The following is a 144,179-nucleotide window of genomic DNA, read 5'->3' on the forward strand; positions in this document are numbered from 1 at the left end:
GCACAACCAGGAATTATTACAACTATTAAAGTCACCTAAAAGCTACCTGTCATACAAAAGTGAAGTAGGTTACACGATCTCAGAAAAAAAAAGTTGGGTATGCTGCCATGATCCAAAGCTATTCCAGGAAACAATTCTATTGTGGGGGGGGGGGGGGGTCTGGTAGGGTAAAGGTACTCTCAGAGTTCATATCCACAAAGGGAGAAAAGTGAGAACATTGTTGAACCTTCCTTGAAGTGGCCGGATAGCAGAAATATATCAAGAGGCAGATGACGGCCCCTCCGGGAGGTCACAAAAACAACATCCAAATAAGCGCACGCGTCATTGGCCTCAGTTCAGGTCACTTTTGACAAACCAAGCAAGAGAAAAACATGGTGAGGGGGGGGTGAGGGGTAATGTCACCAGTAGTTCGACATTCAAAGTACAAAACCATTACATACAGGCATGAGTGTAGCACAGAGAGAGACATTTGTTCAATTCTTTTGTCACGTGATCCATAAATGATCATGTGCAGTACATAGTATATTGACCATGACCACAGGTAAATTCAAGGATTCACTGTCTCACAAATCAAACATGCGTCATTAACCTCCAATGAGTTGTCCAGAAAAAAAAAGAGGCCGCTCTCGCTGCCGGTGACAGTGACTTGATTAATGTCAACCGTACTGATGTGAAGGGACTAATGTTGTTTGTTTCACAGCAGAGCACTGCCAAAGTACAGCGAGATATGCTAACATATGGACCAGGAAGCTGCGCTAAAATGAAATTCAGCAAAAGAAGAAACAAATACTTTGATGACATATTGAATAAATGCATGTTGGACATGTATGTCCAACATGGATTTTTATTATTCCTCGAATATTTTTTTTATATTCCTCATTAAAACGATCTAGCAAGACATGATATGTTTTTATTTTTTTGATGCGAGTGACCTTTAGAGAACATTCTGGTACGTATCACGTAACCTTTCCCACAAAAAAGCACGAGAGTCTCGGCTCTGATGACATGCACAAACACTTTGCATTCCTCACAGTGACTCAATTTGTTTTTCGATATATATGTACGTACTCTGTCTTTTAAAGCCCGAGTAGCACTCACTTGGATGAGATTACAAAATTAATGTTGATGTTTTAAAAAAATTCTAAATTGTTGAACAAAAAACTTTTGTTTCCATAAGATCACGATTGGAATAGTAGTTGACAGCAAGATCATCATTTAAAGGACAACCGACGTCACTTTTTTCTTTCTGAACTGACATCCGATATGATATTTTTATTCAAATGCAAAACACCAATAAAAATGACTTAAAGTGTCCAAAATCTGCAAAAAAATTGAGCTGCGAATTGAGCATTTTCAGAAAGTCCCGCCCCCAGTTCGTGACGTCACGCCAAGACGTCTTGCATTGCTGGAGAATCCAAACAATGGCTTCAGATTCGGAGAATATGCTTTCTTGTTACACATCCAGTTATGAATATGATTCAAATAGTTCTGAAGATGAAAGCATACGTGTTTGCAATCAATTAAATAATTTATTCCATGCCATTTTGAGGCAACATTGGGGGGAAATCGTTCACCAGAAAAGAGGCACAAACTGGCGACCTCCAGTGGCCACCTCCGTTTCCACAGGCTGATAAATTCCTTATATGGAGCTTGGACACCCTCTTCTGGCGGCTTTTGGGTGCAACACGGTTTTCAGACCAAACATGTACAGCAAAATACATTGACGTGATGGAAGGACTGCTACAATGTGTCTTTTTTCGGTTAGGGGTGTTCCTTTAGTGACGGACTCGTCACCAACTCAAAAACAAGACTTCTTGAATATTCAGAGCGAGTCTTAAAACGTAAATATAGCTATATGCGGTGGAATCTTATTCAAATACGCTCAGTAGAAGTCATTTGAAGCCATTTTACAAATTATGGACACAACTTGTCCAGAGACGTCGGTTGTCCTTTAAGCGGGCCTAAGATTAGTGTCGAGTTACGTCTTTTGAGCTGGTAATGTTTTGAAGATGAGAGAAATTGCTTCCTTATACTTTGTATTTTCTGTCTATATCATCTGATACGCGTCAAGGAAACTATTTCTTTGCTAACATGTATTGGATTGGATTGGATTGGATTGGATTGGATTTGCCTTTATTAGTCTCACAGTGGAGACATTTACATTTCACAGCAGCAAAGTGATGAAAGGAATGAAAGTAGAAAAACAAAATACATGAGCTGCTGGAAAGGCAGCCACTCTCGCGGCGCCGTCTTGAAGTCAAAAGAACAAAAAAAACTAAATAACAAATAATATGACAAGAGTCATTCATTCTTCGGGACTTGCTGTACCCTCTTTATGATGACATGAAGCAGTTCTCGATGAAAGAGGAGAGGATCAAAGCGTGGTGGAACGCGCACGTCGACTACAAGCTAACCAAGCAAACACGCAGCTGTAGCATCCATTGACGAAAAGAGATTGTCTCACATCTCCTGTCCGACATAAATCTGCTTCAATTCCAAGCCGCGACAGTTGCACATACGCATCGGCGCTCTGCGCTGACGCTCCTTTCTTCTTATCGCGGGCTCCTCAAGCCATGCCGTGCCATCCATCCAGCCGCAGACTGTCCAACAGCACCGACCTTTCCGCTGAACAAAGCGGGGCTGTGAAGATGCTGCCCATTACAGGCGCAAAAAAACACAATGGCCCCTTTGGTGTCTAGCGATGACAGTCGAATGGCACCGACATTCCTCCCATTCAAAAACAGTACTGGCATATTCATGCTGCCGAAAAGCCGCAACCGCCCAGCACAGTCTCCTCCTTGATGAATGTCGTGGTAAAAAAATGCTGAAAAACAATCCGTATCCATTCCACATGACGCACAACAACACAAAGTGACAAAAGAAAACACAAAACAAGAAAAAAACAACCAAAAAAAGCAAGGCTCATGAGAGCACTTGCTGACGGCTGCCTACTCGGGCGCCATCTTGGACTTCAACTCGTATTCAACTAATATGAGGTCAAACATGATCAGTAATTGGTCAAATAGGCTCATATTGAACACCCTTTAGTTTACTGTGACATGCCGAAAAACACAGATGTGTCTCGGGAGGTAAGAGTGTGTGATGCAACCTTGGAGTTCAGTCACTCCATATGAAATAATTAATATGGTGAGATATTTTTGTAAAACACAATACATGTGAATATACATACGGTATTTATTTGAGTATAACACGCAAAATGTTCTACCAAAAAAAGAACTCAAAGTTTGGATGCGTGTTATAAACGAGTGGGAAAAAAATTCTCATATACAGTATATTGCTTCATCCCTTCCAGGAGGGGGCAGCATTTCCATGGCTATTCTCGCCCTTCAGTTTCGATCCTCGGAAAGACCCGGATCACGCGCATTCCTTTTTTTTAAATTGTTGATTACCATTTCTTTAGCTATGCTTTTCCTTTCCTCGCCTTACCCACACTGAAACGTGAGTTAAGCATTGCTGTTTTGCACAATTACCAATATCCAGAGTTTCGATTCAGTGTTTACATTGTCAGTCAGTATTTATATTGTCAAAAAATGATTTTTATCACAATACTTGGTCTGAGCCGAGAAAAAGTGAAACAAAATTTTTTACTGATTTTTAATTATGCACGTGTGCGCGTTATGCTCGAATAGATACAGAATATACTGTATATTATGGATCAGTGTGGGCCGAATGTACTTTTCTCTCGTAAAATCCACGTGTGAAAGCTTCCGTGCATTTTGATTGTAGTTCGCGAGTAAAAACAAATGTCCAACTTCATGGAAGGTGTAAGAGTTTAGTCGAGGTCGTCCGCTTCTCTAAGTGTGTGTAGCCTGAGCAATCACCAAGCTTCCCTGGTTTCTGGATCTGCTGGGAAACATGAGTCCCAAGATCACAAACTCCAAAGCGTTTTTTTTAAAACAATAAGATTGTCAACACTCAACCCGATTAGACTAAAAAGCCACGTATTTGAATCTAAATCGGTGGAGCTCCATATTGCATGGGTGGCACTTTAAGAAGGAAAGCATTGGTTGCAGGAAATGGTTTGTGCCCAGTGGCACAGTAATAATAGGCTTGGCAAAAGGACATGAACAGCCTTCCGTTTGACGAGTCACCCACAGGCATACCCAAAAATGTCTGGTGTGGACAAGTGCCATCCATGTCACTTCCCTTTGATGTAACGAGTTTCAGACAATGTTCAGTACAACCACTGCCTCTGTGCAGAGTAGGACATGCATATTCGAGAAACTAAATGGCAAGTACATGGAGGACCACTTACTTCAGTTGCTCAGTCAATCGACTCAAAACTACTGAAAATTATTTCTTAAAATATTGACAGTGTTGTCTGTATCTGATCATTTTGGTCAAACTAATTATGTGAGCTACCACTCGCATACGATTCTCATATAGCGTTTGACTTGGTCTGCTGTATTTTAATTCTATTTTCAAGATAAATATCAATATGCAAATGAAGTTTAAGTCTTGGAAGTATTCACACTTTTAGTGTTAACAAAATTATTTCACACTTGTAATTACCGTTTGGGGTTTTTTTTTGGGTCATCCTAGTGCACCTTTATGCAGCTGTTAAATTTAAATTGTATTCATTATGTTCAGAAAGTCCCAAAAAGAAATCTGTTAATATTGCAGAATGAAATCGAAAGTCATTGGGCCCTTTCAATTGCGGTCTTACAGTTTGCAACTTTACACTCTGACTAAGCAATCTGATGTGAAATCTCATCATCAACTGTTCATGTTTTAACCTTACCACATTTATTCTTTAACTGTATCATCTTAAGACTCGTATTATATGATTTTGAGTCCCGAAATGACCCACTTATTAGAACCCGTTTTCACTCTCAGGGGTAAAAAAATAATTTAGTGTCTGTAACTCACCTTGCTACAGTTTTATTTGTATCACAACCCACTTTTTACAAAAAAGTAAATCATTAACAATCTTGACCGGAAATTGATAACAGACAAGTCCAAGGTTTGTGCTTAAACATGTGTTCTTTTCATGTAACATTGTACTGAAGATTTTCATTCGTAGAGGTTTGTCTACACCCTGTAACACTGTCAAGTTTTGCGAGGTGGTGATGGCGGTTGCGGATCCCAAAAAGCAGGCAGGAGGGAGCAGGAGGTTGTTTGACAAATTGTATTAAAATAAAGGTCAGCAGGAACAAAATGTAAAACATCAAAATCATCTGAACAGAAAAAAATATCAAAAGAAAACCAAGTGTAAAAGTCCGCCAAGGTTAAACAAACTCATGCACAGCATGCAATGCATGCAATTGCAGACAAAGCATGCAACAAACAATGAACCGACACCGGATGGTCGTGCCGTGAGTCCTTTTAAGTGTCACTGATTAAAACGACCAGCACCTGCGAGGCTGCATGCAGGGCTGACGTCGCTACCCGTTGGTCGCCACTGATCGGGACGACCAGCACCTGTGCAGGTGCAGGCGGGGCCGATAGCGTTGGTCGCCAACCAGATCATGACAAACACGTTCATGCTGAAGTATGGACTGGACTAAAATGTTCGAGTTATTTTGACTCACAACTCATTTTGGATTTTGGATTGGATTTCCCTTTATTAGTCTCACAGTGGAGACATTTACATTTCACAGCAGCAAAGTGATGAAAGGAATGAAAGTAGAAAAACAAAATACATGAACTGCTGGAAAGGCAGCCACTCTCGCGGCGCTGTCTTGAAGTCAAAAGAACAAAAAATAAATAAATAACAAATAATATGACAGCACAAAGACAATATGACAAAACAAACACAGAGAGAGTCATTCATTCTTCAGGACTTCACAGGTCCTTTCCAAAGTGACATCACTCCTGTTGTCTATATCTGCTTGAGACGAGCTCTGCCTCGCGCTCTTGCTTTTCTGCCCATCAAGAACATTCTCTAGCTGCCTGATTAATAAATATTATTTTTGTATATCACCTTGCTTCCTGCTGATTGAATATTTAGACTACACAAACAAAGAACTGAACCAGGAAAAGAACAAGAGCTAACCCAACACTCAGGACATAGCATTTAAGTGGTTGATATCATGTTGAATACTCCCGACTTTACTAATTCATGCACATCGTCAAGGACAAAAAATAAATAAAACAGTAGAAAAACTCAATTTGCAGATAATAGAATACAACACAATATGTATTGATTTATGCCATTATTCACCATTACAATGAGAAATCTAAGACTGAGACACTTGGGAAAGTGTATTATCACCATGACTAGTTGATTGATGATTGACTCACAACGTATTGTCATGTTAGCACAATATTTTTTCAGCTATGCTGGTATAGCTTTGGACACCCCTGAGCTATGCAGACAATTATGTAGTGGAGAAATGTCAGGGTCAAAAAAACATCCCATCTTTGTATCAGAAAAGGATAAGACAGTGGACATTGATGACGATTTCATTTAAAATTAATATGTCGTGGCGGCCCGGTAGTCGAGTGGTTAGCACACCGGCTTCACAGTGCAGAGGTCGCCGGTTCGCGTCCCGGTCTGGCCTCCCTGTGTGGAGTTTGCATGTTCTCCCCGGACCCGCGTGGGTTTTCTCCAGTTCCTCCGGTTTCCTCCCACACTCCAAAAACATGCATGGCAGGCAGATTGACCGCTCCAAATTGTCCCTAGGTGTGAGTGTGACTATTGTATGTCTTCGTGTGCCCTGCGATTGGCTGGCAACCAATTCAGGGTGTCCCCCGCCTCGTGCCCGAAGACAGCTGAGATAGGCTCCAGCAAGCCCCGCGACCCTAATGAGGAATAAGCGGTACGGAAACTGAGATGAGAGATGAGATTAATATGTCGTGATTTGGCTATTACACTAATTTTATAAAATGTGAATTGAACTATTCTTTTTTACTTGATCTTTATTTAATTCCTTTCAAAATTATACAAAATACATGGAGGTATGTCACATTTAATGAAAAATAAATGCACACATCATTTGCTTTAGGGGAGAACATGTTCAAAGTTTTGGCATATCTTTTAAGCAGCATCATTCTACGTTCACACTTTTTTTCTGAATTCCGACACTTGATACCAACATAATCATCATACAATGGAGCAACCTACTCATCCACATACTGTTACCTTACTCCAGTGGTGTCCAAAGTCGGTCCTCGAGGGCCGCCGTCCTGCCTGTTTTCCAGCTCTCCCAGGAGCAACGCACCTGATTCAAATCATCAGGACCATTTTGATCAGGGGTGGGCACTCCTCGTCCTGGGGGGCCAACCTCCTGCATGTTTTCCAAGTCTCCCTGTTACAATACACCTGATTCAAATGATCAGATAATCACCAAGCTCCGTGGAAGCCTTACATTGAACCTGCTCATTTGAATCAGCTGTGTTGCAACAAGGAGACTTGGAAAACATGCAGGAGGGTGGCCCTCCAGGACTAGGAATGCCCACCCCTGATTTTGATGCTGCTTCAGAGCTGGCTGATGAGCTGATCATTTGAATCAGGTGTGTTGCTCCTGGGAGAGCTGGAAAACTGGCAGGACAGCGGCCCTCGAGGACCGACTTTGGACACCCCTGCCTTACTCCATCTGAACCTGGAGGTCTCAACGGAATGGTTATCAATACAGAACATGGTTCATTTCTTCCCAAAATTGAAATGTCAAAGTGTTTGGAGAGTCATGCTCCTTCCCAAAAAGTCAAAAGTCAAATCAGATGACTTTATCTTTGAAAAAATATGGAAATATAAGTTGTTGTTTTTATACTAAATTTGCTAAGAAGGTCTTGATACATGTGGGGTGCTGGAGTCTATCTCAGCTGTCTTTGGGAAGTAGGTGGGGGACACCTTGAATTGGTTGGAGCCTATCGCACGGCACACAGAGACAAACAACCATTTGTGCTCACACTCACAGCTATGGAAAATTTGGAGGGTTCAATCAGGCTGCCATGCATGTTTTTGGAATGTGAGAGGAAACCGGAGGAAATGGAGAAAACCCACGCAGGCCCTGGGACAACATCTAAACTCCACACAGAGCTGGGATCAAGACCTCTGCACTGTGAAATCGACGTGCTTACCACTTGACTACCGGGCCACCCAAAGACACAATACAAATACACAGGACAATATAGGAATACAAAGGACAGTAAGTACCACTATATACATTTGATATCTGATGAGATACATCAATCAGCCTTTTTAAATTCATCACTGTTGTGTGGTCACTCAAAGCATTCAAATCAATATTCTGCATTTTCCTCAAAGTTGTATGAAATAATTTGTAACTCACTTTGAATGAGCAGTGAGCGACCTAATATGGTTGCGTCCATAATGACTCACACAAGATAGTAAAAGTTTCAGTTTGATGGAGTCCAGTTCTTCACACTAAAACTAACATCATAAACCATGAACGATATGATGGTTCTCACACAAGATTTATCCACTTTTAGATAAGTGAGGCCAAACCCTTATCTAAATCCGATGATTTTACCATCCGCCAAGGTCAGATTAGTATATGCCTCTTCAGAAACTCGCTGTGACTCACAATTAGATATTTACAATATTGTGCTCGTGGAAATGGTCCTATTTCTAATCCGCATTTTTGTCGCAAACCTCAGTTGAGCGCGTTTATTTTGGACATTTGTACATTACTGTCTTTGCAACATGTTTCCTGGCCGTGGATCAACACCGTTGACCATCAAATGACTCCCCCCACTGCAACTACAACTACAACACCAAAGCCTCTGAAGAAAATCTGGCATAAGAGCAGCCTATATTGAAGAGGTTTATATTTTAATTATCTTTGAGACTGAACTGCTGGGGATTATTTGAAACATGAATCGCCAGGAGATGAAATCCAGCTGGCAAGAGTCAAAAAGACCAAGGGAACACCTTCTCCCTCCTGCTGCGTTCTAACATAAGTTACATAAGAGTTGTGTTTTTCCAAAACAAGCCAAGTGTTGAATTATTAGCCAAGTTTAAAATTGCTGCACCACAAATCGCGCTAAGATTCATGCCACACCTCTCAAAAGTTTTTGATCTGCAGTAAAAAAATAAAAATAAACAAATAAAAAAAAAAAGAATACTCTTCATTATTCTAACTACTAAACATATTTTGTTTAATTGTGTGAACATGAGTTTTTCTAAATTGGTGTCCACAACCAATCAAAGTTGTTGCTTTTCAAGATGGAAAGATACTCTGAACGTGACCTTCAAAGGATGTGCCGTGGTGTTCATTATGTTCAGCTTTTCAAATGAACATGTTGGCCAGTACCACAAACAAAATAGCAAATGTATACATTGAGCGAGAGAATTTAATGGAGCCACAAGGGGGCACAAGCCAGTGTTTTATTGTGCCGATCCCAAGCCCGGATAAATACAGAGAGTTGTGTCAGGAAGGGCATCCAATGTAAAAAAAATTGCCAAAACAAATATGCGAATCAAATCTCTGAATCCCATTCCGGCTCGGTCGAGGCCCGGGTTAAGAATGGCCGCCATTGGTACTGTTGACCTTCAGGGTGCCAGTGGAAAATGGACTGCTGTTGGTCGTAGAAGGAGAGGAGGGAGGTGTGCCCGGAGAAAAAGAGAGAAATGGAACGCCAAGTGTATAGAACTAAGAGTAGGAACAATGACAGGTAAAGGTCGAGAGCTGGTTGACATGATGCAGAGAAGGAAGGTAGACATACTGTGTGTCCAGGAGACCAGGTGGAAAGGGAGCAAGGCTAGAAGCTTAGGGTCAGGGTTTAAGTTTTTCTATCATGGTGAAGACAGAAGGAGAAATGGAGTTGGGGTTATCTTAAAAGAGGAGTTTGTTAGGAATGTCTCAGGAGTAAAAAGAGTATCAGGTAGAATGATGAGTCTGAAGCTAGAAATTGAAGACGTGATGTGATGTTCAATGTTGTTTGTGGGTATGCCCCACAAGTAGGATGTGAGCTGGCGGAGAAGGAGAAATTTTGGTTGGACTTTGATGAAGTCATACAGAACATGCAAGAGAAGTGAGAGGGTTGTAATTGATGGAGACTTCTATGTTGGCGCAGGAAACAAAGATGATGAGGAGGTGATGGGCAGGTTTGGACTCCAGATGAGGAACGCTGAAGGACAGATGGTGGTTGACTTTGCTCAGATAATGGAAATGGCTATTGCGAATACTTTCTTTCAGAAGAGACAGGAACATAGGGTGACCTATAAGAGTGGAGGCAGAAGTACACAGGTAGACTACATTTTGTGTCAACGGTGCCATCTAAACGTCTGTGTAAGCTCTCAGTCGTACAGGAGTGGTCCATTGATGAGAAGGTTTCTTCAGCCGTCATCTGTACAAATTTGAAGGTTTCGGACGTTTCGCCTCCTATCCAAGAGGCTTCGTCAGCGAATTAAAGTCTGACAGGTCGTATCGGCCCTATTTATATATCCCTAATGTCCAGCCATGGCGACGCCGAACACAGCTATGATAGGTCCCTACTCTCAGGTTGGAGGGAGCAGAAGACCACTCCCTGTGGCCCCACTGATTGTTCCTACATTCCTGACTAACGACTGGCCCATTTCCCCCACTCCCACCGGTATCACCTCATCAGCATTACGAATGTTGCCTAACCTGTTTTGCCTAAGCAGGCTATTGTATGAACGATCCAAATTGAACCTCACCCCACTCGACCGGTTTAATGAAGAATTTTGTTGTTTTATAAGAATCGCTTCTTTTACCCCCCTTTCAAACCATCTATGTTCTTTCGCTAAGATTTTAACCTCATTGTCGTCAAATGAGTGGTTGCTAGCTTTTAGGTGCAAATGTACTGCCGATTGAGGCCCACTTGTATTATCCCTGCGATGTTGATAAAGTCTTTTTTTGAGAATTTGATGCAGTGTTTGCTTTAACAATGCTGATAGAGAAGTACAGAGAACGTCAGAAGGAATTGCATTGTGTCTTTGTAGATTTGGAGAATGCGTATCTCAGGGTGCCCAGAGAAGAGCTGTGGCATTGCATGAGGAAGTCTGGAGTGACGGAAAAGTATGTCAGAGATGTGCAAGACATGTATCATGACTATAAGACAGTTGTGAGGTGTGCTGTCGGTGTGACTGAGGAATTCAAGGTGGAGGTGGGACTCCACCAGGGGTCAGCTCTGAGCCCCTTCTTGTTTGCTATGGTGATGGACTCCAGACTGACAGACGATGTTATACAAGAATCTCCTTGGACCATGATGTTTGCAGATGACATTGTGATCTGTAGCGAGGACGGGGAACAGGTGGCGGAGAAACTAGAGATATGGAGATATGCCCTGGAAAGGAGAGGAATGAAGATCAGTCACAGCAAGACGGCATATATGTGTGTGAATGAGAGGGATCCAAGTGCAAGAGTGATGCTACAGGGAGAAGACATAAAGAAGGTGAGGATTTTAAGTACTTGGGGTCAACTGTCCAGAGCAATGGAGAGTGTGGAAAAGAGGTGAAGAAGCGTGTCCAGGCAGGCTGGAGCGGCTGGAGAAAAATGTCAGGTGTGATGTGTGATAGAAGGGTTTCAGCTAGGATGAAAGGAAAAGTGTATAAAACAGTGGTGAGACCAGCCATGATGTTTGGACTGGAGACAGTGCCACTGAAGAAATGACAGGAAGCAGAGCTGGAGGTAGCAGAGCTGAAGATGTTGAGGTTTTCTTTGGGAGTGACCAGGTTGGATAGGATCAGGAATGAGTACATTAGACTGACAACTCATATTAGAGGCTTTGCAGAGAAAGTCAGAGAGGCCAGATGGTTTGGCCAGATGGTTTGGCCAGATGGTTTGGACATGTCCAGAGGAGAGAGACCGACTATATCGGGAGAAGGATGCTGAGCCTTGAACTGCCAGGCAGGAGACCGAGAGGAAGACCGAAGAGGAGGTTTATGCATGTGGTCAAAGAGGACATGAAGGTAGCTGGTGTGAGAGAAGAGGATGCACAAAACCGGGGTAGATGGAGGACATTGATTCGCTGTGGCGACCCCTGAGGGGAAAAGCCGAAAGGAAAAGAAGAAGACATTGAGCGAGAGAATTTAACGAATGTAACATCTTGATCGACAAAGGTAGTCTGTCCAGCTTTCTTGGTGCTCAGCTCTCCGGGGGAGTCACAAGCCTGGGTTGTAAGTATAAGGAGGGAAGCCAATAGTCCCCATGGTGCTGTGTGGATAGTATTCTTGAAAGAAAAAAGTATTGGCTCAACCTAGGCCAGACTCAGATCTTGCACCTGGAAGAGGGCACATTACAGGCCCTAATCTGGGATTGCTGTATCGTCAATTAGGCATGTAACTGCTGGTGGAGCAACCTAATTGCTTATATAATCCACCATTTGACACTGTTAATTGGTTTGGTTGGACGTGCTGACTGTCAAGTCCTCAGTGTTTGTGGATGTCAGTGGGTTTCTAGGTTTAGGTCTCACATCTTGCATCTGATCAGAGTTGAATATAGGATGATATAACTGCACGGACAATATTTGAGACAGCAAATGAAAACAGAATATTTGATCATTTGTCCTTCGCAAATTAATCATCCTTCCATCTTCAGTGGCTGCTCTACTTTCACTGCTCTTGTAGTGGAAAGTTTGATCTGGGATTTCGGACAATATGAGGCATTACATCATGTCACGTCCACAGCCGGAGGTTTTTGGAAAACTGCCTTTCCATCCTTAATGGTGCTGAATGGGAACCAAAGATTTACCATGACTGCATGTTGCATGCCCGGGGGGGGGGGGGGGGTATAGGGAGGGGAGGGTTGACATATTTGCGGCACTTAATCGAATGATTTAAATTTAAACAACTACAACCTCAAATAATCTCCTGCGGGGAAGTTTTGGATCAGGTATTGAGGTCTGGTCATCGAAATCTATAAGGGCATAATATTTAATGAACAGTTCAAAAGCAAAAAAAGTTGTCCATGACTACAGTTAGACGTGCATATGAGATTAGTTTAGATTGGAGTAGATTAGATTAGAATATAATAGATTAGGTTAGATTAGCCTTTAACAGTATTACACTGGATAATTTTACATTTCACAGCAGCAAAATGATAAAAGGAAGGGAAAGAAAAGAAGAAGTACAAAAACAAAATACAGGAGCTGCTGTCAAGGCAGCCACTCTCGTGGCGCCATCTTGAAGTCAAAAGAACCAAATAACAAATAATATGACGACACAGACACAGACAGTCATTCAATCCTAAACACTTTCTGCACTGTCTTTGTTGTATTCAGCAGTTCTAGAGGAAAGAGGATTGGATCAAAGCGACCTTTTCACCAATTGATCAGAGGCATGGTGAAATGTGCACATCTGCTACTAGCTAAATCTTGAACGCAAACACAAAGCTACAGCTTTGTGTTTGCGTTCAAGCATCCATTGACGAAAAGAGAGAGTGTCTCACATCTGCAGGCCCACGTAAATTCATTTCAATTCCAAGCCGCGACAATTCCACATACGAATCGGCGCACTACACTGGCGCTCCTTTATTCTTATCGCGAGCTCCTCAAGTCATGAATCCATCTAGCTGCACACAACAGCACCGACTTTTCCGGTGAACATAGTTGGGTGGGGCTGTGAAAATGCTTCCCATACAGGCGCAAAAAAGCACAATCGCCCAAAACCTGTCCAGCACTGACAGTCAAATGGCACCGACATTCGTCCCAATCAAAAACAGTGCTGGCATATTCGTGCTACCGAAAAGGGGCAATCGCTCTGCAGTCTCCTCCTTAATAAATGTCGTGGCCAAAAATGCTGAACAACAATCTTCATCTAGTCCACACGATGCACAACAACACAAAGTGACAAAAGAAAATAATACAACAACACAATAAAGAATTGCAGGGCGTGTGAGAGTACTTGCTGACGGCTGCCTATTTTATTTGCTATTAAAAATGCAGTGGGGAAAAAAGAAGCGCAAAAAACGTAAAAGGGAAATATGTATGTTTACAAATGTTTTCAGATCCGGGAGTACATGGAAGTCCATCTTCTTCAAGGCCTTGAAGGCCTTCTCTGTGGATGCAAACGCTTTAGAGACTAGGGTGTCCAATGACAATTTAAATGAAGTGAGATTAATTGATTTCCAACAATCTTTTGTCTTTATTTGAATAGCATATGCCTTGACTGTCACTGATGGTGTAGGGGTAAACTCGCCTGACTTGTGAACGGGCAACGTTGGATTGAGAGAGAGAGAGAGAGAGAGAGAGAGAGAGAGAGAGAGAGAGAGAGAGAGAGAGAGAGAGAGAGAGAGAGAGAGAGAGAGACAGAGAGACAGAGAGGGAGGGAGAGGTAGAGAGAGAGAGGGGGGAGAGGTAGAGGGAGATAGAGAGGGAGAGATGGAGAGAGGGATGAGATACTGTAATGAAAAAGACTGGGCTGTGGCTTTTTTCCATACGTGGAAACTTTTTTGTGTGTTTTGTATGTGAAAGTCTTTTTTTGATACTTGTGGGAGCGATGAGCCGTGGGATAGATTCCAACCACCGCAGGCTGTAAGTGGATATTATTTAATCCCAACAAGGGATGTCAAGGTAGAGAAAAGATGGAATACAATGAAAGTGGCCTTTGATCATAAATTTGTATTTAGTAACCACAAGTAGGTGAACATGACTCCAAAACAAATCATCGAGAGTATAAAAAAACTAAAAGCAGAAAACTGACCGGGCCTGGAAACAAAAGGAATGAATGGCTTTTCATGTTTGAAACACGCCAAGATCGAACAGATTGAGGGAAATCGTTCGATAGAGTTGGGGCTGAAAATGGTACTCCATAACGTTTTTATTTACAGTTTGTGCAGGGAATGGCTCGAAGACCATGGTATGTTAAGAACATTTTAGCCTCCTTTATTTTCCGGTTCATAAATATGTCAGTATACATTGTATTGTTGTACTAGATGTCAAGTGATTGTATATGTGTCACTGATTTTAGTTTCCCCAAAACGTTTGGGAGTTATCTTAAAGATCACATATAGTGTCAGAAACTTGTGACAAAAAGTTAGTGGACACGCGGGCAGGCAACTCTGAAAAGTCGCCTGCCCCATTTTTCACAACTTGAAACACAATAAGACGACTAATCGCAAAAAAAAAATTTTATAAAGGATGTTTTTAATTAAGGAAGTACCTACCACAAATGCTCCCTTGCTTAATTTATGGTAAATATCCCTTGCTGAAGATTTTGCTCCAGTTGTCATTTTTCGTCATGGTGCACAATGGAACGTTTGCGTTGCGTTGTCTGCTCAAAGCAACGTGGACTCCTCTTTCTTAGCGGCTTTCTTAAGTACACTTTTCAGTCATGGTGTAGTCCAAAGCATGAAACAGGCTTCTGATTGGCTGCTGCGGATAAGAAGCCTGTTTCGAAGAAAGAGGAGTCCACTTGGCTTGTCGCATTTGCTTTTAGCTTTTGCTTTATTGAATAAAAAAAAAAACGTTTGATTAAAAAAAATGTTGTTGTTTTTTACTTGAAGAAGTTGTCGGCCACCCAGGCCGAAATGTTTCGCAAGTTGTATGCCTGAAAATAAACGTTGTACGCCCCAGGCCACCGGGCAGACGCTATTTCAAATACTGCCATATACCTTGTGACAAATGCTGCAACACGGTTTAAATTTTGGAGATAATAAAAACACAATGTGGTACCCGCTGCTTTGCACGATTGATGTGTCCCACTGTGTGGCACACTTCAAAGAGTTGTGGTTGCTCTTCGTCTCTGTTGTCAATGTTTTGGCATGTGTGATCTCACACATATATGACTCAGCATTTTTGGTGTTTAGCTTTCGTGGATTCATTGTCAAATGATGACAGCTGACATAGAGGTGTTGACCCACACTGACCAAATGGGGGCTGCGAGAGTAAAACGGTGGCAGATATTTCTTCCCCTCTAAAGTAGCAGATGAGGAAACAAGTAAACCAGCGAGTAGGTCCGAGAGATCAAGTCGTACATCCTCCATAGTAAAACTACTAGAGCAATAAAGATTGATGTAAATTGATGAAGTATAAATTACCATGTGAATTCAATATTTGGGGATAACCAAGCACTTCTAAGGCTATTTACTGAAAGAGAAATCAGGGCAGAGCGGTAAGCCAACTGAAGCAAGAATGAGAGGAATCAGAGTGTCACTCTGACGAAGGCAGAAATATACGCCGAAACATGTCAGGTATTTGAACACCTACAATACACTGTCTATAAGTAAAGAATCTGTTTTAAATTAGATATCAAGTAGACAGGATGAACTTAATACAACAGTCATATTTCAACCCAACCAAATCTTGACCTTGTCAGTCTGTCACTGAATCATTGTTACACTAACCGTGTTTCCATCATCAATGAATAATATAGTTCACCACCGTTATTTAGCCAGTCTGTCACTCTATTATGTTATTTCAACCATGCCTCCGTCATCGCTGAATCACAGTTCATCACCACTATTTTAGTACCATCGCATCTTTTTTTCTTCTTCGTCTTCTTTATCTTCGCCGACATTGCGACGCCGACAGACATTGTTGATGATGCGCTAACAACTATCCTTGTGAGGATGAAGAAATAAATGAAAGAATGAATGGATGTTTGAGTCTTTGGACCAATGGTATGGTGCAATTATTACACCATACGATTTGGTGTATGGTAGGTACAACTCATATAGGTGTCAATCACACCTGTTGCAACACACCTAATTCAAATGAACCGGTTAAATGTCAAGCTTCCACAGAGCTCGCTGATCTGATCATTTGAATCAGGTGTGTTGCAGCAGAAAGACTTGGAAAACATGCAGGAAGGTGTCCCTCCAGGACCTGTGTTTGACACTTGTAGGATGTAAACTTTACATTTTAATGTATGAAAAGCGCTGTATTGATTGACTGATTGAAGAGAGAAATGGGAGTCTGTGTATATCAGATTCCGTAAGAAGAAATAACCATACGTATGTTCTACTACCCACGGTGAAGTGGAGCAGCAGCTTGATTGGTAAACGCTAAACAGTTGCACCTGCTGTGTGGATACACCCCTCTGTCCAACTGGGTTGGGGAAAAAAACAGAGACAGACATGACAGTATCAAACTTTGATTTTGTGCATCCCTTTCATTTGTAACATACGAGCCACCGAAGTGCTGCTGTAATATTAAGATTCCTCTGCAAATCTAACTCGATATAATTCATGTGCAATCCCAAGAATTGATCTCATAGTCTTCTGACCAAGCATCTTTTTTTTAAATATGTGAGTATAATAAAAAAAAAAATTAACGTCTGTTTAATGGAATTTTTATCTCAACAAATAGAGGAGATTGCAGCCCAAGTCCCATTGAGCGAAACAGAGTTTTCCAAATTCCGTGCCATAGAAAGAAACATGCCACATAATTTTGAAATCAAATGGATTTAGAAGGCAATTTAATCTTAAAGAATCTTACCCGTCACAATCCAAATTGATTTATCTCTGTGACCTTGCATCAAGTAGATGAGAGAGGTGACAAGGCCAATATGTTCTGCTCTCTCACTTTTTCAGTGTACACTGCCCTTTAGTGGTGAGCCGTGGTACAAAGGCACGTTGTGAGAAATGTCCCGGATTTATTTATGAGTTTGGAAGGCGAAAAAAAAGTATCCATACTAAAACAGTGAACATCGTGTCTTGTACAGTCTTTAGTAACCAGAATAGGCTGTTAGGTCCATAAACTGTGACTGAGACTGTGATGGATGTTTTTTATTATTTAGCCTCGATTCACAACCACAATAAACTTGAAATTCTAGAAACAAAATGTCTCTACTGTATCTGACATTTAGAAGGCCAAAAGACTGCAGTAAACAATAGTAGCAATTGATAGCACAACATTAAGTATATTTACTTCATAATGGTACATGTAAAGTAACTTTAATTTAGTATGACGCTAAAGATAGTATTTACTGTAATCCATATTTTAATGGTACTGCACTCCATGCGCAGCACTACCAGTTCCCATTCAATAGTCTACAATGGTGTCCAAATTGTGAAACTGCTGTGATTACCATAGACAGTATTTACAGTATGAAGTACACTGTATATGGGTATATATTGTACACAGTTCCCACATCAAACAGACAACCACATTGGATGTGGCAAAGTGAATAGATTTGCAGAGATTCCTCGTTCACTTGCTCCCTCAGACAGTTTCATCTATTTATCTGTTTTTTATTAGGGGCATAGTGGCTCCTAACCTAAAATTTTAGGAGTGTATAATATTTAGGGGCATGCACTTGCAAGATAAAGGGCAACGTAAACCTTTTTATTTCACCTGTTTTCATTTTTCACTAGATTATTGATAAATACATGATAGTCTGGAGCAGATGTTTGACAGCAATAAAAAATATATGATGTGGAAATAACGACAGTTGTCGACATATATTTTGCCGACAGTTGATTGCACGTTTGTGGAAGAAGCACCTTAAACTTTTTTACCCTTATGTTTCAACATGTTAAACGGCCGAGGGGACCAGGCTACTACTGTGTACTTGGCTATTCACATATTTCACAGGTGCCTAAATAACTAAATAAATACATACTTAAATAAATACATAAATAAACTCCTCAGAGGTTCAGTTTGACTAGCCATCAATAAATTACAAATTTGAAAAATCACTCTTTTTTTTTTCCTTGATATTTTATTCGAGTGATGAAAAATTCAACATGAATATTCCACAAGACTTAAAACGCTTTGACGTGACATTTTTTAAAAAAGGTTTCTTTCGAAGAGATCTGTTCTCCAGGAGGGCCACAGACTGAATGACGTAGAAATTTACAAGACATTTATATTCACTTCCCTGAGACTTTATTGAATTGCTGTCCAGTTCAACTACAGTGGTACTTCGGTTCTCGACCATAATTCATTCCAGGACCCTGTTCGAAAAGCGATTTTTTTCGAACACCGAAACCACTTCTTTGCTGGGGGGGGGGGGGGGGCTGCCTCTCCAGGCCGTTCTCCACCCACTGTCATTCTCTAATCACGGACACGGGGCATTTCTACGGTTCGCGATCACCTCGCCAATGCCGGATGATTGACTCAACTCGCCACCGTGCCTGGACTCTTCCTTCGATGCGCGAGTGTATCCGGTCTGAGGTATTTTCCCCGCGTCCCGTAAATTTATGTCATCTTCCGGGATTGCGTAATTTTGCACCCTCGTGTGCCATTTACTTTTTGGTGTAGAAAGCGGGTCGGATCACCCCCTGCCTTCTTACTCGCCGTGTTTTCTTTTATTTGTGAATAAACACCCTGCTTAGGTAGTACGTGTCTGCTTTGGGATCCCAAACATTCCACTACGTTCCGACGAGTCAGCTGCCGTCACTCTCGCTCGGAACGTGATCGCTACGGATGACTCGGCTACAGGATGTTCTTTTCTCTTAAAATATCTATCCAATGACACTTGCTCTCACGCCCACAGTCACATTACTAGATTTCACAGCCTCCTTATTCTGTAATATCGTACTGATCGTAGATTTCGCCATGATGTATTCCCTCGCCAGATCAGACACTCGCACACCTCCTTCATATTTTGCGATTATTTCTTTCTTAAATGCAATAGTTGTACGCACTACTTTTCTTTTGAGCTAGAGCAAAACGCAGCACGTCCGCTAGCGACAACAGTTGGTCACGAACAGAGCGATACACCCGTGCGCCGCTCAGCTCCCCACTCTCGCGTACGCACTCACGCGTCGTATTGGCGTTCGAACACCGATTGATGTTCGAACGCCGATGCAAGAATATCTTGAATATTTTGTTCGAACACCGATTTGTTCAAACAGTGAGGCGTTCGAGAACCGAGGTACCACTGTAATTGTAAAAAAATGTCTACTTGGACTGCATTAAATAATAATAATTATCATCTATTAGTCCAAATGAAATGTCCAATAATCGGGGGGAAAAGGGAAATTCTTCATTCAGAGTTTTGATTAAAATGAACAAATATTTGTATACATTTAGATGTTTTCACAAACTGTTTCAGACAACAGTTTTCTTTCTCTTCAGATAAGAGAGTCCAACACTGGTTTTGCTTTAAACGTGTGCAAAAAAAACCACACTTTTTCAATTGTATAGATGTGCTGCAATATACATTTGATTACCAAAGAGTGTAGTTTCATTAACAACAATGCATTTGGTGTTGGCAGGTGTGTATGTGTGTGTTTGAAGTTTGTCCTAAGGTTTCCTTGGAAATTGGATTATTTAGCTTCTCTGTGCCACGTCGCAAGACTATCAGTCTGTCTCTGACCAACAGGTTGAATTTGAATTTAGTCAATTATTTGCAGCACAGTGAATTCAAATGGATTATACCATGTGCATATTGTATTTGACTCTACTGTAACTTACTGTCCATCATTTGTTTCAATAAGCATGAGTCATAGCAAAGGTGTAGGCAACAAAAAGTTGAACTCCAAGCATGACAAAATGAAAGTTACCCATGACCAATGCACCAATAATAACACCGATTACGGCTCCCGAGGTACGTGGCCATGAAGAACTCTGCCCAGCCATGGCTGCCACTGCACCCACAGACACCCCAGAAGTACCCACCACCCCCAGCAGTGCCCCAGCTTTGGCTCCCCTTCCCAGAGCTGGGGATAAAATCTCCACCCCAGCCAGCAAAACTACGGAAATGACGGCAGCCCCGACAATGACTTTGGTCCCTCCAGTCGCGTGCCTTACTAGGGGCCCCCCAACCGTGGCTCCCAAACTCAGCTGACAAAGTTTTGCTGCAATAATTGCTGTTTTCAAAGCTTCTCGAGAAGAACGGTCACTCATGCGATTGCTGATGCTGTCACCATTTACATCTTGCGGTTGTCCTTTCTGATTCCTGATCTCATCCCCAGCTTGTACGGTGAGCATGGCGATAACGAATGTTGCAAGCATTCCCATGCATCCAACCAACATCCAAAATTTAAAGTCGGATGACTTCAGAATCAAATAGCCAATGATTGCTACCAAAGCTACAAGTACAATGAACACAGAAGGGTGGCCCCCATACCCAAATAAACCAAAAAGTGAAGTTACAACAGCAACCACTGTCATTGGAATTCCTGAGAAAGCCAAAAAGTCCACATATTTAATCATCACAGCTTTGATCCAGTCCTGCAGAGTCCTTTGTTTAACTTGTGCCTCTTCAGCCTCCGTCTTCTTCCTCTCTAGTCCTTCTCGCAGCTTCCGCTCAGTGGCCCACGTTGTCATGTCACTTGCGTCTGGAGCGTTCATCCCATTATTGATTGTCAGCATCATCTCTTCTATTTGTACAGCCACTCTTTCTCTCTGCTCTAAATCTGAAATCTCGATCTGTTTCCTTTCTGTGTCCCAAATCATAGATCCTTGTGAGCAACAGGCCTCTCCTTGTTCCCAGAGAACTTTAAATACAAAGCGTAGAGGTGGTTTGAGGATGCTGAAAATGGACAGCGCACACAGAAGACCAGTCATGCCAAAATTATTTACAATCATTTCAATGATAAAACCCAGCGTGGCACCGCTGAGTGTGGTCCCAAAGGCACCAGCGAGTCCTGCATTTGCCCACAAGTTTGCATAGTTGGTCCGAGTTGTCCCACAATTCCTTGTGGTGACGAACACTGAAGCTACAACTGCTGCCATGACAACGCCAGCTACAACCGAGGTCATGGCGATGGTCAGCGCAGAAGCTCCCATGAGAGTCCCCAGACCCAGAGCGCCCACTGTCCTGATGTCTTCAATCAGTGGTCTCAGTTGACTTGCTGAGGTCATTGCAGCCAGCGTCCTGTCAACGGGGTCTTCTGTGGCTCCCATAATAGATCCTCCCACTGCTCCCAGTGCGAAACCTATGGCTGCTTCGGCTAAAAGGAAAAGTGCAGAAATAGATTTTTTTTCTTCCACAGACGAAGTACTAAAAAATATATGTAAAGTACACATTACATTTAAGGTGAGTGAGCAGATATATGCTCGCCACTTTAAGGATGGAGTCCCAGTAAAAACAACAAATAACTGATCAAGATTGTTTACTCATACTCTCTTTCTCACGTGTAATGTTTTTCCAGTGTAAATCCAGTTTCATCTTTATTTTCTTAATTAATGGTCACGTCAGAGAAAAAAGCTGAAACTCGTGATTTTGCCAACAGTCATACCATGCAGTCCGACAGGACTGGATGATCAGGTTTAACCAGTAAACAACCCATGTTGTTTTCTGTCACATCAGTCGCCATGCTAAGATAATAATGGTGGGCATGATGTTGGGTTTTCAAAAGTATTCTGTTCGAACTTAATTTGTTTTTTTAAGGCATTGACAAGCTTCAAATCACAATCAGCCAATAGCCAGTTTTACATATCTTATTTGATTACACTGAGAAGAAATATCACCCATATATTTATCAAAGTTTCATAGCCTACAGATTTTGTCAATGATTATGTACTTACTCGTTGTTTTCTTTATCGTCATGTTTGTTGTGCAGAAGTCTGAAGAGAGAATCATCCACCTTCGTTTCTGGACCTGTCCCTGACGAGTCACTCGAGACAGTTTGTCTCTTGTTAATAAAGCAACTATGGGACACACCCACTCACAGACCCACATGTACTAATCACTACGATGGCTATGCAATACCGGTTTAGTTTCTTTTGTGCACATGTAGTAGCATCTTGGTATGTAAATGTTTGTCACATTTTATTTCTTTTGCTTTCTTAAAAATAATTAATGCCGAAAAAAATACAAAGCAGACTGTGGCAAAGTGCAAACTCTTCAATCTTTAAAATGTTGTTGTTTTGTGAGAAAATGCAAGCAAATTTACTGTTTCCTTGTAGAATGTGGTCTGTTGGGGTGATATCTGTCGATCTTAAATCCTGCAGGTAGTAGGTTTCGGCTTTTGTTGAGTGATTTTTCCTTTGTTATGGTCCTATGGGATTTTAATTATTTCAAGAATGTTTGTGTCAATGTCATATAATTGTCTCATGTGTAGAGTAGATAACGAGTACATATGATGGGGTTGTGCCCACAGAGATATTAAAGCACAGAATAGCAAAGTACTGTTGCTGCTTCCTATGTTTCTGAATATCACTAAATTAAAAACTGTATTCATTCATTCATTTTCCGAAGCGCTTTATCTCACTTGGATCACCGGGGGCGCTGGCGCATATCCCAGCTGTCTTTGTGCAGTTAGCCCAAATTTGTTCAATTAGCTTGTCATGCATGTTTTGGGAATGTGGGAGAAAACTGGACGACCCAGAGAAAACTCAAGCCCGGGGAGAACATGCAAACTCTAAATAGAAACGTCGGAGCTGGAATTGAACTCTGAACTGTGAGGTCAACATGCTAACCACTTGACTCCCGGGCCACCTTCAAATAAATATACTAATTAAAATGTTAACAAATATCCAGGATGCATTTTCTGTATTGACAGCACATTATAATAGCATACATTTTCTGTACTGACAGCACATAATAATAATATCCATTTTATACAGTGACTGATCGGCAGTCCCCCACCAAATCCATTTGCTTGCCCGTTGCCAACCTTTTGACTTAAACCAGATGAAAAGCACTTGACTCATTTCAAGATTGTAAAATTGTGGATATGGTGATACACACACTTGTACAGTAGGTGGCGATATGCACATGTACTTGCAATCCGCCAGTATAGAAATAAGATGAAGAAGTCTAGGAACATTCCCCTCTTGCTAGTTGCACACGGAACCGTTTTGTTGTTACTCTCCAATGGCCGCATTAGTGGTGTCTCGTGTGTGGGTCACAGAAGATAACGGTAACTCTTTAAATCCCCTGTATATTTTCACTCAGTGACATTTCGTATGTTTTATATTATGAGTTTTAGTGTAACACCGTGTCGAGAGTAAACATGAAGTGTTGCCGTTATAAATTTTCTTATATTCTGATTGGTCTGTGACTCTTAATTTGAAGTCGTAACGTTAGAAAGTAAGACTTAAAGCTCTATCCACGTGTTACTGTAATTTATCAATTAGCCTGCTTTTCCGAGTATTATTTACATCACCTTTACCTTCAAATTTGATGCACCTAATGATATTGGCAACTTGGTATGTGTCTGAGTCCGATATTGCCTTGCCATTTGAATGTGACTGCAATCACGTGTCAGATGGAACCATTAATCCACTACAATTTGGCCGTATGATTTAGAAATAATTTCTTATTCGCTAGATGATGTCGAATTTCCTGTGGAGGACACAAGTGATCCGAATAGCTCTGATGAGTGTCTCGATCACATGTCATCTGATGGAGAATCTGAAAAAAACCTGGACGGTGAGAATGATGGAGACGATGAAGTTGGAGGTCATGATAAGGAGGAAGCTAATCCCAATGCGGGCTGGGCACAGGCAATGGCCAAGGTTTTGGGGAAGCAAACTGTCAAGAACAAAACCGCCATCTTGGTGAAAAACAAAGAACTGGACAAGGTGAAGGCAAAACAAAGAAAAGAGCAGTTGGAAAGGAAGGAGAAGGTAAATATGTATGGGTTTGTATTTATTTTTAAGCAGAACGCCTGATCATCCCATTGCTATAATGCAGGGGTCGGGAACCTTTTTGACTAAGAGAGCCATAAAAGTAAAATATTTAGAAATGTTTTTCAACAAGAGCCACACGCATGCGCGCGCACACATACAAACGCACACGCACACACGCGCGGCCACTTTTCAACAAAATATCAGAATGCATTGTTTAAAATAACTTTGTGATAGTACTCACTATTAACATGAATGGTTTTCCGTTCCTCATGTTTGGTAAAAATCCAGGAAAACGATCGGAATGAAATTCAATTTGCCGGTCCAGAGGCGAAGTTACTGCTAGCTCGCCTGCACACGGCTCATAAGCTTCCACACTTGCTATCTGCAATCTACTTCTCGCAGAAGTATGTCGATGCTAACTTTAACATGGGGCTTGTTAAAATGTCACTGACATTTGACTGTTTCATCGATGGTATTGTTTCATTGCAAATTAGAATCAGAACATTTTCTCTCCTCTAATGCTCCGGGGCATTCACGCTGCACTAGTTGGGCTCAAAGGGGCGTTTACCTGTTTCAACATGACGGCCACTATCATCCAATCAACATGGCGCTTTCGGCCATTGTAGGTCAGTGTCATCCAATCAAAATTGCGCTTTCCGCCAACTGCAGCCCCAACGGGAAATGAACGGCGGAAAAAAAACGACGAAACGAAAAACTAAATACATATTTTAGTTTTATCGGCGAGCCATGTGCAATCATCAAAAGAGCTATATATGGCTCGCGAGCTTTAGGTTCCCGACCCCTGCTATAATGAGTTACCTATCACCTTAACCCATTGTTAAATGTCAACTCTCAGCACTTCAATTAATTGTTTTCTGTACTATCTTCCCATCATGGTCAGTCATCATCAAAATAAAATCATTCCCCCAAATTGTAAAAATACCATTTATCCGATGTATCAATGTTTTTTTGAAAAACCAAACCAGAAGTAGAAATGGAGCAACATTCCTGGTGCCATTTAATTTGTTTTATTTTTATTGTATACTTTGATATTGTTACATATTTACATAGCACATTAAATAAAAATATGAGAATTCACAGGTCCAAGACTAAAATCTGAGCTGGCATTTGAGAAAATGCTAGTGGCAAGTGCTACATTACAGTGAAATTATGTCCTAATTGTAACAAGAAAAAGAAAATTAAAGCCACCGAACACTCAATACGATAGTGATGGATCCCATTTTTATTTTTGTTTTAAGGTTATGCAAATCGATGTGTGATAAACGGTTGAACATGTTGATCTGACAAATAATATAATCCATATATAAACCGTAATTATTCCCTATACTAATCCCCGGAACGCCTGTCATTTCAAAGGTTTTGGACAGACTTTTAGAAATTTAGTATTGTGCTTGTTTTTTTCCATCAGACTGACAAGAAACAAACATGGGAGATGATGTGCCGAGTTAAACCTGACTTGGTGAAAGACCGAGAAGTTGAAAAAGGTCTGCAGAGAACAGCAACTAGGTGTGTTATCAAGTATTTTTGTGTTGTTACAAGGACGTGATCTGATTGTGTTGTTTATTTTTTCATCAAGAGGAGTTGTGCAGCTGTTCAATGCGGTGAGGAAGCACCAGAAGAACATTGATAGCAAGGTGATGGAGGCTGGTGGCTCAGAGAGGAAAAAGGCAAAAATACTTGCCTCCGTTTCCAAAAGAGACTTTATTGATGTGCTCAGGAAAACTGAAGGTGGCGCCAGAGTCACAGTCAAGACAGAAAAGGACACAAGTGTGAGTGATAATTTTTTCTTGCGTTATCTGGTCAGGGGTGAGACTGTTTGCTTGCATTCAACTTACTGGCAAAAAACAACCGCCCATCAATTTTAGGATCCACCAGTGTTCTTCATCCGTGCACTCTGTGAGGTCATGTCTTTCACAGTGCTGTAGAAACATCAACTTGGAGATATGGTATATTTTGTCGATGAGGTGGTTTGTGATTATTCATTCATTGTGCTTGTGGGCAGAAGCGGTCCTGCTTGCATTTCTGTATCGGTACCAAGACATGAGCAACTGATTTATCCATCCATCCATTATGTGATGTGGATAATTGATAAATGTCAAACTGCAACTCGGTAGGGATTCACTCAGTGCTCAAAGTGTACCTCTATTCGATTTTGGAATACCCGTACAAGTGTGCTTGGTGAACCTCATTACTGTAAAATGTGTCTGTCGAGCACGCTGCACATTTTACACGTACGAATAAGTGCACTTTTGTGAAACGCCATGGATTTGTTGGGAACCCTGCAGGGTTCTGCCACGAGTCTTGATGTGATTTAAATTTTTATCCTGGTGCATACCTAACAGTTGATCAAAAATGCAACGTTGTGTTACATCAACTTTCACAGCATAAATATTTGCGGGAATGTAGTACAGATAGGGGTATGATGTTATCACGTGATCATAGCAGATCTGAAACCCCTTTTTAAAGGCGACAGGGATTTCTGAGTTTATTCAACCAATAAAATCAACAGTAATGGTGGATGAGAAACGCCACAGATCGTTAAAAATTGTGAATAAGATTTCGTGTTGTTTCAACAGCTAATGTGCAACTCTTTGTCCAAACTTAACAGTTTTATTGTGTATGTCCATAGACAACGGATGAAGTGGAGAAACCTGCGTGGAGTGTCCTCACTGACGACTTTATGATGGGAGCGACTATGAAAGACTGGGACAAAGAAGAGGAGGCAGAGTAACATACAGGAAATGGTTCAGATGGATACCATAGCTAGGACTGACATTCAGTGTGAATTGTTTGACCCTGTTCACTCAGCCAAGAAAGTGAAATCAACAGGGGGCAGCGTTGTATTCACCAAGTAACAAGACCCTGCTTGGTTCTGTTAATGAAAAAGAATGAGACATTCTTTATCGAATTGGCGCCTGCTCACAAAGGATTGAGAAATGTTGTCCATCGTTGGTATGAGATGCAGGTCATGGACAAATAAACACTCAACAGAGGAAAAATAACAGTTTTTTGTAAGGCTGGTTGATGCACCAGTTAACCACAGAAGTGCTCCACCATTCGGATTGTTTTTACCTTGTTGTGCTGCTGAAGATTTTTATGTTGTGTAACCAATGTCAAAACCCCGCTTTTGTACAACGGCCACCGAAATAAAGAGCTGTTTTGCAGGCAACAAATGCAATGTAGTGATGTGGCTTATTTACTTGGCTCATGATTTTTTTCCCTGAGAAGCAACATGTTTGCATTTCTTCTGGATCACTCTGTCCTTTGTGTTTGTTGTCCTTTGTTTCAGGAAGAACTTTGGTTAATTGAAGGTCAAATACGTTCGTGTTGAAAGAAAGTGACATAACTGTGAGCAGAAAAATAACAAACTGACTAAAGGTTTTGTATTTTCTAATTTAATGAATGTAAAATGTATGTCATTTTGAAATATAATTTATTCTTCACCACAAAAAAAGACATGAAAAAGGTCAGGACTAAGTGTTTTAGTCCATCCATATCTATATATCTAGCTATTTTTATATATACAGGATATATACTGTATATATATATTATATATATATATATATATATATAATGTGTGTGTGTGTATATATTGCCCATTTCACGGTAAGATCAGAGCACTCATCAAATGGTGAGTATAGTTTTTGCTTTTTTTAATGTTGTGCCGATGACCATTTTGTCTTTGGGAGCCTTTTACGAGCGAGTTGCTTGTTCTGTAGCCACAAAGGGACATAAGTCTTCTTGTGCCGGTCCCAAGCCCGGATAAATACAGAGGGTTGTGTCAGGAAGGGCATCCGACGTAAAAGCTTGGCCAAAACAGACATGCGGATCAAACCTCTAAAGATGGAGGACACTGATTTGCTGTGGCGACCCCTTGAAGGGAAAAGCCGAAAGGAAAAGAAGATATATATATATATATATATATATAGCGGCTGGATAGCTCAGTTGATAAGGCATCGGTTTGGCATATGGGAGACGAGGGTTCAAATCCCACTTGTGGCAGAGAAAATCATCCAGTGTGGGTCCTTGGGCAAGACCCTTCACGCTAATGCCGACCTCATACAATGATGAGAGACAATAAATGGAATGACATGGCGGCTCAGACGTCGCCCGGCCAAACAAGGTCTGCGTCAGTTGCTGGGGAACCAGAGCACCCTGATGAAAAATGGGCTACTGGAACAAAGCGGAGATGGACGAGATGCGATAACATGGCTCTGTTGGAATGCTACTACTCAAGCAACCCTAGTCAGGAGGGGTTGCGGAGAATGGGGGCTGAATGGTTACTTCGAAACCCACAGTCACGGTTGACCACGAAACAACTAGTAGCTCAGTGTTCCAATATCCACAAACGGCAATTGCTATCACAACTTGAGATTGATGAGGTACAACACAAATTCCGAGGTGAAGGGCCCCAGGCTGCCACATCAGAGGAAGAGGTTCAACCAGAGATTGGGAGGCAAGCCCCAATGAATGATGAGATTGAGAAGCCAGCCCCAATGAATGAAATGCTGAGCAAGGCAGCAACTGACCTGAGAGATAAGATCATGGCAAGAATGAAAACTGGGCAACGAAGACACCGATTACAACGGCTATGTGAAGTACCACCTGATAGTCTCATGGAAACTGTGAATGCAGCACTGAGAACGATCCCGACCGGAACGATCACGGAAACCAATGAGCTGATATACACCTCAGCATCAGTGATCCTAGAGATGCTTGGCTACAAGAGCAACCATGAGAGCCACGAGATTCATTATCCACCATGGAAAAGACGGTTGGAGGCCAAGATCAAGGCGGCTCGGAAGGATGTGAGTCAATTGACAGAGATCCAGAGAGGTGTGAATAAAAGGCCAATACCCAAGAGGTACATGCAGATAACCATACCTGAAGCACTCGAAACTGCCAAACAAAGGCTCCAGGCCTTGTCCAGTCGCCTAAAGAGGTACACGAAAGAGAATGAGGCCAGAAGAATAAACAGGCTTCTCGCAACACAACCTGCGAAAGTGTACGCTCAGTGGCAGGGTTCTAACAGCAGAGCAGACCCTCCAAGGCTGGAAACTGAAAGATACTGGAAAGGCATATGGGAGAAGGAGGTCGCACATAACAGCAGTGCACAATGGCTGGTGACTCTGAAAGAGGAGCACAGCAACCTCCCTGAACAGAACCCAGTTACCATCACAGCGGCAGATAAACAAGGAAGAGTCTCAGATATGAAAAACTGGACGGCACCAGGCCCGGATATGGTCCACACCTACTGGCTAAAGAAACTCACAGCTCTCCACGAGCGCCTAGCAGCACAAATGAACCAGTTGCTGATGGATGGGACTCACCCAGGATGGCTAACCGAAGGGCGAACAATCCTGATCATAAAGGATTCCTCAAAGGGTGCAGTTCCTTCCAACTATCGGCCAATAACCTGTCTCTCCACAACATGGAAGCTCATGTCAGGCATCATTGCGGCTAAGATAAGTGGACACATGGATCAATACATGGGCAAAGCACAGAAAGGCATTAGTAGAGATACTAGAGGTGCCAAACATCAGCTGCTGGTTGACAGAACAGTCGCTCAAGACTGCAGGTCCCGACATACCAACCTGTGCACAGCCTGGATTGATTACAAGAAAGCATATGACTCGATGCCACACACATGGATCACTGAATGCTTGGAGTTGTATAAGGTCAACAGGACCCTGGGAGCCTTCGTTGCAAACTCGATGAGGATGTGGAAAACCACACTTGAAGCAAATGGCAAGCCACTAACGCAAGTGTCCATCAAATGTGGCATATACCAAGGTGATGCACTCTCCCCACTGCTGTTCTGCATAGGACTGAACCCCCTCAGCCAGATAATCGCCAAGACAGGCTATGGATACCGCCTCAGAAATGGAGCTACGATCAGTCACCTCCTCTACATGGATGACATAAAGCTGTATGTTAAGAGCGAAAGGGACATAGACTCCCTGATCCACACAACCAGGATCTACAGCAGTGATATCGGAATGTCATTCGGGCTGGAGAAATGTAGTCGGATGGTGACTAAGAGGGGCAAGGTAGTTCACACTGAAGGGGTCTCACTCCCTGAAGGAACAATAGCAGACATTGAAAACAGCTACAAGTACCTCGGTATACCACAGGCCAATGGCAACCTCGAACTAGCAACAAGGAAAGCGGCTACGACCAAATACCTCCAGAGGCAAGTCCTCAGAAGCCAGCTCAATGGCAAGAACAAGACCCGTGCAATAAACAGCTATGCCCTGCCAGTGATCAGATACCCTGCAGGAATAATAATAAGGTGGCCAAAGGAAGAGATTCAGACCACGGATGTTAAGACCCGAAAACTCCTCACCATGCACGGAGGGTTCCATCCCAAGTCCAGCACCCTGAGACTGTACACAAGCCGTAAGGAAGGAGGCCGGGGACTAGTGAGTGTGAGAGCCACTGTCCAGGATGAAACATCCAAGCTCCATGAATACATCAAAGAGAAGGCTCCAACGGATGATGTACTCAGAGAATGTCTCAGACAATGGGGAACAGAGGTTGAGGTGCTGGAAGACGGACAATCATGGGAGGAAAAGCCCCTACACGGGATGTACCACCGAACCATAACAGAAGTGGCTGATCTCAAGAAGTCCTATCAGTGGCTAGAGAGGGCTGGCCTAAAGGACAGCACAGAGGCACTCATCCTGGCTGCCCAAGTGCAGGCCCTGAACACCAGAGCCATAGAGGCAGGGATATACCACACCAGACAAGACCCAAGGTGTAGGTTGTGCAAAGAGGCACCTGAGACAATCCAACATATAACTGCAGGGTGTAAGATGCTGGCAGGTAAAGCCTACATGGAGCGCCATAACCAGGTGGCTGGCATAGTCTACCGAAACATCTGTGCGGAGTATGGACTGGAAACCCCAAGGTCAAAATGGGAAACACCTCCCAAGGTGGTGGAGAATGACCGAGCAAAGATCCTGTGAGATACAGACCGACAAGATGGTAATGGCCAACCAACCAGATATCGTGGTCATAGATAAAGGGGAAAGGAAAGCCGTTGCGGTTGAGGTTCAATCAGGCCCGCAGGATAATTTGAAAGTGGAAAAATGCATAAAAGACATGGAATTGATATTTTTAATTCGCTGCAATTCATGGCTTATCCTCTAAGGGGCACACTCGTTCCATCAGATTAGAAGACACGCCGCATCACTGAGGCAGACTCAAAACAGCAGACGGTGTCAATGCGCCATCTACTGCTTGTTACGACGTTGTTAATACTTTGGTCTCTGCCTCTCCGCTACACCCTCATTAGCCAAAATGTCGTTATCCAAACGGAGAAAAGTAGATAAGGAATGTAGAATTTTCAAAGAAAAATGGACCACGTCCTATTTATATACAGAGATGCACGCAAAACCTTTGTGCTTGGTGTGTTTGCAACAAGTTTCGGTATTGAAGGAATATAATATTCGACGCCACTACGAGACTCATCACAGCGAAAGATATGACGGGTTGCAAGGACAACTGAGAAGAGAAAAGATTAACGAATTGCTGGCGGGTCTGAGGAAACAGCAGTCAACTTTCATCCGGAGTCGAGAATTCAATGAAGCAGCGGTAAAAGCCAGCTACCTAATTGCTAGTGAAATAGTATTAGCATCGAAGCCGTATTTCGACATTTCGACGGTGACTTCGTTAAACGATGCATGATGAAGGCGGCTGAACTTGTATGTTCCGAGAAGCGACAAGCTTTTGCCAATATTAGCTCGACGAGGAATACTATAGCAGAGAGGATTTATTGCATTTTCCGTGGCAATTGACGAGAGCACTGACATCACAGACGTGGCCCAACTGGCCATATTTATTCGAGGAGTTGATGAGACATTGACTGTTACTGAAGAGTTTCTTGAGTTGGTGCCAATGATGGACACCACAACAGCCAAGGACATTTTCGGCTCTGTCGTTGCTGTATTGGACAGAGTTGGAGTGGACCGGTCCCGCGTTGTCAGCCTGGCTACAGACGGCGCGTGATCCATGTTCGGAAAGAAAGCAGGTGTCGCGACAAAGTTCAAAGACAAAGTACAAGCCCTTAATGGAGGAGATTGTTTCTGGACATTTCACTGTATTTTGCACCAGGAGGCATTGTGTTGCAAGTCGCTGAAAATGGACCACGTCATGGAGGTGGTTGTTCGCACTGTAAATTTCATCCGGTCCAGAGGTCTGAACCATCGTCAGTTTGACAAACTTCTCAGCAACATTACCCACAGCCTGCCATAGCACACTTTAATGTTAGTCAGCAGGTTAACAGCAGTACTGTTCATACAACTCCATAAATTTTCAGTATGTATTGTATGTGTATGTATGTTTCATGTACGAACTTTACAGATTTACAGGACAGGTGAACACTTTCTTCATTACACATTTAAAATCACTCTCCGTTTGTAAGGTGTACGCAGGGATTACATTTAGATTTTATATGCGTATGTGTAAGTGGTTTAAAAATTCCCTTCCTTTAAAAGTCTCATTTAATCTTAAAGTGCATTACTATATTTTTCAGTACCAATTAAAGTTTTGTGCCTTTGTACAATCAGTGGGATCAGTTGCAATGCATATTTGTGAATGATAAAAGTAAATTGCACATTTCTCTAAGGAAATATGAGGTGTTTCATGAAATGTTTTGTAAAAGGATAGTTCATTAAATGTCAATATTTTCCTAATGTTCTTGTGCTTCTTTACACCAAAACAAAGGAAATACATGATATGTTTTCTATTTTTAGCAGAGTATGGTATAATTTTAATGGTCCGGCCCACTTGACATCTCCCTAGGCCGTATGTGGCCCGCGATGCGAAATGAGGTTGACACCCCTGACTTAGAATATCCGTACTGGGCCACTAAATCACACAAACGCACACCTCGTTCGTGTTTTTCAATTATCTCCTTCTTCTCCTCGACTGTAATCTTGTTTTGTGTCTTCATCAGCTGAACAAGAGCCTGTGGTTGTCTTTTTCGGTCCCATAACACCAAAATTATCTGTAAAAAACTCCTTGGAGGCGATCGACGTGTGTGTATCTCTCTCTCTCTCTCTCTCTCTCTCTCTCTCTCTCTCTCTCTCTCTCTCTCTCTCTCTCTCGCTCTCTCTCTCTCTCGCTCTCTCGCTCTCTCGCTCGCTCTGGATCGACGTGTGCATTCACGTGTGCGTATTCCAAGGTTTAAGTTTCATAAATTTAACGTTCATAGTAAGGTAAGGTGTTCGTAAACCGAGGCCCCACTGTGTGTGTGTGTGTGTATATATATATATATATATATATATATATATATATATATATATATATATATATATATATATATATATATATATATATATATATATATACTGTAAAACCCAACAAGTTGAGTGTACTCAAAATTTTTGTGGCAACTGATTACGTCAAAATTTTTCAGTACAGTTTACTCAAAATTTTTGAGTAGTGGAAATAAATGTTATGAGTTTGACTGAACTTAAATGTTATTAGTTTGATTAGACATAAATGTTATGTGTTTGAATGAACTTAAAAGATATACTTTCAGTTTACTGATGTTTTCTTGTTATCTTAAGTTAAAATTAAGTTTCATATTTAAGCTTAAGGACAACCGACGTCACTTTTTTGTTTTTTTAACTGACACCAGAAAAACGTTTTATAGCATCTAAAATACCCAAAACACGCAGTATGATATTTTTAGACCAATGCAAAACACAAATAAAAATGAAAAAAATTGATCTGCGAATTGGGCATTTTCAGAAAGTCCCGCCCCCAGTTCGTGACATCACGCCAAGACGTCTTGCATTGCTGGAGAATCAAAACAATGGCTTCAGATTCGGAGAATATGCTTTCTTGTTACACATTCAGTTATGAATATGATTCAAATAGTCCTGATGAGCAAAGCATACACGTTGGCAATCGATTAAAGAATTTATTTGGGCCATTTTGAGGCAACATTGGGGGACAATCTCTCACAAAAAAAAGAGGCACAAAATGGCGACCAGCTCCGGTGAGGAATGAATCAGCTCGTTTCCACAGCTCTGATACATTCTTTCCATGGAGTTTGCCTCCCTCTGCTGGCGGCTTTTGGGTGTAAGACATGGTTTAAAAAAAACAGTACAGCAAAATACATTGACGTGATGGAAAGATGCTACAATATGTCTTTTTTACGGTGAGGAGGCGGTCCTTTTCTGACGTCACGTACGGACTCGTCACCAACTCAAAAACAAGACTTCCTGAATGTTCAGCGCGAGTCTTAAAACGTAAAATATAGCTATGTACGGTGGAATCTTATTAAAATACGCCCAGTAGAAGTCATGTGAAGCCCTTTTACAAATTATGGACACAACTTGTCCGGAGACGTCGGTTGTCCTTTAACCAACTTAAATTTATGTTACATGAAAACATATATTCATGTACACTGTGCGTACATTTGCCTTCTATGTCTAAAAACAAAAACACACCTCACATGTCTTTTTTAGTTCACATTTTTTAATTAAGGTTTAAAACAACCTTTGATAAAACGTTAATTATAACAGTGCCAAAATGCACAGCATGTCCACATACCAAAACAACAAATAACACAACAATGTGATAAAGATGTGAAATAAACACAACAAAACAAAACAGAACAAACAACAAATTATACTCTGCTGTTATCTGATGCGCCATCTACTGCTTGTTACGACGTTGTTAATACTTTGGTCTCTGCCTCTCCGCTACACCCTCATTAGCCAAAATGTCGTTATCCAAACGGAGAAAAGTAGATAAGGAATGTAGAATTTTCAAAGAAAAATGGACCACGTCCTATTTATATACAGAGATGCACGCAAAACCTTTGTGCTTGGTGTGTTTGCAACAAGTTTCGGTATTGAAGGAATATAATATTCGACGCCACTACGAGACTCATCACAGCGAAAGATATGACGGGTTGCAAGGACAACTGAGAAGAGAAAAGATTAACGAATTGCTGGCGGGTCTGAGGAAACAGCAGTCAACTTTCATCCGGAGTCGAGAATTCAATGAAGCAGCGGTAAAAGCCAGCTACCTAATTGCTAGTGAAATAGTATTAGCATCGAAGCCGTATTTCGACATTTCGACGGTGACTTCGTTAAACGATGCATGATGAAGGCGGCTGAACTTGTATGTTCCGAGAAGCGACAAGCTTTTGCCAATATTAGCTCGACGAGGAATACTATAGCAGAGAGGATTTATTGCATTTTCCGTGGCAATTGACGAGAGCACTGACATCACAGACGTGGCCCAACTGGCCATATTTATTCGAGGAGTTGATGAGACATTGACTGTTACTGAAGAGTTTCTTGAGTTGGTGCCAATGATGGACACCACAACAGCCAAGGACATTTTCGGCTCTGTCGTTGCTGTATTGGACATTGGAGTTGGAGTGGACCGGTCCCGCGTTGTCAGCCTGGCTACAGACGGCGCGTGATCCATGTTCGGAAAGAAAGCAGGTGTCGCGACAAAGTTCAAAGACAAAGTACAAGCCCTTAATGGAGGAGATTGTTTCTGGACATTTCACTGTATTTTGCACCAGGAGGCATTGTGTCGCAAGTCGCTGAAAATGGACCACGTCATGGAGGTGGTTGTTCGCACTGTAAATTTCATCCGGTCCAGAGGTCTGAACCATCGTCAGTTTGACAAACTTCTCAGCAACATTACCCACAGCCTGCCATAGCACACTTTAATGTTAGTCAGTAGGTTAACAGCAGTACTGTTCATACAACTCCATAAATTTTCAGTATGTATTGTATGTGTATGTATGTTTCATGTACGAACTTTACAGATTTACAGGACAGGTGAACACTTTCTTCATTACACATTTAAAATCACTCTCCGTTTGTAAGGTGTACGCAGGGATTACATTTAGATTTTATATGCGTATGTGTAAGTGGTTTAAAAATTCCCTTCCTTTAAAAGTCTCATTTAATCTTAAAGTGCATTACTATATTTTTCAGTACCAATTAAAGTTTTGTGCCTTTGTACAATCAGTGGGATCAGTTGCAATGCATATTTGTGAATGATAAAAGTAAATTGCACATTTCTCTAAGGAAATATGAGGTGTTTCATGAAATGTTTTGTAAAAGGATAGTTCATTAAATGTCAATATTTTCCTAATGTTCTTGTGCTTCTTTACACCAAAACAAAGGAAATACATGATATGTTTTCTATTTTTAGCAGAGTATGGTATAATTTTAATGGTCCGGCCCACTTGACATCTCCCTAGGCCGTATGTGGCCCGCGATGCGAAATGAGGTTGACACCCCTGACTTAGAATATCCGTACTGGGCCACTAAATCACACAAACGCACACCTCGTTCGTGTTTTTCAATTATCTCCTTCTTCTCCTCGACTGTAATCTTGTTTTGTGTCTTCATCAGCTGAACAAGAGCCTGTGGTTGTCTTTTTCGGTCCCATAACACCAAAATTATCTGTAAAAAACTCCTTGGAGGCGATCGACGTGTGTGTATCTCTCTCTCTCTCTCTCTCTCTCTCGCTCTCTCGCTCTCTCGCTCTCTCGCTCGCTCTGGATCGACGTGTGCATTCACGTGTGCGTATTCCAAGGTTTAAGTTTCATAAATTTAACGTTCATAGTAAGGTAAGGTGTTCGTAAACCGAGGCCCCACTGTGTGTGTGTGTGTGTATATATATATATATATATATATATATATATATATATATATATATATATATATATATATATATATATATATATATATATATATACTGTAAAACCCAACAAGTTGAGTGTACTCAAAATTTTTGTGGCAACTGATTACGTCAAAATTTTTCAGTACAGTTTACTCAAAATTTTTGAGTAGTGGAAATAAATGTTATGAGTTTGACTGAACTTAAATGTTATTAGTTTGATTAGACATAAATGTTATGTGTTTGAATGAACTTAAAAGATATACTTTCAGTTTACTGATGTTTTCTTGTTATCTTAAGTTAAAATTAAGTTTCATATTTAAGCTTAAGGACAACCGACGTCACTTTTTTGTTTTTTTAACTGACACCAGAAAAACGTTTTATAGCATCTAAAATACCCAAAACACGCAGTATGATATTTTTAGACCAATGCAAAACACAAATAAAAATGAAAAAAATTGATCTGCGAATTGGGCATTTTCAGAAAGTCCCGCCCCCAGTTCGTGACATCACGCCAAGACGTCTTGCATTGCTGGAGAATCAAAACAATGGCTTCAGATTCGGAGAATATGCTTTCTTGTTACACATTCAGTTATGAATATGATTCAAATAGTCCTGATGAGCAAAGCATACACGTTGGCAATCGATTAAAGAATTTATTTGGGCCATTTTGAGGCAACATTGGGGGACAATCTCTCACAAAAAAAAGAGGCACAAAATGGCGACCAGCTCCGGTGAGGAATGAATCAGCTCGTTTCCACAGCTCTGATACATTCTTTCCATGGAGTTTGCCTCCCTCTGCTGGCGGCTTTTGGGTGTAAGACATGGTTTAAAAAAAACAGTACAGCAAAATACATTGACGTGATGGAAAGATGCTACAATATGTCTTTTTTACGGTGAGGAGGCGGTCCTTTTCTGACGTCACGTACGGACTCGTCACCAACTCAAAAACAAGACTTCCTGAATGTTCAGCGCGAGTCTTAAAACGTAAAATATAGCTATGTACGGTGGAATCTTATTAAAATACGCCCAGTAGAAGTCATGTGAAGCCCTTTTACAAATTATGGACACAACTTGTCCGGAGACGTCGGTTGTCCTTTAACCAACTTAAATTTATGTTACATGAAAACATATATTCATGTACACTGTGCGTACATTTGCCTTCTATGTCTAAAAACAAAAACACACCTCACATGTCTTTTTTAGTTCACATTTTTTAATTAAGGTTTAAAACAACCTTTGATAAAACGTTAATTATAACAGTGCCAAAATGCACAGCATGTCCACATACCAAAACAACAAATAACACAACAATGTGATAAAGATGTGAAATAAACACAACAAAACAAAACAGAACAAACAACAAATTATACTCTGCTGTTATCTGATAAGCATATACTTGATTAAATACAAGAGAATACATTTCAATGTACTCGCTAGAAGGTGCAAATCAAGGTCAAAATTACTAAAAACAAACAAATTATTCATGAAATGAAAAATACATTTTGGTGGAATCTAAGGTTACACATCAAATTATTAAAAGAAAATCAGTTACAAACAGTACATCAATGTTGAGGTATACAAAGCAGAGGAAAACTCTGAAATTATCCCTAATTACTAATGCCTTCAATATTGTGGAACAAAGCATTTTTCAAACTGAGCAGGCATGGTTTGAGTGGTCTGTTAACATCAAGACACAGCAGTATTTTCTGAACACAGGTGAATGTGTGCATTAGTTTCTTTGGATAATCTAAACGCAATACATGGGGTTGTCTGTCAGCTTCCAGAGAGAAGTGTGACAGGAGTGTTCTCAATGACTGGATCATCTCCCCACTGCAAAATACACACAAACATACACATACAGAATAAAGTAAAAGGTTACAGAGATGAATCAAGAAGCTGGATTTGGGGTTATGCACTGGAATTACATGCAGAAATAAAGATGAGTACATTTTCTTGTCTTTACACAACACGACCCACGTTAACAGGCTTTCGGAGTCATAATGATTTGTTCTCATTATCTTGACTCATTTTTTTTTTCTTCACATTAGGAACCCAGGTCCGCACTCAACCATCCTTGGGCCCAATGTCTGTTTTGTTTTATAAGAATGAACACAAACATGCCTGTGCTCGGGCATTGTATCGAGTACATTACCTGAGTACAGGCATGTTTGCTTGAAAAGCTGGCCTCAGGCTTGAATTGCTATCTCAGGAATGGAATACTATAGATGTGAATGCATCTGTTTGACAAATAATATGAGACAAAAATATACTTTCTTCCTCAATATTTTACTTTTTTATTTTAACTCAACTACTTTTTACATTCAACAAGAGGCACAAATGTGTCACAGATTTCAAAAGCGTGGCCTTGCAAAAGGAAGTGATGCCTCAGTACCAATTGGACAGGCCAAATAGATGATCAATGTGATATTTAAGAAGTCAGATTTGGTTTGCTCAAAAAAAGATAAACATTTATAGCATATATTGTGGCCATCAATAGACATTTGTGTTAAGTCAAGCAATACATACATTGCATGTCTTGAAGAACTCTGAGTCATCTTCTTGTAGGTATGGAGGGAGAGCACGAAGGGTCAGACCGCGTCTCATGTATATCATGCTGTTCGTTTATCAAAAGCAAGAGGAGATAAAAGCCAAGTTTTAATTTGGGGAAAGCGACAGCAGCTTAACATTGCTGTACTTGTCTTCGGCATCTCAAACCCAAGACAGTACATGCCCTGTGGAGAATTAAGCTTAGGTAAAATTCTGTTCAATATAAAAAAGTACCTACATGTATAATTTTTAATATGCATCGGGTAATTAATCATGTAGCATTAATAAAAATGTACACATACCTTAGATCATCCAGCAGACATTTAAACAGCTTCTTCCCCCCAAGCTAACTCTTTGAACAGTAGCCCAAATGGAATTGTATAGTGCCTCTTTGCAATTTTTTTGCTGATGATACTAGTGCAGCATGTTCGACCAGAAACAAATTCCTTGTGTGTTCTACATACTTGGCAATAAAGATGATTCTGATTCTGATAATGGTGGTGTTACTCAATGTCCACCCTGGGGCTAAAAGGTTGAATAGAAAAAACAGACAACAAATGTAATCATTTAATTTAATAAAACACCTTGATCCATTTTTACTTCTTAAATTTAATGAATAATCTAATTTGCCAGATTAAATGATGTCATCAAGCCAGTCAGGTGTTTGCAGTTTGATGATTTGGCCTTCAGCAGCTCTCTGTCTCCTTAATGTGCCAAAAATACCTTTAAAAAGTTTCATGTTTACACATGAATGACCATTTAAAACAACACGAATTGTACATAGTTATATTTTATTTGGCTGACATTATATTTACTTAGTGCCTTCTTAAAACTGCAGCACAACTGTTGCACGGTGAATGAGCATGACTTCTTGTGCTGCCGTTTGCAAACAAAGTTAACTCAAAGCAGCAACCTGCTGGCATTGCAGCCTGTGTGGCGGATTTTGGGTGACCCTTATAACTTTTGAAGTTCATATAAAACTTAATTTAACACCCATTTGATTATTATTCTCGGACCTTCGCGGACACAAACATAACTTGCAACACGCCGTGATAGATATTACCCATGCGACTTCACCCATCCCTTCTGCCATGTGACGGGTGTCACAACAGTGACTGTCTTCATCTCCACGATGCTGCCGTCTTAATAAGACCAGACGCGTGAATGTGCCTTTTTATTTCTTTTATTTCTGCAACACAGAATGGCAGAAGGGATGGGTGAAGTCGCATGGGTTTCGTCTTGTGATTAACATTAATCTCCTCCAGATTGTTCTCAAATGCAAAACATTGTACATAACAAAACAGAATTAACAATGTGTGATCGTATAGTGGTTATTTACAGAAAAAGAGAATACAACACAGGTTCACGGTTATTTATATGATGTCCCTGAACGCATCATACGCAGACACTCAGCAGAACACGCGGTGCGCTTGCAAGGGCGCACAGTTCAACCCGCCACGAACATTCACGGGCAAATGAAACACGACACAAGAAACTAGATATTGTACAATAAAAACAAAATGAAGCAATTATTACCTGCAACACAGTATGGCAGAAGGGATGGGTGAAGTTGCATGGGTTTCGTCTTGTGATTAACTGCGCAATAGAAAAGCACTACGAAGCACATGTGCTTCAAAGCTCCACTCGACAAAACGTGAATTAAATAATGACACAAAAAGTTATCTGGACTCGAAATGAATAAGGGAACTAATTAGATAACACTAGACAGTACAAAAGGGGAAACAAAATAAGATATTGTCATGAAAATGCGCGTTAATCGAGACCAACAGAAAATTGCGACTCACCCTGAATCTCCTCCAGATTGTTCTGGAAACTATGGGCGGGACATGGTGCCACACTGTGCGCCATTGCGTCACTTCCTTCATAATTTAATAATCTAAGTGCACAACTCCGTTACATACACCCACCTTAAATTATGCAGAAGTGAGGCAACATACACACGGAAGACAATAGAAAGACCAACAGGCAAAATAGACAAGGTTATCGGGCAAGGATGTACAAGAATGCTGTCTAATTATGTCACTCATCTGACCAACTATGTCAGGTGACTGGAGATAGGGACCTGTCGCCGGTGTGTCAGGGTCTGTGCGCTCCTCGGAGATGCACTGCACTGGGTCTGGGAAGGAACTCTGTCCCCACTAACATAAGTGGCCTCAGCTCGAACCTGCCCATTCCCCTCTGTACAAACTACATCACTCAGCATAGCACTACATAACTGTGACAGACTGGAGAAAGGTATCTGTTGCCGGTGTATCAGTGGTCTGTGCGCTCGTCGTAGATGCACTGCACTGGGTCTGGGAAGGAACTCTGTCCCCACTAACATAAGTGGCCTCAGCTTGAACCTGCCCATTCCACTCTGTACAAACTACACCACTCTGGATTCCACTACATAACTGTAACACGGTTGGGAAGCCTCTACCTCTACCAACACACCCATTCAAAGGTGTGCTACCTGCCACTTGTAAGGAGCTCATTCTTAGACTCGACACACAAAAACACGTACAGGAAAAAAAAGCACACTAATTGCAAAACAGCAGTTCAGACAATTAACACACTACATGTATTTTAAAAACGGGGGTCGACACACCGTCCAGCGAGTGATGGGACTGCACAGCATCTTCTTTGTGCAGCATCGCGGTCCCGGTCCGAAGTGGAGAGTCACTTGTGATCCGGGTCACGGCACCAATGTCACAGGTGTCAAAACAGTGACTGTCTTCATCCCCACGATGCTGCCGTCTTAATGAGACCAGACGCGTGGATGTGTCTTTTTATTTCTTTTATTTCTGCAACACAGTATGGCAGAAGGGATGGGTGAAGTCGCATGGGTTTCGTCTCGTGATTAACCTGAATCTCCTCGAGATTGTTCTGAATATGCAAAACATTGTAGGTAACAAAACAGAATGAACAACGTGTGATCGTATAGTGCACAGGTGTCAAAGTCAAGGCCCGCGGGCCAAATCCGGCCTGCCACATCATTTTTTTTCGGCCTGCGAAAGCAAAGCAAACTTGTTAAATTCCATGATGATTGCTAAAATCTGAGCCAAAATTTCATATTTTTGGATGTCAACCACAATAAAAGTCATTATTCTTGACTTCAGATTTGAAAACGAGTTATTCATTAATTTGCTGTGTGCTCTATATGTAATATTTGAAGGTATTTAAACGTATTAATGGGTTCCCCAAATTCATAACGGCCCTCGAGAGGAAACCATAACTACAATGTGGCCCGCAGCAAAAAATGACTTTGACATCCCTGGTATAGTGGTTATTTACAGAAAAAGAGAATACAACACAAGTTCGATGTTATTTACATGATGTCCCTGAACGCATCATACGCGGAGACTCGGCAGAACACGCGGTGCGCTTGCAAGGGCGCACGGTTCAACATGCCACGAACATTCACGGGCAAATGAAACACGACACAAGAAACTAAATACGTATTGTACAATAAAAACGAAATAAAGCAATTATTACCTGCAACACAGTATGGCAGAAGGGATGGGTGAAGTCGCATGGGTTTCGTCTTGTGATTAACTGCGCAATAGAAAAGCACTAGGAAGCACATGTGCTTCAAAGTTCCACTCGACAAAACGTGAAGTAAATAATGACACAAAAAGTAATCTGGACTCGAAATGAGTAAGGGAACTAATTAGATAACACTAGGCAGCATAAAAGGGGAAACAAAATAAGATATTGTCATCAAAATGCGCGTTAATCGAGACCAACAGAAAATTGCGACTCACCCTGAATCTCCTCGAGATTGTTCTGGAAACTATGGGCGGGACATGGTGCCACACTGTGCACCGTTGCGTCACTTCCTTCATAATTTAATAATCTAAGTGCACAACTCCGTTACACACACATATATATATATATATATATATATATATATATATATATATATACAGTGAGACCTCGCCTTATAATACGACCTTTTCATCATCCCAGCCATTTGGACTCCATCCCTTTTTATGTATAAAAACTATAGTGGTTTCACATTTCACATGAGATTCGTTGTACGGTGAGACCTCAACTTACGAACACCTTATATTACGAACTTTTCATCTTACGAACGTCAAATTTATGAAAATTAAGCCTTATAATACGTACTATTTTCATAATACACGCCCACCACGGCCGGTCCATCAAGCACACGACCTTCGGATCTGGCGAAAGTGATCTTCGGCAGAAGCACGACCAAACAGCGCGGCGCTACTTTTCATACCCCTTCTCATTGAATGCACACGTCGATCGCCTACTTGGAGCTTTTTGCTGATAATTTTACTATTATGGGACCGGAAAATAAACACCTCAGGCACACACATAAATAACGCCATGGTGAATCGTTGTGTGTTGCACCAAGACAACTATTTGATATTCGCTGACACAAATTCCCAGCTGACAAATCAGCCCATTTCCAACGGAGCTTGGGCGCAATCTTCTGCTTTTTCTGGGTGCTACATTGCTGTCATTGATGGCTCGAATTGATATGGGAGGACTCCTAGAATCAATTGCAAACATTTATGCTTTCCTCTTCAGAAGAACAAGAACAAGAAAACATCTTCTCCGAATCTGAAGCCATTGTTTTGATTCTCGAGCAAGGCAAGACGTCTTGGCGTGACGTCACGAACAGAGGGGTGGAACCTTCTGAAACTGACCATTTCCGGATTCATTTTGAAGTCATTTTTATTGGTGTTTTTCATTTAACTAAAAATATCAGCCTGCCTGATTTGGGTATTTTAGATGCTATAAAACGTTTTTCTGATGTCAGTGGAAAACAAAAACAAAAAATGGTGCCGGTTGTCCTTTAAATGTAGTGTGTACAAGCACAGTAAGAACACTACAACCCAATTTATTAACTGTCTTTCAAATGTGAAAAATATCCCTGATCAGTTAATAAATTTGTCTCAAGGAATATGCAAGATATGGCATTTACAGACTATTTCGCAGATACTTGGAGGAGGAAATGGAAATTATTAATTATTATTAATTTTATTATTAATTATTAATGATTAAAATAACATATGCACTGTGATTTATCAAGATTGCGTCTGTTTTTAAGTTTCCATCGAAGGGGCAAAGAAATCAACATTTATTGAAAAATGGAATCACTTTCAACATTCAAAACATATTATTACACAACGAAATATTCAAGCTCAATAATACCTACTTGTGTTAAATTCCGCCAAATCATAGATGGTTTGTCCTGACCGCGCGCTCAACAAACTCCTCACTGACGCTCTCGCCTTCACGCGCAAACAATACACGTGTACCGTCACCGAGCACACAAACATAGACTACCTGCAGTTGAAATTTGCATACTCGGCTCGGCAGCCAATCAGAAGCCTGCTTCTTTCTTCCGGACTTTCGCAAGCGTTACAAAGTCGTGCAATTGCATGTCATTTTCCAAAATAGATGCACAGAACCTCAAACTAGAAGAAAGATTCAAAAGAAGCTAACAACATATGTGACGCTACAAAACGTAAATTTACATTAAACCGTGACTATAAAGTGTACGTGAGACTTATGAAAGGGGCTTAGTGGCTCGTAGGAATCAATGCAAACGTTGCATTGTGCACCACAATGACAATCAACTACTGTAGCAAAATTTACAGCCATGCGCATTTGACGTAAATTAAGCAAGCTCGCATTTGTAGTTGGTGCACTCTTGATTTAAAAAAAAACTTTATACTTTGTGACAATGTTTCTTATTGGGATTGCTCTCATTTTGCTTCAACTTGGGAAAAATGGGGCAGGCAACTTTTCAGTTATCTGCCCTGTTGTTCGCTAGCTTTTTGTCATGAGTTTTAGACACTGTTTGTACTATAATTTGGGCAAGTTCGGCGGGCCGGATTGAAAAGCCTAACGGGCCGTATGTGGCCCGCGGGCCGTAGTTTGCCCATGCCGCTCTAGGCTGTTTGGAAAGCATTGTCTAACTGAATGAGCGGTGACAAACACTTCCCAACGTTTTTGTGTTGCTACACTTGAACGCACCCCTCTGTCAAGTTGCGATAGAAGTTATTGTGATTGGCTAAACGGTAGAGTCATGTGTCATGGTAAGCCAATCAGAGCTAGTGTTTTCACACACACCGGAACAGCGTGTCAATAGTCAAGCTAAATTGTCACGTGCGAGTTGACAGCTCGGGCGTGGCCTACGTTCGCGACACTTCATTTCATTGTCATTCTGCAATTTCATTTCAACGAGTTACTGTCACCTCACCAGTGACATGATTACGACGAAAGTCCATCGTTACGTCTTGTGCTCCAAATGTTTGCTTGTGCTCCAAGTGTTTGCTTTGCACGAGGTGATTGTTAGACGCGAGTGTGCCATTTTATTCGCCCCGCCCGGCTTCTTTTGTCGCGTTTTATTCCGCGTCCGTGGAATCATCGGACTCGAGCCTTTTGTTGTCATAAAATCTCTGCCAGCACCTATGGGACTCGAAGTGAATGCAGATGACATCGAGGAGCTTGTTGCTGACCATAATGAGGTCATCAACACAGAGAATTTGATTTGCCTTCAAGAGGACAAGCAGAAGCAGGCCATTCAACAGTTGATGTGCAGGCTTTTATTGAACAGTTCCATTCAGAAAAGGCTATAAGAATCATCAACATGATGAATGATAATGTGATGCCTCGGTTTCGTAAGACCTTACAAGTCAGAAAGCAACAGGTGTCAATTAAGAGCCATCAATGACCATCACAAATGTAAATAAAGTGGCTTTAATATACAGTGCAGTGTATTTCTTTCATTACAATACAATAGCACGTTTATTATACATAGGATAAGGTAGGTTGTGTGTAGTTTTAAGGCTTATTTAGTTGAAAAGTATATTTTATGGAAACCCGGGAACGGGTTATTCCCATTTTAATGGTTTCCTATGGAAATTTTTTTTTTAGATACACACTTTTCGCCTTACACACTCTGTCTGGGAACCAATGAAGTTCGTAAGTTGAGGTCTCACTGTATATATATATATATATATATATATATATATATATATATATATATATATATATATATATATATATATATATATATATATATATATAAAATTGCGTGTGTTGCCAAAGGTGCTTCCGTGCTGTCAAAGAATCGGTCTGGGGCAATAGAAGAGGTTGAAAAACTTCTGTTAATTTGGATTAACGTAAAACAGCTAGCCCGGGACAGCGTGAATAAAGCAATTATATCCGAGAAAGCACGGCTAATTCACTGATAGCATCATGCGGCAACCTGGAAGTTCGTCGTTCATTAAGGGATCATTCCTCGAAATGGTGAAAAGATGCCTAACCGGACTTTAATAACACAGGAAGAGAAGTCTGAACCCCATTCCATCAAGCCATCAACGACCATCACAAAGGTAAATAAAATGACTACGTACAGTTTATTTCTTTAATTACAGTCCTTATGGAATGTGACTCCTTTCAAACAGCAACTCTCTCGACCTGCCACTTCATTCCATCAAGCCATCAACGACCATCACAAAGGTAAATACAATGACTTTATTATACAGTGCAGTGTATTTCTTTCATTACAATACAATATTTATACGTAGAATAAGCTATATTGTTTGTAGTTTTAAGGCTTAATTAGTTGAAAATTATGTTATGGAGAACTGGAACGGATTATTCTCGTTTTAATGGTTTCCCCTGGGAAATTAATTTTTGGGAAACACACTTTTTGCCTTACACACTGTCTGGGAACAAATTAAGTGCATAAGCTAAGGTCCCACTGTATATGGTAGAGAGAGAGAGAGAGAGAGAGAGAGAGAGAGAGAGAGAGAGAGAGAGAGAGAGAGAGAGAGAGAGAGAGAGAGAGAGAGAGAGAGAGAGAGAGAGAGAGAGAGAGAGAGAGAAATTGACAGTCATACCGGCGCCCTCTGGCGGATGAAATTGCTAGAGGTTCACCCCACGCAATTGGACGCACAAAGTTAACTGAAAATTACTATTTTATTGCTTAGGTAAAGCATAACTGAGTTATAAATTCTATGATATACGGCCAAACAATGAAGAAGAACGAAATACATTTACTGCATGAATATTCTGGCCCCTTTAGTATTTGCAGCAGCTGAAATCGCGAACTTAAAGCTTTTTGGGCCAAATGAGCCTTCTAACGTTGCAGAAACGTCACAGTCGTTGCACGGAACATTCTTATTCGAAATAAATCGCCTCTGCTCCCCCACTCATGACTGGACAGAAGCGCGTGCGCGCAGGGAGGTGTTGGGGTGGGGGGTGGAGGTTCACGTGGTATTATGGGTCCCTTATAAATATCATTCAAGTGGCCACAGAGGTCCATTGCCTGGCACGCGTTCGAGACGAGCTGTCTTTGGGGTGAAGAGGACGTGTAAAGACTACACCGTATAGAAGGAAGATGAGCAGACGTTTCTGGAAGGTGCAACGCTTTTGTCGTCAAAACCTTCGTCTGTGTGGATTTTATTGAGGAGATCACCATAACGCTCGACTGAACTGTGGAAAGAGACTGGTAAAAGGAAAGCAAAACAATTTGGGATTACACATTAAGGAATTTGTCAATTATTAAAGCTGATAGGCGTCTCTCACTCGCGGCTGCAGATTTGCGCCCGGGACCGTTTTGGAAGCTGCGCGAACCGAGCCCTGTGATGCGGTAAAAGCGTGCTTGAGTCCTGCCGGTAAACAACTCAGTTAACCAACTAGAACTAGTTGCCCGGTTTCATGGCTCCTAATAACGATACAAGCAACACATGGCTGCATGTTTACGCACACTCGATGTGACGGTACCGTTAAATGAGCGTTGATCGTTTCCTACAGAGTAATGGACCTGTTACTTTTGAATCATTCAATGAATTCTCAACTAAAGCGAACAAACAGCCTCGTTTTATTCACGAAATTCATTTAAAATATTGGAGAGGCTGACGAGTCTTGCGCTCAAATGCGGCCAGAAGCTTTGGATTCGTGTCCTTAAAATGTGTATTATTGATGTTTTTACGTCAGCATAGTGAATATTTTTAGTTAGTTGAATTAGTTGAACTTTCAGCCCCATAAGAAAAGATGAACCTGTGCTTTGTCAGCCTTCTCCTCATTTTGGATTTAGCATCGGTGGCGTTCACTTTGTCGACATGCAGCATATTGGACATGGAGCAGTTCAAGAAGAAGCGCATCGAGGCTGTGCGAGGTCAGATTTTAAGCAAACTCAAGCTCGCCAATCCTCCAGAGGAGTTCCCCGAGCCCGAGGACGTGTCCAGGGACATCGTGGCCATTTATAACAGTACACGGGACCTACTGCAAGAGAAGGCCAATGAACGGGCGGCAACATGCGAGCGGCAGCGGAGTGAGGAAGAGTATTACGCCAAGGAGGTGCACAAAATAGAAATGCAGCCCATCTATCCATCTGAGAGTAAGTGTCTTCTATGAACGATGAACCTTTACACACACATGCATTGACAGACACAAAGCAATTTTGACAAATGGATCAATCAGGTTTGGGTTACACCCCCAAATGGCTTCTAAATGGGGAAACAATTTGAGGGAACCGGCGTGTGGGTAGACGAGTTGTGTAAACGAACTCTATTCGCTCACTCAGCCATGCCCTCAATCCCATCAAGCAGATTTGATGGTGGAAAGAACATATTTTAACGCCCTCCTACCCTCCTATGATTCTCACCGAAAGCCCAAATGTTTCATTTTACTTTTGTCATAATGAATCAGAATCAGAATCCGAATCATCTTTATTGCCAAGTATGTAGAACACACAAGGAATTTGTTTCCGGTAGAACACGCTGCACTAGTATCGTCGTCGTCAAAAAAAAAACAAAACTGCTAAGTGGCACTATACAGTTCCATTTTGGCTACTGTTGAAAGAGTTCAAAGAGTTAATGGCTTGGGGGAAGAAGCTGTTTAAATGTCTGCTGGATTTGGTGCGCATGGATCGGTAGCGCCTGCCTGAGGGGAGTAGCTGGAAAAGGTGGTGGGCAGGGTGTGGAGGGTCCAGTAGGATTTTCCGCGCCCTAGTTTGGATTCTTGCAGTGTGCAAGTCCTCGAGAGTGGGTAGGGCGGTGCCAATGATTTTTTCCGCCGTCCTAACTGTCCGTTGAAGTCGGATTTTGTCCATTTTTGTGGCGGCCCCGAACCAAACGGTGATGGAAGAACACAGGATGGATTCGATGACAGCCGTGTAGAAATGTTTCAGCACCTCCTGTGGCAGGCCATTCTTCTTTAGCAGCCTCAGGAAGTACATTCTCTGTTGGGCCTTTTTCAGGATAGAGTTGGTGTTGACCTCCCACTTCATGTCCTGGGAGACTGTGATTCCCAGGAACTTGAAGGTCTCAACGGTTGACACAAGGCAGTTGGATAGTGTGAGGGGTAGCTGTGATGATGGATGTTTCCACATTTATTATCTGAATATTTTTTATTCCATCAGCTAGGCCTGCCACAAATGAAAATATAAATTGAACAGCTGACATAATTACTGCACTGTGTTGTGCAGTCATCAATAGTGTCAGAAACTTTTTAAATGGCTTGGGAGATGTCCACAATCGCATCAAGTTTTCAATCTCTCCTCGAAATAATGGTGGTATGCATGTCAGAACCATGTCTGTAGGTTTCCAGGAAGCCTTGAAACAAAAAAGCATTTGGCTGTTTCAAAAACCCCTCCCCCAAACAAACACACACACTCACACACACACACACACACACACACACACACACACACACACACACACACACACACACACACACACACACACACACACACACACACACACACACTTCTGTGTGTCCTTGTGGAGACTACAGTGAGACCTCAACTTACGAACTTAATTGGTTCCCAGACAGAGTGTGTACGGCGAAAAGTGTGTATCTAAAAAAAAATTCCCGTAGGAAACCATTAAAATGGGAATAATCCGTTCCAGGGTTTCCATAAAATATACTTTTCAACTAAATAAGCCTTAAAACTACACACAACATACCTTATTCTATGTATAATAAATGTGCTATTGTATTGTAATGAAAGAAATACACTGCATTGTATCATAAAGTCACTTTATTTTTTTTGTGATGGTCATTTATGGCTTGATGGAATGGCGTTGAAGGTCGAAGGTCAAAGGGAATTGCTGTTTGGGAAGAGAGGCACATTACACGAGGACTGTAATTAAAGAAATAAACTGTGCTGTAAAATAAAGTTTTATTTACCATTTTGATGGTCGTTGATGGATTATGGAAGGAGAGTCACCTTCCATAAGTACTGTTGGTAACTTAACCTCTGGTGCTGTACGGTCGTGTGCTTCCGCCGAAGATCACTCCGCCAGCCGTGGTTGGTGCGTATTATAAAAATAGTGCTTATTATAAGGTTTAATTTTCATAAATTTGACGTTTGTAACACGAAAACTTTGTAAGTTAAGGTGTTTGTAAGTTTAGGTCTCACTGTACTTCTATCTTTAGTTGTTGCCTGATGAAAGATGCAAATGACCCGTCGCCCCCCTTTTTTAGTTCGAAAATTAAGCCTTTCCAACGCACACACACACACACACACACACACACACACACACACACACACACACACACACACAGAAGCACACACACACACTATGCCCTGCCACACACGCACACACACACACACACGCACGCACACACACGCACGCACATGGCTGATCTCAAGAAGTCCTATATATATATCCTGGCTGCCCAAGAGCAGGCCCTGAACACCAGAGCCATATATACCACACCAGACAAGACCCAAGGTGTAGGTATGAGACAATCCAACACGTATATATATACATGGAGCGCCATAACCAGGTATATATATATATATATATATATATATATATATATATAGATATATATATATATATATATATAGCACTTGGGGCAGTATATATATATATATATATATTCCTGGCCTCTGGTATATATTCAGTAAAGTCTCGTTATATCGATATTCAAGGGAGTCCGAAAAAATATCGATATAACCGGGACTATCGATATATCCGACCCTGTTTGTATGCAATTTTCTCCGTGCGTGCATAGAAATAGTATCGATATAACCGGGACTATCGATATATCCGATATCGATATAACGAGACTTTACTGTATATATATATATATAGATATATATTTATATATATATATATATATATATATATATATATATATATATATATATATATATATATATATATATATATATATATATATATATATATATATATATATATATATATATAGATGAAAAGGTTTCTTCAGCCATCATCTGTATTTCTTTGAAGGTGTTGGACGTTTCACTCTTCGTCAGCTAACTAAATCTGTGTTGGTAACTCTGGCAGAGGTAGCGGTGCCAGACCCCTGCTCTTATAGACTACTCTGATCCACAGAGTAGATTTACAGCCATTTAAGATTGTTTGTTTGGTTCAGTGTGTTTTCTTTGCACATTCATGGGCAAATGTAGTCATGTACATACTGATCTATGATTTCATTGAAACTTTTAAACGTCTTTTCATTCAGAAAAATAAATTAATTTGCCAACCTGTGATGACCGTGATAATTAACTATGATGGCAAAATATATTTAAGAATCTTACCTGCTGAACTGAATTTGTGTGAGTGTCTGAGGTATGCTGGGCTGACGAGTGGATGAGATGCACTGAGGTCACAGGTGATTGACTGATGTGTTATTTAATGCCTCACCTGATTCTAAAATCTTCGTGTGATATGATATACAGTGATACCTCGGCTTACAAACTTAATTTGTTCTCTGAAAGTGTGTGTAAGGTGAGGTAGGTTTGTCTGCCAAACATTTATTTCCCATAAGAAACCATTAAAAATGAGAATAATCCGTTTCCAGCTCTCCATAAAACATAAATTTCTACTAAATAAACCTTAAAACTACACAAAGACATCTTATTTTATGTATAATATAATACATGTTCTATTGTATTGTAATTAAATATATAAACTGTACTGTATAATACAGTCGTTTTATTTACCTTCTGATGGTCGTTGATGGCTTGATGCAATGGAGTGGGAGGAGGAGGGTGTGAGGGAGTTACTGTTTGGAAGGAGCCACCTTCCATAAGGACTGTCCCCTGCTAGCTGCTTTTCATTAATCCAAATCAACAGAAGTTTTCCAACCTCTTCTATTGCCTGAGACCGTTGCTTAGACAACACAGAAACACCCTTAGCCACACGTAGCAATGGTCGACATAGCATACTGGTACTGGGACGCTAAGTCACACTTGCGCACACCTCGTTCGTGTTTTTCGATGATCTCCTTCTTCTGCCCGACCATAATTTTCTTTTGTGTTCTCTTTGGCTTAACACTAGCCTGTGGTGGGGTCTTTTGGGGTCCCAAAAAAGCAAAAGTATCCACTCAATAACAAACCACGTCTGCACTGAGTGCACTGAAAGAAAGTGGGTGCGGAAAACTAGTCCGCCAGCCACAGTGGCGCTGTTCGACCGTGTGGTTTGGTGTTCTTCCTCCGAAAACTAGTCCGCCAGCCATTGTGGCGCTACGTGTGTTTACCGAAAACTAGTTCGTAAACCGAGATTATATTCCCGTGAATGTAATGTTCGTAAGGCGAAAAGTTTGTAAAATAAAGCGTTCGTAAGCCGAGTTATCACGGTATTCCGTAAGTGCTGAATAAATAAATGGAATTGCATGTCAATCTCAGCTCAGCTGCTGATTTTTGCCATGAAGATTATATTAGTTAGACATGTAACCAACATGATAACCAGTGAGCTGTCTTCTGTTGAATAACAAGCAACTGTGACACCCAGAAATAATGGAAAGTCAGTTAAATCATTAACCATAGCTGTTAAGATCTTCAGCGCTTTCGCGATGCATTTGGGAGAATAAAGAGTCGAGAAGGTCCTCTTGTTTAGATCATACAAGTAGGATATTTATTGCCGAAGCTCAGACAGCAACCACTGCGTTCACCGTCGTACGAGAAGTCCAAAACATATACACACAAACCGGCTTTTATCGCTGTCAAGTCACGTGATGTCGCGTCGTGGCTAGGTTGCCAGATCAGTTCAGTATTACAGCGTTACATAAAATGAGGATACAATCTAACTTTCTCAACAATAGCTGGCACAGTGAGCCCCTATATAGCAGGGATAGATTTCAAATCAAAAAGTGAAAACCCAATAAGAGTCCATATAAAAACATTTTTGATAACTGTTTCACCCCCACATACTTTAAACAGACCAAAAGAAATGGCACCTGTTCTCAGTCTGAAAAGGCAGATTGCTATTGAAGAATGAAAAATTAATTCACTGCCTCTCACACATTTCTTCAGAAAGTGAGCATTCTTGCTTTTTGCTGCTTGTCACTCCCAGTTGAGGTTTACTGTAAAACTGACACATTGAACAAGACATCTGTACAACAGTGTATCTGTACAAAAAAAGTATTACACGCACCCGGAATCTTGAGTAAGTGATAACACACAATAACGGTTTTTCAGTTGCCCGAACCGAAAGACCATCAATTGAAAAATATTTACAGTGTCAGCGGGTACATGTGGGGTTTCACTGTGAATCCAGTACAGAATCTATACTGGTGACGACCAGGAGTTTTAAAAGGCATGAAGCTCTACTGGGACACAGTCCTCTTCTCCCAACAACTGGCATCCAGACCGGTAATACTTTATGGACCATACAAATATATTTTAACGCCATAATTAGAATATTATAATTAAAACTCCAATGTTATCGCCGTGGCATGAAAGTAAGGGACAGTTGCCATTCAACAAAATATTAGTCTGATCTTCAAAAGGAAGGAAAAGGAACACTTTGAATACGACACCAAAGGGCGAGCAAAATTGTTATTGTGTCACGTTACCAGGCCTGAAGTTGCATTCTGCACTCAGTGTTCTTCACCCCACAGAAAACTGAGTGGGTAGGTGCAGAGCAGGGCTGGCATGGATTATGCCATGTATGTTTACAAACCAAAGTAAGCTTGACTTAGATTTGAAGAGTCTTTGCTGTTGTTCCCAAAGTACAGAATGTAACATATTGGTGACTTGATTTCGATGAATGGACTGCATTTTGTCACAAAATTATGTAGAAATCCAAAGATTTTATGTATGTTTTTTGTTTCTTATAACTACACAGTGTAAATAAATAAAGATTCAATAATTCACTAACCACAGTGGAAATGGGAGCACAAGACCTGTAGCAAAAATAAACTAGCATGACATTCTGAATGCCCTTTTGCTTTGAATGTTCTGCTGAGCTCTTTCTGCAGTGTAAATACCTTGAAAATGAGGGAATTGGGCCTGGATCCAAGTGCGGTCAGGAAAGCATTAACAGGTATAAATAATACCAAAGGGAGGGAAAGAGCCCACATTTATTGCCATTCATGTGAACTGGTGACACTGGCCAGGTCTTCACATCCAGAGACAGATGTTTTCAGGAGAAAGATCATGTGGCTGCTCTTTCAATTCAGTTTATTTGGTTTCCTTTGTTTGATGTGTGTCTCTAGTGTTGCGAAAGTGAGTATCACATACTTATAGGGGCATCAGCCTTATTGGGTTAGTAGGTTGGTTGGTTGCCAAATAAGTCTTTGGAGGCCATAACATTTGGCTCAGTAAGAGCTTTTCAGAACTGATGAACAAAGAGACCATGCCGGCTGTGCTCGGGGAAGTTTGAAGTGCTGGCTACAGTGTCTCAAATATTCAAACCCAGCAGGCTGTGTGTAAAAGTCCCCCACTCTATGGTGCAACTGACAGCATGGAAAATCAAACCTACACATACATATAGATTTATAGCCAACAGCATATATGCATGTACACACTTTCTGACTCTCTCCCTCTCTGTCCATTCGAGGGTCCAGCGCTTTGCTGGCAACTAATATTACTAAAGGGCTATGATGCTGAACTCACATCTAAAAGGGGAATTTTACACGCAACTGTTAACTTGTCAGAGGGAATTGTTTTAGTTACACAAGGTCTTAGTGGCTCTGCACCGTGACAAAATAAACAGTATGATGTCACAGTGATGTCACTACTTTGTTTTTCCTTAAACAAACAGGAATCATATTTTTGAGGGGTGCAGAGACAGTTTCTCATTGTTTTTCAAGTCTTAACTGTTGGCTTCTTTATAGAAAATGTTGATACTGGTGTTTTTGCAACATTTATAACAATGTAGAAAACCATTCATGAATCCAACTTTATGGATGAAAAACATTTCACTCTTTCAATGCCGGGGATTTCCCCCACCATCGGCAATGGATCAACTGTGAAAATCACATGTCACAACTTGTTCATTTCTCAAATAATTTTCATGAAGTTCATTACTTCATTCATTCTCTTCCACCCTCCTGAAATGGCAGCAGTTAAAGTAGCGAGGCTCGGACTCCCCTCCCCCTAGCTACTTTGTCCACTTGAGAGATCAGAGGTGTTTCTCAGCCACCTCAGAACAATAGGATCTCCAGCATGCCCTGTGTTTGCCCGGTCGTTCTCTCAATCAGACATGACCTGAGCACCTCGCCACGGCGGTATCTCGGTGACATCCTGGACAGAGATGCCTGAGCCACTTCATCTGGCTCCCCTCAATCAATACAGATGCTGCACCAATCTGCCTGTTGATTTCCCGCTCTATCCTGCCATAGCTCCGGAACAAGCACCCAAAATACTTGGACTCCACCCTTTGTAGAGGACACTGCACCCTTTTCTGATTGAAGACCAGTGACGTGCAGTCAGTGGAGGCAGGGGAGGCAGTGCCTCACCTGTCATCATGGAAAGCTGTCATGGAAATATCAAATGAAAAAATAAATTAAACAGTTATATGTATTTAGTGATTTGTACTTTAAAGTTCTTGTCCATTTAACTTCACCGTTTTAGGATTTTTTTCAAAATTGCTGAATTTTCACATTTACCGTTCAAATACTGAGTAGAGACGAGCAGTGGGGCACCAGCCGGCTGATCCTCACCATGGATTGCGCAATCACTATGCTTACTGTGCTGGCTTGCTCTGCAGTGAGACCGCATTGCTGTCTTTCTGCATATCGCTATTAAAGCGTTCAAACACGTTTAGTATATGAACTAAATTTCTACAGTTTAGCTGGTGTATATAATGTAGAGTCATTGTACATTATAAACACTGCACTACAGTGTTTATTTTGTTTTATTTTTATCAAAACGCTGTGCGTAGGTGAGGCAAACAGTTCTCCCGCCTCATGACAGGCAGGGGGCGCTTGTGATTCCAGAGATACTTCTTACTCCACGTCTGCAGAATAATAGAATTAGAGACAGAAAGCTACAGTAAACAGTTAGCAAGTAAAGTGCAACCCTGCAGTCATTTTTTCGTGTTGCTTGGCCTCACTTTCAGAATGGAGGATTACATATCTAAATTGAAAGAATTTTCTAAACTGGACTTTCAATCGAAGCAGGAGGTAATAATTAAAGAAAGACCAACACCGGAGCTAAAAGGTTTGCTTCAGACAACGGGACACAATACTCGCTCTTTTCAGGCGGACTGGTACACACGAAAAGGCTGGCTGTGTGGATGTCCAGCAAGAAACCGCCTTTTCTGCTTTTCCTGCCTTCTGTTCTTAACTTGTGACAATGTCTGGACTCAAATGGGATCTTGCGACCTGAAAAATTTACAACGGAGCCTCATCAAAAATGAGCGAAGACTCAACATCAGCATCCACAATGCTAAGGTAAAGGAGAAGCGGGAGATTTTAAAAGATCTCATCAATGCCACCTGCTTCCTTGCCAAACAACAGCTGGCATTTCGTGGAAATGATGAAAGTAAAGGCTCTGCTCATCGTGGCAACTATGTTGAACTTTCGCTGAGAAAGATGACAGGCTAGCGAGTCATTTTGGGACATCCACTGTATTTTCTAGCCTGTGAAACAGAATACAGAACGATTTAATTGAAGCAGTTGGTGATGTCATTAGAAATGACATTAAAAAGGAGATCAGTGCAGCCCCATTTATTGCTGTAGAAGTAGACGAGATTGTCATTCTCAGCACTGAAAACATACAGTCGGAACAGGACTGATCAAGGACGACTTTCTTCACTGGCAGTGATCTCCGTTGAGACAGAGAGACTTTTAAAAGTGAAGAAAGATAAGGAAGGCTTCTACAAAGAAGGTATCGATGCCTTTCTTCAGAAGGAGCGGCGCAAGGACTAAAGGTAACACGATAAAAACATTTTTTTTAATTATTTTTTTCTATGCTACAGTTTGTATATATAAAGAATGCTGACATGAAATTTTAAACAAAATACGTTAACTGTTGCCAATCAAATGGTGAATAAACTACTCCGTAGAGTTAATATGTTTGTAAATCTGACTATGATGACGTCAGTGCCTCACCAGCCATGAACCTCACCGCACGTCACTGTAGAAGACCATGGTCTCAGATTTGGAGGTGCTGATTTTCTTCACAGCTGCTTCACACTTGGCTGCGAACCACTCCAGTGAAAATTGAAGGTCTGCTTCAAGAGACCAACATCATCTGCAAAAAGCAGAGATGTAATACTGAGACCATTAAATTGGACACCCTCAACACGTCGGCAGTGCTGAGTAAACTTGTCCATAAATGTTCTGAACCGAATTGATGTCAAAGAGCTGTAGGGCCGGAGTCCAACACTCACTGGAAATGAATCTGATTTACTGCCGGCAAAGCAAAATCCAACTCTGATTTTCATGAGAAGGTTTCTTCAGCCGTCATCTGTACTTTTTGAAAAGTACAGATGACGGCTGAAGAAACCTTCTCATCGATGGACCACTCCTGTACAACTGAGAGCTTACACAAACTCTGATTTTGCAATATTCAACACCAATATTACATGTTTTTTTCTAGTGCTGTATTGTACAACTCTACTTGAAGTGCAAAATACGTGTGAAATTATATACTAACATTGGCAAATACGCAAACAATTTTCTACCTCAAATGCTCCATAACAGAGAGTGGCCGATCAAGGGTGTCTCATGATTAATTAGTCTTCCGGAACGCTTAAGCATCATGAGGGGGTGCTGGTGCCTTTCCCATTTATTTTCGGGCACTAGGTGGGGGACACCCCGAATTGCTTGCCAATCGCAGGGCACACAGAGACAACCAACCATCTGCAATCACACTCCCACCTTGGGACAATTTTTGAGTGTTCAATCAATCTGCCATGCATGTTTTTGGAATTTGGGAGGAAACCGGAGGACCCGGAGAAAACCCACGCGGGCCCGGGAAGAACATGCAAACTCCCCACAGGGAGGCCGGAGTGGGATTTGAAATCACGACCTCTGCACTGTGAAGTTTCGTGCTAACCACATGACTACCAGGCCGCAAGTTTCATGATCAGGATTATATTTACATTTTTTAACCAGTGTATAAGTAAACAAGTAAAACATCATGTCAGGCAGTAAAAAGGCTTTCTGGTATTTGGCAAATGTAAGTAGTTTTTGCCACTTTTTTCATGTAAAACGCAACATATAATTATTTACTATAGCTTAAACCAAGTAATTTTCCAGCAGTAAATACACTCACTATGTTGTAAGTGTTGGCTGGTTGACACAGTGTCTTTCTATAAGTGTGAACGTGAATAGAAAGGCCTGTGTGTTCCCAAGTTTACTAAATGTCCCTTGTGTATTATCGAGTTCCATGCACAATAAAGTCTGTTATAAAACTGTTTTTTTTGCCCCCGCAACCCCCCTACCCCCAAAAAAAGATAGACAGCTGGTAGGCGCAGGCCCACCAGCAAGACCCACGCCCTGATGCAATCAGGTCCCGAAGGTTTTCTTTATTGGTGATTTTTTCTCCACTTGTCTTCTCACTTTGTCAAGTAAGGAGTTGGGACTATTCATTGTTATATACAGTGATACCTCGGTTAACGAACCCATTGGCTTAAGAACTTTTCGGTTTACACGTTAAATTTATGAAAAATTTACCTTGGCATATGAACTATTTTTCGGGATACACACTGAGCTGCCACAATGAGCGATGTGTCGTTCGCGAACGAGCCCGTGCTCCTAACAAGAAAATGGCAGCCGGTTTGTTTTGGTCCTCTATTCCACGCCCCCAGTCGTAGGTTAAAGCCACGTGATTGGTCAAGAACGCAGCAGTGAGGGGACGTGGTTTAAACATGAAAGAGACAGACAGACAATAGAGAGTGACAAAATGGATAGAAAACAGTGAAAATTTGGACTTGTTTCAACTTTGATAGTTCAAAGGCAGAGTGTAGACTGCAAGGTTCAAATTCCCATCAATCAGGCTCCACAAATAACCCGCACAAGCCATCTGTACACTTGATTCAAAAAGCTATCAACCCAGCTCAACAGAACACAATTGATGAGGAACAAGGTAAAACTATGGCAGACAAAGCACCTACAAGGGATCATTCCTCAAGATGGTGAACGAAGAAGGCTATGTTCCTCATCAATCAGAATCAGAATCAGAATCAGAATCATCTTTATTGCCAAGTATGTAGAACACACAAGGAATTTGTTTCCGGTAGAACACGCTGCACTAGTATCGTCGTCAAAAAAAACTGCTAAGTGGCACTATACAATTCCATTTTGGCTACTGTTGAAGAGTTCAAAGAGTTAATGGCTTGGGGGAAGAAGCTGTTTAAACGTCTGCTGGATTTGGTGCGCATGGATCGGTAGCGCCTGCCTGAGGGGAGTAGCTGGAAAAGGTGGTGGGCAGGGTGCGGAGGGTCCAGTAGGATTTTCCGCGCCCTAGTTTGGATTCTTGCAGTGTGCAAGTCCTCGAGAGTGGGTAGGGCGGTGCCAATGATTTTTTCCGCCGTCCTAACTGTCCGTTGAAGTCGGATTTTGTCCATTTTTGTGGCGGCCCCGAACCAAACGGTGATGGAAGAACACAGGATGGATTCGATGACAGCCGTGTAGAAATGTTTCAGCACCTCCTGTGGCAGGCCATTCTTCTTTAGCAGCCTCAGGAAGTACATTCTCTGTTGGGCCTTTTTCAGGATAGAGTTGGTGTTGACCTCCCACTTCATGTCCTGGGAGACTGTGATTCCCAGGAACTTGAAGGTCTCAACGGTTGACACCAAGCAGTTGGATAGTGTGAGGGGTAGCTGTGGTGATGGATGTTTGCTGAAGTCCACGATCATCTCAACTGTCTTGAGCGTGTTCAGCTCCAGGTTGTGACGGCTGCACCAGAGCTCCAGCTGCTCCACTTGTTGTCGGTACGCAGACTCGTCGCCGTCTTTGATGAGACCAATGACCGTGGTGTCGTCTGCGAACTTTATGAATTTGACAGCTGGGTGCGTTCGTGTAGAGAGAGAAGAGCAATGGAGATAGGCCGCATCCCTGCGGGGCTCCAGTGCTCGTGGTTCGTGTTGTGGATGATATATTTCCCAGTCTGACCTGTTGTGTCCGTCCTGTCCTTCCTGTCAGGAAGCTGAGGGTCCACTGGCAGATCGCAGGGGACACACCAAGCTGGAGAAGTTTGGGGATGAGGAGTTCTGGGATGATTGTATTGAAGGCAGAGCTGTAGTCCACAAACAGGATCCTTGCGTAGGTTCATGTGTTGTCAAGGTGGTCGAGGATGTGGTGCAGTCCGATGTTGACTGCATCCTCCACAGACCTGTTTGCCCGGTAGGCAAACTGAAGAGGATCTAGCAGAGGTCCGGTGATGTTCTTGAGGTGGTTCAGCACGAGGAGTTCAAAGGACTTCATGACCACAGACGTCAGAGCGACAGGTCTATAGTCGTTCAATCCCGAGGATGCTGGTTTCTTTGGAACTGGGACGATAGTAGACTGTTTGAAGCAGGATGGGACTTCACGCTGCTCCAGGGATCTTTTGAAGATTTGTGCCAGCTGGTCAGCGCAGACTTTCAGGCAGGAGGGGGACACTCTGTCAGGTCCCGCAGCTTTCTTGATCTTCTGCTGCTTGAAGAGCCGTCTAACGTCCAGTTCGTGGATCTGTAGGGCAGAGGGCGGAGATACGGTAGTTTCTGGTAATGGTGGGCAGACCGGGGAAATGGGGGTGTCCTTTTCAAATCGGCAAAAGTATGTATTTAACTCATCAGCCATACCATTGTTGTACACTGCTTGGGGAGAAGGTAAACGATAATTTGTTATTGCTTTCAGGCCATTCCACACCGATGCAGAGTCGTTAGCGGAGAACTGTTTGTTAAGCCTCTCCGCATAACTTTTCTTTGCAATGTTAATTTCCTTCGTCAGCCTGTTTCGGGCGAGTTTGTAAACTGCTTGATCGCCACTTTTAAATGCGGATTCTTTCTCTTTCCTAAGCTGCCTGAGTTTGGGAGTGAACCATGGCTTGTTTTTGTTGAATGAGCGGAAGGACTTTGTTGGTACACACATGTCCTCACAGAAACTGATGTATGATGTTACAGTGTCTGTGTATTCATCCAATGTGCCCGTTGAAGTTTCAAAGACGCTCCAATCAGTGCAGTCTAAGCATTCTTGTAGCGATAACTTTGCTTCATCTGTCCATGTTTTAACTGTCTTGACTACCAGTTTTACACATTTGAGTTTCTGTTTGTATGTGGGAATTAAGTGGATTAAATAGTGGTCAGAAAGACCCAATGCTGCATGCGCAACAGACCGGTATGCGCCTTTGAGTGCTGTGTAACAATGATCTAGAATGTTTTCTCCTCTGGTGAAACAGTCAATATGCTGCTTATATTTGGGAAGTTCACGGTTTAAACGTGTTTGATTAAAATCGCCCAAAATGATCAGGGGTGATTCTGGATATTTTAGTTCGAGATGGTTTACATGGTCCGCTAGCGTTTGTATACACGCGTTAGCATTAGCTTGTGGCGCGATGTACACGGCAACGAGAATAAAGGAAGCGAACTCACGTGGCGAGTAGAATGGCTTGCAGTTGAGAGACAGCGATTCCAAACCAGGGCTGCAGTGTGCGTCGAGCATCGTGACATCGGTGCACCATTCTTCATTGATGTAGAAGCATAGTCCACCGCCTTTGGATTTCCCCGATTGCTCCGTGTCACGGTCGGCCCGAAGGAGACGGAATCCGGGTAGGTGTAGCGCGGAATCCGGGTGGCGGTCACTGAGCCAGGTCTCAGTGAAGCACAGTGCAGCAGAGCGGGCAAACGTTTTATTGGTCTTTGTGAGAAGCAGAAGTTCGTCCATCTTGTTTGGTAGTGAGCGTAGATTAGCGAGGTGGATCGATGGGAGCGGCGTTCGAAATCCACGCTGCCGTAGCTTGACGAGCACGCCGGCTCGCTTCCCCCTACTACGCCGGCGTCTCAAAGCTCCGTACAGAGCTGCTACGCCGCTCGCGAGCAGCCCCGAAAAACCTTGTAGATTTTGGTGTGTCGGTGAAAATAGTCCAAGAGTGGATTCCTCAATGCTCAGTAACTCTTCCCTCGTGTAACTGAGTCGCGTAGGATCGCAAAAAACAAATGAAAATGACGAAACCAGGAACAATACTAGGGAGCGTGTGACCGAGGCTGCCATCCGCGGCGCCATCTTGGAACTCATCAAGTGTTTAATGCTGATGAAACTGGCCACTCCATTCCATCAAGCCATCAACGGCCATCACAAAGGTAAATAAAACTGTGTTATTATACAGTACAGTTTATTTATTTAATTAGAATACCATAGCACATTTATTATACATAAAATAAGGTATATTTTGTGTAGTTTTAAGGCTTAGAAAATTAGAAAGTAGAAAATTATGTTTTATGGGGACCTGGAAACGGATTATTCTCATTTTAATGGTTTCCTACGGGAAATAAATGTTTGAGATACACACTTTTCACCTTACACACTCTGTCTGGGAACCAATTAAGTTCGTAAGCCAAGGTATCACTGTAGTTTGAAATGTGGGACTGAAGGTGGGTGTTCATCTCAATTTAACTGAAATTTATTTCTCGAGGATTGGTTCGCAAACCACCAAGTACCCCCTAAAAAATATCTGGCTCTCCAAGTACCAACATAAAGACCACCGTTAAAATCCAGTCCTAAAAGCCCCTCTATGTTCTTCCAAATACAAGAAGGAAAATTAGTTAAATAAATAATTACTTTGAATTAATTACAATTCAAATATATTATGTGTTCGTTATTCAGGAAACGTAGAGACGAACGGTTGGCAAGATAATGTGACATCTTGGAGGTAAACAAATTAAGCTTTCACACCTCTACTCCTGCATGCAGCATCATAAGTCATTGACTTATGATGAATCAAGAGCAACAGGGGCTTCAGTATTTTGCCTCAAACGAGACAGTACTAAGAGAGAAACTCGGAATCACACCAGAAAGTTTTTTTTTTAAATGTACCGTATTTATTGTTGGACAGCACGACAGAAAAGAGTATATCTCTGTAGGACACTGATAAAACTTGATCGGTCCTTATAGGCCAACAGACTTCTCTTCATAGCCGAACTGTCTCTTTTCAAAAGCAAATTTTCCGCAGTTCATAACGATATGACTTGTCTGATTTATTCTTTTGTGTGCTTTGGAAGTGGCGTGGAAATAACACTACACACTTCATCAGTGCTTCAGTCACTGAAACAGTTTGCCCACAACTATAAATCTTCTTTCAAAACTCTGCAAAAATACTGGGCCAACATGTCAAACAGTCAAAAGAAGTCCTGTGTAAGACACAGTGACCGGAGTGAGCCATAGCTGTATGCTTATTTACAAAGCAAATGCAGACCACATGTTGGTGTCTGCTGTTATTTAATGAGCTGGATTGAAAAGTAGTAATCAACACACCCTTAAGCTCTTCATTCACAATGTTGGAAACTGTTTATGCAGCTTTAATAGGCATAGGAACTGTGGTTCTGTATAGCATGAACCACGGCTGGCGGAGTAATCTTCCGCGGAAGAACACCAAAGCACATGAGCGAAAAGCGCCCCAGCCGTCCAGCCTTTCCACATCCCCTTTCTCTGAATGCACATGTCGATCCAGAGCGAGCGAGAGAGAGACGTTGCCGGCCTGCCTTTCCACACCCCCTTTCTCTGAATGCACCATAGAAATAGATAGGTAGTAGAAGTGGCGTAGAGACGAGGTTGATTGCAAACCCGGACGTGACGTCACGAGTTGTAGCGTCCATAGTAACGTGGCTTGGTTTGGCATAGAAATAGGATAGTTTTGAGCGTATTTAGGTCTATTTAACGTATGGATGCTGTAAAAAGGAACAACAGTTGGGGGCCGCAATGTTTCACTTACGGATGCTTCAACTACAAGCTGAAAAACAAAGGAATTTCGTTCTTCAATCAGAATCAGAATCAGAATCATTTCTATAAAAAGAAAAAAAATAATTCGTTTAGCGATGTTTTAGCGACTAATTTTCATCCTGTTTTCGACCGTGTATAAGTACGTTCTAGCTGTTCTTCATTAAAGAATTATATGTGCCATGTTCTTCAAGATTGTCACTCGTGTTGTTGCTGCAGTTGGCCATCTAGCCCTTTTCGATTTGGAACACGAGATCATAACCTGAGATGGTATTGAGAACCATACCATAGACCCAGTGACGTGCGGTGAGGTTCATGGCTGGTGAGGCACTGACGTCATCAATGACGTCACCGCTCGTCTCTACTTAGTATTTGAACGGTAAATGTGAAAATTCAGCGATTTTGAAAAAAATCCTAAAACGGTGAAGTTAAATGGACAAGAACTTTAAAGTACAAATCACTAAATACATCTAACTGTTTAATTTATTTTTTCATTTGATATTTCCATGACAGCTTTCCATGATGACAGGTGAGGCACTGCCTCCCATCAGAACCATCACTAATATCTTCCTATCTGTCCGTTTACACCATATCACTCGCCTACAGAATGATGACTTGATGAAGAGTTTTCTTCGATCAAAACTGAATCGCAGTGTAATTTTTGCAGGTCAATGAGGTTAGAAGTTTCAAAAAATTTCATCTCATTCAAGTCATCATATGGTTGACTAATTAATCAGCTTTCATTGTTTTACTGGCTGTGACAATTGCACACTCAATGTTGCTGTAAAAGTAGTGGAATATCTTGTTCAAATTTCTGTGGTTGTATATTAACTGAAAAATTTGTTTAACAACGCCCCCAAAAAAGGAAATTTTAAATGATGAGAGTGATGAGGACAATTTAAATTTGGCATTATTATTGAAAAATAATATAATATATAAAATAATATAAAAGTGTTGGACTATACACAGTGTTACCTAATCCTCTACAATTTCTGATTTAGTCCAATTCCGATCACCAATTAAGTATGATCATTCTTTATGAATGTTATTTTTTTCACATTTGAAGATTGGTTACAATCACACTCAAAAGATAATTATACTATGTATTTGAATTTTCAATCTTAAAGAGCTGTCATTTCTATTATTCATAACATTTTTAGACTCTGAATAAATATACATCAATAGTGGTGTATTTAATTGCAATTGTATGTTTTGGATTATAAAAAAATTATAATCCAAAGCATATCTGATCTTGAAAGTTGAGGTTTTTGGATTTGTCCGACTTCACATCGCGCCGAAAGACGACGTGAGAATGAAGTAGTTGTCTTCTAAAACATATTTAGCCACAAAGTATTAGAATTTCGTCGAATACCGGAAGAAAATCGACGAAAAACGAGCAAAAATTATTCATATGGTACGGAACTGTGTCAGAGGCTACAAATCGTGACGTCATCATTGACGTCACGACCTGGTGACCGCGGGGCGCAATGCTATTGGCTCCTTTGGGCACTTTTAAACCTATTTATTTCTATGGAATGCACACGTCGATCGAGAGAGAGTGAGAGAGAGAGAGAGAGAGAGAGAGAGACACACGTCGATCGCCTCCAAGGAGTTTTTTTTACCGATACTTTTGCTTTTTTGGGACCGAAAAAGACACCACAGGCTCGTGTTCAGCCGAAGAAGACACAAAAGAAAATTACAGTCGAGTAGAAGAAGGAGATCATTGACAAACACGAACAAGGTGTGCGTTTGTCTGATTTAGCCTCTTCGCGCAGGGGTGGGCAAACTTTTTGACTCGCGGGCCGCATTGGGTTCTAAAATTTGACAGAGGGGCCAGGCCAGGAGCATTTGGGAGTGTTTGGGCCGAAATACTAAACCTAAAGCATTAAAGGACAACCGACGCCTCCGGACAAGTTATGTCCATAATTTATAAAATCACTTCAAATGACTTTGACTGAGTGTATTTTACAAAGATTCCACAGCATATAGCTATAGTTTACGTTTTAAGACTTGCGCTGAATATTCATGAAGTCTTGTTTTCGAGTTGATGACGACCCCCATGTGACGTCACGTTTGGACCGCCCCTGACCGAGAAAGCGACACACAATGCATTTTGGGTACTTTGTTTGGTCTGAAAACTTCGTGTTGATCCGTGTTGATGGCGAAATTAGAAGGAAAACATAAATAACGCCATGGTGAATCGTTGTGTGTTGCACCAAGACAACTATTTGATATTCGCTGACACAAATTCCCAGCTGACAAATCAGCCCATTTCTAACGGAGCTTGGGCGCAATCTTCCGCATTTTCTGGGTGCTACATTGCTGTCATTGACGGCTCGAATTGATATGGGAGGACTCCTTGAATCAATTGCAAACATTTATGCTTTCCTCTTCAGAACTATTTGAATCATATTCATAACTGGCTGAGTAACAAGAAAACATCTTCTCCGAATCTGAAGCCATTGTTTTGATTCTCGAGCAAGGCAAGACGTCTTGGCGTGATGTCACGAACAAGGGGGTGGGACCTTCTGAAACTGGCCATTTCCGGATTCATTTTGAAGTCATTTTTATTGGTGTTTTTCATTTAACTAAAAATATCAGCCTGCCTGATTTGGGTATTTTAGATGCTATAAAACGTTTTTCTGATGTCAGTGGGAAACAAAAAAAAATGGTCTCAAGGAATATGGTGTTTACATACTATTTTGCAGATACTTGGAGGAGGAAATGGAAATAGATTAAAATAACATATGCACTCTGATTTATCAAGATTGCGCCTGTTTTTAATAAGTTTTCATTGAAGGGGCAAAGTTAAAGAAATCAACATTTATTGAAAAATTGAATCACTTTCAACATTCAAAACATATGATTACACAACGAAATATTCAAGGTCAATAATACCTACTTGTGTTAAATTCCGCCAAATCATAGATGGTTTGTCCTGACCGCGCGCTCACCAAACTCTCCACTGACGCCCTCGCCTTCACGGGCAAACAATACACGTGTACCGTCGCCGAGCACACAGACATAGGCTACCTGCAGTTGAAATTTGCATACTCGGCACGGCAGCCAATCAGAAGCCTGCTTCTTTCTTCCTGACTTTCGCAAGCATTATAAAGTCGTGAAATTGCATGTCATTTTCCAAAATAGATGCACAGAACCTCAGCCCAGAAGAAAGATTCAAAAGAAGCTAACAACATATGTGACGCTACAAAACGTAAATTTACATTACATTACATGTGGTGGGCCTCATCAAAAACGACGAGGAGACAGCCTACAGGGAAGAGGTCAGCCGCCTGGCCACGTGGTGCAAGGACAACAATCTCTGTCTGAATGTGGAGAAGACGGAGCTTGTTGCTGACCGTAATGAGGTCCTCAACACACAGGATTTGATTTGCTAAGTGGAATGATGTGCAGACTTTTATTGAACAGTTCCATCCAGAAAAGACTGTGGCTATGAGAATCATCAACATGATAAATGATAATGTGATGCCTGTTTCGTAAGACCTTACAAGTCAGAAAGCAACAGGTGTCAATTAAGAGCCATCAACGACCATCACAAATGTAAATAAAGTGACTTTATTATACAGTGCAGTGTATTTCTTTTACAATACAATAGCACATTTATTATACATAGAATTAGGTATGTTGTGTGTAGTTTTAAGGCTTATTTAGTTGAAAATTATATTTTATGGAGACCTGGGAATGGATTATTCTCATTTTCATGGTTTCCTATGGGATTTTTTTGGGGGGATACACACTTTTCGCCTTACACACTGTCTGGGAACCAATTAAGTTCGTAAGCCATGGTCTCACTGTATATATATATATAAATTATATATATATATATATATATATATATATATATAAATTAATTGACAGTTATTTCATCTGGGCTGTATGTCATGCATATTAGCATATTTGACAATAAAACTTACTTTGACTTCAACTTGACAAGAACTTCACAAGCTATTTTTAAGAGTGAAAACTTCTCATGTCATCCGACTGATCATTCTGCCATTCTTGATTTTCACTCACTCTATCAGAGCACTCAGTATGGGTAGAACGTCAACGGGCCCAAACAGCTGTGTTTCGCAATTTCTGTAAAAGGGGCTTTTATGTCTCCATTGTTGTTATTGTGATGATTTTTTTTTAAATGAATCCGTTGTTAGGGATTTGCAGGCATGCTAAATGAATTATTCCTTGAAAACAAGACCACAAATCTGTACACCAAGATCCCTATGCTACTGTGCGTATGGATGGATGTTTTCTTTGTCTTTTTTACTTCTGCTATTTTCCTTAACTTCAAACAGGCGGAGCTAGGCATAATGGTGCATTTGAATCTTGCCATTGTGGGATGAAATGAGCTGACTCTCTCCCAATCGAAGTGTGCTCCCCTCTTTGCAAATCAAAACAGGGCAATGAAAGTGTGGCAATGCTTGACATTGCAGGAGCAGAAAATGCTGGTGTCCAAAAGATGAAATTAGTATATGCAAAGTGCATTTCGACAGTGTAAAGTGGTAGATTTCCTTTGCGGATGAAGAAATTGGCCACATATACTATGTGGGCCTTGCACCCCCGATCAGGCACGTATTTGTCATAGTCATAGTTATAGCAGTCACTTGTTTCTTGTTAAATTCATTTACTTGTCTGCGAACATAAAACGATTAATTTAATGAATTGAATGTATATTTTTTTGTCTTCGACTGCATAGTCACTCTTTATTTAGCGTTTTCCAGCTGAGAAGTCAGCTCCAAGAAAAGTTCCACATTTTTAAGACATTGTCTGAGTGAGGGATTTCACTAAAGGGTTGAAGTGGGGAGCTAGCTTTTTTCCCCTTATGCAAGACCTGGACACTGCTACCATTTCAACTACTTCACTGCTGTGTCCAAGGACCATTGCATAATAGAGCATTAGAAAGTGAGCAATTGAATGAGTGAAATAAAAACTACGTCTTTCCTCATAACTCTCGTTCATTATTTACAATGGAGCCAAAGTCTGGTGAAAGATGAGTCTTAACAGGAGCTAAGGTATAAGCGGAGCAGGGTGCATGGTGCGCATGCTCAGCTGTGCAGCAGCTCATATACACGGACAGAATCTCTTGTGCATTTCTGACTGGGCCAGCACTCCACTCAGCCTTGGAACAACCTGTTTAGAGACAAGCCGGCACCATCTGTAATCACAATTTAATGATTTAACAGTGAGTGAGTGAATGAATGCTATTTTTTTAAGTTAGAGGTTCTTGTTGTGGGTTGTCCAGTCAGTGATGCCTTGACTGTTCAAATCCCGCTCGGTCAAAGTCGTACTGATGTGGCCTCGCTTCACCCACCGTGCTTCCAGTGTCTCGCCCACTGGTTTACAGATGGGTGTGAATGTTTGGTGGTGGTCAAAGAGGCCATAGGTACATACCGAGAGACACGTTTCTGTTAGCCCGCCTCAAGGCAGCTATGGCAACAAAACATAGTTTACCAACACCACAGTGCAGATGTGCAAGTGCCCATTGGGAAACGTCTTGGAGTGGGAAGGCGCGACATAAAACGGATGCAGTATTCCTTTGAGGTCAATGCCCTATGGAAAAAGAACATGTTTCCTGATTCCAAAAAATGAATACATACTCAGTCCACAGCAGTATTTTCAGGCAATTGCAAAGGTTTCAGTTTAATTCCCGCTTCACCAAACTGTGCTGATTGTTGGAGAAGACGGAACGACAAATTATGTGTGCTTTTCTGAGAACTGTCAATGCGAATTACAAACAAGTGAGCAAAACTAGGAAACAGAAACAGGGAAAAAAGACCTCCGGCAACTGAGAGGTTTTGGAGGTGATGTGGAATTAGCAAAATTACTGTGGACTGGTAGATTTAACATGCTATCAATGTCACTGCCATGGGTAGTGCTGTCTTGTTTATAGTGCTAATGCTAGATTTGTATCGCGACGCCAATATTTTACTGTAGCTGGACAGTGATCTCTGTGACTTTTTATCATTACCATGCACGTTTTGTGATTTCCCACTATTAGGAATGTCTATGTTTTGGTATTGTTCAGCTTTGATAATACTCGGTTGGGTGAAAGTCGGTGCACAGTTAGTCAAGAGAGGCTGTATTGAGCTCTCACAAGCAGTTTTAAAACCACAAACTCCATCTGTGACTGTTTTTTTTTAAATTTTAACAATAAACTTCAGTGTATTCTACACTTGAAAATACAAGGGAACAATTTTTGTGTCCCCATGCTCACAACGCAATTTCTGTAAATCAATGGTTCCAGGAGTAAGGTTAAGAAGAACTTGACTGGCCCACAGTCCTCACATCACATCTACCAAACACCTTTTGGGATCATGAGTGGTTCACACCTAAAATGTCTTCCTGACTCGAATTTGTCACAGCGACATCCCAACATCGTGCAGAAAGCCTTCCAAGAAGACAACCGGATTGAATTTGTGAATCAACTTAATGACCACACTCGGGATGGGCTCAATTTTCATTTACATGTATTATTCATGTTGCGGACCATTAAAATATGTTTGGATTTCTTCATTTTGGATGCTACACGTATAGCATTTGACATGGTTTTATGCATGCAAGGAGAAAATACCAAGAAAAATCATGTAACCATGCTGGAATAATATATGCAATCCAATGATTTCCATGGAAATGATGTACACTCCCAGTGGGTGTATCTCGATGTCACAGAGAAGAGAGATTACCTAAATATAATACGATATTTTTTTCTATTTTAGAATCAAGTATTTTTTTCCTTGCTCCTATTTCGGCATGCCAGGTGTTCTTCTCATGTGGTGGAGAAGGCCTAATAGGATTCCATGGCCTGCTTCCAGTCACGGAAGCTTTTGTGGTGAAGGCTGACTTGAAATGGCTCCCCTGACCCAAATGAAACATTCAGCTGTTAAAACTGTAGCAAGGATAGCAGAGTAAAAATGATATTCACTCATGAAGGATGTTGGCCAGTGCTTCCACTAGCACCAAGTAGAAGATCTTACACTGAGTCTCCAGACCAAAAGGAGTATGAGGGAAAATAAGACAGAATGTAATTAATTATTTATGTAATGATCATAAGTCAATAGATTTCCTTCACTTTATGCTGTAAAGCAGTCATTCTCACTCAGTGCAGCATGGGAAATAATCTACTGTCAATTATTTGGACATATTTAAATTTATGTAACGGCATCCTGTCACTTGTTTTCCTAATTGGTGTGTTGTGATTTTTTTCTGCAATGTGAAAGATGTGCCTTGGCTGGATAAGAGTTGGGAAACACCCCCCCAAAAGCAAGGAGATTGTCATGGCTTGTTATTTACCTCCAATCCACTCCATTTTAAGTCAATCACTGCTATTCACAAATTTATTCAGGAATTGAAAATATGATGTAGAGCATTTTTCCCAAATTCGTTCAGGTTTTGTTTTTTTCATGCTTGTGTGCCGATAAATCGCTGGCCATGGCCTCTGGCAATGGCCTCTGGCAATGTTTTTTTTCTTTTCCACAAGGGGGCAGCATTTGCTTTTTTTCCATGTTAGTGCTTCGTTGCAGCTTCAGCTGTTAAAGCCCTACATAAACCAATATGTACAGTATGTATTATATTGTATTTCGGACAGCCGCCCTCATTTCAAGCTCATATAACTCCAGACCGATATAATTTAGGAATTAACTCTTTTTTTCTGATGAAAGAAGAGCGTCTAAGGTTTCTTACGCTGCATTGAAGGTCTATGTAGTTCTAAAACTCTATATTCTGTGGGTCCTGGAATTTGAGTGACAATGACAAAAATCCTGGCCCTGGAGTGGACACATTTTTGCAAATCTGGCAATGAATGAGTTAATGTCCTTATGATTCTGATCCCCTTTCATATATTCTGTTCTACCACACCTGCTTTTGAACATGTGGTGATTTGCATTTATTGTACATTTGATGCGTGTCTTGTGAGCAGATGGGTTGGGGGAGAGAGAAAAATGTATTTGTGAGGCACTTGTACAAAACTCAATATGGATGTAATACAGTATTATGAAACATGTCTGTCAAGACACGGTGAGGATCACGTTCTTCGATTTCTCCAGTGCCTTCAACACCATCCAGCCAAATCTACTGGGGGACAAGCTGCGGCATGCCGGAGTCGACCATCACCTCACATCCTGGATTACAGATTACCTCACAAACAGGCCACAGTACGTGAGGGTAAAGAACTGTGAGTCGGACAGGCTTCTCTGCAGCACCGGAGCGCCGCAGGGAACAGTCCTGGCTCCATTCCTCTTCACCCTCTACACCTCAGACTTCAACTACAACACCCCAACCTGCCACCTTCAGAAGTTCTCTGACGACTCAGCTATTGTCGGCCTCATTACAGAGGGAGACGATAGGGAGTACAGGGGACTGACAAAGGACTTTGTGGACTGGTGCCACAGAATCACTTCCAGATCAACACCGGGAAAACCAAGGAGCTGGTGGTGGACTTCTGCAGGAAACAATCCTCACCTGCACCATTGAACATCCAGGGTTCGGACATTGAGAGGGTGACCTCCTACAAGTACCTGGGTGTTACTCTCAAAAATAAACTGGACTGGACAACAAACACGGATGTCCTGATCAAAAAGGGACAGAGTCGCCTCTTCCTACTCAGGAAACTGAGGTCTTTTGGAGTTCAGGGGTCACTCCTAAAGACTTTCTATGACTCTGTGGTGGCATCAGCCATCCACTATGGCATTGTCTGCTGGTCAGGCAGCATCACCACCCGGGACAGAAAAAGACTGGAGCGCCTTGTCAAGCGGGCCAGTTCTGTCGTGGGCTGCTCGCTGGACTCTCTGGAGGAGGTGGGCAACAGACGGACGCTAGCTAAACTAAAAGCTATGATGGACAGCCCCTCCCACTCCCTCCTGCCCACCCTGACAGCACTGGGTAGCTCCTTTAGCCAGAGACTATTACACCCGCGCTGCAAGAAGGAGAGGTACCGCCGCTCGTTCCTACCGACTGCTGTCAGGCTTCACAATTCTCAATGATCACATGTGAAAAAAAGGAAAAAAATACTGGACACTTGTAAATATGGGTAGTTACAATATATCAAAATGCATTTCTTGATTCAGCACTATGTACAGTTTTTTTCTCTTATGGAACGGTTTTGCACATTTACATTTGCACAGTATACAGTTGACATTTTTATTTTGTTATGCTTAGAATATCTTGTTTTCCATCCTTTCACCCCACCCCACCCCAACCCCATCCCTTTTCAATTGCTGCTGTGGACTGCAAATTTCCCCATTGTGGGACGAATAAAGGTATTCTGATTCTGATTCTGATTCTGATTCTGATTCTGAAGGGCGCATCGTTTAAGATGTATTTAATTGAAAAGTCCAAGATGGCGCCCGAGTAGGCAGCCTCAGCAAGTGCTCTCACGAGCCTTGCTTTTTTTGGTTGTTTTTGTCTTGTTTTGTGTTTTCTTTTGTCACTTTGTGTTGTTGTGCATCGTGTGGAACGGATACAGATTGTTTTTCAGCATTTTTGACCACGACATTCATCAAGGAGGAGACTGTGCTGAGCGGTTGCGCCTTTTCGGCAGCATGAATATGCCAGTACTGTTTTTGAATGTGAGGAATGTCGGAGCCATTCGACTGCCATCGCTGGACACCAAAGGGGCCGTTGTGCTTTTTTGCGCCTGTAATGGGCATCATCTTCACAGCCCCGCTTTGTTCAGCGGAAGGTCGGTGCTGTTGGACAGTCTGCGGCTGGATGGATACATGGCTTGAGGAACCCGCAATAAGAAGAAAGGAGCATCAGCGCAGAGCGCGATGCGTATGTGGAACTGTTGCTGCTTGGAATTGAAGCAGATTTATGTGGAACAGGAGATGTGAGACAATCTCTTTTCGTCAATGGATGCTACAACTGCATGTTTGCTTTCAAAATTTAGCTTGTAGTCGACGTGCACATTCCACCATGTTGTCCCTGATCCACTAGTGGAAAGACGCTTTGATCCTCTCCTCTTTCATCAAGAACTGCTTCATGTCATCACAAAGAGGGTACAGCAAGTCCTGAAGAATGTGCCATTGATTTGTCATATTGTCTCTATGCTGTCATATTATTTGTTATTTAGGTTTTTTTTGTTCTTTTGACTTCAAGACGGCGCCGCGAGAGTGGCTGTCTTTCCAGCAGCTCATGTATTTTGTCTTTCTACTTTCATTCCTTTCATCACTTTCCTGCTGTGAAATGTAAATTTCTCCACTGTGAGACTATTAAAGGCAAATCCAATCCAATCCAATCCAATCCAATCCAAAATCAGAGCAGGTTTATACCATATTTTGAACAAAATGAAAGGCACTGTACTTTACATAATTTAAAATGTAATACACTCTATGTAACAAACTTGAAGACCTGGAAAAAACCCAGGCGGAGAACAACAAACTCCACACAGTGAGGCCAGAGCGGGATTTGAAACCACGACCTCTGCACTGTGAGGCCGGCGTGCTACCCACTCGACTACCTGGCCGCCACTGTTTTAGAAATGTTTTTGAAAAAAAAACATTGTCCATCATTTGGCATATTGCCCACCTTGGTGGGCGCATGCTGATTTTGGAGCAAACTGAAATAAATTGTATTGTAATTCAAATGTATTTTAATCCTTTGCTTGCAATAACTGGCCTCACGTCAGTGACATCTCAAACCTTTGCATTCCTGTTTCATGAGGCTTTCCTCGGCTTTGCCCACAGCATCTTATAATTGTTTGTTTTGGGGTGTGAATCATCGGCCTTCTATTCAGCCGCTAAAATACATATCCTATTGGGTTTAAGTGTGTGTTAGTACATACACAGCTGTCACTTGTTTGTTCGAATTGGTTGTATTATCTATGGCTGTGTTTGCAATCTCATACATTTTCACAAGAGAGGGATGCTTTTCACCCACAGCTTTTTTATTTTTCTGATTGGAGTCTTCACCCAAATTTAAAGTTTGAAGCTGTGCATAGACATTTAAATGCTTTTTACTGTTGGCTATTAGATGAGAAATCTTTGCAACAAAGTGCACCTGTCTGTCATATCTAATGGGTGTTGTCTTCAAAAGTATGACTCCATCCCAGATTTTACCTTCGTAAAAAAGGTAATATGTTGATCTCTTGTAATTTTTAGCTTTTGTTGTGAAACCTCATTCAGCAAAAAATAGAGTACCGGAAACGGCCTCTACATTCCAATACTTGTGGAGGGAAATGCACATTGTATTTATTGCACACTTCTTCACAATAACTGAATAAACCCACAATGTTCACTCATTTGCCATCAGCCCCCTAAGCTACGCACATGTCTTACTGTAGTGAGACATATTGAAAAGTAGGTCAAATAGTTTTGCCCAAGTCATTCCCAGAACTTAAGTCTTGCAGACAAGTAGGCAGTCTGTTTCCATTCTAAAATTCTGAGGTTGTAGACAGTTGCATCCGGTAGTAAATCACAAAATCTATGCATACCGTCCAGCCCGAGGAAAAAAATAAAACAAAAAAAACAAACGAAAAAAAAATAAAACTCAGAATGCTCCAGAAAACCATGAGTTATGCCCATTTCAATACCATAAGTTCTTCTTACGGGCTATTAATAACAACTTCATTGATCAAATGATAAGAATACATAACCAACAACATGACCATGTGTAAGAAACGAAAGATGATAACTATCGGGATGTCGAGGCCAGAAGCCACTAACAGCACTGAGGAGTCAAAGAGCGCATGAGGATTTCTTCAAGCCAGTCCTTCTGAAGCATCTGCAAAAGCAGTCACAGCTCAGTTCCGAACAGCTCGAGATGACAGCACAATTATTTCACTGCAAATGTTTTCATTTATGTATTCCCACACTTTGAATCTGTTTTTGTTAAACTTTGGATTTGGGCGGAATTGTATGGCTGTCACCTGTTCAGGTCATTGAGGAGAGCTGAGGTTTGGAAAGTGAAACTGGAAATGGGACAAAATTTCTCCCGTGCCCTGGTGTCAGCGAGAATAACTCCAAAGGGGGAGCTTCGTGGCTGCCTAAATCCTCATATCAAGATTCCAAATGAAACAGCTTTACCGCACATTGTACTTCCTGTCTTCTAGACCAGATGTTTGCCCACTGCAGGTGTCCTCCCGCTGATGTTTTAATGACCCTTTCATGTCACAAACTCCAGCTCCTTGACAGGACTTAAAATGTCCCATGAAGTTGGGGCCAAATGATCCATAACTATTCCACAGAGACCATAGAAGTTAGAAAAGATCGGAAATTGGTCAGCTGCAAAATATAACACTTGAACACCTGTGGAAATATGACGTTGGGCAGTAAGGGGTAGGTTCGATGGCTGCTGTGTTAACAGGCTTGCATACCTTGTATACAGTAAGTGTAACTATGATGTGTTCTTGACCTGTCACTGAATCTTTTGATATCAATATAATATAATCCAGTCTTGAAACTGCTTGGATTGGATTGGATTGGATTTGCCTTTATTAGTCTCGCAGTGGAGAAATTTACATTTCACAGCAGCAAAGTTATGAAAGAAATGAAAGTAGAAAAACAAAACACGGGAGCTGCTGGAAAGGCAGCCACTCTCGCGGCGCCACCTTGAAGTCAAAAGAACAAAAAAATAATAATAAACAAATAACATGACAACACAAAGACAAAGAGAGACATTCATTCTTAAGCACTTTCTGTAAAAGCAGTTCCAGATGAAAGAGGAGAGGATCAAAGTGTCTCTTCACCAGTGGATCAGGGACATCATGGTGGAATGTGCACGTCGACTACAAGCTAAATGTTGAAAGCAAACACGCAGCTGTAGCATCCATTGACGAAAAGAGATTGTCTCACATCTCCTGTCCCTCATAAATCTGCAAGCGCTGTCTTGAAGTCAAAAGAACAAAAATAAATAAATAACAAATAATATGACAGCACAAAGACAATATGACAAAACAAACACACAGAGAGTCATTCATTATTCAGGACTTGCTGTACCCTCTTTGTGATGACATGAAGCAGTTCTCAATGAAAGAGGAGAGGATCAAAGCGTCTTTCCACCAATGGATCAGGGACATCATGGTGGAATGTGCACGTCGACTACAAGCTAAATGTTGAAAGCAAACACGCAGCTGTAACATCCATTGACGAAAAGAGATTGTCTCACATCTCCTGTCCCTCATAAATTTGCTTCAATTCCAACCCGTGACAATTCCATATACGCACCTGCGCTCTGCGCTGACGCTCCTTCCTTCCTATCGCGGGCTCCTCAAGCCATGTATCCATGCAGCCGCAGACTGTCCAACAGCGCCGACCTTTCCGCTGAACAAAGCGGGGCTGTGAAGATGCTGCCCATTACAGGCACAAAAAAACCACAATGGCCCCAGTGGTGTCCAGCGATGACAGTCGAATGGCAGCAACATTCCTCCCATTCAAAAACAGTACCGGCATATTCATGCTGCCGAAAAGGCGCAACCGCCCAGCACAGTCTCCTCCTTGATGATTGTCGTGGCCAAAAATGCTGAAAAACAATTGGTATCCGATTTCAGACGACGCACAACAACACAAAGTGACAAAAGAAAACACAAAAACAAGACAAAACCAACAAAAAAAAAAGCAAGGCTCATGAGAGCCTTTGCTGACGGCTGCCTACTCAGGCGCCATCTTGGACTTCCTTTGAGCCATTCCTTGGCCAGTAAATATTACTAAAGATAAAACATATTCTTAATTTGCACAGTTTCCTCCATGTGGGCTCATCCAAAAATCATATTATGTAATAAAATGGATCAATTTTTTTTTATCGCGGGGTTGTATATTTGTATTGGAGGATCCTTGCAAGAGTGTAAAACTACAGTAAATCTGGTGCTCATGTCACAAACACCGATCTTTGTGGTGGCCCCAAATGTAGGGAAAAGATTGAAGCAACACTGAGATGTGGCTTTTTTTTCAAAATCAAAAAAGCCAGTACAAAGTAAAAAAAAGGTTGAATGGAGCACAGAATCGCAGGGAATGAACTGGAGCTGACAGACAGCAACAGCAACAATCAAAGGCAAAGAACCTGCGGAACCCGAGGAACTGTTGACTGGCCCAGTGTTGTGTGCAGAATAGTATTGGAGAGGACTGGTCGCCCAATCGTGACAGGACAAGGCTGCAGAGCAGCAATAGGAGCCTAGAGCTGTGGAATAATCAGAATCAGAAAGCCTTTAATAGTACCACAATGGGGAAATTAGCAACCCACAGCAGCAATTTGAAAGGTGGTTTGGGGGGTGAAAACAAAATTCTTATCTTCTTATAATTTATTATTATTATTATTATTATTATTATTATTATTATTATTATTATTATTATTATTATTATTAGTTATTTTTTCCCCAAGATGGCGCCTGAGTGGGCAGCCGTCAGCAAGTGCTCTCATGAGCCTTGCATTTTGTTGTTTTTGTCTTGTTATTGTGTTTTCTTTTGCCACTTTATGTTGTTGTGCGTAGTGTGGAACGGATATGGATTGTTTTTCAGCATTTTTGGCCACGACAATCATCAAGGAGAAGACTCTGATGAGGGGTTGCGCCTTTTCGGCAGCATGGATATGCCAGTACTGTTTTTGAATGGGAGGAATGTCGGAGCCATTTGACTGTCTTCGCTGGACAGCTCTGGGGCCATTGTGCTTTTTTTGCGCCTGTAATGGGCAGCATCTTCACAGCCCCGCTTTGTTCAGCGGAAAGGTCGGTGCTGTTTGTCAGTCTGCGGTTGGATTGATGCATGGCTTGAGGAGCCCGCGATAAGAAGAAAGGAGTGTCAGCGCAGAGCGCCGATGCGTATGTCGAACTGTCGCGGCTTGGAATTGAAGCATATTTATGTGGGACAGGAGATGTGAGACAATGTCTTTTCGTCAATGGATGCTCCAGCTTCCTGTTTGCTTTCAACATTTGGCTTGTAGTAGACGTGCAAATTCCACCATGACGTCCCTGATCCACTGCTGAAATGGATGCTTTGATCCTCTCTTCTTTCATCTCGAATTGCTTCATGCCACAAAGAGGGTACAGCAAGTCCCGAAGAATGAATGACTGTGTCTATGTGTTGTCATATCATGTGTGATTGTTTTTTTTTTTTTTTTCCCAAGATGGCGGCGCGTGAACACACAGCGGCTCCCCTCTCCCGGCAAATTGGTGTTTTCATGTTTATTATGTTTGTTTAAGTCATTATAAGTGCCTTGCATGCTGGGTCCGAGAGGACAGTAATTTCATCTGTGCTGTATGTCATGCATATTAGCATATTTGACAATAAAGCTGACTTTGACTTTGACTTATTAAAATATCCAAACAAAATATTATAAGCATAATAGAAAGGACTGAAATGTATAATTGTGCAAAAATGTTTCATAAAGACTGTATAAAAAAGCATATTTGATATATGACACTGAGTCAATATAAGTTGGCTTTGCTATTTACAATCAAGAGTCCAGGTTTTGGTTGGCTTTTTTTTCCTCATTCACATATGATTATTAAGAAGCCGGACAAAAGTCGGTAGGAACTAGCGGCGGTGCAGCGCGGGTGTAACAGTCTCTGGCTGAAGGAGCTACCCAGTGCTGTCAGGGTGGCCAGGAGGGCGTGGGAGGGGCTGTCCATCATAGCTTTTAGTGTAGCTAGCATCCATCTATTGCCCACCTCCTCCAGAGAGTCCAGCAAACAACCCATGACAGAACTGGCCTTCTTGACCATGCACTCCAGTCTTTTTCTGTCACGGGTGGTGATGCTGCCTGACCAGCAGACAATTCCATACTGGATGGCTGAAGCGACCACAGAGTCATAGAAAGTCTTCAGGAATTACCCCTGAGCCCCAAAAGACCTCAATTTTCTGAGTAGGAAGAGGCTACTATGTCCATTTTTAATTGGGGCATCCGTGGTTGTAGTGCAGTCCAGTTTACTGTTGAGAATGACACCCAGGTACTTGTCGGAGGTCACCCTCTCTATGTCCATGTCCTGGATGTTCAACGGTGCAGGTGAGGACTGTTTCCTGCATAAATCCACAATCAACACCTTGGTTTTTCTAGGGTTGATCTGGAGGTGATTCTGCTGGCACCAGTCCACGAAGTTAGTAGTCTGTCCCCCGTACTCCCGATCGTCTCCCTCTGTAATGAAGCTGACAATAGCAGATTCATCAGAGAACCTATGGAGGTGGAAGGGTGGAGTGTTGTAGTTGAAGTCCGAGGTGTAGAGTGTGAACAGGAATGGAGCCAGGACTGACCCCTGTGGTGCTCCAGTGTGCAGAGAAGCCTCTCAGACTCACAATTCTTTGCCCTCACGCCTTGTGGCCAGTTTGTGAGGTAACCTGGAATCCAAAATTTGAGGTTGTGGTCCGCTCCGGCATGCTGCAGCTTGTCCCACAGTAGATTGGGCTCGATGATGTTGAAGGCACTGGAGAAGTTGAAGAACGTGATCCTCACCGTGCTCTTAGCATTCTCCAAATGCAGCAGCGCAGAGTGGAGGAGGGAGGTCATGGTGTCCTCCACACCGATGTTGGGCTGGTAGGAAAACTGTAGCGGGTCCAGTGATGCCACCGGTCGCAGGTGGGCGAGGACGAGTCTCTCCACCGTCTTCATCAGGTGAGACGTCAGTGCCACCGGTCTGTAGCTGTTGAGCTCCTTCGGGTGGACGATCTTGGGCACTGGGACCAGGCATAACTGGGAACAGCTGTGTAACTCTGCCCAGCTTCAGGCTCAGGTTGAACATGTGCTGGACAATGACACACAGCTAGTTGGAGCCGGTCCTGCGGAGTCGGGAACTGATGCCTTTCTCACTTTCATCCTCCTCAGTTGATTCCTCACTCACGCGGCTGTGACAGACAGGCAGGAACTAGGAGGCAGATGGTGGCTGAGGGTGTGGCGTCAGTTGAGAGACCAGTTGTTTGTTGCTGGAAGCTGGTCGTGAGAGAGGGCAGGGAGGGAAAGTCCACAGTGAGAGTGGGTGCAAGTGCAGCTACAGGTGAAGTTGACATGGGGTGGGGCAGACAGACGTCTGGTCAAACCCATTGAAAAAGAGGTTTTGTTCATCTGTCTCGTCTTTAATGTAGCCACAAGGGGCCACAAGCCTGTCTTATTGTGCCGGTCCCAAGCCCGGATAAATACAGAGGGTTGTGTCAGGAAGGGCATCCGACGTAAAAAAAAAAAATGCCAAAACAAATATGCGAATCAAACCTATGAATCCCATACCGGATCGGTCGAGGCCCGGGTTAACAACGGCCGCCATTGGTACTGTTGACCTTCAGGGTGCCAGTGGAAAATGGACTACTGTTGGTCGAAGAAGGAGAGGAGGGAGGTGTGCCCGGAGGAAAAGAGAGAAATGGAACGCCAAGATTAGACAACTAAGAGTAGGAACTTTAAATGTAGGAACAATGACAGGTAAAGGTCGAGAGCTGGTTGACATGATGCAGAGAAGGAAGGTAGACATACTGTGTGTCCAGGAGACCAGGTGGAAAGGGAGCAAGGCTAGAAGCTTAGGGTCAGGGTTTAAGTTGTTCTATCATGGTGAAGACAGAAAGAGTAATGGAGTTGGGGTTATCTTAAAACAGGAGTTTGTTAGGAATGTCTTAGAAGTAAAAAGAGTATCAGATAGAATGATGAGTCTGAAGCTAGAAAATGAAGGCGTGATGTTCAATGTTGTTTGTGGGTATGCCCCACGAGTAGGATGTGAGCTGGCGGAGAAGGAGGAATTTTGGTTGGACTTTGATGAAGTCATACAGAACATCCTGAGAAGTGAGAGGGTTGTAATTGGTGGAGACTTCAATGGACATGTTGGCGCAGGAAACAAAGATGATGAGGAGGTGATGGGTAGGTTTGGACTCCAGATGAGGAACGCTGAAGGACAGATGGTGGTTGACTTTGAAGAGAATGCAAATGGCTATTGTGAATACTTTCTTTCAGAAGAGACTGGAACATAGGGTGACCTATAAGAGTGGAGGCAGAAGTACACAGGTAGACTACATTTTGTGTCAACGGCGCCATCTAAAGGAAATCAGTGACTGCAAAGTAGTGGTTGGTGAGAGTGTAGCCAGACAGCATAGGTTGGTGGTGTGTAGGATGACGCTGGCAGTGAGGAAGATGAAGAAACCAAAGGCTGAAGTGAGGACAAAATGGTGGAAGTTGAAAAAGGAAGAGTGTTGCATGACATTTAGGCAGGAGGTAAGACAAGCACTGGGTGGGCAAGAGGTCCTCCCAGATGACTGGCAAACTACAGCGAACATAATCAGACACACGGGTCGGAAAGTACTTGGTGTATCGAGTGGAAGAAAGGTAGATAAGGAGACTTGGTGGTGTAATGGGGAGGAGTGTATACAGAGAAAGAGGTTAGCAAAGAAAAAGTGGGACACTGAGAGGACGGACGAGAGTAGACAGCAGTACAAGGAGATGCAGCGCACGGTTAAAGTAAAGGTGGCAAAGGCCAAACAAGAGGCCTATGATGACTTGTATGCTCGGCTGGAAGGTGAGACTGATCTTTACAGGCTGGCGAGCCAGAGAGACAAAGATGGTAAGGACCTGCATCAGGTTCGGGTAATTAAGGATAGAGATGGCAATGTATTAACAGGTGCCAGTAGTGTGATGGCAAGATGGAAAGAGTACTTTTAAGAATTGATGAATGAGGAAAATGAGAAGGAAACAAAGAGTAGAAGACGTGACTGTTGTGGACCAAGACGTAGCAAGCATTAGCAAGGATAAAGTGAGGAGGGCGCTGAAGAGGATGAAGGGGGGAAAGGCACTTGGGCCTGATGATTTACCAATCGAGGTATGGAAGTGTCTTGGAGAGGTGGCGGTGGTGTTCCTGACTGGGTTATTCAACAAGATCTTAGATGGTGAACAGATGCCTGAAGAATGCAGACAAAGTGTACTCGTGCTCATTTTTAAGAACAAAGGAGATGTGCAGAGTTGTACTAATTACAGAGGAATAAAGTTGATGAGCCATACAATGAAACTCTGGGAAAGAGTAGTTGAAGCTAGACTAAGAGCAGAAGTGAACATTTGTGAGCAGCAGTATGGCTTCATGCCAAAAAAGAGTACGACAGATGCAGTGTTTGCTTTAAGAATGTTGATAGAGAAGTACAGAGAAGGTCAGAAGGAATTGCATTGTGTCTTTGTAGATCTGGAGAAAGCGTATGACAGGGTGCCCAGAGAAGTGCTGTGGTATTGCATGAGGAAGTCTGGAGTGACGGAAAAGTATGTCAGAGCGGTGCAAGACATGTATCATGACTGTAAGACCGTTGTGAGGTCTGCTGTCGGTATGACTGAGGAATTCAAGGTGGAGGTGGGACTCCACCAGGGGTCAGCTCTGAGCCCTTTCTTGTTTGCTATGGTGATGGACAGGCTGACAGACGGTTTTAGACAAGAATCTCCTTGGACCATGATGTTTGCAGATGACATTGTGATCTGTAGCGAGAACAGGGAACAGGTGGCGGAGAAACTAGAGATGTGGAGATATGCCCTGGAAAGGAGAGGAATGAAGATCAGTCGCAGCAAGACGGAATATATGTGTGTGAATGAGAGGGATCCAAGTGCAAGAGTGATGCGACAGGGAGAAGAGATAAAGAAGGCGGAGGATTTTAAGTACTTGGGGTCAACTGTCCAGAGCAATGGAGAGTGTGGAAAAGAGGTGAAGAAGCGTGTCCAGGCAGGCTGGAGCGGCTGGAGAAAAATGTCAGGTGTGATGTGTGATAGAAGTGTTTCAGCTAGGATGAAAGGAAAAGTGTATAAAACCGTGGTGAGACCAGCCATGATGTTTGGACTGGAGACAGTGCCACTGAAGAAAAGACAGGAAGCAGAGCAGGAGGTAGCAGAGCAGAAGATGTTGAGGTTTTCTTTGGGAGTGACCAGGTTGGATAGGATCAGGAATGAGTACATTAGAGGGACAACTCATATTAGAGGCTTTGGAGAGAATGTCCAGAGGAGAGAGAGTGACTATATCGGGAGAAGGAGGCTGAGCCTTGAACTGCCAGGCAGGAGACAGAGAGGACGACCAAAGAGCTATTGTCGGCCTCATTACAGAGGGAGACGATAGGGAGTACAGGGGACTGACAAAGAACTTTGTGGACTGGTGCCAGCAGAATCACCTCCAGATCAACACGGGGAAAACCAAGGAGCTGGTGGTGGACTTCTGCAGGAAACAATCCTCACCTGCACCATTGAACATCCAGGGTTCGGACATTGAGAGGGTGACCTCCTACAAGTACCTGGGTGTTACTCTCAACAATAAACTGGACTGGTCAACAAAAACGGATGCCCTAATCAAAAAGGGACAGAGTCGCCTCTTCCTACTCAGGAAACTGAGGTCTTTTGGAGTTCAGGGGTCACTTCTAAAGACTTTCTATGACTCTGTGGTGGCATCAGCCATCCACTATGGCATTGTCTGCTGGTCAGGCAGCATCACCACCCGGGACAGAAAAAGACTGGAGCGCCTTGTCAAGCGGGCCAGTTCTGTCGTGGGCTGCTCGCTGGACTCTCTGGAGGAGGTGGGCAACAGACGGACGCTAGCTAAACTAAAAGCTATGATGGACAGCCCCTCCCACCCCCTCCTGCCCACCCTGACAGCACTGGGTAGCTCCTTTAGCCAGAGACTATTACACCCGCGCTGCAAGAAGGAGAGGTACCGCCGCTCGTTCCTACCGACTGCTGTCGGGCTTCACAATTCTCAATGATCACATGTGAAAAAAGAAAAAAAAACTGGATACTGTAAATATGGCTTGTTGCAATATATCAAAATGCATTTCTTGATTATGCACTATGTACAGTTTTTCTTATGGAACGGTTTTGCACATTTACATCTGCACAGTATACGGTTGACACTTTATTTTGTTATGCTTAGAATATCTTGTTTTCTATCCTTTCATTGTGATCTGTAGCGAGAACAGGGAACAGGTGGCGGAGAAACTAGAGATGTGGAGATATGCCCTGGAAAGGAGAGGAATGAAGATCAGTCGCAGCAAGACGGAATATATGTGTGTGAATGAGAGGGATCCAAGTGCAAGAGTGATGCTACAGGGAGAAGAGATAAAGAAGGCGGAGGATTTTAAGTACTTGGGGTCAACTGTCCAGAGCAATGGAGAGTGTGGAAAAGAGGTGAAGAAGCGTGTCCAGGCAGGCTGGAGCGGCTGGAGAAAAATGTCAGGTGTGATGTGTGATAGAAGTGTTTCAGCTAGGATGAAAGGAAAAGTGTATAAAACCGTGGTGAGACCAGCCATGATGTTTGGACTGGAGACAGTGCCACTGAAGAAAAGACAGGAAGCAGAGCTGAAGATGTTGAGGTTTTCTTTGGGAGTGACCAGGTTGGATAGGATCAGGAATGAGTACATTAGAGGGACAACTCATATTAGAGGCTTTGGAGAGAATGTCCAGAGGAGAGAGAGTGACTATATCGGGAGAAGGAGGCTGAGCCTTGAACTGCCAGGCAGGAGACAGAGAGGAAGACCAAAGAGCTATTGTCGGCCTCATTACAGAGGGAGACGATAGGGAGTACAGGGGACTGACAAAGAACTTTGTGGACTGGTGCCAGCAGAATCACCTCCAGATCAACACGGGGAAAACCAAGGAGCTGGTGGTGGACTTCTGCAGGAAACAATCCTCACCTGCACCATTGAACATCCAGGGTTCGGACATTGAAAGGGTGACCTCCTACAAGTACCTGGGTGTTACTCTCAACAATAAACTGGACTGGTCAACAAAAACGGATGCCCTAATCAAAAAGGGACAGAGTCGCCTCTTCCTACTCAGGAAACTGAGGTCTTTTGGAGTTCAGGGGTCACTTCTAAAGACTTTCTATGACTCTGTGGTGGCATCAGCCATCCACTATGGCATTGTCTGCTGGTCAGGCAGCATCACCACCCGGGACAGAAAAAGACTGGAGCGCCTTGTCAAGCGGGCCAGTTCTGTCGTGGGCTGCTCGCTGGACTCTCTGGAGGAGGTGGGCAACAGACGGACGCTAGCTAAACTAAAAGCTATGATGGACAGCCCCTCCCACCCCCTCCTGCCCACCCTGACAGCACTGGGTAGCTCCTTTAGCCAGAGACTATTACACCCGCGCTGCAAGAAGGAGAGGTACCGCCGCTCGTTCCTACCGACTGCTGTCGGGCTTCACAATTCTCAATGATCACATGTGAAAAAAGAAAAAAAAACTGGATACTGTAAATATGGCTTGTTGCAATATATCAAAATGCATTTCTTGATTATGCACTATGTACAGTTTTTCTTATGGAACGGTTTTGCACATTTACATCTGCACAGTATACGGTTGACACTTTATTTTGTTATGCTTAGAATATCTTGTTTTCTATCCTTTCACCCCCACCCCTACCCCATCCCCTTTCAATTGCTGCTGTGGACTGCAAATTTCCCCATTGTGGGACGAATAAAGGTATTCTGATTCTGATTCTGATTCTGAAGAGGAGGTTTATGGATGTGGTCAAAGAGGATATGAAGGTAGCTGGTGTGAGAGAAGAGGATGCACAAAACCGCGATAGATGGAGGACATTGATTCGCTGTGGCGACCCCTGAGGGTAAAAGCCAAAGGGAAAAGAAGAAGAGTTATCTGTCTAGTCTTTGCCTTTCTCATTCAATGTCACTGTTGCGGCTTTGGTGGCCTGAGATGTTTTTCAGGTCCTTTCAGACACCAGCGACATTGCTGCCTTTATGTCGGGATTAATTCATGGTTTGTTTTTGGAAAACACTGCGCAGTCCTGGTGGGTACGGTGTTTCTTTCACAAAAGTTGATGGAATCCATGATGGTGTCTGAGAGTGAATCAATGTCCTCCCCATGAATCTCAGTTAAGAATCAAAGCAGTCCCAAAGAGCCTATTCAGCCTCTGTGGACCATCTTCTGACCGTGTAGGTCACAGCCGTTTGCTTGTGCACCGGGGCTTTCTACACAGGCTAGAGATACATCATATTGTGGTCTGCTCTTCCAAGAGGGGGGATGGGGTAGGGTCTGTACGCACCCTTAGCATCGGAATAGAACCAGTCGAAGATGTTATTGTCTCTGGTAGTACAGGTTACATACTGTGTGAATGTTGGGATGGAGGATTGCAGGGAGACATGGTTGAAGTCCCCAGAGATGATAAACGGGGCGGAGTGTTGGGGGACAGGGTTTGCAGCCTGTTTACAACAGTCATGAAGGCATCAAAGGTTGTGCCGCCATTTGCCGTTGGAGGGATGTCATCGCTATGATGTTTGAGAATTCTCATGGGCGGATAATGTGGCCGAAGGCTAATAGCTAGCAGCTCAATGTCCCGAGTGCAGAGTTTTTCTTTGATCATGATGTGCGCAGGATTGCACCATTTGTCGTTCACAAACACAGCAATTCTCCGTCCTTTCTTTTTACCGCACCCTGCATTCCTATCCGCTCGTACGATTTGGAAGCCCTCCAACTCAGAGTGTGTGTCCGGAGTGATTGTAAATAGCCATGTCTCCGTGACAAGTAGCAAGCTGGCCTCCCAGTACTCCGTCCGGTGTTGCGTGAGCGCTGCTAGCTCGTCCATCTTGTTCGGTAGTGATCTTACATTCCCTATCATGACAGATGGGAAAACATGTCGGTAATTTGTCTCCTTCTGGCGATGAGCAGAAGTGAAGATGCCCATCTCCTCCCCGTAGGTTTTAGGAACCAAAATAAACAAAAAACTATCAGAAAAATAAATACATAAAATAGTAAAACGGAAAGGGATGTTAAAAGGGACAGGAGCTGCTGTAGAGGCAGATGCACAGGGGGCGCCATGACGAAGAGAACAGTAGGTGCTATCGTCAGACTGGTGGCAAAACAAAGTTGGACGAGTTAATGTGCAGAGTGACGCAATGTTCCGTCGGTTCATTCTGTCTGGAGCACTGGCTTTGTGTGAAGGTTTGTGGTGGCCAAAGGTGGTGGTCCTTAAGCCTTAGCCCAAATTATGATATATATCGGCCCTGATTTGCTTGATTTTTGGAGTTCAGTGATTGGCCGACCCCCTAAAATAAAATGTATCTTGTCCGCCGATTACATCTCAGAATTTTGCAAACTTAAACAAATTTCCATTAGATATTGAAACATTTTCACATTGTACCATATTAGAATTCCTGTTCCACGCCCATAAAGAGAATAATAACACTATATGTTGTTATAAATTACTGGATGCATCACACCAAAAAGCTATTTATTGCCAACGCCATTACACAAATAGATGAACTTTCAATGCTCCTTTAGCGTTTAGCTGAATAACAGATGCTTTAGTACTCTACCATTGGTATGTGAGGTAATGGGAGTGATGAGTAATGAAGTGACGGATTACAGGAGTCAAGTGTTGGCAGTGTGACAGCTCTGAAGTGACATCAGTCCTTAGGGAGGAACTAACGGAGGCGTAGAAAATGCCATCTGTCATGTGATGTCACCTGCCTGAATTCTTGCTTAGACCTGTCAACATGATGGAGCAATTTACACATTCAGTGAGACCAAATGTCGACATTTGCTTTCCATTATATTCATGGTGAGTTTTTATGTCACTGGTAAAAGTATTCTAGTGAACTACCACCGGAAGACGGTGATGCAATGACATGCTTCAAGCCCTCTTCTTCAACGAATGCTCATTGTTTGCATGTGAATGTAATTTGAGGACATTCTTCCTACCTTTAAATTTATCATACACACAATTGGTGAAGAAATTTAAAACAATGGAACAATCTTCATTGATGATATACCCACAAAAGGCATATGCGTACATGGTTAGGTGAGGAAAATAATATGGCTTTGTGGTCATGGACACTGCAATAATGCAACGATTCCTGCATGCATTTGTTTACGCAGCCACATTGGCAGTAAAGTAGCATCGGCATGCCAAGGACTAACAATGGAGCGTAGCGATAAAACTAACGCCTATACGTCAACATTCCATCCAAGTGAATTCACATTGCATTTTAATGGATAGGGCGTTGTGAGATACATGCGCAGGCTAGACAGGATATTGGATATTACTGATCTACCTCACATCAAAAGTGCTTTTTCTTTCAACTATGGCAATGGCTGAAAATTCCCCAGCAGGATTGGCAGTTCCCAGATATCTACAAGTTTCTCTTTAATGTGTGCTTGTTGGGATTCACGATCCTTCGCACACGTCTCCCTTTGTGTTCCGAAAGTGTCAGTGTGCTGCTGGTGGGAAGTTGGGGGGGGGGGGTGACTGGGGGGAAGGTTAGAGTGGGCAATGAAAAGGTTTACAGATTCAAATTAAGAAGAGAAAAATATAACAGATACCTATTCACCTGCATCAATGCACCAAAGTGTGCATGGAGCAGAGGTAAAATTGCAGAAGCCTTGATATTAACAAGGTTTTTAGACAACAAAATTAAGCATTAAATTTAATACACGTTTTTTGAGGAATGGGGTGCTGATTTTGGGGTCACGTAGCACTTAACTGAGTTGTAAGGAGTGAAGTTGTACTGAATGTAAAAAAAAAATTCTGCGATCACTTTGTGGATCAGTGTGATTAAAACCTTCTCATGAACCTCAGCTCAATGCGGCCAGTGTTGTGTCAAAGCACAGCACATTCATTCACATGCATCTGAAGCAGTTTGTGTAAATGGTTTTCATTCACATCCCTTCGGAGCTGGAAATTTAACTTTCTCTGTTGACAGATTGGAAGAAAACGAACAAGAGCATCGTTAGTCTTGGCTACAGCTGTACACTCGATAATGCTGAAGGATGTCAACTGATCAGCACCAAAGCGTTTATGGTTTTGAGGGTGTGAAAAGAAATGCTTTACACATTTCATGTTGGTAGACCTTCATTTTCAATGTTCTGCTCTGTGTAAATCAATGTGTTGTACTCAAATAGTTCTTGTTCATTGCAGTTATAATCCATCCATCCATTTTCTGTGCTGGAGCCTATCTCAGCTGTCTTCGGGCACGAGGCGGGGGGCACCCTGAATTGGTTGGAGACAATCGCAGGGCACACAAAGACATACAACAGTCACAATTTGGAGTGGCCAATCTGCCTGCCATGCATGTTTTGGAGTGTGGGAGGAAACCGGAGGACCCGGAGAACACCCACGCGGGCCGGGGAAGAACATGCAAACGCCACACAGGGAGGCCGGAGCGGGACGCGAACCGGCGACCTCTGCACTGTGAAGCCGGTGTGCTAACTCCTCCACTACCGGGCCGCCCTGCAGTTATAATGTTCAAGTATAAACATTATTTTAAGGTGGACTCTCTCAATAGTTCAAATAATAAATCATTTAATTTCACGTCATTTTAAACATATAAACTACCGTTTTACATTTTGTCAAGAGGAAATTGTACAGGAACAATCGTTATTTCATCACATACACGATTATAGATCACCAACATTCAAAGGCAAAATAGTTCTTGATCCAATTATTGAAATTGTGTTGGGTTTGAGTGACTGTTCCAGAGTATAACTAGAGTGTGGAACAGAAAAAGATTCTCCCTTCAAATTGTTGTTCAAGAAACATTTTGTGTTAAATTTTCACTTCAACATGCAAGTGGTTGTCATGAGCCGTTTCATAGTGTTTAAGTACCGTATTTTCCGGTGTATAAGGCACACCAAAAACCGTGATTTTCTTCAAAAATTGACCTTGTGCCTTATACGCAAGTGTGCCTTATACGTGAAGTAATATTGAGCCACAACAGGTCTCACAACTACTGTCAGCAGCAATAACTCTGTTTCACCCTGTAAAAGAAGTAGTGCGGAACCACAGCCTCTACTGTAGCCTCATAATATGGTGAGCTTATATTTGGAAAAGATATATGTATTTATATATTATATTTGAAAAGGTTTTATCATTGAAGGTGCGCCTTATACTCCAGTGCGCCTTATACACCGGAAAATACTGTATTTTGGCATGTTGCCTTTTGCTATATGGTTTCATAAGTGAAGATACTATAAGTCATGTACAGTATACAGTATATCTCATCGTACTGAAAAGTATGACCACCTGACCTTCAGACATAAAGTGCACCAGCACCTCTTACTAGTGCAAAGTGAAAACTCGTTTGGCCAAGTGGTGCGCCATGATATTTTTATTTGGATAGATGTGACAACACATGAATTTATTTTGTGTGTGTGTGTTTGTGTGTGGCTAGTCCTGGTTTGTGGAAATATTGAACAACGGTTAAAAAATGTTATCATTGAGTGACTGCCGGATGTGTGCATTGCGGTAGAAAGTGTAAGGATAGAGAGATGGACGCTGTGGCAGCAGAGATATTTCACAGGTGGCTGTAAGAAACCCAAGACTTGGCTGGACAAACACTGCAAAGCTGAAACAGTAAATCTGACATAGTAAATCCTTCGTTTGCCATATTTTTGTCTTCCAGTCTTCCACATGGAAACCTCAATTCCAGTTGATGAGTAATGATTCTCATTGGGTTGTTGGGATCCAAGACAAATGGATGACAAATTCCAATGATGAAATATATAAATATTACATTGGTTTTGCAGCAAGCCCCAACTGTGCCATTTGGCCATTCTGTTTTGTGTATTGTACGCTGACTCAAAGGAGAGTTAAGGGACACTCACACAGGGCCAGTTCAATCATACATGAATCACCTCCTCTGTCACTCCTCTGTCCGTTCTCACACTGCTGACCCATGCTTCACATTCACATGTAAAAACATGACATGTCACAAAGTGTTACATCTATGCCAGGGGTTGGGAACCTATGGCTCGCGAGCCATATATGGCTCTTTTGATGATTGCATATGGCTCGCCGATAAAACTAAAATATGTATATAGTTTTTCGTTTCGTCGTTTTTTTTTCGCCGTTCATTTCCCGTTGGGGGTGCAGTTGGCGGAAAGCGCAATTTTGATTGGATGACACTGACCTACAATGGCCGAAAGCGCCATGTTGATTGGATGATAGTGGCCGTCATGTTGAAACAGGTAAAAGCCCCTTTGAGCCCAACTAGTGCACTTCAGCGTGAATGCCCCGCAGCAATAGAGGAGAGAAAATGTTCTGATTCTAATTTGCAATGAAACAATACCATCGATGAAACAGTCGAATGTCAGTGACATTTTAACAAGCCCCATGTTAACGTTAGCATTGACATACTTCTGCGAGAAGTAGTTTGCAGATAGCAAGTGTGGAAGCTTATGAGCCGTGTGCAGGCGAGCTAGCAGTAACTTCGCCTCTGGACCGGCAAATTGAATTTCATTCCGATCGTTTTCGTGGATTTTTACCAAACACGAGGAACGGAAAACCATTCATGTTAATAGTGAGTACTGTCACAAAGTTATTTTAAATAATGCATTCTGATACAGTAAAGTCTCGTTATATCGATATTCTCGGGAGTCCGAAAAATATCGATATAACCGGGACTATCGATATATCCGACCCTGTGCGCATGTAATTTTCCCCTTGCGTTCATAGAAATAGTATCGTAATAAGCGGTACTATCGATATAACCGATATCGATATAACGAGACTTTACTGTATTTTGTTGAAAAGTGGCCGCGCGTGTGTGCGTGTGCGCGCGCACTCAAGCGTTTGTATGTGTGTGCGCGCGTGCGTATGGCTCTTGCTGAAAAACATTTCGAAATATTTTACTTTTATGGCTCTCTTAGTCAAAAAGGTTCCCGACCCCTGAACTATGCTAATGTTGCTATTTTCCTGATATTGTGTCTTGATTGCAAAAAAATGTTGATAATTTGCAGAAAGATATTATCCTTAATGATTGTTAAATTAAATTTCCAGAATGTAAATGGAAATGAGAAATTTAAACAAGGATGGAGCGAGTACATTTTCAGTCAAGTTGTCACGTTCCGAACGAGGCAGAGAGAGTATCGCGTAGCTGGATCCCCGAAGCAGTCAACAGAGGCAGTAGATCTGTTAAAGATGGTTTAATGAGGACACGCAAGTCCACACCGATCGCACATAAAACAAACTAAAGGCGCTGGTCCCAAATGTGGACCAGGAGAAATACAAAATAAAGATAACCGAAGTGTGAGTAGGGGGGCAAGGGGGAAAACGACCCTCATACTCCGCAAATGGAAAATAAACGTACAGGCACGCAACAGTGCGACGAGTAACAATACTGACTAGTAGATTACTGGGGAGAGGGGGTGCTAGGACCGGGTACACAACAGTAAGCGCAGTAGAAGAAATATAACCTGGGCACTGGCAGTGGCGAGGCACGTCAATTCACCGGCGATCTATCGGCTGAATGAATCCCATTAAATACCCGGTGACCTAACGAGGTGATTGGCAGCAGGTGTGTACAAGCGGGAAGGCGCAAACCCGCCACCTGCTACCAAATCAGAATGTGACACAAGTGAGCAGAGCGACAAAACACCTCGCTGATGGTTAGCCGTAATTGTGTACATCCACATGGCTGTTCATCACTTCTGTAATAGAAAAGTTATTGTTTATCAAAACATCCACAGTCAGGTTTTCATGACATAAATTGCACATATATCCAGAACTTAACGCAGAAGAGTAATGCAACAGGGAGAAGAGATAAAGAAGGTGAATGATTTTAAGTACTTGGCTTCAACTGTTCAGAGCAATGTGTGGAAAAGAGGTGAAGAAGCGTATCCAGGCAGTCTGGAACGTCTGGAGAAAAATGTCAGGTGTGATGTGTGATAGAAGGGTTTCAGCTAGGATGAAAGGAAAGGTGTATAAAACGGTGGTGAGACCAGCCACGATGTTTGGACTGGAGACAGTGACACTAAAGAAAAGACAGGAAACAGAGCTGGAGGTAGCAGAGATGAAGATGTTGAGGTTTTCTTTGGGAGTGACCAGGTTGGATCGGATCAGGAATGAGTATATTAGAGGGACAACTCATATTTGAGGCTTTGGAGAGAAAGTCAGAGAGGCCAGACTGAGATGGTCTCGACATGTCCAGAGGAGAGAGAGTGACTATATCGGGAGAAGGATGCTGAACTGTCAGGCAGGAGACTGAGGAAGACCAAAGTCTAGGTTTATGAATGTTGTCAAAGAGGACATGAAGGTAGCTGATATGAGAGAAGAGGATGCACAAAACCGGGTTAGATGGAGGACACTGATTCGCTGTGATGACCCCTGAAGGGAAAACCCGAAAGGAAAAGAAAAAGATCCAGAACTTAACACACGTATAATCAAGTCTAAATAAAGAGCAATGTTTTACTTCGGGGAAATGAACTCAAAAATGTTCTTTCCAATAATACTATACCTTCTCTGCAGAACCACAAGTCAAAATTATGGTGTCCTGATTATATGTTATTACACTGCAAAATCAACCTGTAATTATTCATCTCAGGTAGTAGCCATTTTGCCACACCCTGTCAATCACAGTTGTTCAGGGGTTCAATTCGTGACTGTAATGATATGAGCAAATCATATTTACTTCTTCGACTAGTGTTGCCTGGCTATAGACCAAAGGGGCATGCGCTGCTGTAAGTCAGTCAGATAAGGGCCTACGAGAGGCACACATGTCAATTGCCTTCTCCCTCCAACCAAGTCCTAATAAAGAACCTCAAATCTACCCAGAAGTTGTATCATTTACCCGCTTACACAAAGCAACACATGGTGTCAGAATTGGTCTGGACGACAAGAGGATGATAAAAGGACTTGGAACGGAAGATTCCACGGAGCTAAGACATTGAGCACAAACCCCGGCGGGAAAACGGCAAAAATGGAAGCTTTACGTCCACTCACAGCTCTGCAGCTAACAAGTAACGTGGCTGAAAACTGGAAGGTTTAAGCAACGTTTTGAACAGTATTTGTCTGCAATTGGAGCTGATGAAAGCCATTCGTGCCAACCATGTTTTTGCACGTTGCGGAAGCTCTAGAGGTTGTGATGTCACGAGAGGCTGTGTCCTGGAGGGGAAATACATCCCCCTAAGATAGCTCCACCCAGAGAGAGTCTTGGCCCCAGCTGGTGGAAGGCAGCAATTCAAACCACACACCTGGGGCTGATCACGGCTTGATTGGCAGGCAAGGCTCTTAAGGCAGAGAGTCTCTGAGTGAGGAGGTTGGGGAAAGACAAGCTCGATTGCTGTGCTCTGTGAAGAAGTTGATTGCTGCGTGGAACTCATTGCCAGTTGGGACCACACGACAGGACACTGGATTTGGACCTTGCTAAAGGTGGCTAGGCTACATGAGGAGGACGTCAAGAGGGGTGAGGCCTAGATACTCTTGGAAAAGAACCCCGTCTTCAGTTGTACCTCAGAAGAGACTTTATTTGGATTTAAGTATTGGAAGAGACACTATTCAAACCTTTGTTGCTTGTGAATTCCCCCTGAAACCCTTGATTAAAACCTTTATTTACCTGTCGTCCATTGCACTTCATGTCCTGTCCCGCTGAGAGCTAGCCTCTCATGATATCACATATGGTGAAGGATGCGGGCACTGGACAAGCGTTAATAAGTGCATGGACATAGATGGTTTGTGCTATGTTTTTTCTAAATTGAAAATAACTTGAAGCCCAATATCAGGCCAATTTGGCTCTCCTAGAGGAGCAAAAGAGAGCAAATGAACTGAAGGCAGAGGAATTGCTCTTGCAAAAACAAATGGCTGCCAAGAACAATCCCCGGGTGAAGGCGGGTGATTTTTTTAGCCAAGATGGGGGTGACGGATGATATTGAGGCGTACCTGCATTTGAAGCAACAGCCACTCGAGAAAGGTGGCCCAAGCAGCAGTGGGTGGGATTGCTTGCTCACCAAATTCGGAATGGCACAACGCTTCCACACCTGGACGTTCCAGCCAGCCCAACCTCCACGGGCACAGATGCACGAATTGGCCCGCATCGCCCGGAAGTGGCTGGAACCGGAAAGGAGCACGGCAGCTGAGGTGGTCGAGGCCATTGTCGTGGATCGCTACTTACGAGCCCTGCCCTATGAGGCAAAAAAGATCATCAGCCAGCAGTCGCTGACTACTGCCTGTCAAACAGTGGCAGCAGTGGAACAGTACCAGGCCACAGTGGAGATGCTGCGAACAGCCAGGAAGGAAACCGGCAACACATCCCCACCCAGGACTGGAATGGCCCACACAAAGGTGCCCAAGCTCCCCAACACAGCCAAGATAGCTCCAGGCGGCACCAGAAGCCCACCCAGGCAGTGGCAGATACCCGGGGGCACTGGGCCCAGACGATGCTACAGATGCGGAGAGACGGGACACATCTCACGGCGGTGTGGAAAGCCAACGGAAGAGTCCATGCCGACCGCTGACTCTTCCAGTGCCCACCCTGCTCACTATGCCTCCCTCCTGGGGGTAGTGAAAGCTCACTAAGAAGACCCCCCACCTGTCCAGTGACAGTTAATCAACAGGATGTTGAAGCCCTGCTGGACTCCGGAAGCCTGGTCACCTTGGTGCACCAAACGCTGGTGGATCCAACCAGGTTGTCTCCAGAGAAAACCCTTCCAGTCTCCTGTGTCCACTGAAACACCAGAGAGTACCACACCACCGAACTCACCATGACCACAACCAAGGGAATCATCCGCATAGTAGCTGGCGTGGTTGACTCTCTCCCTGTCCTCCTCCTGATTGGACGCGACTGCCCGGCCTTTCACCCACTGTGGAGAGAAACACAGGAAAGACTGGCCCTCGGAAGGGGAGGGGTAAGATGCGTGCCGTGAATGCTCAAGCCTACCCCCCTGATTCACTCTCCCCAACCTGTGCTCTCCTCGGGACAGCAAATGCACCACCGGAGACGGAGTCTGGCCCAGAGACAGCCGAGGAGACTCCAGTCTTAGAAAATCTCCCGGCTTCCAGTGGTGATGAGAACCCAGGGACCCAGAAGCTGCCTCCTCTAACAGGCCGGTATGGTACAGCCCAGTTGCAGGATCCTACCCTTGCCAATGGCATGAAAAATGTGCAAGTTTTAGAGGGTGTAGTACTGGGGGAGAGGACGAGTCCCACATACCCCCATTTTGCTGTTGACCGTGGGTTAATATACCAGGTAACGAAGCAAAATGGTGAAGTACGTGAACAACTTCTCGTACCACAGCAACACCGAGCTACAGTCCTGGACTTGGCACACACACACCTGCGAGGGGGACACCTAGGGGTAGAAAAGACGAAAGAGAGAATCTTGCAACGGTTCTTCTGGCCAGGGGTGCACAAGGATGTGGAGAACTATTGTCGTTCTTGCCCGGAGTGCCAACAGGTGGCTCCAAAGCCCACATACAGAAACCCGCTCATTCCCTTACCCATCATTGAGACCCCCTTTCAGAGGCTTGGGCTGGATATAGTTGGGCCTCTACCAAAAAGTGCCAGGGGACACCAGTATATCTTAGTTATGGTCGATTATGCCACTCGATTTCCAGAGGCTGTTCCCCTCAGAAAGGCTACCACTAGACAGATTGCAAAGGAACTATTTGCTCTCACCAGCTGGGTGGGAATCCCAAAGGAGATACTGACAGACCAGACCAAGGAAGCCCCTTTATGTCCAAGGTCATGAAGGACCTATGTGCTCTGCTCAAGGTCAAGCAACTGAGAACCTCCACCTACCACCCATGGGTTGGTAGAACGGTTCAACAAGACCCTCAAGGCCATGATGAGGAAAGTGATCAAAGAAAATGGCCGAAACTGAGATGAACTGCTGCCGTACTTGCTGTTTGCCGTGAGGGAGGTACCACAGTCTTCTACTGGGTTTTCACCCTTTGAGCTGTTGTACTCTACAGACCCCGGGGACTGCTGGATATCGCCAAAGAGGCTTGGGAAAAGCAGCCGTGCCGACAACATACCCTCATCGAGCATCTGGGGGACATGAGGGAAAGGATGAAGGCCATTTATCCGATAGTGCGAGAGCACATGGAAGCGGCCCAGCGACAGCAGCAAGCCTCCTACAATAGACCTGCCCAGCCTCGAGAGTTCAAGCCAGGGGACAGAGTGCTGGTCTTGGTGCCAACGGTGGAGTGCAAATTCCTGGCATCCTGGCAGGGGCCCTTTGAGGTCATCGAACGCATGGGGGAGGTAAACTACAAGGTGAGGCAACCTGGTAAGAGGAAACCTGAGCAGATTTACCACGTTAACCTCTTAAAGAAATGGCATGCCAGAGAGGCGCTGTTCAGCTGTCTCCCCCCCAGCAAAGCTAAGGAACCGGCAAGAGAAGAAGTCCAGATGGGTCCAAGTTTGTCCCCACACCAATGTCAGCTGACGCTCGAATTGGTCGAGCGTAACCAAGACGTCTTCTCCTCCATACCTGGGCACACAGAGGTGGTGCAACATGAGATACGCACCACACCTGGAAAAACAGTACACCAGCGTCCCTACCGTGTGCCGGAGGCCCGTAAGGTCGCGATTCAGGAGGAGATAAGGAAGACGCTGGAACTTGGTGTAATTGAGGAGTCCCAAAGTGCCTGGGCAAGTCCGATCGTGTTGGTTCCCAAGCCAGACGGGTCAATACGATTCTGCAATGACTATCGGAAGTTGAATGAGGTGTCTGAATTTGATGCGTATCCGATGCCTTGTGTTGATGATCTTATTGACTCCCTGGGACAGGCACGCTTCATCACCACTCTCGACCTCACAAAGGGTTATTGGCAGGTGCCCCTGACCCCAGCATCTGTCACGTCACTTGAGGCTCGAGGGCTGGGCTCGAGTGACGAAAGGAAAGCGGGGAGTGTGGATCCAAAATACACGGCGAGACAGATACTCGTATACAAAAGTCTTTACTGAGGCACGCATGAAATAATGACAACAGGATGAGGTGAGTGAGGGAGATCGGTGACAGCTGATCTGACGGCACGGAAGTAACAGGGTGGCTTTCAGAATACTCCGACGGCGACTGTATAGCGCGATCGGTAGATATAGTCAGAAGGCACAATCAAGGGAATGACAATCAGCTGTGGGGACCCAGGTGCGTGATGATGGGAGGGGCCGTCTCCCGGGAGCAGCGGAGGAGGTGACAGGAGGGGCGGGGCGCGCCCCGGACGGCGACAAGATGTGACAGTGCCCCCCCCTCAACGGACGCCTCTTGGCGGCCCACCAGGTTTGGAGGGGTGAGCCGCATGGAACGCCCGGATGAGAGATGGGTCGAGGATCCAGGCACGTGGGACCCGCTGTCGTTCCTCCGGTCCATAGCCCTCCCAGTCGACCAGGTACTGCACTCCTCTGCCCATGCGCCTGGAGTCCAGTATTTCCCGCACGGTGTAGACCGGTCCGTCGGCCAACATCCGGGGGGAAGGTGGGGGGGTGGGCGTGGGGGCTAAGGAGCAGGTTTCCACTGGCTTGAGGAGGGAAACGTGGAAAACGGGGTGGATCCTCATGGTGGGTGGCAGCCGGAGCCTCACCGAGACCGGGCTGAGGATGGCCTCGATGGGGAAGGGACCCGTGAAGCGTGGGCCCAGCTTGGCTGAAGACCCTGCCAGCCGAAGGTCCCTCGTCGACAGCCACACCTCCTGCCCGACCTGGTAGTTGGGTTCCTGTCTCCGGTGACGGTCCGCCACCCGCTGGTTCCGGGATGCGGTGCGTGTCAGGGCGTCCCTGGTCTCCTTCCAGACTCTGTGGGCCCGTCTGAGGTGATGTTCAATAGACGGGACCTCCACCTGGCCCTCCTGAGTGGGAAACAAGGGCGGCTGATAGCCACAGGCGGACATAAATGGGGACCGACCTGTGGCTGCGGAGACCAGGGAGTTGTGGGCGTACTCCACCCAGGGTAGGTGCAGGGCCCACGACGCCGGGTTGTGGAGGCACACGCACCGGAGGGCCGCCTCCAGGTCCTGGTTCTTCCTCTCCGTCTGTCCGTTGGTCTGGGGATGGTATCCAGACGGCAGGCTCGCCGACGCCCCTAGGGACCGACAGAAACGTTTCCATACCTTGGACACGAACTGCGGTCCCCGGTCCGACACGATGTCCGTTGGAATCCCGTGGAGACGGACGACGTGGTTAACCAGGAGTTGAGCCGTCTCGATGGCGGACGGCAACCTGGTTAACGGGACGAAGTGGGCCGACTTGGAGAATCGGTCCACAACGGTAAGGACGACCGTCTTGCCACGGGAGGGGGGGAGGCCTGTCACGAAGTCGACGGTGATGTGGGACCAGGGTCTGGACGGTACCGGTAGCGGCCGGAGGAGTCCTGCCGGGGGCTGATGGGAGGCTTTCCCACAGGCACAGGTCGGGCAGGCCTTCACGAAGAGGGTGATGTCCCACCAGAACCGTTGGGCGATGAGTTGGATCGTCCTGTTGACCCCCGGGTGACAAGCTATCTTGGAGGTGTGCCCCCAGACGAGCACCTCCGTGCGAAGAGGGGGGGAGACGAACAGGCGATCCTTAGGACAGCCCCTGGGGATGGGGGTCGTCCCCTGGGCTTGCTGTACTTTTCTCTCAACCTCCCACCTCAGGGCACCCAGGATGCGTTGGGCCGGCAGGATGTTAGTGGTGGTCTCCTCCCTTTCTGCCGGCTCATGGATGCGGGATAGGGCATCGGGCTTGGTGTTCTGTGACCCTGGGCAGTAGGTGAGAGAAAAGTTAAACCGGGTGAGGAAGAGTGACCATCGGGCCTGTCTAGAGTTTAGTCTCTTGGCCGACCGGATGGCCGCCAGGTTTTTATGGTCCGTGTAGACGGTGAAGGGGTGTTTCGCTCCCTCAAGCCAGTGTCTCCATTCCTGAAGGGCCAGGACGACCGCCAGCAGTTCCCGGTTGCCGACGTCATAGTTGGCCTCGGCGGGGCTGAGCCGGCGGGAGAAGAAGGCGCATGGGCGTAGCTTCTGGTCCATGGGAGAGCGCTGGGACAGGACAGCCCCTACTCCGGACTCGGATGCGTCAACCTCGACCGTGAACGGGAGATCCGGGTCGGGATGACACAGAACTGGGGGGTTAGTGAAGGCAAGACGGAGGCGGTTGAATGCCCCCTCAGCGTCGGGCGTCCACCTGAAGGGGATCTTGGAGGACGTGAGGTTAGTGAGGGGGAGTGCCTTCTGACTATACCCGCGGATGAAGCGGCGGTAGAAGTTGGCAAACCCCAAAAACCGCTGAAGCTGTTTGCGCGTCTTCGGGATCGGCCATTCCACCACCGCTTTAGTCTTAGTAGGGTCGGCCCTGAGCTGCCCCCGCTCCACGACAAACCCTAGGAAGGACAGAGAGCGGACATGGAACTCGCACTTCTCTGCCTTCACGTAGAGCCGGTTTTGCAGGAGCCGCACCAGGACCCGTCGGACGTGTTGCCGGTGCTCCTCTGCAGAACGAGAGAAAATAAGAATGTCATCCAGATAAACGAAAACAAAAACATTGAGGAAGTCCCTGAGCACATCATTGATCAGATTTTGGAATACGGCGGGAGCGTTCGTGAGTCCGAACGGCATCACCAGATATTCAAAATGTCCTAATGGTGTTTTAAATGCAGTTTTCCATTCGTCCCCCTCCCGGATGCGGACCAAGTGGTACGCACTGCGGAGGTCTAATTTAGAAAAAATGGTTGCGGACTGAAGGGGCGTGAAGGCTGAGTCCATGAGGGGGAGGGGGTATTTGTTTCGGATGGTGATGTCGTTCAGACTCCGGTAGTCGACACACGGACGCAGGGTTCCGTCCTTCTTGTCAATAAAGAAGAACCCTGCGCCCAAAGGAGACCGTGACGGCCGGATGAGTCCCGCCGCAAGGGAGGAGTCTATGTAAGTGCTCAGGGCTTCCCGTTCAGGTTGTGAAATGTGAAACAGTCTGGAGTCCGGTAATGGAGCCCCTGGCTGCAAGTCGATGGCACAGTCATACGGTCGGTGGGGTGGCAGGGATTGGGCGTTGTCTTTGCTGAACACCTCCCGCAGGTCATGGTAGCATTGTGGCACGCCCTTGAGGCAGATGGCCTCGGGCGGGCCAACGCGGGAGGGGTCTCGCCCTGCCGTAGCCGACCGCAGGCAGTTGGCGTAGCAGTAGGGGCTCCAGCTCTGAATGGTGGGGCCCTCCCAGGAGATGGATGGGTCGTGGGTATTGAGCCAGGGGAGACCCAATACCAACGGCGCATTCCGGGAGGGCATAACTAGAAATTGGCGGTGCTCGACGTGGTTCCCCGCTACCCGGAGTTTTAGCGGGGCAGTGAGGTGGGTGACTCGGGCTAAAAGTCTGCCGTCCAGGTCGACGATCTCCTTCGGGGGGTGGAGATCGATCAGCTGGCCAACGAGTCCGCCAGCTGGGGGTCAATGATGCACCCGTCGGCCCCCGAGTCCACAAGGGCCCGCACGGTTTGGGAACTGGACGGGCCGATTAATTCACTGTCCAGCTCCAACCGTGTAACGGGGGTCGTGGCTTTGACCTCCAGAGGTCGCTGTGGTCGCCGTTTCGACGGGGACTTGCGTGGACCTGAGGTCTTCGGCTGGGGGCCTTGGGTGCGATGAGCCCCGGGGATAGTGCGGTTGTTCCCCCCCCCCTATGATCATGGGTTCGGGGGATTCCTCCAGGCACCGCACACGCTCGCTGCCGGGTGTGGGAGATCTGGACCGGCTGCGTGGCTGTCGGGGCCGTCGGCCGCGCTGCTCCCTCTGTCGCTCCCGAAGGCGGTGATCCAGGCCGATGACTATGGCGACCAGGTCGTCGAAGGTGGTGCCCGCGTCGCGGGTAGCCAACTCGTCCTTGAGGTCGGTGTTCAATCCGCGACGAAACACCCCCCTCAACGTTCGGTCGCCGTAGCCGCTGCCAGCGGCCCGGATGCGGAAGTCGACGGAGTATTCCGCGGCTGAACGGGCCCCTTGGACGCAGTCCAGTAGTCTCCCCTCCGCTTCGGACTCCGTCACCGGATGATGGAAAACCCGGCGTAACTCGGCGACGAAGTCCGGGTACGAGGTGCGCAGCTCCGGTCGGGATTCTCGGATGGCCAGCACCCACGCTTTATCGCTGACTTTGCTACTATAGCAGCCCCCATGACAGAATTGACGACCAAAAAACACTCCCGATTGGTGAAATGGAGCCCAGAGGCCGAAATGGCCTTCGTCAATCTAAAACAGGCGCTGTGTTCCAGCCCGATCCTGGTGGCACCAGACTTCAGCAAGGACTTCATTGCCCAAGCTGATGCATCAGAAGTTGGTCTGGGGGCTGTACTCTCGCAAGTACATGGAGGAGAGGAACATCCCATCCTGTACCTTAGCAGGAAGCTGTTGCCCAGGGAAAAGAACTATTCCACAATGGAGAAGGAATGCCTTGCAATTACATGGGCTTTGGAGTCATTACGCTTCTATCTCCTGGGAAGACGTTTCACAGTGATCTCTGATCATGTTCCTCTCCAATGGATGGCCGGGAACAAGGAGACCAACAGCAGAGTAACCAGGTGGTTCTTGAGTCTGCAAGCCTTAACTTCTCTGTTGTCCACAGGGCTGGCAAGCGCCAAGGCAATGCGGATGCACTCTCCCGAAGGGAGGCCTTCCTGGCCTGTTTCGCATCCTTCACCCCGCCGAGGACGTCGGTCTCAAGGGGGGGGATGTGTGATGTCACGAGAGGCTGTGTCCTGGAGGGGAAATACATTCCCCTAAGATGGCTTCATCCAGGGATAGTTTTGGCCCATCTGGTGGAAGGCAGAAATTCAAACCCCACACCTGTGGCTGACACGGCTTGATTGGCAAGCAAGGCTCTTAAGGCAGAGAGCCTCTGAGTGTGAGGCCGGGGGAGACAAGCTCTGTTGCTGTGCTCTGTGGAGAAACTGATTGTTGCGTGGAACTCATTGCCAGTTGGGACCATACGACAGGACAATAGGATTCAGACCCTTGCTAAAGGTGGCTAGGCTACATGAGGAGGACATCAAGAGGGGTGAGGCATGGAGTCATGGAAAATAACTCCGTCTTCCGTTGTACCTCAGAAGAGACTTTATTTGGATGTAAGTATTGGAAGAGACACTATTCAAACCTTTGTTGCTTGTGAATTCCCCCCGAAACCCTTGATTAAAACCTTTGTTTGTATCCAAACCTGTCGTCCATTGCACTTCTTGTCCTGTCCCGCTGAGAGCTAGCCTCTCATGATATCACAAGGTCTAAAACAACTTCACATTTGATGCTGAGGATGACAAGATGAAGCTTTCAAAAATAATATAAAAGTTTGAAGCTTACTGCATTCTGAAACGCAATGTGACGTTTGAAAGGCACAGATTATTCACATGTGTACAGATAGTTGAAGAAACTATTGACCATTATGCAAATGAGCTGAGAAACAGATAAAAGATTAACAGAATCACTGATCAAAAAATGAATAGTGTGTTGCATTACAGACAATAAACTGAGAGAAAGGATATTCAGAGAATCACATCTGGACCTGGAAAAAGACTTCACACTGTGTAGAGCTGTTCTGACTGTTAAATCACAGGCTAAAAAGCTGCTAAATGATGCTAGCTGCAATGTGGATGCAGTGGAAAGAAATGCACACAAATTCAACAAAAACAAGACTGTTGATATGAAAGCAAGAGTGAGACAATCCAACAAATACAGGATATTCAAACAAAAATGTTGTCCTCGTGGTACGCAACATCCCAGAAGCAGTGTCCAGCATATAGTGAAATATATAAAAACTGTGACAAAGCAAATAACTATGCTCGTTGCTGCAGGAACCAAGAAATGAAAGGCAAGGTAGATGCAGTAGATGATCATTATGAAGTGGAGGAACTTTATGTAAATGCTGTACAAGATGAACGAGGAGAAAAAGACTGGATCACTACACTGAAAGTGAACGACATTCATCTAAAATTCAAATTGGATACTGGAGCCAATGTGAATGTCATTTCAGAGACTGATTTCATGAAGAAGATCATACGAGACCAAAAATACAAAGAGCAAACATGAAAGTCACAGCTTATGTGGGTGCAGTACTTCTACAAAAACATGAAGACTGGCAACCCGTAGCATATGCATCACGTTCGATGCACAAAAGGATGGAGGACATTGATTCGCTGTGGTGACCCCTGAGGGGAAAAGCCGAAAGGAAAAGAAGACTAGTGCAGCGTGTTCTATCTGAGAAAAAAATCCTTGGCTGTTCTACACACTTGGCCAATAAAGATAATTATGTTTCTGATTCTTAGATAATTCTGTTTCTGATTCTTATTATCAAATTTCCTTGATTCACGACTTTGATCACCTTTGTTTGTTTCAGATATAATTTCTCCCACACTCTTCAACCCTTACTACAGACGGCTAATGTTTGACGTGTCCTCAAAGGAGAAAAACGCCTCTAACCTGGTGAGAGCTGAGCTGAGAATCTTTCGTCTTCAAAATCCTACGGCAAGAGTAGCTGAGCAGCGCATTGAGCTTTACCAGGTAATACTGCTACAATCGACCATTATTTTGCTGTGATTGATTGAGGAGTTACAATGATGAAAACGGGTTAAAGCAGGGGTGGGCAAACTTTTTGACTCGCGGGCCGCATTGGGTTCTAAAATTTGACAGAGGGGCCGGGCCAGGAGCATTTGGAGGGAGTGTTTGGGCCGGAAATACTCCGAACAAGTTATGTCCATAATTTATAAAATCACTTCAAATGACTTCGACTGAGCGTATTTTACAAAGATTCCACAGCATATAGCTATAGTTTACGTTTTAAGACTTGCGCTGAATATATGAAGTCTTGTTTTCGAGTTGATGACGATACCCATGTGACGTCACGTTTGGACCGCCCCTGACCGAGAAAGCGACATACAATGCATTTTGGGTACTTTGTTTAGTCTGAAAACTTCGTGTTAATCCGTGTTGATGGCGAAATTAGAAGGAAAACACATAAATAACGCCATGGTGAATCGTTGTGTGTTGCACCAAGACAACTATTTGATATTCGCTGACACAAATTCCCAGCTGACAAATCAGCCCATTTCCAACGGAGCTTGGGCGCAATCTTCTGCTTTTTCTGGGTGCTACATTGCTGTCATTGACGGCTCGAATTGATATGGGAGGACTCCTAGAATCAATTGCAAACATTTATGCTTTCCTCTTCAGAAGAACAAGAACAAGAAAACATCTTCTCCGAATCTGAAGCCATTGTTTTGATTCTCGAGCAACCTTCTGAAACTGGCCATTTCCGGATTCATTTTGAAGTCATTTTTATTGGTGTTTTTCATTTAACTAAAAATATCAGCCTGCCTGATTTGGGTATTTTAGATGCTATAAAACGTTTTTCTGATGTCAGTGGGAAACAAAAACAAAAAATGGTGCCGGTTGTCCTTTAAATGTAGTATGTACAAACCTCATAGCACAGTAAAAACACTACAACCCAATTTATTAACTGTCTTTCAAATGTGAAAAATATCCCTGATCAGTTAATACATTTGTCTCAAGGAATATGCAAGATATGGCATTTACAGACTATTTCGCAGATACTTGGAGGAGGAAATGGAAATAGATTAAAATAACATATGCACTGTGATTTATCAAGATTGCGTCTGTTTTTAAGTTTCCATCGAAGGGGCAAAGAAATCAACATTTATTGAAAAATGGAATCACTTTCAACATTCAAAACATCAAGCTCAATAATACCTACTTGTGTTAAATTCCGCCAAATCATAGATGGTTTGTCCTGACCGCGCGCTCAACAAACTCCTCACTGACGCTCTCGCCTTCACGCGCTAACAATACACGTGTACCGTCGCCGAGCACACAAACATAGACTACCTGCAGTTGAAATTTGCATACTCGGCTCGGCAGCCAATCAGAAGCCTGCTTCTTTCTTCCGGACTTTCGCAAGCGTTACAAAGTCGTGCAATTGCATGTCATTTTCCAAAATAGATGCACAGAACCTCAAACTAGAAGAAAGATTCAAAAGAAGCTAACAACATATGTGACGCTACAAAACGTAAATGTACATTAAACCGTGACTGTAAAGTGTACGTGAGACTTATGAAAGGGGCTTAGTGGCTCGTAGGAATCAATGCAAACGTTGCATTGTGCACCACAATGACAATCGACTACTGTAGCAAAATTTACAGCCATGCGCATTTGCCGTAAATTAAGCAAGGTAGCATTTGTAGTTGGTGCATTCTTGATTTAAAAAAAAACTTTATACTTTGTGACAATGTTTCTTAATGGGATTGGTCTCATTTTGCTTCAAGTTGGGAAAAATGGGGCAGGCAACTTTTCAGTTATCTGCCCTGTTGTTCGCTAGCTTTTTGTCATGAGTTTTAGACACTGTTTGTACTATAATTTGGGCAAGTTCGGCGGGCCGGATTGAAAAGCCTAACGGGCCGTATGTGGCCCGCGGGCCGTAGTTTGCCCATGCCTGGGTTAAAGGTTCTCCCGTTCAATTTCCAAACTGCTTATTTGAAGGAGCACTGGTCATATAATGTGATTGCTTGAGATTAAACCACCATGGTTTCCCCTGCAGGGGAAGCAGAAGCAAATTTCTGATTTGCAATTGTGGATCAATGTGGTATCAAATGAATGCATTGAGATCACCGACACAAATCGAGATCACTCACCCTTGAGCCTTCTTCTCATCAAGTATTTCAGTTTAGCTCAGTTGCCTGTCATTGTCTTCTTTGAATAAACTGCCGCATGCACCTTGAAAGAAGCAAAAGGCTTAAGGTTCTTGATTGCTTTTTCTTTCCGGGCTTGGTTTGTTCATTTTGCTGTTCACTCAAAACATGCCTGCAATCCAGTCGATGGGCTCTTTATATATAACCCATCTAATGAACATTCAATGAATGTGTTGCATTGATTATAATTAATTAATATGATGTGATAACACTCCCAAAGACAAAAGCTCAGCATCAGAATAAAACATAATAAATTATTATTATGGATAATATATACACTTTCACGTTCCTTTTATACAGATCTTAAGGGTGGGACTACTTTATGAAAGAATTTAGATAACTGATTTGGTTCTCCACTCACCCAGAACTGGCTGTCTGTCAGCCAGTCTCCACCAGCCGGTTTTCATGCTATGTTTTGCATCCAGACAAGGGAATGACAGCTGGGCTAAACACAGCTCTAAACTGGGAGAGTCTCACGAAAACAGCGTGTGTGAGGGAGGAAGGGACAGGCCGGTACAACAAGGGAAACCTGATAACATCCACCTCATGCACATTTATCAAGCACGCACACACATACACACACACACACACACACACACACTGACACGATCACTTACTCAGATCCGTGCAGACACAACTATACACAACACTTAATTTAGACGTGTTTGAAAAAATATGAGCCCCAAAATGCTTTTAAAGACTTTGCCGGTATGTTGTAGTTGTTACTAAGATAGAGAGTGCAGACAGACAAGTGTAGGGCAAGGTGCACATGGCTGGAGTTTTCTTTGATTTTCTTCAACGCATGCAGCGAGAAATGAGCATTTGAACACAACCAACTTGTGACAGGCTCCTCTCATTCCCTTTAAACTCACCACAGGAGAGGTTTACGGTCTTCATGGAGGTAACACACATTGAACTGCTGGAGTTCATGAAAGAAGAAGTGTAGACAGCCTTACACCCTGATCGTTCATGTACACATGTGACATTTTTGTGTACATGCATACTTGTTTGCAACCTTGAAATCCACCAAGATTGAAAATAAATTGGCACAAAAACCAGCACACCTTAGACTGTAATATTATGATAATGATTATTATTATTTAGAATATTTTTTTTAAATCAGTCCCACGATTCAACCAAAGGTTGTGATGGAGGGGAGGGGGAAGGGAATAATCAGTTTGATCTGATCATTCCCCTCTCCTTCGCAGTCCCGGCGCAAAATAAAAATAAATAAATCTGAGTTGAAGCTACAGGAGTTGTGTTTTATCCATTAGTTTGCGATGAGCCAAAATAAACATTCGTACAGTTCTGAAGGACAGCAGAGAAATAATCGAGACTTATCTGCCGTCTGGTTCGGTTCTTGCTCCTGGGCAATCGATCAAAGAACAGAGACCAAACTATAGGTAGAGCTCAATTAATTATTTGGCAATTACACAATGCATTTTAAATTGCGTGTTTCCTATTTTTATGGACTGTGTTTAGGATGTTGACCAATTAGAGACGTTTGTTTCTTTTCATTTGATTTTATATTGATTGTTGCACAAACCAAATAACACACTTTGTGTATTACTTTACAGCATCTTTCAAGTTGCACTGAGGTGCACTTCACCTTTATGAGGAGAAGGCGCAGCTTGATACAAATCTGCAACATTCTCGTCCGAAAGCATGTATTGAACAAAATGGCTTGCTTACTTGAATTCCTTACAATACAATGAATACTGTATGTGGCACACCCATAAGTGATGTGGTGCTCAAGCCAAATAACAAAGACCTGGAATTGAATAAGTCAACTCATTCACTGCCATTTACAATTACTGTCTTCTTCTTCTTTTCCTTTCGGCTTTTCCCTTCAGGGGTCGCCACAGAGAATCAGTGTCCTCCATCGAACCTGATTTTGTGCATCCTCTTCTCTCTCACCAGCTACTTTCATGTCGTCTTTGACAACATACATAAACCTCATTTTAGGTATTCCTCTCGGTCTGATAGTTCAAGGCTCAGCATCGTTCTCCAAAGCCTCTAATATGATTTGTCCCTCTGATATACCCATTCTTGATCCTATGCAACCGGGTCACGCCCAAAGAAAACCTCAACATGTTCATCTCTGCTACCTCCAGCTCTGCTTCCTGTATGATCTTCAGTGGCACTGTCTCCAGTCAAAATATCATGGCTGGTCTCACCAGCGTTTTACACACCTTTCATTTCATCCTAGCTGAAACCCTTCTATCACACATCGCACCTGACATTTTTCTCCAGCCGTTCCAGCCTGCCGCAACGCGCTTCTTCACCTCTTTTCCACACCTCCATTGCTCTGGAGAGTTGACCCCAATTACAGTGAGACCTCAACTTACGAACTTCATTGGTTCCCAGACAGAGTGTGTAAGGCGAAAAGTGTGTATCTAAAAAAAAATCCCATAGAAAACCATTAAAATTGGAATAATCCGTTCCCGGGTTTCCATAAAATATACTTTTCAACTAAATAAGCCTTAAAACTACACACAACATACCTTATTCTATGTATAATAAATGTGCTATTGCATTGTAATGAAAGAAATACACTGCATTGTATCATAAAGTCACTTTATTTACATTTGTGATGGTCATTGATGGCTTGATGGAATGGCGTTGGAGGTCAAAGGGAATTGCTGTTTGGAAAGAGAGGCACATTACATGAGGACTGTAATTAAAGAAATAAACTGTGCTGTAAATTTTTACCACTTTGATGATCGTTGATGGCTTATGGAAGGAGAGTCACCTTCCATAAGGACTGTTGGTAACTTAACCTCTGGTGCTGTTCGGTCGTGTGCTTCCGCCGAAGATCACTCCGCCAGCCGTGGTGGCTGTGTATTATGAAAATAGTGCTTATTATAAGGTTTAATTTTCATAAATTTGACGTTTGTAAGACGAAAAGTTTGTAAGATAAGGTGTTTGTAAGTTGAGGTCTCACTGTACTTAAAATCATCCACCTTCTTCATTCACACATATATAGTCCGTCTTGCTGCGAAGGAACTTTATTCCTCGCCTTTCCAGGGAAAACCTCCACAATTCCTGTATGTATGTAAACATATTTTAACTGGCCTGCTAGATTAATGTAATGAACAAAATAATTTTACATTTCGTCAAAAGACACAGGAGCTAACAGTCAAAACAATCACAATAGGTTTGTTGTATCTTTTGGGACTTCTGAGAAGACATTTGAATTAGGATTGGATTGGATTGGATTTGCCTTTATTAGTCTCGCAGTGGAGAAATTTCTATAGTAGTTTACAGTTTACAGCTAGACAGCAACAGTCTCAAAAAAAGTTTGGAAATTAGACCGAATATCGAATTCACAAAGTTTGTGCTTGTTGGTCTTATATTTAATGTCTCATGCCTCTTTACTGTGCTCAGATTTTAGTGCATAAAGACCTGACCTCGCCAACTCAACGATACATTGACAGCCGAGTGGTACGAACACAAACGGAAGGCGAATGGCTGACCTTTGATGTGACAGAGGCAGTGAGTGAATGGATGAATCACAGAGGTCAATGCAGTCCAACACTCCTTCCTGACTGGATGTAGAACAGCTACAACATAAGCCTGATATGCTATTTGTCTCTCCCCAGATAGAAACAGTGGATTCAAGCTGAGCCTACATTGTCCATGCTGTACTTTTGTTCCATCAAATAACTACATTATTCCCAACAAGAGTGAAGAGCTAGAAGCACGGTTTGCAGGTTAGTTAATCAGAAAGGTTCATAAGCAATGTTAGGTTAAGGTATGTGGACTATTCATACTCAATGCTTCAAATGCTAAGTGCCCGACCGTGACTTTAACATTCTAATCTGTTGAGTCCGCTGAGATGGATTCCTTATTATCTCTAACTTCTCTAGGTATTGATGACAGCTTCGTCAGCGGTGGTGATCTAAAAGTACTGAAGAGGCTGCGCCACAATAGTCGGACACCTCATCTTCTAATCATGCTGCTGCCCTCATATCGGTTGGAGTCTCCGTTCCACCACAAAGCACAAAGAACGAAGAGGGCCTTAGATGCAGCTTACTGCTCCAGGTACTGAGCTACTGGAGTTTACCCATCACCAGTATGAATGAGTTTGCTATTCTTACAAAGGGCTGGTTTAGAAAAGCTCTATAATGCATGTATTGTTCGAATATTGTTTCATTTATCATTTAAGTTTAGTGTTTACCTTAAGAGGTGTGGAGGTTTTGCCTGCATCGTCAATGTCTACCCCGAAATTGGATTATTCCTTCTCCGCCACCCCTAAAGTGGCAAACTGATTGAGCATTTGGCACTCTGAACTGATCTTCAAGGGGGAACGCCTTATGGGAATCGGATGTTGGTGTTTGGTGATATATCCCTACCATGCAGGGGTGGTGCTCCTGGTTTTTAGAATTGATGGATTTGTACTTGATTTTTGGGGGATCAGGGCTATATCTGTAATAGGCCTGCATCTTTACCAAACATCTTTACCAAACTCTATATATAATGTGACAGTGCCTTGGTACAGTAAATGTGTTTGATGAAAAGGGAGCTTAAATGTCGCATACAATCAGAACTATTGGCTGTTTGGTCCCTAGACCGGAGTTGTCAGAGTTTGGTTCACATTGCAGTCAGTCGGATTAGTTTCCAGTGAGGGTTACACTAAAGCTGCTGTTATTCACAGATTCCATTCTTAACTTTTATGGACAACGTAAAAAAAACTCCTCAATAGCTCGCAGCCGAGCTATTGAGGAGGTCCAGTTGAGTGGCTTCAGTGTTACATCTCTACCATCTCCAAATCTCACTGGCGCAGTTCGCAGCTGAGTGTGAAACCTCCCAATACGAAACAAAGGTTCTCAGTGAGGAAAAATGTGCAGTTCCCTTTGCAAGTTGTGTTGATATCTTACCCCAAGTGGAGGAGTGTAAGTATCTTGGGATCTTCGCCATGAGTGAGGGTCGGATGGATTGGGAGATCAAGATCTGCTGTGATACGGACTCTCGTGGTGAAGAAGGAGCTGAGCCTGAACGCCTACTGGCATGAGCTGTGGTTTGTGCCTGAAAGAACAAGATACCAGATACAAGCAACCCAAATGAGTTTCCTCTGCAGGAAGTCTGTGCTCTCCCTTAAAGACAAGGTGCCAAGCTTGGTCATCCAGGAGGGGGTCATGGTCAACCTTTGTGTCCTCCATATCGAGAAGAACCTGATGAGGTGGCTCTGGACTCTAAGTAGGATTCGTCTTGGATGCCTTCCCTGGTGACGTGCCAGGTCCCGATAGCTGTGGAATCTCCCAGGGAAATGGGAGAAATGCTCGAAAAGTGGCTGGGCAGAAGAGAATCTGTGCTTTTCAGCGAAAGCTTTTGCCCCGGCGACGTGACCCTAGATAAGTGGTAGAGGATGGATGGATGGATGGATGGATGGATGGATGGATGGATGGATGGATGGATGGATGGATGGACGAACCGAACTCTGCAAAAACAAAAAATGTCACTTCTTGTCTTTTTCTCCCTCATGAATTCTAGAAACGTTCAGGACAACTGCTGCTTGAGAACGCTGTACATTGACTTCAAGAAAGACCTTGGCTGGAGGTGGATTCATGAACCAAAGGGCTACGAGGCCAACTTTTGTGCTGGAGCATGTCCTTATCTCTGGAGTGCTGACACGCAGCATGCCAAGGTACAATCAGGCCTACAAAGCTGATAATTGTTGCCAATAAAGCTACATTGAAAAGTATAAGCATGATCATTTGATTATTTTTTTATTTCCAGGTGTTAGGCCTTTATAACAGCATTAATCCCGATGCATCAGCCTCACCCTGCTGTGTATCTCAGGACCTGGAACCCCTCACCATCCTTTACTATATCGGCAAGACGCCGAAAATAGAACACCTCTCCAATATGAAGGTCAAGTCTTGCAAGTGCAGCTAGAAAATTGAGCCAACACAACCCACATCAAACTTACCTTCCACAAGAACGCAGACACCAATTGCATTCATGCTATCTCTTCTATTTTCACTCACACGGTCCAGTGTCATGTGTTCAAGATTAGCGGTACTGAACAAATAAACTTCATTCCAAAATGGCACTGCAATGCTCTTACAAATACACTACGCAGACCCTGATTCCATAAAGACTTTGACACCACGTGCCTTGTGTTTTTTTTGTCCATGCTCTTTAACAGACATCAAATCTGGCTTGTGAGCAAATATTTTGACGCTGAACATTCGTCCAAGTTGAAGTGTGCCTTCACTTTGTGGTGCTCAGCTTGGTTATCTAAGCATCAGACCCCGTCAAGGCTATCCGATTTCAAGATTCAACCTGTCACATCAATCATGCCTCTATCTCCTGTAAGGGTAACAGTGCAGTTATTTTGGTGCGAACAAAATTAGACTGGGGTATTGTTCCCATGTATCTTAATAAGCAACATTGAAGACTGCAAGAGGAATAAATCCTTTGTATTTGTTAGTCACAATGAACACCATGAAGTGGTATTTATACAAAACACCAGCAATGACCTGACATCTTTTGTGAAGTGTTTGCCATATATTAAAAAGATCATTTACCACTGTCTTAGAATTATCATGAATCAATTTTCATGAGATCAACTCATACTCTGGGCTCTATTTTTATTGGCAGCACACATGTGCATGGGCATATATGCAAGTGGAGATAATGCAGTTGCGTATTCACATATTTACATGCATACATCTACTGTTTGCACCTCAGCCATGTCGACTACACACCAAATTTAAAGGGAATGAGTGTTGCCAATTTTGTTGGCCCAGAAGTAAGTTGTCTCTATTCATACCTAAAACAGTACAATCTGCCTGTTTTAAACTACATGCCTCTGCAAAAGTCCCCAAAGAAATCTCCACCCACACGCAGTTTTGCCCTAGACCTCCGCTACAAGCAGAAATAGGGTCCTGAGTCTTGACTTCCCTAATTTTTACTGAAGAAAAACTTAACAAATATACATAGTTCTGTCCCTATGAGTTAATTCAGTTGAGGAGAGTTGCTGTATTTCACAGCTTGGTTCATTGTAATGTTTGCATGTTCTCGATTGACAGAAAATAATGAAACATTTCAAATCATAATCAAGCATAATCTACAGTATCACATATCAATAAATGACACCTTGGCGCAGTGTTACCCAACCTTCAGGAGGCAGAGGCACCCATTTCACTGACTTACCCTATGTGAAATGTCTGTCTTTTTTAATTGAACAAAATAACATCATAGTAAGGTCTACTACGATGACGTTATTTTGTTTAATGAATGGAAAATGGGACTGCTATCAAATGGATTAGCATTTATTAAATTGCTCTTTCCGTCACTATACATCACCGGCATTGATAGATTAACAAATATATATATTCCTAATTATTTTTTCAAGTGATCTTTGGGCAGACCAAGTGCAATTGGATAAGTTCCAGTGACACTACGGATGTGCTCTCAAGGCACACTTGTGTGACATGGCAGTCTCCCTGGGTGGGAAACATTGCCTTTAGAAAACCTTGTCACAATTTCATTGCACAGCCTTTATACAACATTGACCACTGCCCAGAGTTTATTGAATAAATGAATCACTAAAACCCACTAAAAACGTTTTTCACATCTTCATCTTCTTTTCCTTTCGGCTTTTCCGTTCAAGGGGTCGCCACAGCGATCAGTGTCCTCCATCATCAGAGGTTTGATTCGCATGTTTGTTTTGTCCAAGCTTTTACGTATGATGCCCTTCCTGACACAACCCTCTGTATTTATCCGTCTTTGGGATGATATAATAGTGAGTATTGGGACGACAAAATGTTGATTGCCATCGCAGCAGTGGTAATGGATGTGCCCTTCTTTGCAATGGCCTTCTATAGAAGTCTCAGCCAACATGAATCACCTCACACGCTTGTCACACGGGACAGATTAAGGAAAACACTGGAAGTTTTTATGATCAGAGTCTACATGTGAAATGAGATCTGAAAATTACACAGATCCAGCCTCAATCCCCATTCTTCATTGCACTCTCCCTAGTTCAGTCACATCGCCTCATCATTTGCATCTGTCTTTGTTTTGTATCTTTTGTATTTTTAATGGATTCATTGTCTTGCTATTTAAGATGTTCGTGCTCAGATGCGTGACACTCAAGAAGCTAAATATATTAGAGAAGTAAAAGTGCAAGCTGGCCAAACTTTTTGTATATGTCAGGTGCTCCATTTTTTTTTGTAAAATATATGTTTGTCATAAAAAAAAAACATTGTTTGGGAGTAGGAACTCAGTTTGCTGCAGCAAAATAATGGTTAATTTTGTACCACAAAACAACAAGCACCTTAAATATTGTTGATTTTCTGAGCGGCCAAGCCTAATGACATCGAGTTGCTGTAACTTCCTCATGATATATTTCAGACCACATACTGTCGTGAGCATGTTGATGAAATGGGGCATTAAAGCAATTATTATGATACAGTACATGTCAACATTTGACATTGGCGATGCTTCAGCATTTGTTGAAAGCAAAAGATTGGAGAAGCTACTGAAATGACAACCATTCAAATACTTTTTCTGAAGATCCTCGGTCATTTCAAGAAATTTACTTTTTTTGCTATCCTCATAAGTTGTGGGAAAAAACAACATTGCTTATTTTGTGTAAGCTCTGAGTCGTACAGGAGTGGTCCATCGATGAAAAGGTTTCTTCAGCCGTCATCTGTACTTTGAAGGTGTCGGACGTTTCGCTTCTTATCCAAGATGCTTGGATTGGATTGACCTTTATTAGTCTCGCAGTGGAGAAATTTACATTTCACAGCAGCAAAGTTATGATAGAAATGAAAGTAGAAAAGCAAAACACAGGAGCTGCTGGAAAGGCAGCCACTCTCGCGGCGCCGTCTTGAAGTCAAAAGAACAAAAAAAACCCTAAATAACAAATAACATGACAACACAAAGACACAGAGAGACATTCATTCTTAAGCACTTTCTGTACCCTCTTTGTTACATAAAGCAGTTCCAGATGAAAGAGGAGAGGATCAAAGCATCTCTTCACCAGTGGATCAGGGACATCATGGTGGAATGTGCACGTCGACTACAAGCTAAATGTTGAAAGCAAACATGCAGCTGTAGCATCCATTGACGAAAAGAGATTGTCTCACATCTCCTGTACCACATAAATCAGCTTCAATTCCATATACGCATCGGCGCTCTGCGCTGACGCTCCTTCCTTCTTATCGCGAGCTCCTCAAGCCATGTATCCATCCAGCCGCAGACTGTCCAACAGCACCGACCTTCCGCTGAACAAAGCGGGGCTGTGAAGATGCTGCCCATTACAGGCCCAAAAAAGCACAATGGCCCCTTTGGTGTCCAGCGATGACAGTCGAATGGCACTGGCATTCCTCCCATTGAAAAACAGTACTGGCATGTTCATGCTGCCGAAAAGGCGCAACCGCTCAGCACAGTCTCCTCCTTGATGAATGTCGTGGTCAAAAATGCTGAAAAACAATCCGTATCCGTTCCACACGACGCACAACAACACAAAGTGACAAAAGAAAACACAAAAACAAGACAAAAACAACAAAAAAAGCAAGGCTCATCAGAGCACTTGCTGACGGCTGCCGACTCGGGCGCCATCTTGGACTCCTTCAATTTAGTTTAGTTTATTTGCTTCTTCAGCAAACTAAAGTTTTACTGGTAGTATAGGCCCTATATATATATATATATATATATATATATATATATATATATATATATATATATATATATATATATATATATATATATATATAGCAATGTCATGAGAGGCTAGCTCTCAGCGGGACAGGACAAGGAGTGCAATGGGCGACAGGTTTGAATGCAAACAAAGGTTTAATAAAGGGTTTCACGGGGGATTCACAAGCAACAAAGGCAAGAATAGCGTCTCTTCCAATACTTAAATCATAATAAAGTCTCTTCTGAGGTGAAACTGAAGACGGAGTTCTTTTCCATGAGTTTCTAGGCCTCACCCCTCTTGACGTCCTCCTCATGTAGCCTAGCCACCTTTAGCAAGGGTCTCAATCCTAGTGTCCTGTCGTATGGTCCCAACTGGCAATGAGTTCCACGCGACAATCAGTTTCTCCACAGAGCACAGCAACAGAGCTTGTCTCCCCCGGCCTCACACTCAGAGGCTCTCTGCTTTAAGAGCCTTGCTTGCCAATCAAGCCGCGTCAGCCACAGGTGTGGGGTTTGAATTTCTGCCTTCCACCAGATGGGCCAAAACTATCTCTGGATGAAGCCATCTTAGGGGAATGTATTTCCCCTCCAGGACACAGCCTCTCGTGACATCACACATCCCCCCCTTGAGACCGACGTCCTCGGCGGGGTGAAGGATGCGAAACAGGCCAGGAAGGCCTCCCTTCGGGAGAGTGCATCCGCATTGCCTTGGCGCTTGCCAGCCCTGTGGACAACAGAGAAGTTAAAGGCTTGCAGACTCAAGAACCACCTGGTTACTCTGCTGTTGGTCTCCTTGTTCCCGGCCATCCATTGGAGAGGAACATGATCAGAGATCACTGTGAAACGTCTTCCCAGGAGATAGAAGCGTAATGACTCCAAAGCCCATGTAATTGCAAGGCATTCCTTCTCCATTGTGGAATAGTTCTTTTCCCTGGGCAACAGCTTCCTGCTAAGGTACAGGATGGGATGTTCCTCTCCTCCATGTACTTGCGAGAGTACAGCCCCCAGACCAACTTCTGATGCATCAGCTTGGGCAATGAAGTCCTTGCTGAAGTCTGGTGCCACCAGGATCGGGCTGGAACACAGCGCCTGTTTTAGATTGACGAAGGCCATTTCGGCCTCTGGGCTCCATTTCACCAATCGGGAGTGTTTTTTGGTCGTCAATTCTGTCATGGGGGCTGCTATAGTAGCAAAGTCAGCGATAAAGCGTCTATAGTAGCCAGCCATGCCTAAGAACGACCTCACCTGCTTCTTGGTAAGGGGTTGGGGCCAATCTTGTATAGCCCGTAGTTTTGCTTCTTGAGGCTTCACCAGCCCCCGTCCTATAGTGTAGCCCAGGTAGTTGGTCTCGCCAAATGCCAACCTGCACTTTTTCGGGTTTGCTGTGAGACCTGCTTTTCTGAGGGAGTCAATCACAGCTTGCACTCGGGGTAAGTGACTCTCCCAGTCAGGACTCTGTATGACCACATCATCCAAATATGCTGCCGCGTACCTCTTGTGGGGGGTGAGAATCCGATCCATTAGGCGCTGAAACGTGGCGGGTGCTCCATGGAGACCAAACGGGAGCCTGGTGTACTGGTAGAGTCCCTCAGGTGTGGCGAAGGCTGTCTTCTCCTTTGATGCTGGGGTCAGGGGCACCTGCCAATAACCCTTTGTGAGGTCGAGAGTGGTGATGAAGCGTGCCTGTCCCAGGGAGTCAATAAGATCATCAACACGAGGCATCGGATGTGCATCAAATTCAGACACCTCATTCAACTTCCGATAGTCATTGCAGAATCGTATTGACCCGTCTGGCTTGGGAACCAACACGATCGGACTTGCCCAGGCACTTTGGGACTCCTCAATTACACCAAGTTCCAGCATCTTCCTTATCTCCTCCTGAATCGCGACCTTACGGGCCTCCGGCACACGGTAGGGACGCTGGTGTACTGTTTTTCCAGGTGTGGTGCGTATCTCATGTTGCACCACCTCTGTGTGCCCAGGTATGGAGGAGAAGACGTCTTGGTTACGCTCGACCAATTCGAGCGTCAGCTGGCATTGGTGTGGGGACAAACTTGGACCCATCTGGACTTCTTCTCTTGCCGGTTCCTTAGCTTTGCTGGCGGGGAGACAGCTGAACAGCGCCTCTCTGGCATGCCATTTCTTTAAGAGGTTAACGTGGTAAATCTGCTCAGGTTTCCTCTTACCAGGTTGCCTCACCTTGTAGTTTACCTCCCCCATGCGTTCGATGACCTCAAAGGGCCCCTGCCAGGATGCCAGGAATTTGCACTCCACCGTTGGCACCAAGACCAGCACTCTGTCCCCTGGCTTGAACTCTCGAGGCTGGGCAGGTCTATTGTAGGAGGCTTGCTGCTGTCGCTGGGCCGCTTCCATGTGCTCTCGCACTATCGGATAAATGGCCTTCATCCTTTCCCTCATGTCCCCCAGATGCTCGATGAGGGTATGTTGTCGGCACGGCTGCTTTTCCCAAGCCTCTTTGGCGATATCCAGCAGTCCCCGGGGTCTGTAAGAGTACAATAGCTCAAAGGGTGAAAACCCAGTAGAAGACTGTGGTACCTCCCTCACGGCAAACAGCAAGTACGGCAGCAGTTCATCTCAGTTTCGGCCATTTTCTTTGATCACTTTCCTCATCATGGCCTTGAGGGTCTTGTTGAACCGTTCTACCAACCCATCCGTCTGTGGGTGGTAGATGGAGGTTCTCAGTTGCTTGGCCTTGAGCAGGGCACATAGGTCCTTCATGAACTTGGACATAAAGGGGCTTCATTGGTCTGTCAGTATCTCCTTTGGGATTCCCACCCGGCTGGCGAGAGCAAACAGTTCCTTTGCAATCTGCCTAGTGGTAGCCTTTCTGAGCGGAACAGCCTCTGGAAATCGAGTGGCATAATCGACCATAACTAAGATATACTTGTGTCCCCTGGCACTTTTTGGTAGAGGCCCAACTATATCCAGCCCAAGCCTCTGAAAGGGGGTCTCAATGATGGGTAAGGGAATGAGCGGGTTTCTGTATGTGGGCTTTGGAGCCACCCGTTGGCACTCGGGGCAAGAACGACAATAGTTCTCCACATCCTTTTGCACCCCTGGCCAGAAGAACCGTTGCAAGATTCTCTCTTTTGTCTTTTCGACCACTAGGTCTCCCCCTAGCAGGCGTGTGTGTGCCAAGTCCAGTACTGTAGCTCGGTGTGGCTGTGGCACGAGAAGTTGTTCACGTACTTCATTATTTTACTTCGTTACCTGGTATAATAGCCCCGGTCAACAGCAAAATGGGGGTATGTGGGATTTGTCCTTTCCCCCAGTACTACACCCTCTAAAACCTGCACATTTTTCATGGCGTTGGCAAGGGTAGGATCCTGTAACTGGGCTGTACCATACCGGCCTGTTAGATGAGACAGCTTCTGGGTCCCTGGGTTCTCATCACCACTGGAAGCCGGGAGATTTTCTGGGGCTGGAGTCTCCTCGGCTGTCTCTGGGCCAGACTCCGTCTCCAGTGGTGCATTTGCTGTCCCTAGGAGAGCACAGGCTGGGGAGAGTGAATTAGGCGGGGTAGGCTTGAGTATTCACCGCACGCGTCTTAACTCTCCTCTTCCGAGGGAGTCGGGCCAGTCTTTCCTGTGTTTCTCTCCATAGTGGGTAAAAGGCCGGGCAGTCACGTCCAATCAGGAGGGGGACAGGGAGAGAGTCAACAGCGCCCGCTACCATGCGGATGATTCCCTTGGTTGTGGTCATGGTGAGTTCGGTGGTGTGGTCCTCTCTGGTGTCTCAGTGGACACAGGAGACTGGGAGGGTTTTCTCTGGAGACAACCTGGTTGGATCCACCAGCGTTTGTCGCACCAAGGTGACCAGGCTTCCGGAGTCCAGCAGGGCTTCAACATCCTGTTGATTCACTGTCACTGGACAGGTGGGGGGTCTTGTTAGTGGGCTGTCACTCCCCCCCAGGAGGGAGGCATAATGAGCAGGGTGGGCAATGGAAGAGTCATCTGTCGGCATGGGCTCTTCCGTTGGCTTTCCACACTGCCATGAGATGTGACCCGTCTCTCCGCATCTGTAGCATCGTCTGGGCTCAGTGCCCCTGGGTATCCGCCACTGCCTGGGTGGGCTTCTGATGTCGCCTGGAGCCATCTTGGCTGTGTTGGGACGCTTGGGCACCTTTGTGCGGGCCATTCCAGTCCTGGGTGGGGATGTGTTGCCGGTTTCCTTCCTTTTGTAATTGAAGATATTTTCAATTTGGAAAAAACAAAACACAAACCATCTATGTCCATGCACTTATTAACGCTTGTCCAGTGCCCGCATCCTCCACCATATGTAATGTCATGAGAGGCTAGCTCTCAGCGGGACAGGACAAAGAGTGCAATGGGCGACAGGTTTGAATGCAAACAAAGGTTTTAATAAAGGGTTTCAGGGGAATTCACAAGCAACAAAGGCAAGAATAGCGTCTCTTCCAATACTTAAATCATAATAAAGTCTCTTCTGAGGTGAAACTGAAGACGGAGTTCTTTTCCATGAGTTTCTAGGCCTCACCCCTCTTGACGTCCTCCTCATGTAGCCTAGCCACCTTTAGCAAGGGTCTCAATCCTAGTGTCCTGTCGTATGGTCCCAACTGGCAATGAGTTCCACGCGACAATCAGTTTCTCCACAGAGCACAGCAACAGAGCTTGTCTCCCCCGGCCTCACACTCAGAGGCTCTCTGCTTTAAGAGCCTTGCTTGCCAATCAAGCCGCGTCAGCCACAGGTGTGGGGTTTGAATTTCTGCCTTCCACCAGATGGGCCAAAACTATCTCTGGATGAAGCCATCTTAGGGGAATGTATTTCCCCTCCAGGACACAGCCTCTCGTGACATCACACATCCCCCCCTTGAGACAGACGTCCTCGGCGGGGTGAAGGATGCGAAACAGGCCAGGAAGGCCTCCCTTCGGGAGAGTGCATCCGCATTGCCTTGGCGCTTGCCAGCCCTGTGGACAACAGAGAAGTTAAAGGCTTGCAGACTCAAGAACCACCTGGTTACTCTGCTGTTGGTCTCCTTGTTCCCGGCCATCCATTGGAGAGGAACATGATCAGAGATCACTGTGAAACGTCTTCCCAGGAGATAGAAGCGTAATGACTCCAAAGCCCATGTAATTGCAAGGCATTCCTTCTCCATTGTGGAATAGTTCTTTTCCCTGGGCAACAGCTTCCTGCTAAGGTACAGGATGGGATGTTCCTCTCCTCCATGTACTTGCGAGAGTACAGCCCCCAGACCAACTTCTGATGCATCAGCTTGGGCAATGAAGTCCTTGCTGAAGTCTGGTGCCACCAGGATCGGGCTGGAACACAGCGCCTGTTTTAGATTGACGAAGGCCATTTCGGCCTCTGGGCTCCATTTCACCAATCGGGAGTGTTTTTTGGTCGTCAATTCTGTCATGGGGGCTGCTATAGTAGCAAAGTCAGCGATAAAGCGTCTATAGTAGCCAGCCATGCCTAAGAACGACCTCACCTGCTTCTTGGTAAGGGGTTGGGGCCAATCTTGTATAGCCCGTAGTTTTGCTTCTTGAGGCTTCACCAGCCCCCGTCCTATAGTGTAGCCCAGGTAGTTGGTCTCGCCAAATGCCAACCTGCACTTTTTCGGGTTTGCTGTGAGACCTGCTTTTCTGAGGGAGTCAATCACAGCTTGCACTCGGGGTAAGTGACTCTCCCAGTCAGGACTCTGTATGACCACATCATCCAAATATGCTGCCGCGTACCTCTTGTGGGGGGTGAGAATCCGATCCATTAGGCGCTGAAACGTGGCGGGTGCTCCATGGAGACCAAACGGGAGCCTGGTGTACTGGTAGAGTCCCTCAGGTGTGGCGAAGGCTGTCTTCTCCTTTGATGCTGGGGTCAGGGGCACCTGCCAATAACCCTTTGTGAGGTCGAGAGTGGTGATGAAGCGTGCCTGTCCCAGGGAGTCAATAAGATCATCAACACGAGGCATCGGATGTGCATCAAATTCAGACACCTCATTCAACTTCCGATAGTCATTGCAGAATCGTATTGACCCGTCTGGCTTGGGAACCAACACGATCGGACTTGCCCAGGCACTTTGGGACTCCTCAATTACACCAAGTTCCAGCATCTTCCTTATCTCCTCCTGAATCGCGACCTTACGGGCCTCCGGCACACGGTAGGGACGCTGGTGTACTGTTTTTCCAGGTGTGGTGCGTATCTCATGTTGCACCACCTCTGTGTGCCCAGGTATGGAGGAGAAGACGTCTTGGTTACGCTCGACCAATTCGAGCGTCAGCTGGCATTGGTGTGGGGACAAACTTGGACCCATCTGGACTTCTTCTCTTGCCGGTTCCTTAGCTTTGCTGGCGGGGAGACAGCTGAACAGCGCCTCTCTGGCATGCCATTTCTTTAAGAGGTTAACGTGGTAAATCTGCTCAGGTTTCCTCTTACCAGGTTGCCTCACCTTGTAGTTTACCTCCCCCATGCGTTCGATGACCTCAAAGGGCCCCTGCCAGGATGCCAGGAATTTGCACTCCACCGTTGGCACCAAGACCAGCACTCTGTCCCCTGGCTTGAACTCTCGAGGCTGGGCAGGTCTATTGTAGGAGGCTTGCTGCTGTCGCTGGGCCGCTTCCATGTGCTCTCGCACTATCGGATAAATGGCCTTCATCCTTTCCCTCATGTCCCCCAGATGCTCGATGAGGGTATGTTGTCGGCACGGCTGCTTTTCCCAAGCCTCTTTGGCGATATCCAGCAGTCCCCGGGGTCTGTAAGAGTACAATAGCTCAAAGGGTGAAAACCCAGTAGAAGACTGTGGTACCTCCCTCACGGCAAACAGCAAGTACGGCAGCAGTTCATCTCAGTTTCGGCCATTTTCTTTGATCACTTTCCTCATCATGGCCTTGAGGGTCTTGTTGAACCGTTCTACCAACCCATCCGTCTGTGGGTGGTAGATGGAGGTTCTCAGTTGCTTGGCCTTGAGCAGGGCACATAGGTCCTTCATGAACTTGGACATAAAGGGGCTTCATTGGTCTGTCAGTATCTCCTTTGGGATTCCCACCCGGCTGGCGAGAGCAAACAGTTCCTTTGCAATCTGCCTAGTGGTAGCCTTTCTGAGCGGAACAGCCTCTGGAAATCGAGTGGCATAATCGACCATAACTAAGATATACTTGTGTCCCCTGGCACTTTTTGGTAGAGGCCCAACTATATCCAGCCCAAGCCTCTGAAAGGGGGTCTCAATGATGGGTAAGGGAATGAGCGGGTTTCTGTATGTGGGCTTTGGAGCCACCCGTTGGCACTCGGGGCAAGAACGACAATAGTTCTCCACATCCTTTTGCACCCCTGGCCAGAAGAACCGTTGCAAGATTCTCTCTTTTGTCTTTTCGACCACTAGGTCTCCCCCTAGCAGGCGTGTGTGTGCCAAGTCCAGTACTGTATCTCGGTGTGGCTGTGGCACGAGAAGTTGTTCACGACTGGGAGGGTTTTCTCTGGAGACAACCTGGTTGGATCCACCAGCGTTTGTCGCACCAAGGTGACCAGGCTTCCGGAGTCCAGCAGGGCTTCAACATCCTGTTGATTCACTGTCACTGGACAGGTGGGGGGTCTTGTTAGTGGGCTGTCACTCCCCCCCAGGAGGGAGGCATAATGAGCAGGGTGGGCAATGGAAGAGTCATCTGTCGGCATGGGCTCTTCCGTTGGCTTTCCACACTGCCATGAGATGTGACCCGTCTCTCCGCATCTGTAGCATCGTCTGGGCTCAGTGCCCCTGGGTATCCGCCACTGCCTGGGTGGGCTTCTGATGTCGCCTGGAGCCATCTTGGCTGTGTTGGGACGCTTGGGCACCTTTGTGCGGGCCATTCCAGTCCTGGGTGGGGATGTGTTGCTGGTTTCCTTCCTTTTGTAATTGAAGATATTTTCAATTTGGAAAAAACAAAACACAAACCATCTATGTCCATGCACTTATTAACGCTTGTCCAGTGCCCGCATCCTCCACCATATGTAATGTCATGAGAGGCTAGCTCTCAGCGGGACAGGACAAAGAGTGCAATGGGCGACAGGTTTGAATGCAAACAAAGGTTTTAATAAAGGGTTTCAGGGGAATTCACAAGCAACAAAGGCAAGAATAGCGTCTCTTCCAATACTTAAATCATAATAAAGTCTCTTCTGAGGTGAAACTGGAGACGGAGTTATTTTCCATGACTCCATGCCTCACCCCTCATGATGTCCTCCTCATGTAGCCTAGCCACCTTTAGCAATGGTCTGAATCCTATTGTCCTGTCGTATGGTCCCAGCTGGCAATGACTTCCACGCAACAATCAGTTTCTCCACAGAGCACAGCAACAGAGCTTGTCTCCCCCGGCCTCACACTCAGAGGCTCTCTGCCTTAAGAGCCTTGCTTGCCAATCAAGCCGTGATCAGCCACAGGTGTGGGGTTTGAATTTCTGCCTTCCACCAGATGGGCCAAAACTATCTATCTATATCTATATATCTATATATATCTATATATATCTATATCTATATATATATATATATATATATATATATATATATATATATATATATATATATATACAGTAAAGTCTCGTTATATCGATATTCAAGGGAGTCCGAAAAAATATCGATATAACCGGGACTATCGATATATCCGACCCTGTTTGCATGTAATTTTCTCTGTGCGTGCATAGAAATAGTATCGATATATATATATATATATATATATATATATATATATATATATAGAGGGCCTATACTATCAGTAAGACTTTGGTTCACTGAAGAAGCATCTTGGATAATAAGCGAATCGTCTGACACCTTCAAAGAAGTACAGATGACGGCTGAAGAAACCTTTCCATTGATGAACATTGCTTATTGGTGTTAACTTGGAGCAAATACAACTATTCAATACAGGAAAAAATGTTGCATCAAAACTTTCCATTGAAATTAGTGGGAATATATAAACATGAACAGAAATAAATTTATTCGAATAAAGTTGACATTTGGTGATTATTTATGACTGGGGAATGTTATATAAATATAGGGGAACTGTGTTTTGCGGCATTGTAGATTGAATTTTCTGTTTTTATACTTTGCATCTGGATCTGTTGCAGGAAAACTCAGTTCATAAGTTCTTAGTTCTGTTCAAATTGGTTCCACGTTGAGATCTCACAGAATTGCAAGCCTAAGCAGTGCATCAAGTATGCATTCTATAGAATATATATTTGTTGGAGTCATTAATAATGTCCGGTTTAATAGAATGAGCTTATTCTTGAGGAAACGAATGCATGTTGAAATGTTAACATAGCTGAGGTTGTCCACCCTTTGGCAAGCCAACTAATCGTCCATTATGATCTGTTTGCCAGTGCCTCATGAAAAAGTTTGCGACACAATGTAGTATTTTGCAACCAAAATCTGAAATGGGACACTATTGAAAAGGCTTGTTTTCCCTATCTTGGGAAATAAAACGCCAAGACTGGGATTATTATTATTATTATTATTATTATTATTATTATTGTATTTTTGGGGGTAGGGAGATGGCAAACCCGAATCCATGTATACTCTCTCTCACATGACAAAAATGGCTTCTTCCATTCATGTCCCTTTTACTGTCCTTTTTGGGGATTTTGATCATTTTACTTGCAGCTTTGTGGAATCTCGAAAGAGTTTAACTTTGAGCCGTCATTTGCGGTTGAATCAAAAATGTTCCATCTATGGAGAAACTAAAAGCGATGATATTTTAAACACATATTGGGTGAATATTGGTGGCATCTCACCATGATACAAAATGTGTCAGTCAGTCAATGGCCAATTGATCCACTTTGAGGTTAGGAAAATGTTATCACTGAGCCATACTGTATTTCTGCCAATACGACGCTTTTGTTTCACCCTCGTCCATCTGTCATTAGCTTTCAAAACAAATTGCACTGACGTTGTTTTATTTTTGTTTATAGTGTACTGAAAATAGAAGGTCTTCTTTTTTATTTTAGTTAGTCAACACCCACTACACACACACACACACACTCAAACAAAGAGTGTGGAGAACCAGCCCTGCTGGGCAATGCCAGTGGACATCCTGAGTAGCAGGGAAAAAAACAATTCTACATGCGTTTTTTTTTTTTCTTCATTTTCTTTAAATTGTATTTTTGGTTTCTAATTGTGTGATTGTGACCCACTACCCTGTACTGTAATAGGATATATTGTGGTGCTCTAGTGGAAAATAAATTATTTATGATTCAAGGCCTCCATTATGTGTGATTATTTACAGTGCATCATGTGTGCAAAATGCATTCAGTGGTGAAAGAAGCAACAACATTCTCCAGTAACGATCATGTGGGCACATACCAACCAATACCTCTGTCCCTACTAACCTCTAGATTTTTCTCTATTCACATTTTGCAAAGAAATAAACTGAACATGTAAAAGAAAAGTTTGTGGTTCAGTTAATTCTTTTTGTTGGACTCCATCTTTCCAACCTCAGTTTGAACAATCATATTTTCCTCCTGCCAATCCCTGATTGAAACTGCCGTTAAATTTAGACCAAGTTGATGGCTCTTTAGTTCACAAATCAAAGTTGCATGTCAATGTTGGAAGTTGAAATCTGGTGCTTCACCACACAAGAATGATGATTATAGCGTCTGGGTTTAAATCAGAGAACATAAATCACCAGTTAAAACTTCAGACAATTTATGTTGCATGTGCTAGCTACTATTTAACATAAACTGACAAATAGGAGGCACTTCATTAGCATCTCTGGTGAGTTAGGTGTTTCTCTATTTCAAGTTTCGTGAAAGTGCTTGGAAGGGAAACTGCGGTCAATTTCCTGTGAATGTGCAAAGGTCTTTTAGGAACACTTGAGCAACAAGTTCTGCAATGTGTGAATGTCGCCATAATATTTGAGGCTGTTATAATTCTAACCAATGTTCGAAGATGTCATGAGGGATCAACGCCAGAGACAGCTTTTGCAAAAGCAGGGTAATTTAATTTCACACAAGAATATTCATACTTATTGACTACATTTCAACGAACTGTGTTGTGCTTGACCACCAAACTTATAGTCGGCATCCTCCATTAATTCACTATTGTTCTTTATAATCTCACCGTCTCTATCGCTCCTATAGCCTACTTCCCATCCAGTACTTCCGCTCTTTCTTTATCCCACACTCACTGATAAACAGGCAAAACAGCAGAAAGCTTACAGGCCAGGAAACCATTGTGGTTCAGTGAGGGGCACTTTTCTACTTGAAACAGGAAACTCTTGTGAATATAAGTGTCTTTATGAGTGTTTTCAGTCTATAACAAGAATATATACTGTAATCTTGGTAATCTTGTTTTGAACCTTGACGACTATTAAAGGGAGACAAAACTAAATATACAGTATGTCAAGCATGTTTGGTGAGGTGTTTTTGTTCTGCTTTTACATATTTTGGATGAATTCCAAAACACAATACTTTGGCGCACTTCACAGTACCAAGAAGAAAATGTGAAAAGTACAACACAACATTCCAGTGATGCTGATTATTTATAGATTAAAAAACACACCTCATTTCATTGCTGCTACTTGTGAGATAGGCGCCGGTCTGCTCAGGAAGTGTGAAAACAAAGCATCACAAGAGTGACTGCCTTCACAACAGATTCTAGATTTAGTTTTTCTACCACTTCTTTTCCATTCCCCTTTGTTTCATAGCTTTTCTGCTGTGAAATGTAAATGTATCAGCTGTGAGACGAATAAAGGCTAATCTAATAGAAATCTAAACCATTTCACAGGTTAAAAGAAGCCAGCTAGCAATAGTTTTAGGTGACTTAACCTCACAATGTCCATTTTTTCTTGAAAAGTTTGCTTTGAAACTGAATGTTTGAAAATGTCCGACAGTCACCTGCATGTAATTAAGAATCCCACTCATATTTTTGGCAATATATGCATCCCACCAATATTATTGGCAGCATAACGTCAGACAAGAGCGTGCTGATCAATTATTCAGAGCACAGAAAAAGGATGCAAGTTGTGATTTCAAATTCTGATTTGTTAAGCGTATATGTTATGGGTCAGTACAAAACCAATTAAAAGCCCTTGACACGACAATAAATCCAGTCTAAAATTTGATCGGCCAAATAAATAAATAAAAAAAAGAAACTGAACTGAAAACTGAAAAACATACACACTAATTGATGCTGAATGGCAGTAGCAATGACACATTCTATCAAATGATCATGATGATGTTGGAAATAGGTTAACACAATTTCATGTGAGTTGGAAATAAGGAGTAGTGATGGTGCGAAATGTGGGTTTGTATATGGCTCTTCCAGTGACGTGCAGTGAGGTTCATGGCTGGTGAGGCACTGACGTCATCACAGTCAGATTTACAAACATATGAACTCCACAGAGTAGCTTATTCACCATTTGATTGGCAACAGTTAACGTGTTTTGTTTGTCATGTCATGTCAGCATTCTTTATATACTGTATACAAACTGTAGCATAGAAAAAAAGAATTAAAAAAACTTAATTATCATATTACCTTGACTTATAAATGAGGTCCCATTCTCTCTGTCTCAATGGAGATCACTGCCAGTGAAGAAAGTTGTCCTTGATCAGTCCTGTTCTGACTGTATGTTTTGAGTCTTTTGTGCTGAGAATAACTGCTCCACTGATGCTGTAGTAGCTGGAACAGTGAGCACGAGCTGGAGCAACTTTGTCGCTTCAGGAATAGTTTCAACGAGATCCTTCTTGGCCAAAAAGCTGAGAAGCTGTCCAGGAGATTTACATTCATCCCTCACCGTTTGTGAGCTATACAGTCCGGTGTTGGTCTTCCTTTAATTATTATCCCCTGCTTCGATTGAAACTCCAGTTTAGAAAATTCTTTCAATTTCGATATGTAATCCACCATTCTGAAAATAAGGCCAAGCAACACAAAAAAATGACTGGATGGTTGCACTTAACTTGCTAACTGTTTACTGTAGCTTGCTGTCACTAATTCTATTATTCTGCAGCCGGAGTCGCAAGAAGAATCTCTAATCACCAGCGCCCCCTGTCATGAGGCAGGAGAACTGTGTGCCTCACCTATGCACACAGTTTTGATAAAAATAAAATAAAATAAACACTGTAGTACAGTACAGTGTAATGTACAGTGACTGTACATTATATAAACCAGCTAAACTGTAGAAATGTAGTTCATATACTAAAATCTTTTGAACACTTTAACCCTTTACTGCCTGAATTATGTTCTAATTAGAAAAAAATAATTATGTTCAGTTTTTATGGTCACTGATGGATATAATAACATACTAGTAGCTTCCTTTTTTATTATTTTTCAATAATGTAGAAAATTTGATAATGTGCCTAATTTGGCACAATCGTCATGAAAGGCCTATGTTGAGAGGGTGCCTTTTTTGGAACATATGTCAAGTGCAACTTCAAAGATTAGACTTTTACCCATATGACAGCTTTTTATTAAAATAATAAAATATATAAAATATTTACATAAAATACATACACAATTTACATAAAATATTTACATAAAAATACATAGTTCCTTAACAAATAAAGAAAACTAGCTAATAACCATGGAATAATGCAAAGCAGTTCTTGTGATGATTCAAACAAAGATTTACATTGCATTTTTTGTTGCAGTAAATATTAATTTTCACCGAGCATGTGCCATGCTTGCACCTGTTGCGGTTTTTTGCAACATATGGAACATCAGCTATGTTGTCAAACCGAATACTGTATCATCGGAGGGAAAAGAACCTCTATGTCTTTTAGCTGCGGTTCAGCTGAACAATCGATTGAGCCTCACTGTGCCGCAACACCAGATTTTTCTTGTTGCCAAATGTTAGAGTAAGGGGATAGATGTAAACCAATTAACCAAATGCAATCGATGATTCTTTCCTGGTTGGATGTTTTGAGCCAAATGGAGCGCAACATTTGAGGTCACTTTCAGATCGGGAACCTTGGAGTCACTGACTGGATCTACCGTTCCTGTATATGGAATGCATACATGTAGCCATCATAACCTGCCAGCACAAACAACTTGAACCCCCAGTTCATTGGTGTATTTGGTAGACACTGCTTGAGTGTAAATCTACCTTCATAGAGTACAATTTGTTCATCAATTGACAAACGCTGTGACTTGGGTAATTCTTGAAACTTTTATCATTGGCCTTACTTTGTGCAAGGGATCATAATTTGGGCTTCCCCGAGTTCCTTGTTTTGTGTTGTCTGCTATATGCAAGTTCCTTTTTATAATTTCGAAGCGATCCCTTGACATACAGTACATTCTGCAGCATAATCAGTTAGTGGAGATAGCTTTCAAGCCCAATGCATCCAAGTGTTTGGTCATTTTGAGATTGAGAAACAATATATCAATCCCAGCCACTTCTCAAGCTCTTCTTTGGCGAGACACAGGGGCGTATTGATGTCATTTTGCATTGCATAGAATTTCGACTGTTCAACAATAATAGCCATCATTTTTTCATCGAAAATCCTTTGAAAATATTTGAATAGTGATAGAAGTTCATCAATGCAACAGTCACGACGGTGTCCGATGCCAAAATGTCTTCATCAACATGGTCATCTATTTCATTCTCATCAGGATCTGGAAAGATCTACAGTACATGGGTATTTTAGGAAAAAAAACATATGGGCACAGCAACATTCAAAAAAGCAAAAACTATACCGACCATTTGATGTCAATGCTCTTATCTTACCGTGAAATGGGCATCTCTTTCCTTACATTACATCACAAACAGAACTTCAGTCCTTTCAGATGCTTTATCATCTAGTGACTGTACTGTATTTGAGAATGTGAAATGCACATACGGTAGTGGGGACTATTTTGTCCACTAGGTGGCAACAAAACCTTACATAACACAAGTGGAAATGCAACCTATTACGTTCTTCAAAACACATACTCTACACCAGGGGTGTCAAAGTCATTTTTTGCCGCGGGCCACATTGTAGTTATGGTTTCCTCTCGAGGGCCGTTATGAATTTGGAGAACCCATTAGAATGTTTAAATCCCTTCAAATATTACATATAGAGCACACAGCAAATTAATGAATAACTCGTTTTCAAATCTGAAGTCAAGAATAATGACTTTTATTGTGGTTGACATCCAAAAATATGACATTTTGGCTCAGATTTTAGCAATCATCATGGAATTTAACAAGTTTGATTAGCTTTCGCGGGCCGAAAAAAATGAGGTGGTGGGCCGGATTTGGCCCGCGGGCCTTGACTTTGACACCTGTGCTCTACACCATGCGGATCCATAATACGGGGTGGATCCGCATGGTGGGTGGCAGCCGGAGCCTCATCGAGACCGGGCTGAGGATGGCCTCGATGGGGAAGGGACCCGTGAAGCATGGGCCCAGTTTGGCTGAAGACCCTGCTAGCTGAAGGTCCCTCTTGGACAGCCAAACCTCCTGCCCGACCTGGTAGGTGGGTGCCTGTCGCCGATGACGGTCCGCCACCCTCTGGTTCCGGGACGCGGTGCGGGTCAGGGCGTCCCTGGTCTCCTTCCAGACTCGGTGGGCCCGTCTGAGGTGATTTTCAATAGACGGGACCTCCACCTGGCCCTCCTGGGTGGGAAACAAGTGCGGCTGGTAGCCACAGGCGGACATGAATGGGGACCGACCTGTGGCTGCGGAGACCAGGGAGTTGTGGGCGTACTCCACCCAGGGTAGGTGTAGGGCCCACGACGCCGGGTTGTGGAGGCACACGCACCGGAGGGCCCCTCCAGGTCCTGGTTCTTCCTCTCCGTCTGCCCGTTGGTCTGGGGGTGGTAACCCGACGACAGGCTAGCCGCCGCCCCTAGGGACCGACAGAAACGTTTCCATACCTTGGACACGAACTGCGGTTCCCGGTCCGACACGATGTTTGTCGGAATCCCGTGGAGACGGACGACGTGGTTAACCACGAGTTGAGCCGTCTCGATGGCGGACGGCAACCTGGTTAACGGGACGAAGTTGGCCGACTTGGAGAATTGGCCCACTACGGTGAGGACGACCGTCTTGCCACGGGAGGGGAGGAGGCCTGTCACTAAGTCGACGGAGATGTGGGACCAGGGTCTAGACGGCACCGGTAGAGGCTGGAGGAGTAATGCTGGAGGCTGGTGGGAGGCCTTCCCACGGGCGCAGGTCGGGCAGGCCTTCACTAAGAGGGTGATGTCCCTCCGGAACCCCGGCCACCAGAACCGTTGGGCGATGAGTTGGATCGTCCTATTGACCCCCGGGTGGCAGGCTATCTTGGAGGTGTGCCCCCAGATGAGCACCTCCGTGCGTAGAGGCGGGGGGACGAACAGGCGATCCTTGGGACAGCCCCTGGGGATGGGGCTCGTCCCCTGGGCTTGCTGAACTTTCCTCTCAACCTCCCACCTCAGGGCACCCAGGATGCGCTGGGCCGGCAGGATGTTGAGAAAGAGAGATGTTGTGAGAGAAAAGTTAAAACGGGTTAGGAAGAGTGACCATCGGGCCTGTCGTGAGTTTAGTCTCTTGGCAGACCGGATGGCCGCCAGGTTTTTATGGTCCGTGTAGACAGTGAAGGGGTGTTTAGCTCCTTCAAGCTAGTGTCTCCATTCCTGCAGAGCCAGGACGACCACCAGCAGTTCCCGGTTGCCGACGTCATCGTTTGCCTCGGCGGGGCTGAGCCGGCGGGAGAAGAAGGCGCATGGGCGTAGCTTCTGGTCAGTGGGAGAGCGCTGGGAAAGGACAGCCCTACTCCGGACTCGGACGGGTCAACTTCGACTGTGAACGGGAGGTCCGGGTCGGGATGACGCAGGACAGGGGGATTAGTGAAGGCAAGACAGAGGCGGTTGAACGCCCCCTCAGCGTCGGGCGTCCACCTAAAGGAGATCTTGTTGGATGTGAGGTTAGTGAGGGGGAGTGCCTTCTGACTATACCCGCGAATGAAGCGGCGGTAGAAGTTGGCAAACCCCAAAAACCGCTGGAGCTGCTTGCGCCTCTTTGGGATCGGCCATTCCACCACCGCTTTAGTTTTGGCGGGGTCGGCCCTGAGCTGCCCCTGCTCCACGACGAACCCTAGAAAAGACAGAGAGCGGACATGGAACTCGCACTTCTCTGCCTTCACGTAGAGCCAGTTTTGCAGGAGCCACACCAGGACCCGTCGGACGTGTTGCCGGTGCTCCTCTGCAGAACGAGACAAAATGAGAATGTCATCCAGATAAACGAAAACAAAAACATTCAGGAAGTCCCTGAGCACATCATTGATCAAATTCTGGAAGACGGCGGGCGCGTTCGTGAGTCCGAACGGCATCACCAGATACTCAAAATGCCCTAAAGGTGTCTTAAATCCATTTTTCCATTCATCCCCCTCCCGGATGCGGACCAAAATGTACGCACTACGGAGGTCTAATTTAGAAAAAATGGTTGCTGACTGAAGGGGCGTGAAGGCTGAGTCCATGAGGGGTAAGGGGGTATTTGTTACGGATGGGAATGACGTTCAGACTCCGGTAGTCGACACACGGACGCAGGGTACCGTCCTTCTTGTCAATAAAGAAGAACCCTGCGCCCAGCGGAGACCGTGATGGCCGGATGAGTCCCGCCGCAAGGGAGGAGTCTATGTAAGTGCTCAGGGCTTCCCGTTCTGGTTGTGAAATGTGGAAAAGTCTGGAGTCCGGTAATGGAGCCCCTGGCTGCAAGTCAATAGCACAGTCATACGGTCGGTGGGGCGGCAGGGATTGGGCGTTGTCTTTGCTGAACACCTACCGTAGGTCGTGGTAGCATTGTGGGACGCCCTTGAGGCAGATGGCCTCGGGCGGGCCAACGCGGGAGGGGTCTCGCCCTGCCGTTGCCGACCGCAGGCAGTTGGCGTAGCAGTAGGGGCTCCAGCCCTGAATGGTGGGACCCTCCAGGAAATGTACGAGTCGTGGGTATTGAGCCAGCGGAGACCCAATACCAACGGCGCGTTCCGGGAGGGCATAACTAAGAATTGGCGGTGCTCAACGTGGTTCCCCGCTACCCGGAGTTTAAGCGGGGCAGTGAGGTGGGTAACTCGGGCTAACAGTCTGCCGTCAAGGTCGACGATCTCCTTAGGGGGAAGGAGATCGATCAGCTGGCAGCCCAATGAGTCAGCCAGCTGGGGGTCTATGATGCACCCGTCGGCCCCCGAGTCCACTAGTGCCCACACGGTTTGGGAGCTGGAAGGGCCGATTAATTCGCTGTCCAGCTCCAACCGCGTGACGGGGGTCGTGGATTTGACCTCCAGAGGTCGCCGTGGTCGCCGTTTCGACGGGGACTTGCGTGGGCCTGAGGTCTTAGGCTGGGGGGCTTGGGTGCGACGAGCCCCGGGGTAGGTGTAGTTGTCCCCCCCCCCCCTATCAGCATGGGTTCGGGGGATTGCTCCAGGCGCCGCACGCCCTCGCTGCCGGGTGTGGTAGTCCTGGACCGGCTTCGGGGCTCGTTCGCTGCTCCCTCTGCCGCTCCCGAAGACGGTGATCCAGGCCGATAACTATGGCGACCAGGTCGTCGAAGGTGGTGCCAGCGTCGCAGGTAGACAACTCGTCCTTGAGGTCGGCGTTCTAACCGCGATGAAACACCCCCCTCAACGCTTGGTCGCTGTAGCCGCTGCAAGCGGCCTGGATGCGGAAGGCGACGGAGTATTCCGTGGCCGAACGGGCCCCTTGGACACAGTCGAGTAGTTTCCCCTCAGCCTCGACCTCCGTCATCGGGTGATGGAAGACCCGGCGTATCTCGGCGACGAAGTTTGGGTACGAGGCGCGCAGCTCCGGTCGGGACTCCCGGATGGCCAGCACCCAGGTCTCGGCTTCTCCCGTGAGCAGGCTTGTAATGAAGGCTACCTTCATTACGAGCGTGCACTGCATTAGAAACTGAGCGCAGCGCCCGGTTTGGCCTGTGTAGCGTGAGGGAAGAGGTAGCTGTAGAGCGTGCCTACTCACGGGTCGGGAAGACTTGGCTGTGAGGGCGGCAATGCGTGTTTCAGCCGCCTCGAAGCGTTGAGCCAGCATGGTGGTAATTTGGCTGACTTCCGCGATGGCTCGGGCCAGCTGGCTCGAACGCTCCGCTTGCATGGTCAGGGCGGCGAGGAATCTGTCTTGATCCATGGGTGGTCGGAGTATTGTGTCACGTCACTTGAGGCTTGAGGGCAGGGCTCGAGTGACAAAAGGAAAGCGGGGAGGTTGGATCCAAAATAGACAGATTGTCATGAACAAAAGTCTTTACTGAGACACGCATGCAAAGATGACAGCAGGATGAGGAAAGTGATAGTGATTGATAACGGCAGACCTGACGGCACGGTAGTAGCAAGGGTTGCTTTCAGAATACTCCGACGGAGACGGTAGTGTGCGATCGGCAAATATAGTCAGAAGGCACAATCAAGGGAATGACAAACAGCTGTGGGAACCCAGGTGCGTGATGATGGGAGGGGCCGTCTCCAGGGAGCAGCGGAGGAGGTGACGGGAGGGGCGGGCGCGCCCAGGACGGTGACGAGATGTGACAGACTGCACGTCACTGGGCTCTTCGTCTGTGTGCTTTGTGACTAACTGGTGACCTGTTCAGGGGTTCTTCCCCCTTATGTTGTTTTTAGGGTGTGCAACCCCTGTGAGATGGATCCATTATTTTGGTTCCTTCACAAAAATCTTCTTCTTTGCCTTTCGGCTTTTCCCCTCAGGGGTCGCCACAGCGAATCAGTGTCCTCCATCTATCCCGGTTTTGTGCATCCTCTTCTCTCACACCAGCTACCTTCATGTCCTCTTTGACCACACAAAAAAATCTAGACAGATTTTTGTGCAATATGTGGAAAAAATAGGCCTTTGGTGTTAAAGTCTCTAATTTTAAGACTCATTCCTTGTGGAAAGTGTGTAAATCCTTCAGCTCATGAAAAATAGGACAAGGACAAAAGTGTCACTTTTATATTTACTTTCAGTGTGAATAAATATGTTCAAGCTGCACTCCATCTAACGGGCATTATATCAACTTTATGCAGAGCCCACTCATAAACCTATATTCACACGACCTCCTCTATCTCTAGAATCAAAATCAGAAAGCCTTTAATAGTCCCACAGTGGGGAAATTTGCAATCTACAGCAGCAAAATTGAAAGGAGAGTGGGTGCAGGGTTGAAAAGAAAAAAAACCCAAAGTATTACATGTACAAAAACTGACAGAAGGCTGAACTGTACAATTGCACAAAAATGTTTCATAAAAAGAATTGTACACAGTATAAAAATACAGTATGAAGTATAATACCTAGTAGCACAAAGTAACTGTATTTACTCTACATCAGGTGGCTGTGCTATTTACAATGTATAAGTGCAGCTACAGCTAAGCTTGTCACACTGATGGACAAGGGTTTCCTGGCTGCAAATCAAGGCCATCTTGAGGGACAATGGTCCATTCATTAAGGGGTTCAGGGCGCATGGGATAGTTGAGCGCTATTCACGTTTCCTTTTGCGGCTCTCACGTAGCCTGCCGAAACAACACTTGCCCAAACAACGCTGAAACATAATGAAAAGCAAGTCAGTCATCATTGACCAGCGCTACAAATACCGTCTCAAAAATGATTGTCGTGTGACTAATCGTCTGCTGATTTAGATTAGTGTTCTGATTCTTGAAGAATAAACAGTAAATTTGCTTGGTTCAGAGAGGAAGTCTTGCATCTTCTCAGTTTCATAAATCACCCCATTCACCCAGGCGCCAGGTATGTATTTCGTTTGGCAGCGCAATTGTCTACTTTTATGTGTGCACAATTTCAGCACCACTGTAGTTGGGATTGCCTGGCATTCATCAGTCAACTATGCTTGACTCCCAAAAGGTTTCATGTACTGATTTCACTACTGTACACTGTACACTACTATCACCCAACTTTTCAGTCTGGTCAACAGTACAGTACATTTAACTGTGTCAAACCCCGCACTGAGATGAGACTAACATGAATACATTCCGTGTGTCAGTGTTCAGTCATTTTGTACTTTAATAAGAGCCAGAGCGACTGACTGATCACCAGCCAATGGTTTCTTTCACTAGGACCCAGCAATTTTCTGGTCTCGTTGGGCAGCTGTGGCTCAGTTGATAGAATGTGTTGCCCAGTAAAGTTTGTGCTGTTTTGTTTTACTGATATTTGTATTCCACCAACATGAAAACCAACCAGACTGGTCTATGCCGTTTTGGCTTGGCTGTGTTTCATCCATTCATCGTCTGCCGCTTATCCATGGTTGGGTCGCGGGGGCAGCTGCTTCAGTAGGGAAGTCCAGACTTTCCTCTCTCCAGCCACTTCTTCCAGCTCATCCTGGCGGATCCCGAGGCGTTCCCAGGCCAGCTGGGAGACATAGTCTCTCCAGCATGTCCTAGGTCGTCCCTGGGGTCTCCTGCCAGTGGAGCATGCCTGGAACACCTCACCAGGGAGGCGTCCAGGGGGCATCCTAATCAGATGCCCGAGCCACCTCATCTGGCACCTCTTTGTAGAGAAGAAGCGGCTCGACTTTGAGCCCCTGTCGGATGACCGAGCATCTCACCTTATCTCTAAGGGAGAGCTCGGACACCCTCCGGAGAAAGCTCATTTCAGCTGCTTGTATCCGGGATCTTGTTCTTTTGGTCACGGCCCATGGCTCGTGACCTTAAATGAGGATTGGGACGTTGACATCTGGTAAATTGAGAGCTTTGCCCTTTGGCTCAGCTCCTTCTTCACCACAACAAATCGGTACAAACTCCGCATCACAGCAGACACCGCACCGTTCCGCCTGTCGATTTCTCGCTCCTTCCTACCCTCATTCATGAACAACACTCCCAGATACTTAAACTTCTACACTTGGGCCAAGATCTCCTCCCCGACCCGGAGGGGGAACTGCACCCTTTTGCGACTGAGAACCGTTGTCTCAGATTTGGAGGTGCTGATTCTCATCCTAACCGCTTCACAATCAGCTGTGAAACGCTCCAGGGAGAGTTGGAGAGCCCTGCTTTAAGGTCCCAACAGTACCACATTATCTGTAAAAAGCAGAGACGCTATACAGAGGCCACAAGAATGGAATCCTTCAACGCTTCGGCTGCGCCTAGAATTCTGTCCACAAAGGTTATGAACACAATCGGTGACAAAGGGCAGCCTTGGCGGAGCCCAACCCTCACTGGAAAAGATTCCGACTTACTGCCGGCAATGCGAACCAGACTCTGACATCGGTCGTATAGGGACCAAACGGCCCGTATCAGGTGCTCCTGTACCCCATACTCCCGAAGCACCCTCCACAGAACTCCACGAGGACACGGTCAAACGCTTTCTCCAAGTCCACAAAGCACCTGTGGACTGGTTGGGCGAATCCCCATGCACCCTCGAGGACCCTGCTAAGGGTGTAGAGCTGGTCCACTTTTCCACGGCCGTGACGAAAACCACACTGCTCCTCCTCAATCTGAGGCTCAACTTCCTGATGGACCGTCCCCTCTAGAAACCCTGAATAGACCTTACCGGGGAGGTTGAGAAGTGTGATCCCTCTGTAGTTGGAACACACCCTCTGGTCCCCCCCCCCTTTTTTTAAAAAGGGGGACCCCACACCGGTCTGCCAATCCAGAGGCACTCTCCCCGATGACAATGAAATGTTACAGCCGCACAACATCCAGAGCCTTGAGGAACTCCGGGCGGATCTCATCCACCCCTGGGGCCTTGCCACCAAGAAGCTTTTTACCCACATTGGTGACGTAAACCACAGAGATCGGAGAGCCCATCTCAGAGTCCCCAGACTCTGCTTCCTCCAAGGAAGGCGTGTTGGTGGAGTTGAGGAGGTCTCACTGTCTCAGGTCTCACTGTCATTGCCCACATGAGCACTGAAATCACCCAGCAGAACAAAGGAGTCCCCAGCGGGAGTGCTCTCCAGCACACACTCTAAGGTCTCCAAAACGGACGGGTACACTGAACTGCTGTTTGGTGCGTATTCACAAACAACAGTCCTATCCATGAATTTTTATTACACAATTCCAAATTGTCTTTCAGCTTCCATTCATTGATTTGCCCTGTTGTGCTGCTTCCAAATATGTGATTGGTAAAATGTAAATACGAAAACACACTTCTGCCATCATTTGTTACCATGATCAAAAATCTACCTGGATGCCTTCACAATCAGTTCTGCTGGCCCTGGAGCATAAAAATCAATGTAGATGAAACGATTCCTTCAACCAATCAGAGTTTGAGTTGTAAACTCAAGGCCTGCTGGAAAGTGATGGAAATGTCAGAGATTTCACAAACTATGATTGGCTCCTCAGATAATTGGCGAGTTACATGATTGGCTAGTCACTAGCTAATCATAGTATTACTAGCTACTAGTGATAAGTGCATACTGGCCAGAGCTAGCACACTGTGTCTGTAGTGAGCTGCATAAGCAAATATATTGTAGTGTCGATTTATTAGCGCTTTTTTCAACCTACAATGGCAGAAGGAGGAGAAGAAATGGAATTGGGGTTCAGATATACTGTTAAAACCATTTTAAGAAGGACTTTTTTAAGAATAGATGGACATCATCAAGAAAGGTTGGACTTCCCAAAGCTTGCAAAAATAGAAAATAATATTGGAATTTTATGAGATTATCATGAATCGACACATTCATAGTAAAAATTCGAACAGTTTAATGACAGTATTTCTTAAGTTTGTTCAAGTCACAAGTTATTTACTGGCCAACAACTTCCTCTAGTGGATGTGCAGTAAATCACACAACACTCACAGCTGTGAGTGATTCAGACGTAGTACGACTAAAGGCCTAGGAGTGACATGCATGGCCCGCCACTGACATACGGCAATGGAAAACACGCAAATGGATCAGCAAGGTTAGCAGCAAAGTGTGTCTTGTAGCAGTACACACCCGTCAGTCAGCGGTAGAAAAAAAAATAGCAACCCTCTGATTGGCTGAATCAGGACATCCAGGTATTTTACTGTAGTGCCTGTGATTTACACGTCAAATAGTTACTCAAAATCCCAACAAATGTTCAACATAAAATTTTTTATAACACTTTCAAAAGAAGTTCCACGAAATACACAGAACCCCCAACAGCACGATGGGGCGGGGGTTCGCTGTGTTCCATTTTCCATCACAAAATATTTGCCACATGACCTGAATAAAATAGAGACAGTTTCCTACTACAAAACATCAATAAGGTATGACGAGAGGAGTTAGTTGTGTGTGTTCAAAACATTCTGGTGGAAAGTTGAAGTATTGTGGTCGCAGTGGTGGTAGGATTTACTGCGAAATGTAGAGGCCCATCTTTACTTCCAACTCAAATGAGATTTTAGTCCACCTACATCAGCCAAACTCTCTTAAGTGTCATCTGACACAGTTAGTTACAACCAGACGTGGCATACAAGTTCCTGCCGGTGGCAAATAACTCAACAAAAACAAATGTGTAATAATTGAAACAACAATGTATTTTTTTTTTTTGTTATTGATGGAAAAAAAGTAAGTCCACCCTCATACAGAGTACATTTATGTTGTCAATGCAACTAATCTGCAAGTACATCTGCAAAGTTATGAAGTGCAATTTTGTGAATATTTTATTTTAATCCCGCTTGTGGCATAAAGTAGACGCTTGCGGTGATGGTAATAATCCTGACACACAGACTGTGCATCAATGATGTGATGTTATCCACAGCAGAAGTATCCATCCATTTTTTTGTCTTTCTCCTCCTTCCTTCATCAAATTTGTTTTATGAAAACAAAGCACAGTCTCCTCATTGATGAATGTCGTGGTCAAAAATGCTGAAAAACAATCCGTATCCGTTCCACACGACACACAACACAAAGTGACAAAAGAAAACACAAAAACAAGACAAAAACAACAACAAAAACAACAACAAAAAAGCAAGGCTCATCAGAGCGCTTGCTGATGGCTGCCTACTCGGGCGCCATCTTGGACTCCTTTTTGAGTTTTTAGCAGAGGACTAATCCCTGCGGCTCCACTGATTGCTTCTATTGTCCTTGACTGACGACTGGCCTGATTGACCAATTTGCCCTGGTATCTCCTCATCAGCATAACTAAGTCTATGTTGCCTAAGCAGTCTATTGTACGAACGATCCAAATTGAACCTCACCCCACCATTACGGTTAAGGCAAGGATTTTCCTGTTTCATGAAAATAGCTTCTTTTACTCCCCTTTCAAACCATCTATTTTCTTTCGCTAAGATTTTAACCTCATTGTAGTCAAATGAGTGGTTGCTAGCTTTTAGGTGCATATGTACTGCCGATTGAGGCCTACTAGTATTATTCCTGTGATGTTGATAAGGTCTTTTTTAGAGAACTAATTTAGTCTCCCCAATGTATTGCTCTTTACAATTTTCATTTTTACAATGTATTGAATAAACTACATTAATGTACTTTGTTTTTCATTTGGCAGCCTATCATTTGGATGCACTAATTTTTGCCTTCAAGTGTTTATCGGTTTGAAATAAGTAGGAATTTTGTGTTGCCAAAGGACTTGTAGTTTTTCAGAAACTCCTGCAATGTAAGGTAATGTAGGTAAGGTAAGTCCTCTCCCGTTTGTATCTTCAGAATTGTTGGTTTCATTCCCTATTCTTTCCTTTTGACATTTGTTAAAAGACCACTCAGAGTAACCACAGTTTGTGAGTGCTCTCCTGATATGTTTTGACTCCTTTTCTCTATCTTTGACGCTTGTTGGTATTAGTTTAGCCCTATGCTGGAGGGTTCTGATAACTCCTAGTTTTTGTTGTACAGGGTGGTTAGAATCGAAAAGTAACTATTGGTCAGTGTGAGTGGCCTTCCTCACATCCTTCCCGGGGATAAAACCTAGGCACGGTTTTAGATATGTGGACGACACTTCCGTCATAATTAAAGAACAAGAAATTCAATCCTTCACAGACGGCGCCGCGAGAGTGGCTGCCTTTCCAGCAGCTCCTGTATTTTGTTTTTCTACTTTCATTCCTTTCATCACTTTGCTGCTGTGAAATGTAAATTTATCCACTGCGAGACTCATAAAGGCAAATCCAATCCAATCACCTCAACTCGGTAGACATCAACATTAAATTTACTCGTGAGGACATTAATAAGAACCAAATAGCCTTTTTGGATAGTAAAGTAATTATAAAAGAGGACAGAGCGCTAAAAACAGCAGTCTTTAGGAAGGCCACTCACACTGCTACTGCTTGTAGTTTCTAGAACGATGAATTTTCAATGGGGGAACACACATTGTTCTGCTTGCTCAATTCAAAATCAGCTTTTCAAAGCATGTAGTGGTTTGCAATAGATGTGTGAGCCAGGATCTCATGATGTCAATACCAGATCTTTGTCAAATGTTATGAGCCCCCAGTGCAGAGTCTAATCATCCTTCCCATTATCCCAAAGTCTCCACACACCTCGACGTGCCAATGAGCATTTCCAGCTCTTCTATAGCCCAGATTTCCGCTGAATTACAATCCGTTGTTATCTTCTCTGAGATTTTACACACACAGATCGAAGGTTGCGCAGTGTCAGTGACGCGACATAGAATAGTGGTTACTCAATCGCTATGTTCTCATTCCTGAACTCATGGATGTGTATAAAGTAGTATTTTGCCTTGGGTTAAAATACCGTCCCATGGCCAACGCACACTACTTCCTCACGGTACTCGTTGTTA

General features: G+C 43.9%; 3 protein-coding genes and 2 long non-coding RNA genes across 6 annotated transcripts; 3 read left to right on the top strand and 2 right to left on the bottom strand.

Annotated features, from left to right (window-relative positions):
• Window positions 1–19,807: 19,807 nt before the first annotated feature.
• Window positions 19,808–22,462, bottom strand: LOC148896653 (uncharacterized). Its single transcript, XM_088998677.1, has 2 exons — window positions 22,309–22,462; window positions 19,808–21,731 (listed from the first exon to the last, which is right to left on the bottom strand). The coding sequence occupies exons 1-2, from the start codon at window positions 22,460–22,462 to the stop codon at window positions 20,266–20,268; spliced, it is 1,620 nt and encodes a 539-aa protein (XP_088854803.1). The 3' UTR covers window positions 19,808–20,265.
• Window positions 21,686–22,967, top strand: LOC148896654 (uncharacterized). Its single transcript, XR_016115288.1, has 2 exons — window positions 21,686–21,817; window positions 22,344–22,967. It is a non-coding gene; the product is annotated as an uncharacterized LOC148896654 (long non-coding RNA).
• A 610-nt stretch (window positions 22,968–23,577) lies between these two features.
• Window positions 23,578–27,556, top strand: rrp15 (ribosomal RNA processing 15 homolog). Its single transcript, XM_088998665.1, has 5 exons — window positions 23,578–23,645; window positions 24,056–24,354; window positions 25,787–25,884; window positions 25,955–26,147; window positions 27,008–27,556. Exons 1-5 carry the CDS (start codon window positions 23,600–23,602, stop codon window positions 27,107–27,109), a joined length of 738 nt encoding a protein of 245 aa, XP_088854791.1. The 5' UTR covers window positions 23,578–23,599; the 3' UTR covers window positions 27,110–27,556.
• An 11,016-nt stretch (window positions 27,557–38,572) lies between these two features.
• LOC148896656 (uncharacterized) lies at window positions 38,573–42,451 on the bottom strand. The gene is made up of 3 exons (XR_016115380.1): window positions 42,203–42,451; window positions 39,574–39,661; window positions 38,573–38,877 (listed from the first exon to the last, which is right to left on the bottom strand). It is a non-coding gene; the product is annotated as an uncharacterized LOC148896656 (long non-coding RNA).
• A 5,282-nt stretch (window positions 42,452–47,733) lies between these two features.
• On the top strand, window positions 47,734–114,061 carry tgfb2 (transforming growth factor, beta 2). Of its 2 annotated transcripts, XM_088998679.1 has the most exons (8): window positions 47,743–48,260; window positions 48,660–48,985; window positions 105,642–105,805; window positions 111,394–111,526; window positions 111,609–111,719; window positions 111,876–112,050; window positions 113,500–113,653; window positions 113,746–114,061. In XM_088998679.1, exons 2-8 carry the CDS (start codon window positions 48,724–48,726, stop codon window positions 113,902–113,904), a joined length of 1,158 nt encoding a protein of 385 aa, XP_088854805.1. In that variant the 5' UTR covers window positions 47,743–48,260; window positions 48,660–48,723; the 3' UTR covers window positions 113,905–114,061. The 2 variants fall into 2 exon arrangements, with proteins under 2 accessions (XP_088854804.1, XP_088854805.1); XM_088998678.1 differs by having other exon boundaries at window positions 47,734–48,985.
• Window positions 114,062–144,179: the final 30,118 nt, after the last annotated feature.

Source organism: Hippocampus bargibanti, linkage group LG06 (genome assembly GCF_051943395.1).
Source record: "Hippocampus bargibanti isolate YZ-2025 linkage group LG06, ASM5194339v1, whole genome shotgun sequence".
In the NCBI taxonomy this organism is placed as follows: domain Eukaryota; kingdom Metazoa; phylum Chordata; class Actinopteri; order Syngnathiformes; family Syngnathidae; genus Hippocampus; species Hippocampus bargibanti.

What these genes read in the sequence shown, in the direction of transcription:
- rrp15 (XM_088998665.1), top strand. Translation starts at nt 23,600, where the DNA reads ATGGCCGCATTAGTGGTGTCTCGTGTGTGGGTCACAGAAGATAACG. An exon ending in GTGGGTCACAGAAGATAACG is followed by an intron (nt 23,646 to 24,055) that starts GTAACTCTTTAA and finishes CTTATTCGCTAG; the next exon opens with ATGATGTCGAATTTCCTGTG. An exon ending in AGACAGAAAAGGACACAAGT is followed by an intron (nt 26,148 to 27,007) that starts GTGAGTGATAAT and finishes GTATGTCCATAG; the next exon opens with ACAACGGATGAAGTGGAGAA.
- LOC148896653 (XM_088998677.1), bottom strand. Translation starts at nt 22,462, where the DNA reads ATGTGGGTCTGTGAGTGGGTGTGTCCCATAGTTGCTTTATTAACAAGA. An exon ending in GACGATAAAGAAAACAACGA is followed by an intron (nt 21,732 to 22,308) that starts GTAAGTACATAA and finishes TTTTCCTTTTAG; the next exon opens with CCGAAGCAGCCATAGGTTTC.
- tgfb2 (XM_088998678.1), top strand. Translation starts at nt 48,640, where the DNA reads ATGAACCTGTGCTTTGTCAGCCTTCTCCTCATTTTGGATTTAGCATCG. An exon ending in GCTAGAAGCACGGTTTGCAG is followed by an intron (nt 111,720 to 111,875) that starts GTTAGTTAATCA and finishes TAACTTCTCTAG; the next exon opens with GTATTGATGACAGCTTCGTC. An exon ending in CTGACACGCAGCATGCCAAG is followed by an intron (nt 113,654 to 113,745) that starts GTACAATCAGGC and finishes TTTTATTTCCAG; the next exon opens with GTGTTAGGCCTTTATAACAG.